Below are 117402 nucleotides of genomic sequence, written 5' to 3' on the forward strand. Positions count from 1 at the left end.
AGAACCAATGAGCTCTTTTAAAGCTTATAAATCATCCATGTTGGATGGGTTTTCAGCTAGGTTCCATAAGGTGTTTGAAGAGTTTCTGGTGAGACTACTGGTGGTGATTTATGATGATGTCATACAGGAGGCAGTTTAATAGAGACAATAGGATGGGCTGGTTTAACTATAATCCCAAAGGCCAGGAAAGACCCTTTAATGTGTGACTCTTAAAGGCCCACATCCCTCCTAAATCTAGATGTAAAACTCCTACCAGAAATACTAGCAGTTAGGTTAAATAGGGTGATCACATATCTGATCCGCTGAGACCATGAAGGTATTATGCCTGGGTGCCGGAGAGCAGATATTAGAAAAACTTAAATCTAATTTGGGTGGCTCAGGAGAGGTGGTTGCCCTCTCTTCTCCTGTCTATAAATGTCAAAAAGGCATTTGAAAGGGTGGAATGGTGTTTCATGTTTCAAACCATGGGAAAATGGGCTTCAGACACACTTATTTGGGCTTGATAAAAGCCACACAAAGATCTAATGAAAAGGTCTGTGAAAAGATTTGAAGGTACTCGCAATTCTTCTGTCTAACTAGGAGGTACAAGGTAGGGTTACCCCCTGCCGCCCCATTTGCAGTATCCATCAAACCCTTAGCAGCTAGGATTAGGTTCAGCGCAGATAGGGGGACAGAAGGTGGGGGAGGTAGACGATCAGATATCATTATTTGCAGATATCTTGTTCACAGTGAGTCACCCTCATATCACACTTCCACTGATAGTTTGGGAACTATGCAAAAATAGTAGGGATGGGCAGTCAGAAAATGTTCATTTTGTGTCATTTTCTTTGTCATTTCCTGGAATATTCATTTTATTCATTTTCATTTGGCCATTTTGCCAGCATGGGAGCAAAGTTATTGAGGGCTCATTCTTTCAAAAGAATGCACACTGTAAAGAAAGCACATTCTTACAGAAAGAGTGTACACATTTTTCCCCGATAGTGTGTGAATGCATATGCTATTTGCGCTTGCACAGTGGCTCGCACATCTGTGATGGTTCATGCATGTGCAATGGTTGAAATGGGTGTACTGTCAAGAAGAGGGCACACTAAGGCAAGATGCTGCCTCCCCCCACCCCCCATTCCCCGAGTTTACCTTATTTCTTTATGTTCTAAAAGCCGGCGGGGGCAGCATTTCCCATATACTGCCCTGTCGCTGGCACCAGCCTCTTCTCTACTGCAGCTGCCTCTGAGGAAACAGGAAGTTACATCAGAGAGGTAGACCGTAGTAAAGAGAAGAGGCGGGTGCTGGCGGAAGGGCAGAGTATGGGAATTGCTGCCGCCAACTTTTGGAACATGAAGAAAGAAGGTAAACTTGGGGAACAGAGTGGAGCAAGGAAGTGGGAGATGCTGCTTCCAAAAGAGTGCCACCTGAGGCCGCCGCCTGAGGTGGCCTAATGGTCGGCCGCCCCTGCTCTTTGCATACAGGGCTGGATTCAGTAAATGGCATCCAAGTATGGGTGCCCAGCACTGTCCTATAAAGAGAACTCTGGGATGAGCGCTCTTTATAAAATACCATAGGTTACAGAATTCCAGGCCCAACTTTGGGTGTGAAGACTTACACCATCTGAAACCAAATGTAAATCCTGGTGTGCAAATTAAGCACTCATCCGTAGTATTCTATAATACTGCATACAATTTCCCAGAATACCCCTGACCTGCCTCTCCCATGGGACTGCCCACTTTGCAGTTGCACGCAGATACATCTAGGCCAGGGGTGTCCAACCTCAGCCCTCGCCAGGTTGGGTTTTCAGGATTTCCCCAATGAATATGCATTTATTCAAAACATAAATGTAATAAGGTTCACAATCTATTTCAAAGTGGTAAATTTACTATAACACCACCTACAAAGTATTACCATCAAATAATACAACTTTATTAAGTGCAAATATTAAAATCTAGAAAGCTTCATTTTTATTTTATCACGTCCTGATTTTTTTACATTTACCAATTTAGCTACACATAGAATTGACAGTCACAAAAATGTCCCATTACTTCATGAACAAACGTTTTGTCCTACAACTCCACAAATTAAATGCTAGTGAGTTCCCAATTTCTGAGTTCTTCTCTGTTCTCAAAAGTTATTTCCAAAATGCTGAACCTTTTCTTTTTATGCCAGTTTCTCACCAAACATTTCAAATTTATAATTGCTCCATTCAAGTGAATGAAATCTACAAGACTGTCTCAGATAAATGTTGAAAGGGATGTGGTGGTCCTGTCCAGTGAGTATTGGAAAAGATGCATCAATATTATGGAAGAGATAATCAGATAACATCCCCCAGGACCCAATAATCTTCCTCCTGTTTTATGACTATTGGGGATCAATGAGAAGGTTTGGGGCTACTGAAAATGTGCACTGTGGCTGCTAGGTGTGAGGATACATGTAGCTGGAAGTGTGGGAGTATGCCTGACATTAGGGGCTTTCACAAGAGGTTGAGTAGACTCTACTTCATAGACAAAACTAAAAGCGCAGAGGAAAAAATATTAGGAATGGTTTCAGCAGACACTGAGTGAGATTACAGGTGGGCTGGTTGGATCCAGTGGAGGGCTAAGTGAGTCGAAGGGTTAACATGTATTCTCCCAGGCTTACCTTTACTTTTTCACTTTTCAATTTGTCATTGGAGCTGGGGAGAGGAGGAGAGGGTAATGGAGGGGAAGGGGTGTTGTGCTATGTGTTTGTCATTGGGAGACTAGGGGCACAGTTGGAGGCGATTGGGCTTGAATGGGTTAAGGAGGATGGAAGACGATGTGCATCATGACTGGTGGCTGTGTTTGACAAACTGTGCTCAACAAGTTATTATTTCAAATCAAATAGAACTCACGCCAGGAGAGGTTATTATGTTATTAGGACACTGAATTCATTTATTTCAAAATTATTAAAAATTTAATCCCAAAAAAAGGCCTTCTGAGCCCTTCTCCCTCCCCTCTCCTCAGACTGCAATGCCAAAATTAAGTAAGCCCATCAACCCCTCCTCCCCCCCCCCCCAGCTCACCCCTCTAATGTGGGAATGAAATCTTCACCACTAAGGGGAACAAAGGATGAGTTTAGACACCCCATTATGTCTTTTGTGAGAGATAGGTTGAGTAGCAGAGGTCCACATTTCTCAAGGAATAAAATGAGAGCCCAAAAGACTCAGTTCTGATTTTGGAGGAGGAGAGGAGAAGCTCAGGCCCATTAACACACTTCTCCTAGAGGTTTTGTAGCTTTATAGATGCTGCATTAAGACTCATATTATATGCATTAATATTGGATAGTACATCCATTTTAGTATTTATAAGGATGGCAAAATGTACGTGTGCAGTAGCATTTCAATCAGAGAACCAGCTGTCATGCTACAGTGCACTCAAACATTGCACGATAATGGCCTTCATACATGATGCCAGTTTTAGCACCCCTTTCATGTGGGTGTTGATAATAATGTCCATTAGAAAATAGACCCCAAACTGACTCACTCAGTGTCACATAATGAATTAGTGGCAGAGCCGGGATTGAAACTTGGATCTATAGAGCTTTCCTGACTCTCAGACTGAAGCTTTGGCCACTAAAAGAATTCAGCACTCTTAGGATTTACAAAGGGAGGAGAAGATGTTAAATGTCTCTATCCAGAGGGGAACATTTTACTCTTTTACCAGCTATACTAAAATGCTGCTGTAAAGTAATATTCCTTTGTGCAACAAACCGGAAATTTAATGAATACCTGATAAAAATCAGTCTCTGCAAAGTGAATCCTTCTGGGACACCAAATGCTACATGCAAATGATCATTGGACTGACAAATGAAGCAGTAAACCACAAGAGATTTCATGATGCAATGGGGCCCTCTTGAGAAACAGGTTCTACCATCCTGAATTTACATATAAATATTCCTCTGATGATAAAAAGTTGCTTTGCAATAATGAGTCCTGGCTGCACAACCACTGCCAGCTCACATCTGCACTGACTGATATCATATAGCTACTGCAGAGTTGCAACAGAACACCAAGCTTGGGATGTGTTCTCTAAATGAGACCATCATTCAGCTTCCATCACTAGTCAATGATTAAAAGAACTTCGCAGTGGTTTAAATCCCACTGCAGTTCCTTGCAGGGCCAGCTCAAGGGATTATAGTGCCTTGAGCCAACTTCAGTGGTGCTCCCCTCCCCCCCTCCCCCCCCCATGGGTCCAGTATCTCTCCCTCTATGGCTGGTTCCAGAATCTCTCTCTTCTCTCCCTGTTCAGCTGCCTCCCTCCCCGCAGATCCAATATCACATTCCTCTCCTCCCTCTTCTGTCTCCTCTGTGGTCCTATAAACATCATCTTTCTTGCAGGTAGGGGCAGCATGAACAACAGGCTGCTTTTGGCCAGCCCATGGGTCTTTCCTCTGCTGCAATGTCCTGTAGGCAGGATACAGCAGAGGGAAGACCCAGGGGCTGGCTGAAAGCAGCCTGCTGTTCATGTTGCTGCTACCAGCAAGCAAGGTAGCATTTATAGGACTGCAGGAGAGAGAGAGGAGGGAACGGTGTCGGACTGGGGGGGGGGTGGAGAGAGAAGGGGAGAACGCTGGATCAAGGGAGATAGAAAAAGGGAAAGATGCCAGATTATTATTTGTTACATTTGTACCCCGCGCTTTCCCACTCATGGCAGGCTCAATGCGGCTTACATGGGGCAATGGAGGGTTAAGTGACTTGCCCAGAGTCACAAGGAGCTGCCTGTGCCTGAAGTGGGAATTGAACTCAGTTCCTCAGTTCCCCAGGACCAAAGTCCACCACCCTAACCACTAGGCCACTCCTCCACAGAGTGGGGGGGGGGGGGACTTAACCTCTAGACCAAGTGAAGCTCTGGCGGTGATGGGAGGCTGGGGATTTCAGCGTCCTTTATTACCGGTGCCCTGAGTCAGTGTCTCACCTGGTCAAGCGGTTAAGTCAGTCCTGCGCAAACCATAGCTCCTCTAAAAGGCCAAGCCTTAAGCCAAAAAAGATTCAGATCCTCCATGATGGACTAGCCTTTGAAACAACAGCCCTGGCCCTCTGTGAAGCACCAATTGGGGACCCTACCAGTAACTGAACTAAACCTGCTTACTACAATCAGCAGGGTCAGTCTAGAGGCACCAGGATAATCTGAAGAGGCCACGGTAGAAACACAGGGAGGCTCCTACTTGGAACAGGGCTGCTACAGCACATCTTCATGGTGCAGCTAGTTCAGGAGCCGACAAGAGAAGGAAAAATACTAGACTTAGTCCTTAGTGGTGCTCATGATCTAGTGCAGGGGGTAACGATACGAGGGCCGCTTGATAACAGTGATCATAATATGATCGGTTTTGATATTGGCATTGAAGGAAGTGAAACTAGGAAATCAAGTACGCTAGCGTTTAACTATAGAAAAGGTGATTACGACAAAATGAGAAAAATGGTGAAAAAAAGACTGAAAGGAGCAGCTCGCAGAGTAAAAAACTTGCATCAGGCGTGGATGCTGTTTAAAAACACCATCCTGGAGGTTCAGGACAAATATATTCCACGTATTAGAAAAAAGGGAAAAAAGACTAAACGTCAGCCGGCGTGGCTAAACAGTAAGATAAAGGAAATCATTAGAGCCAAAAAACAATCCTTCAGAAAGTGGAGAAGAGAACCAACTGAAAGTAACAGGATAGATCATAAGGAATGCCAAGCCAAATGCAAAGCGGAGATAAGGAGGGCAAAAAAGGACTTTGAGAAGAAATTAGCGTTGGAAGCAAAAATACATAGTAAAAATTTTTTTAGATACATTAAAAGCAGGAAACCGGCCAAAGAGTCGGTTGGGCCGCTGGACGAAAATGGTGTTAAAGGGGCGATCAAGGAGGACAAAGCCGTAGCGGAGAAATTAAATGAATTCTTTGCTTCGGTCTTCACCGAGGAGGATTTGGGGGGGACACCGGTGCCGGAAAGAATATTTGAAGCGGGGGAGTCGGAGAAACTAAACAAATTCTCTGTAACCTTGGAGGATGTAATGGGTCAGTTCAGCAAGCTGAAGAGTAGTAAATCACCGGGACCTGATGGTATTCATCCCAGAGTATTAATAGAACTAAAAAATGAACTTGCGGAGCTACTGTTAGAAATATGCAATCTGTCCCTAAAATCGAGTGTAGTACCGGAAGACTGGAGGGTAGCCAATGTTACTCCGATTTTTAAGAAGGGTTCCAGAGGAGATCCGGGAAATTATAGACCGGTGAGTCTGACGTCGGTGCCAGGCAAGATGGTGGAGGCTATTATTAAGAATAAAATTGCAGAGCATATACAAAAACATGGACTGATGAGACAAAGTCAGCACGGATTTAGTGAAGGGAAGTCTTGCCTCACCAATCTAATGCATTTTTTTGAGGGGGTAAGCAAACATGTGGACAATGGGGAGCCGGTTGATATTGTATATCTGGATTTTCAGAAGGCGTTTGACAAAGTGCCGCACGAAAGACTCCTGAAGAAATTGCAGAGTCATGGAATCGGAGGTAGGGTATTATTATGGATTAAGAACTGGTTGAAAGATAGGAAGCAGAGAGTAGGATTGCGTGGCCAGTATTCTCAGTGGAGGAGGGTAGTTAGTGGGGTCCCGCAGGGGTCTGTGCTGGGTCCGTTGCTTTTTAATGTATTTATAAATGACCTAGAGATGGGAATAACTAGTGAGGTAATTAAATTCGCCGATGACACAAAATTATTCAGGGTCGTCAAGTCGCAGGAGGAATGTGAACGATTACAGGAGGACCTTGCGAGACTGGGAGAATGGGCGTGCAAGTGGCAGATGAAGTTCAATGTTGACAAGTGCAAAGTGATGCATGTGGGTAAGAGGAACCCGAATTATAGCTACGTCTTGCAAGGTTCCGCGTTAGGAGTTACGGATCAAGAAAGGGATCTGGGTGTCGTCGTCGATGATACGCTGAAACCTTCTGCTCAGTGTGCTGCTGCGGCTAGGAAAGCGAATAGAATGTTGGGTGTTATTAGGAAGGGTATGGAGTCCAGGTGTGCGGATGTTATAATGCCGTTGTATCGCTCCATGGTGCGACCGCACCTGGAGTATTGTGTTCAGTACTGGTCTCCGTATCTCAAAAAAGATATAGTAGAATTGGAAAAGGTACAGCGAAGGGCGACGAAAATGATAGTGGGGATGGGACGACTTTCCTATGAAGAGAGGCTGAGAAGGCTAGGGCTTTTCAGCTTGGAGAAGAGACGGCTGAGGGGAGATATGATAGAAGTATATAAAATAATGAGTGGAATGGATCGGGTGGATGTGAAGCGACTGTTCACGCTATCCAAAAATACTAGGACTAGAGGGCATGAGTTGAAGCTACAGTGTGGTAAATTTAAAACGAATCGGAGAAAATTTTTCTTCACCCAACGTGTAATTAGACTCTGGAATTCGTTGCCGGAGAACGTGGTAAGGGCGGTTAGCTTGACGGAGTTTAAAAAGGGGTTAGATAGATTCCTAAAGGACAAGTCCATAGACCGCTATTAAATGGACTTGGAAAAATTCCGCATTTTTAGGTATAACTTGTCTGGAATGTTTTTACGTTTGGGGAGCGTGCCAGGTGCCCTTGACCTGGATTGGCCACTGTCGGTGACAGGATGCTGGGCTAGATGGACCTTTGGTCTTTCCCAGTATGGCACTACTTATGTACTTATGTACTCATCATATAATCACCTAATTGAGCATTCAAATCAGTACCCCATAATAGTATAGGGGAAAAAAATGAACGTCATCCGCATAGAAACGGTAAAATACTCCCAGTTTACCTAATGGTGCTAAGTAGATGTTAAACAACAGCGCCGACAACACAGACCCCCATATTCTACTTTAACCAAACTTGACAATTGTACCCCACTACAAATTACCATAGATCTTTCTTTCAAATAAGAAGTAAACCAGCACAAAACTTGCTCGCCGATCCCTAAATCTTTCTGCCCAGCTGCACAGATCAATCTCTCGCACTACTGCAGCACTCCTGGTGCCTCCCTAGTTCTTCTTGTAAGCCACTGTCATTGTGTTGTTGACTTCACTTGAACCACCTTCACCTCTAACAAGGAGAGAAAGTGCTGTTGATCTGCCCAACATGACCCAAAATAAGCAGGAAGCTCCCAATCTACCAGGCTAGCACTGGCTGTCACCACCATCCAATCTGGTGGGTCCGAGAGGAGCCTCCTGGGAAGTCAACAAGGATGACTCCGCCGGTCCAACTGCTTCCTGAGCACTGCCAAGAGCGGAAGCTGGCACTCAAACTTCTGAGATTTAGGAGACCGATGAGATAGAAGGACTTGCTGCAAAGGCCTGACGTGGGCTCTTGCCCAGGGTACCACCTCCAGAATTACTGCCATGGATCCAGGCAGCTGGAGGTAATTCCAGACCCTTGGAGCGTGCCTAGCACAAAGGGCCCTTCTTCTGAGCCACAAGCTTGTCCACCTTCTGGGTGAGGAAGGCTCGATCACCCCGAATGTTGCTGCTCACAAACTGAGTTGGAATCAGCCTGAACCCAAACTCCCTCTTTACATAGATATACCACTGCTACCACCACGACCTTGAAGAAGGTCTAAGGAGTTCATTATATCTTAAAAGCTATTATTTCTCAAATGCTTTTGCAAATATTATCTAATTTCCTCACTATGTTCCTAAAGTTATAACCCTACAGTCACTAGGCTGTCCTTCCTTCTCCCTTCTGTATTACAGTAGCCAAACCGGGTAGCAAATTGTAATCTTGACCCTTTGTACATCCCTCACATCTGCCCCTTCATTAATCACATATCAACTGATATATTGGTTATACACTACTCAGTTGTTTTTACAGTAAGCAGTATATCAAATAAAAGTGAACTACGTCCATGTAATTTAGTGTATGTGGGCATTACAACTGAAAATATGCAAGCCTCTCTGGTTCAACGTTGGTAGTGGACACTGGATATTAAATGGCAAGTGATTGATCGAATGCTTGTAGGGTGGGAGGGTGGAAATTACGAAAAGATTCTAAATCTTAAAGAACAACAATGGATATATATCCTCAGTACAGTTAATCCATGTTAATCCATTCGGTCTTAATGCTGAAATCAAATAGGTTGTCATTGATTTAGTCTGGGAGGCAGGCTATTGGGTGGTTAAGATCAGGTCATTAGAGTAAGACAGATTAAGAAGGAGTTTGAACACCAGCACCATCTTTGGGGTGAAGAGGCCTTTTCAGCACTTAAGTGGTAATTATAGTTTATAAGAATTCAATTTTAGATGTAAAGTTAAGATTAGTAAAGATTTAACTTTAACTATTAAGAATTTGGCAATGAAATTTAAATAAATAAAATCAAAAATATTTATAGTAAGAACCAATGATGAAGTACTGTAGGTACATAAAGTTTAGTGGCTGTGAGATGTTTGAGATCTGAGTGATGTTTTCCTTCTATATTTTTGGGACTTGGTTAAGACATACTATAACATATCATGGTATGACATCACATGATATATCATACCATATAATCATGTGACATATTATGACATGGCATATATCATGTAATATTACTAAAATAATAAATCACTGAAAATTAAGAAACAAAAGCCTCATCCACCCCGAGGAGAGTCCTAGACTTTTTAACAAAATTCTGTGGGGTTTCTATCATTGGCTTAAGCCCAGCTGAAAAAACATAGATGGAAAACAACTCTGCAAGAGAGAAAAAGCCACCGTCGAAAAAACCAGCATAGGACTTACAAGATCCCTAAAATAACACATGGAGGGGCATAATCAAACGGGGCGCCCAAGTTTTCATGACGGCGTCTTCGCAGGACGGGCCCATAAAGGGGCGGGGAAACCTGTATTATCAAAACAAGATGATCGTCCATCTTTCATTTCGATAATACGGTTGGGGATGCCCAAATCATGAAATTTAGTTCGACCTTAGAGATGGTCGTCCTTAGGTCGTTTTTGAGATGGTCGTCCCCGGTTTTCGGCGATAATGGAAACCAAGGACGCCCATCTCAAAAACAACCAAATCCAAGCCATTTGGTCGTGGGAGGAGCCAGCATTCGTAGTGCACTGGTCCCCTTGATATGCCAGGACACCAACCGGGCACTCTAGGGGGCACTGCAGTGGACTTCAGAAAAAGGTCCCAGGTGTATAGCTCCCTTACCTTGGGTGCTGAGTCCCCCAACCCCCCCTCCAAACCCAAAACTGTACACCACTACCATAGCCCTTAGGGATGAAGGGGGGCACCTACATGTGGGTACAGTGGGTTTGTGGTGAGTTTTGAGGGCTCACATTTACCATCACAAGTGTAACAGGTAGGGGGGATGGGCCTGGGTCCGCCTGCCTGAAGTACACTGCACCCACTACAACTGCTCCAGGTACCTGCATACTGCTGCGATGGACCAGAGTATGGCATTTGAGGCTGGAATAGAGGCTGGCAAAAAAGTATTTTTAAATATTTTTTTTGAGGGTGGGAGGGGGTTAGTGACCACTGGGGGAGTAAGGGGAAGTGATCCCCGATTCGCTCCAGTGGTCATCTGGTCAGTTCAGGCATCTTTTTGATGCTTGGTCGTGAAAAAAAAAATGGACCAAGTAAAGTCGGCCAAGTGTTCGTCAGGGATACCCTTCTTTTTTCCATTATCGGCCAAGGACGCCCATCTCCTAAGCACGCCCCAGTCCTGCCTTCACTACGATGCCAACATGCCCCTGTGAACTTTGGTCATCCCCACGATGGAAAGCAGTTGAGGGCGCCCAAAATCGGCTTTCGATTATGCCGATTTGGGCGACCTTGCGAGAAGACGCCCATCTCCCGATTTGTGTCGGAAGATGGGCGCCCTTCTCTTTCGAAAATTCACCTGATAGACTGTCCATTAAACACAATGCTAAATAACAAAAAAAACTACAATTCCCCACAAGGATTCAAAATGAAGCTTGCATAAAATTGGAAGACGGTACTTAGCTAAGTAGGCTTGCGTCTCTAGCATCTCTTCCTCAAATGTCGGCAAAAATGCAGTGGCAGCAATCACCCAACTGTAATTCAACGTCATTTTCCCAAAGCTTCTTCAAACTCCGAAAAGGGGCCCTTCTTGTTTCGCCAAAGCAGAATCAGGAGGAGAAAGAAACTGTACAGCAAACACCAGCCTAAGATGGTAACTAGAGATAAAAAATACGCTGACACTGATCAGCCAAACAGCATGAACTAATTTCTTAAAGCGAAAAGCCCCACAAAACACTTCAGAACACTATTCTGTGCTACAGTGTTCACTTTGGAGATTTATGGTTGGAGTGAGCAACTGGAATATGTCTGAAGCTCCTCTGAAGTTTCTTCTACAGCTAAGTGATTTATTTTTCTGTGCACTGTTTATATTTTTTTATTAGAAACCTGTGACAGAAGCCAGTGGCGGAGGGTCATCTATGCAGACTCTTTGTGGCAGTTGAGGTTTTGTTTATTTAATTATTCTATCCTAATGATTGGTTTTCCTCCATTAATGTTCTGAGCAAAATTATTGATTTGTATTATATTTTAGGACATATCATATCATGACATCCCATCCCATCCCATCTCATATACTTGCCATATCATGACATATCATATATCATGGCATGTCATCTGGTGTCAGAACATATCACCTCATACATGACATACCACCTAATATCATGACGACATTATATCATCTTTTAAGCACTTTAAGGAAGGTTTTTTAGATTTTGATTGAATGAGCAGTGTCACTTATAGGCTCAGTCAAGATTCTGAAGCTTTTTCCTTCCATTGAGATATTTAGTTGGATTTATTTCTTGCAAAGATATTAGTTGGTGAACTTATATTTTTTTGTAGCAGTTGGAAGAGAGTACACTGCTGAAGCTTCATCTTGGGCTGCCCCTGTCTATAAGTGACCACATCTGAGTTCAATTCAGGTCTGCAGTGTATTTTTGGGAGAAAGGAGAAAGTTAAGAGGTATTATTAACCTAAGAATGAAAGTCCATGACTAAAAAGAACTAACTGTTTGTACATTTTGATATTATTATAAATTTGTGAGCTTACGTTAAGTATTTGTATCTGTTAAAGGAATGTTGGTTTTTTTTTAGTTCAAATATTTTTATTGAATTTCTGAAAATATATTCAAACAAAAATAAACAAACAAACTTTCGCATATAGGATATACAGTGGTGGAAATAAGTATTTGATCCCTTGCTGATTTTGTAAGTTTGCCCACTGACAAAGACATGAGCAGCCCATAATTGAAGGGTAGGTTATTGGTAACAGTGAGAGATAGCACATCACAAATTAAATCCGGAAAATCACATTGTGGAAAGTATATGAATTTATTTGCATTCTGCAGAGGGAAATAAGTATTTAATCCCTCTGGCAAACAAGACCTAATACTTGGTGGCAAAACCCTTGTTGGCAAGCACAGCGGTCAGACGTCTTCTGTAGTTGATGATGAGGTTTGCACACATGTCAGGAGGAATTTTGGTCCACTCCTCTTTGCAGATCATCTCTAAATCATTAAGAGTTCTGGGCTGTCGCTTGGCAACTCGCAGCTTCAGCTCCCTCCATAAGTTTTCAATGGGATTAAGGTCTGGTGACTGGCTAGGCCACTCCATGACCCTAATGTGCTTCTTCCTGAGCCACTCCTTTGTTGCCTTGGCTGTATGTTTTGGGTCATTGTCGTGCTGGAAGACCCAGCCACGACCCATTTTTAAGGCCCTGGCGGAGGGAAGGAGGTTGTCACTCAGAATTGTACGGTACATGGCCCCATCCATTCTCCCATTGATGCGGTGAAGTAGTCCTGTGCCCTTAGCAGAGAAACACCCCCAAAACATAACATTTCCACCTCCATGCTTGACTGTGGGAACGGTGTTCTTTGGGTCATAGCCAGCATTTCTCTTCCTCCAAACACGGCGAGTTGAGTTCATGCCAAAGAGCTCAATTTTTGTCTCATCTGACCACAGCACCTTCTCCCAATCACTCTCGGCATCATCCAGGTGTTCACTGGCAAACTTCAGACGGGCCGTCACATGTGCCTTCCGGAGCAGGGGGACCTTGCGGGCACTGCAGGATTGCAATCCGTTATGTCGTAATGTGTTACCAATGGTTTTCGTGGTGACAGTGGTCCCAGCTGCCTTGAGATCATTGACAAGTTCCCCCCTTGTAGTTGTAGGCTGATTTCTAACCTTCCTCATGATCAAGGATACCCCACGAGGTGAGATTTTGCGTGGAGCCCCAGATCTTTGTCGATTGACAGTCATTTTGTACTTCTTCCATTTTCTTACTATGGCACCAACAGTTGTCTCCTTCTCGCCCAGCGTCTTACTGATGGTTTTGTAGCCCATTCCAGCCTTGTGCAGGTGTATGATCTTGTCCCTGACATCCTTAGACAGCTCCTTGCTCTTGGCCATTTTGTAGAGGTTAGAGTCTGACTGATTCACTGAGTCTGTGGACAGGTGTCTTTCATACAGGTGACCATTGCCGACAGCTGTCTGTCATGCAGGTAACGAGTTGATTTGGAGCATCTACCTGGTCTGTAGGGGCCAGATCTCTTACTGGTTGGTGGGGGATCAAATACTTATTTCCCTCTGCAGAATGCAAATAAATTCATATACTTTCCACAATGTGATTTTCCGGATTTAATTTGTGATGTGCTATCTCTCACTGTTACCAATAACCTACCCTTCAATTATGGGCTGCTCATGTCTTTGTCAGTGGGCAAACTTACAAAATCAGCAAGGGATCAAATACTTATTTCCACCACTGTAGCAATAGTTTCATACATTGCAATAACATTAAACAGTAGTACCAATACAAATAAGTGGAAAGTTTTACCGATGAATTTCGAGTTATGTTGGTTTACTTAATCTTGTGATTTGCAAAATTGTACAACCTGATCCCATGTCTGGATAAGCATATGCATGAGGTTATTATGCTCCGCAATTATTTTTTCATATTTAAAAATCATGCAAACATTGGCCCACCAAAAGCAATAAGAAACTAGTTTATGATTTTTCCAATTCTTAATGACAGTGGAGATTGCTATGGCCACCAATGTGTCAAACAGTTTGTAACTACATTTATGACCTAAGTGTTTCAACCCAAAAGGAATATATTTTTGATCTTTTCATTGTTTTCTGCCTGGGTTAAGCGGAATATAAATGTCTAAATTAAATTAAAATTGATATATTTTCTACTCTGCCATTATTGGATTTTGTTATTTATCCATTAAGACTTTTAGTAAACCCTTGGGTTCAGAACAATACCTGGTCTGGATGGTTTCATTTGGAGATGGAAGTGAGAGGAAAGTGTGTGGATTTTGCAAGGAGGTTTAATACCTCCTTGGGATTTTGGTACCAATGTCCTCCCGGTTTTACAGGTCCCAACCTGGAACCCTAAATTCCCAGATAGTTAAAACTGCAAAGTCAGTGTTACTTCCCCACAGAGATTACATACCAGTTCCCTTGAGGCTTACCATCCATCGAAACCCCCTAATTACTAAACTGCTTTAGGGCAATAATACTACTACTACTATTTTTAGCATTTAGCATAATACATGTTACTTGGTAGTAATGTGCGTTATAATGGAGGTTTTTTGTTTGTTTGTTTGTTTTTTTAATCACAACACAAATTAAACAATGTTGAGCAGGCTCATATTATGTAAAATGACACAGTTTACCTTGCAGGCTGCGCTGTTTCACAGAAAGTTCACGGTGTTTTGGGCAGTCCTGGTTTTGAATTTACACTCAAAAGCAGCAGAATATTGAAACCGATGCTGCCCTCCAGAATATCAGAAATCCCAAACGGTAAAAGGCGGATACACCGGGTTCCTCCCTGATTCGATTACAAAACCTTTAAAAGATCATTTTTTTTCCTTGCCCAGTCGTATAGATATGGACATTTTACATATATCCTCCAATTTTTTTGTTTGTTTGTTTTAAAGTAGAGAGTTGCACGGGAACGAGGTTTGCGGGAATCCCGCGGAACCCGCAGGAACGGAAGCAGTTCTGCGGGGATCCCGTGGGGAAGGAAGCAGTTCCTGTGGGGTTCCCGTGGGGACGGAAGCAGTTCCTTTGGGGTTCCCGTGGAAGTGTATGCTGCACTTGTGCCAGCCTCTCACCTACCGAGTACCAAGTTCTTTGAGTGCTGTCTCCTCCTCCTCCTTCCTCCTTGCTTTAACAGCACAGATGTGGAAAGCCTCCATTAAGGAGGTGGTAGAGATACAAATGGTGGCGAAATTCAAAAAGGCATGGGATGAACACAGAGGACCTCTATTTAGAAAATGGAAGCTATAAAAAACCTAAACTTAAATGGCTGCATGTGTGTGGATATGTTGCATAACACTTACATGGTGACTCTGGCTGTGATGAACTAGGGCCGATACTGGGAGACCTGTACGGTCTGTGTCTCATAAATGGCAATCTGGTTTTGGATGGGCTCGAAAGGGTTTAGACAGCAACTTTAGTGGCTGGAACATGAGGACAGTTCTGGACAGACTTTTACGGTCTGTGTCCCGCAAATGAGAAGATGAATAGGCTGGAGTGGGCTTTGAGGGCAACTCCAGCAGTTGGAACATAAAGATAGGGCCAGGTGGACTTCTATGGTCTATGTCCCAGAAACACCACAGAAAGACCGTAATCAAGTATAAAATATCACATTCATTGTTGATTTAATCATGAATTGATAATGATTGTGACTATTGGGCAGACTGGATGGACCGATCCGGTTTTTATCTGCTGTCATTTACTATTACTATTAATACTCTCTGCTTCCAGACTGATGCGCAGACCTCAGCTCTGACATAAGCATGAGCATCAGATGTCACCTGACCTACTGGTGCGTGGTGACCTCTTAGCACACAGTGCCAGTGAATCAGAGAAGTCTTATATGTGCGCACCAGAGTGTTCCAGCTTCCGTTCCTTCGCGGCTCAAACCCAGAGACTGAGAGAGCTGACAGGAATTTTTTTTTAATGTGCCATTAAATTCTTGTGGGTGAGGACAGGTTAAATTCTTGCGGGGACGGGTACGATTCCCTGTGGGGACAGGCGGGGACGGGTTAGATTCCCAGCGGGGATGGGTTAGATTTCCTATGGGGACGGTGGGGACGGGTTGGATTCCAGTGGGGACGGGTTGGATTTCTGTCCCCGTGCAACTCTCTATTTTAAAGCAGCTCATCCAAAACTAACCTAAACTCCCCCTCCTGGCTCTGGCTAGCTTGGTATTGCATTTTTAATTTAAAGATTGTATGTGTTCTTTAAATACGAATGTGCACTTGTAGTCTGCCTAGAAATTTAGGCGGAATATAATTTTGATAAGATAAGTAAATAAATTATGCATATTTCTGTGGAACAGGGACTGTCTCTAACGTGTCTGTGAAACCATGCCTAGGCGTAATAAGGTATTAGCAGCAACAATGATCGAGTCTGAGACAGTCAAGTCAACAGAGACACCGTTCATCGACCTTACCAAAATGGCAGCTTCAAGACGCCTGCCCTCGCCAATATGGCCGTCACGTCACCGCAGAGGGGCCGCGGGCGCGGCGCCAAAACTGAATTACTTCCGGGTGAGCGGAGGACAAGCGCTATGGACGCGCTGTCGGACGAGGATCTGCGACGGGAGCTTCGGGCTCTAGGTTTTCAGCCGGGACCGATCACCGACAGCACCCGCAAGCTTTACAGGAGCAAGTTGCAGCGCCTACGCAATGAAACCCAGTCGCAAGGCTCAAGCGGCGGAGTCCTGCAGCGCCAGGCTCAGCCCGACCACCAAGGCCTACACAAGAAGTCCTGGCTGAGCGACAGAGATTCGGAGGTGAGGCCCGGACTGAGCGAAGGAACGTCGCCGGGGAGGTCGTGGCAGAGCGATGGAGTTTATGAGGAGAGGCCCAGGCTGAGCGAAGGAACTTCGCAGGGGAGGTCGTGGCTGAGCCAGAGAACTTATGAGGAGAGGCCCAGGCTGAGCGAAGGAACTTCGCCGGGGTCCGGGAGGTCGTGGCTGAGCGATAGAGATGCTGAGGAGAGGCCTGGACTGAATGAAGGAACTTCGCAGGGGACGTCGTGGCTGAGCCAGAGAACTTATGAGGAGAGGCCCAGGCTCAGCCAAGGAACTTCGCAGGCTAGGTCGTGGCTCAGCGGTACCGTTTCCGAGGAGAGGCCCGGACTGAATGAAGGAACGTCGCCGGGGAGGTCGTGGCTGAGTCATAAGGAGAGCCCCAGGCTGAGCGAAGGAACTTGGCAGGGGAGGTCGTGGCTGAACGAGAAAACTTCTGAGGAGAGACCCAGGCTGAGGGATACAGATTCTGAGGAGAGGTCGTGGCCGACCAAAAGCGTCTCCCCGGTGGGGTGGTTTACTGAAAGAAGCTCGAACAGATCTAGCCTGAGTGGAGAGGCTTCAAAGGGGAGATCGTGGTTGAGCGATAATGTCTCCCGGGAGCCCCAACGGCTGAGTGATCCAGCCTCGGAGGAGAGGCCATGGCTTAATAAAGGAGTCTCCAGCGAAAGATCGTGGATAACTGAAAGAGCATCGCAGGAGAGGCCCTGGCAGAGCAAAGCAGCCACCCTGGGAAGATCGTGGGTGCCTGGAGAGACTTATCAACCTAGGCAGCGGGTGAGCCTGGGAGGCTCGCGGGAAGGGGCATGGGCCAGCAACAGGCGCTGGTACAGTACCGAAGAGGAGAAGAAGAAGGAGATGAGAACAGCGGGACGCAGTGTGCTCAGCTGGCTTCGGAAGTGGTGGGGAGCGTCGGAAAAGCCTCGGTCTGAGGCCCCCCATCGCCTGGAGATCTATCTCTCGAGGTTCCTGTATTTTGCTACCCTGCTGCTGCTGGTCGCCTTCCTCGGCATTCTGGGGATGAAGCTGGCTGGCAGCCGCTGGGCAGAACCTAGCTGTAAGTTGCCTTTTCTGTTTTCTGGCCGCAGTGACCCCGTGATTATGGCTAAATAAAATTGTGTGACCTCTTGGAGATGGAAAATAATCATGCACCTATGGAGAGCCCGTCTAGATTGTGCCTGCCCCCTTTTAAGGTCCCGACCCATAGTTTGGGAAACTAACTAGGAGGGCTTTTCTGAGCTTTAACGTACTAAGTAACTATATTCCTAGGCAGCGATTCATTTGGAATTTGCTGCATATTGGAGAATTGAAAGCTTCCACCTGCTAAGCTTGGTAGAAAGCTACTGGTAGAGAGATAGCTACAGAAGATACCCTCTTCTCTCTCCAAATTAGACGGCTATTTTAAGGGAGAGAAGATTCAAATGTTGGCATGTTATGGTTTTGTTCTGAAAAAATAAATATTGGCTCACAATAATTAGTAAATGTGTTTTTACCTTTCAGAATATGAAATAATTTTTTTGGTTAACTTTTATTTCTGGGTATTACAAATGACTTTGAGTTTGATTGACAAGGTGGCTGCAGTCAACAGTATTTTATGAGCCTACATAGCTCATTTTCAAAGCACTTAGACTTACGAAGTGCTTTTGAAAATAGGCCTCTGTAGCTGAGAGGTAACATTTTATGCTTTAAGTGTAAGCAATATTCTGAGGCATCAATTATATTGTAAATAGATCTATCATTTGATCAATTAATAAACTCCATATTCAGAAGTGCCAAATGTTCTTGTTTAGTTTAAACACAATCTCATGGCATATAGTTCTCTTGGCACACTCTTATGGTATAAAACAGTCTAGTAAGACAGAACTTAGATTATGTGCCCACTAGGGACAAGGAAAGTAGCTGTATATAGTAACTATATGTAATAAACCAGTTTAGTTGTACCACAGGTAGTATATCAAATCCCTGACCAAAAATTATTAGTCTGTCGTAGTCCTGGTGCTGATTTGTAGGTAATCTTCTTGAACTACATAATAAAGGAGTCCTTTTACTGACATGCATAAAGCACTTAGGGCCAGATTCTATATAAGGCACAGTGAGTTGCATGTGTTAAATTGTGTGCACAATTTATACATGTTAATTGAGTAATGAGCCAATTAGTCATATTTGGCCAATAACCAATTATCACTAACTGGCAATAATTGGAATTTACACACACTTCTTTAAAGAAGTGTGTGAAAATTCCAACCTGTGTAGCAGAAAAGGGGGGGGAGCAACCATGGGAGGAGTGTAGGCTCTTCGGGGGCGTCTGTCAAATTTACGCGCGTTATAGAATTCAGGAAAACGAGTGTACATTTAGGCGCAGACACCAGGTTTTCAGTGGCGTAAATGGGCACGCCTAAATGTACACGCGTTCCCCAGACCTATGTGCTATTCTGTGAACTGCGTCTGGTTTATAGAATAGTATGCACTTTATTTCGACTCACCTACATTTTAGATGCTATATACAGAATCTGGCCCTTAATGTGTGAATTAGCACTCTTTAGTAGCTATTACACAAGCCTGCCCAACTGCTGCTGTGGTGGGTTTGCTTGCTAATTCATGTGTTAAGTACTTTTTGTGTTGAGTAGTGGAGGCCAGAAAATTCCTGTTTGCCCTTTTTCCAAAAAGCGCGTCTTTCAAAAGAGTGCACACTCAATGATTTTGTTTGCGACAATAAAAATGGACAGTGAAAATGATTGAAGGAGGTGCTAAGTGCATCTGCTCTACTATTGCTAATGGACATTTTAAGACAGGAACTGCAAAGGGTATGCTGGCCCTCCCCTCCCCCCCCCCCCCCCCCCCCCCCAGTAGTTGCCATGTTAGATTTGCACTTCCCACACTTTAATTTTTTTATTTTTTTTTGCATTAAGGCACAATAACTGCAAAATGTAACACTTTAGTAAAACGCCTTCGTAGGAAAGAGTATGCCCTAAGACACCTGCACTCTTATTAAAATGATAATCATTTTAAATGACTGCCTATCCCTAATAAATGGAGTGTTTCGTCTGCATATATCATTAAGTCCCCTAAGCTTTCAGGATATCCATAATAAATATGAAATAGTGACCATCAAAAAGGGTAAAGTTTAGAACCTCTGGTTTGTACTGTACAGCAATGAACACAGTCCATGTAACATACTGTTGACAAATTGAAATCTAAGATTTTTGTTTGTGAGAGTTGTCAGTTTTGATATTTTCCTTTCTTTCAGCAAAGCAGTTGCCAGCTGGCTGCGTTGGCAGACAGGACTCTGTAAGTTTCTCTTCTAAATTTGTATATACACAAACACAAATTGCATGTAATCGTTCCATATGATGATGATGTGTTAACTGAAAAATTCTAGGAAGCCATCAGAAGTGTTTTTTATTAGTTTTAAGCTGGATAGTATTTGATTTGTGTGTGTGTGTGTGTGTGTGTGTTGTTGTTCTTACTAATTTGTATTTGAGTGATCTTATTGAAAATGGCATTCTTTTCTTGATTTTATGTTGATATTTTATTGTTAACCATTTTGATCTATTATTGTGTAAAGGCAGTATATCAAGTTTTAAAGAAACATAAACATGGTTGAGACAGGATAAAGACAGGCAAATTGAGCAGTCCTGCTTTGATCCTGTGCTCTCCTGATTGTGCTAATTGCTAATACCTGTTGTCAGACTGGATTAAAGTAAAGATGGAAAAAAATAGACAAAACCTCTTGCAAGTCTGATAGCTAGAAGTAGTGGTTGGGGGTAAAATGGGACTTCCTTACCCAATTCAGCTAATCAGTAGAAAGATCTTTGTCCAAGAATAGCAGTTCCCATATGGTGTTAGAAAAGCCTCAGGGCAGCAATCATGTCTGCAAACCTCCCCCTCCCCCATAACATGTGATATAATTATCAAGTTAACAGGACATTATAACTGCATGGGCTAGATGGAATGTGGGAACTTCAGCATCAACTCACACTAGGAGTCAACTGGGGGGGAGGTAGGGTTGGGGTCATATGAAAATATTTGGAGAACACTGCCCTCAAAGCAATCAGTACAAGAAGAGCAGAGGTAGGGTGGGTGGGAGAGTGGGAGATACCCTAAATGATGTCACCAGCAGCCTAAGAGTCAGTCATCTTGGAAACTTAAAATTAAATCAATTAAAGCAATAATGACATCAAGGCAGCTGCGGCCATCTTAGGTGGCCTGCCTCTCTGGGAGGAAGATCTGCAGGGCGTTATCTCAGATTCAGGTGACCTTTGTATCTTATGTGACACATCTATATACCTCTTAGATCTGTTCATGTATTTCTTAGGAATCTGGAAACTTAATGTGAAAGGGGCTACATTTTGCTTTGCAAATTTTGAATTTTGTTATTAGCATCAGACATTTCTTTGAAATATATAGGTCCCATGGTTCATTCTAGCATGAAGGGCCAAATGATTGGTTACACAAACAGATAAGTGAACTTTTCAAACATATTCTTTATTCAAATGTTTTTCAGTTCTGTCAAGCTGAACAGAAGAAAGTCTTAATGGAAATGCTGTTTGAATTATACAACTACCTGGCAAAGGAGGCAGGTGAGGTGCTTTCCCCCCCTCTCCCCCACAGTAGCGGTTTAAAATACAATTCGGAATGATTTGAAGTAAGGAGTTTGTTTTACTAATATACACAACATTTCTGCATTTTCAAGGTCTAGGAACAACTATTGAAATATTCAAAAATAAGAAACTAAAACATCTTGATTGCATAAATCTTCACGGCCTTTCTGATAGCAAACGCAGGGCAGCTCCATTTCCAGAAACTGTCTTAAGTTCCCATAACAAGATAAATAGAACACACCCATGACTTTTCTGATAGCAAACCCAGGGCAGCTCCATTTCCTGAAACTGTCTTAAGTGCCCATAACAAGATAAATAGAACGTACCCATGACCAATCACAGTAGTTAAATTAATTCAAGTATTCTTGGATGAAGAGTCAAATTTTCTATTGCATGACATGAATTTGAAGTAAAAATCTAAACAAGATATTTAAAGGTACAAATTCAGGGAAGGGCTTTAAGAACATTTCATTATTTTGAATATCTGTTGGACCCATGTCAGGTCTATTCTTGTAAAGTGGAAACAGTACCACCAAAATGAAACTTTCAGTCTTGGAGCTAAGCAGTATGTATGGTGTAAATACAGCACATCACTCTTAACACCATCTGTATAGTAAAGCATGGTGGTAGTAGTATTTTGTTATAAGGATGCTTTTCTGCAGTGGGGGCTGGGAGGCTTATGAAGGTTGAAATATGGATGATGTAAAATACAGGTAGATCCGGTGGGGGGAAACCTGTTCCAGGCAGGCAGAGATTCAGGCCTGAGAAGAAATTTCACCTTCAGCAGACAGTGATCCAAAACAGACTGGCACAGCAAGTAGATGTTCTTGAGTGGCGCAGCCAAATTCCAGGCCTGAATACAATAGGAAATCACAGTAAGATTTGAAAACTACAGTTGGGGTGAATGGCAACTCCACGAAGGCACTTAAGCAATATTTCCGCTGTGGGACCCACCAGCCGGGCTCAGTGCGTTGCAGTGTATGCGAACTGGGAATCCCATGGGGTGTGGAGAAAACAGTTGGTAGCAGCACATCTTTGGATAAGGTGCAGCATCCGAATATACTGGGTTCTTTGGACTGTCCAACAGGACTGGTACTCAGTTTGATACAGCAGAACACAGGAATAGATGCCACTTTGTCAGGGGCCAACTGGCAGTGAGGAACAGCCTCAGTCTGATCATGCGCAGAGCACAGCCGCTATTTTACAGCCTCTGGGTCCGACAGAGCATTCAGCTTCATCGGTATCTTTGTTTTCTCTAGAGTTTATATTGCTCTGTGCTAGGCCTGTTTACTGAAGCAGGGACAGAGTTGCTGCCTCCTGGCTCCTAAGAGATCTCATTTGGAACTCTAGGAGTGGGCAGATGAGGTTGTCTCTGCTTCTCCCACCTTATCTGATGTGGCCTCGGTCTATTCAGAGGAGCCATTGTTGAAAGAGCCATTATTTATTTATTTGCTGCATTTATATCCCACATTTTCCCACCTGTTTGCAGGCTCAATGTGGCTTACAATATAATACAACAATAATCACACTGATGGAATAAGAAAATCAGAATATAGATAACAGGCAAGGTGCATAAGAATAAATCTTCTAAATATCATGGCAATCAGAATATAGATAACAGGCAAGGTGCATAAGAATAAATCTTCTAAATATCATGGCAATCATATTAGCGGAGTAAGAATTAGAGGAGGGAGGGCTCCCTCCTGAGGAAGGGGATGATCTGAAAGTATTGAGGTTGTTTTATAAAGAGGAGCTCAGAACTCTTATTTCTGAGGCACTGGCAGTGCTTTGCATTGAGGAGCCTTCTGCTTCAGCGTCAGGCGTTCCATCTTCATTGATCATGAGGGGTTTTAAAAGTCCTAGGGCCTTCCCAATGCATCCAGATGTTCAGGACCTAATTACAGCAGAATGGGCCTCACCGGATGGGGGGGGGGGGGGGGGGGCTGAGAGTGGGAAGAGCCATGGCTTGCCTCTAAACTTATTAGTTCCAGAGGAGAAAGATACATTGCAGCTTCCCAGGATGGGCTCCCTAGTTACGGCGGTGACTAAGTCCACCTTGCCGATGGAAGGGGGCATTGCCCTGAAAGATCTACAGGATAGGAAATTAGAAGGCTCACTGAAACAAGCATTTGAAGTGGCCTTTTTGGGCCTTCAAGTGACAGTGTGCAACTCATGGCAAGAGCATGCCTGAAGTGGTGGTAGCAGTCGGCAACACAAGGTGAGTGCCATAATGCCCAGCTGGAAGCTGGGTTGCAGCCGCAGTATGTCTTTGGCTTTCACAGCACATCGGCAACTCTGGTTGAGGCATTGGGAAGCCCTGAAAGTATAGTTTAACTATACGTGACAAGTGGCTAATTGGAGAAGATCTCAGTAACTCGGTGAAAGAACTGGGGGGAAACTAATCCACAGCAGTTGCTAGAGGATAAGATGAAAGCCTCTGGTTGTCTCAGGGTGCTCCCAATTTTGAAAAAGCAGATGGTACCGTCCTGGTAGTCAGCAATATGGTCAGAAGTCCCACTTTCAGGCATGCCAATCTTCCTTTCATGTGGACAAGAAGTCCTCTTCTCAATCAGCTAGAGTGTACAGTGATGCGAGACCGGTCCACTCTTCTCATCCTCCGATGGGAGGATGTCTTCAGGAGTTTGGGTTCTGGATAGTTTTACAGAAGGTTTCAAGTTAGTTCTCCCGCCTAGTCGCTACTTTCTTCTTGCAGTCTCCTTGTCAAAAGGGAACCAATACAGTTGAGGTTCAATCTACTGTAGATTCGTTTCTGGTGCTCCAGACCATTGTTCGAGTTCTCCATGCCAAACAGGGACAAGGTGGATAGTCTGTCTAGTTTGTTGTCCCAAAGAAGGAAGGCACCTTTTGTCTGGTCTTAAATCTCAGAGGTCTAAACCTTTCTCCGTGTGTTCCATTTTTGCATAGAAGACACAAAGAGCAGTCATAGCTTCGGTTCAAGCAGGAGAATTTCTCACTACTCTTGATCTCAAGGAGGCATACTTGCATATACCCATATGGCCACCACATCAGAGGTTTCTTTGTTTTTCGGTGCTGGCCGTCACTTCCACTCCATTACTTTGCCCTTTGGTCTCGTCATGGCTTCAAGAACGTTTACTAAGGTTTTGGTGGTGGTGATAGTAGCCTGCCTTTGGCGCCAGGGAATCAGAGTTCACCTGTATCTCAATTACTGGCTCAAATATTTGTGTTATTTTATTCAGACAGCATGGCGGTAGTAGCCAAAGTTGTCAGTCTTCTGCAGTCATTGGGTTAGGTGATCAGTTTGAAGAAGAGCAGACCAACTCCTCTGGAGTATGTTGTAGTATCTGGGCGTTCTATTTGACATAGCAAGGAGGTCAAAGCTGGTTCAACATATTCATCTTCTCCTCCGTCAAGGCAGGCACAAGGACTACATCCAGGTTCTGGGGTTAATGAAGTGGTGCCATGGGCAAGGGCTCATGTGAGCCATTATATGAATCTCTTCTCAGCTGCTGGTCTCTGGTGTCACTGAAGGTACAACCTTCATCTTCCTTGGACACAGGTTGCCAGACGGAGTATGTAGTGGTGGTTGTCATCCAGAAATTTGACTGTCAAAGCTCTGTTTCCAATAGCACAATGGGAGATTGAGACAGCGGACGCCAGTAAATCGGTTTGGGGAGCTCATTACAAGTTCCATCTGGCACAGAACTCCTGGACAGAACAGGATTCTAAGTGGTCGATAAATCGCTTGGAGCTCCAGGCAGTTCAGAACGCCTTAAGTGACTTCACTCCCTTTCTGGCAGGTTCCCTGGTCCTTGTTTTCTCCAGCCAATGCAGTGGCTTATATCAACAAGCAAGGCGGGACCCGTAGTCGTCCAGCTGCAGTTGAGGCAGCCTCCCTCATGAGTTGGGTGTAGAAAAATCTTCTCTGCTTGTCGGCAGCTCACATTGTGGGGTCCTTGAATGCAGAGGCGGACTTTCTCTGCAGGCACTCTTTGGACCTAGGAGAATGGAAACTATCCTTCCAGGGTTTTCAGCTGATAGTGGCCCAATAGGGTTCTCTTCTTCTGAACTTAGTGACGACAAAAAGGAATGCCAAAGTGCCCATGTTCTTCAGCCGTCGGAAAGAACCAGGCTTGATGGGGATCGATGCATCTACTGTATGTCTTGTGTCCTTGGCCTATGGTAGGCCGCATGTTAAAAAGGATCACAGTGCACCAGGGTTGAATAATTCACGTAGCCCCGGAACGGCCGTGGTATGCAGATCTGATTCAACTGCTGGACATGGTCCTTTCCATCTTCCGCAGGTAAACAGCCTACTGAAGCAAGGTCCAGTGCTCCTGGAGAATCTGAGCCCCCTTTTGTCTCACGACTTGACCTTTGAAAGGACTGGTTTGAAACAAAAAGTTAATCTGGTTCTGTCATTGCTACCTTGCTTCAGGTTCACAAACGCTCTACATCCATGGCTTATGTGAGGGTGTGGAGGGCATTCAAGGGTTGGTATTCTGAGCATGGACTTTCTCCTTTGTCTGCTCAGATGGCGCACATCCGAGCGTTTCTCCAGGCAGGTCTTCGGGAAAGATTGGTGTTGGGTTCTCTAAAAGTTCAGGTTTCGGCTTTGGCCTGTTTCAGGGGCCGACTACAGAAGACTACTCTTGCAGCTTACCCGGATATCGTTTGAATCATGGGGGAGTGGCCCGCTTGTGGCATCCCTTTCATATGCCATGTCTAGAGTAGAACCTTAATTTAGTCCTTCGGGCTCTTCAGACACCACATTTTGAGCCACTCCAGAAGGCTACCTTGAAAGATCTTATGCTAAAGACATTGTTCTTGGTGGCTGTTGTGTTGGCAGGTAGTTTCAGAGCTTCAGGCTCTCTTGACGAGATCCTTTTCTTTGCTTTTATGAGGCAGGGGTCTCACTACGCATGGTTCCTTCCTGTAGTATCAGCATTTCATCTAAACTAGTCTGAAGCTTCTGTCCCTTCATAGAGAGGGCTAAGGGAGTGTTTTTCTTTGAAGCTTCTCAATATGCATAGAGTTCTCATTTATATATCTGGAAGTCACGAATGAGTTTTGGAAATCGGACAGACTTGTTCTTATTGGTAAGCAGAGACTTGGCCTCATGGCTTCCAAGCACATATCAGCTTATTTGCTTGCAGGGAAGCAGACTCTTCGGGCCTTTCGGGCTCATTCTACAAGGCATACAGTGACACCTGGGCAGAGACTACCTTAATGTCTCTGGATATGTGGAAGGCAGCGACATAGCCATCGACACATACCTTTGCCAAGCACTACAGGATGGGCATTGTGACACACTTGGAAGACAGTTTTGGGGCTTTGGTCCTCGGGGTGGCTGCACCAGGATCTCACCCACTCTAGGGATTGCTTTTGAACATACCACAGGTTCTGGGATAGTGGGAAGCTACATAATGGAAGGAGAAATTAGGTCTTGCCTGATCATTTTCTTTCCATTAGTCCTTCCTATTATTTCAGAGGCCTGCCCAAGGTTTCTGAGATGTTTAGTCGGTGCAAAGTAATGGGTCAAATAACATCTTTCACCTTCAATGGTGCTTCCTGCATATCTCTTGTTCTTTACAAGTTGACCAGAGATGAGGTCCACACTTGAAGTCTGGTTATTGTTAGGTTAACGAGTTGTTTTAAGGTGGTTTTGTTTTATTCTGAATTTCTCTTTACTGCTGCTTAATACTGGGATGCTGAACTGATGCCAAGAGATGTCTTTGCTCAGTTTTCAGTTCTCTATCTTCACCTTCTGGTTGATACACTACTATCCCACAGGTTCTGAAATAGTAGGAAGGACTAATGGAAAGAATTATCAGTTAAGACCTAATTTCTCCCTTTTATCATCTTGCATTTCAGTTTCTATTACTATAAGTTTATAGGTCTGGAATGTGTTTACTTGTTGCATGGTTTACTGGAGCTTTGAATGAATTTCCTCCTTCTCTACTCTCTTCTCCCCCCCCCCCCCCCCCCCCCCCCCCAAATCTTGGCTAAGATGGTGTTATAGGGGGCTTATCTTAATTTTTCCTGCTTGGGGCCCATTCAGTCTTACCTATGCCACTGGGCTGTAATGATCTTGCTTGTCCATGGTGAAAACATAGTCGAATACCTGTAACAGGTGCGCTTCATGGACATAACCCATCTACTTCCTGTCCAAAGCTGAAGTATGCTGTAGGTAGACTGAAGGGAACTGTCACTTGTCCCCTCTCTCTCTAATCTTGTGTGTAAATTTATTTATTTTATTTTATTTTATTACATTTGTATCCCACATTTTCCCACTTATTTGCAGGCTCAATGTGGCTTGCATAGTACCGTATTGGCATTCCAGTATGAACAAATACAAGGTGATATTGTGGTAGAATAAGGTTTATGTGTGACAGACACATTAGGGGATCTTACAGAGGAAGAGTTACCTTGGGCATGGATTTGCCTGTGTTGGGTATAGAATAATAGTAGTTAAATATTTAAGTTGGTGCAAACTCGTGCCTAATTAATCAATTAACAGCCAGTAACTGTGAGAGGGAAACATGTACGCATTACTTTTAGAATATTGTCAGTTACTCTTTAGCATTTACACCTGCCATAGAGCTAGTGACAGTGCTCGTGCCTGATTTTACACACATTAGTGAGTACTTACTTTAGTATTCTATGATGATATTTGCACTTGTAATTGCTGTTGTAGCATTGTGCCTAGCACCTTAACTTTAGGTGACCTGCAGAGAATTACCGTCTTGTTGGAGAGCAGCCACATCCATGCAGGCTCAAAAATCCTTTCTAGAGGTTTCTGACCCGGCTTGGCTGTGTGCAGAAAGGTCACCACTTGTGTGACTTTTTAGGATCCTGTTGTCCACGGAGGACATCTGTTAAGCATGCAGCTATGCATTGCATATTGTGACTTTATAAAAATGCCCCCAGTATGTGTGGCTCAAAATGATGTGAGTAAAGCTGGGAGAGTGTGGTATGGTGAGCTGGAAGGGGGGAGGGAGCAGAGTGGAGGCTATAAGAGAGGCCATAAGGGGGCATGGCATGGGGGTGGGAAGGGCTGTGAGGCTGAGAGAAAGACAATGAAGGGATAAAGAGAGGAAGGAGGCACAACAAAGAAGAGAGAGTGAGAGATGAGTGAAAGACATTGTGCATCTTATGCTGGCCAAATTTTCATGTTCTTTTATTTATTTTTTAAAGGTGACTTTGAGTGTGGAAATCCCAAGCAGTTGAAAAGTAAATGTATTCCTGTGGCAGAAGCCAGGCAGTACATAGCGGTAAGTCACAGCTGACATCCTGATATTCACAGATGGGTGAGGATCCTTTCTCCTCATCTGAAGGAACAGGAGAATAGAAACCAAGAAAATGACAGCAGGTAAAGACCATATAGCCAATCCAGTCTGCACGTCCATATCATCTGCTATCTCTTCTTCCCCCTAAGAGACCTACATTCTTGTCCTGATATTCAAAAAAAATTTAGGATCCATAGCCGACATAATTTGAAAGACTAGATTGGCTCCTCTGTCCTCCACTTGCAACACTTATGTTAGTTTTGGTGTGCTAAATTTAGATCCTCCAAAAGTAGTGCACAATCCCTCCGAGGTATATACAATGATATCCAGCATAAAGAGAGTGGATACTAACTCTTTAGTACTGTGGCTATTCTATTACACAAATAGATGTTCAGTGATAGCGAAAATCCTTTCCCTGCTGTCTTTCTCTGTCAGTAATTTTAACATTTTGAAAGGGGTAGCCATGTTGTTCTCATGTAACAAAATTGACAGAAGCAGGTGGTACTTTATGTACTAACCAGATGCATCTGACTAAGTGAACTGGTTTTCGAAAGCTCACGCCTCAACAAATTCATTGATCTGTAAAGGACCACCTGCCTTTCTGTTTTAACGTTTTGTTGCGTCTTTGGATGTACCAGAACCTGCTTTTTCAGTAATGTGGGGAGGGGCTCTGGCACAGATGCTCAACCTTCATGGGAGACTGCAGTATCCTCCTTTTTATGCTGGACACATACTTTGATTGTAGATTGAATACCTCCCACACAGGCGGATAACAGTCAGTGTTATTTGAAACACACAATATAACAGCAAGATAATAAATTGATTTAAACAACTTATGGCATAGGCATGAAAAATTTAAACTTAAAATTTTGTCATTTATTCCTTAAAACCTTATGATTAACTTGTGGGGTTTTAACATTTTCCAGAAGCTCCAGTAGTTTACTGCCCACCTGAGCTCTGACAGAAAAGATTTCATAAAATAGCTGCTTTGCCGGCCAGTTCAGTTAAGAAGCAGCGATGATAGTGTTTCCGAGTTTCTCTTCTAGGATGTATATGGTTGTGTATAAAACCTCATCCGTATGATGGTTGATCATACAAGTTCTTGAGCACCAGGAGTACTTCAATCAGATTTTCCTGACCCTATTCTTTTCAGGTTATGTGTATCTGTAGCCACGATTCTAAGTGTAAATCCCTGCTCTGAGTGTAGGTTATAATCCTGAGCCATGCATTGGCTCTTTTTGGGTCTGAATATTGGGATTGAAGGAGAAATTTTTAGACCTGTGTACAAACAAGAGGGAACTATAATTAGGTCAGGATTCTCAATGTAATGGTTCATACAGGAAGAGAGGAGATCTTTCTGATAAAAGTGAGATTGAAGGAATTACTGGCTATAATCAGTGCCTTTGTAGAGGTAGTTATTTGGTGTGTAAAAGCTTGGCAGACGTTAAATATTAATGAGAGGTTTTGTGGATAGAGAAGAGTGTCCCTGACTGCAGCTCCTTGTGACCTTGGGCAAGTCACTTAACCCTCTATTGCCCCAGGTACAAAAGCTTACATGATAAGCCCTCTAGGGACAGAGAAAGTACCTGCATATAATGTGTACAGCGCTGCGTACATCTAGTAGCGCTATAGAAATGATTAGTAGTAGTTGTAATGTTTAAGCAGACTATCCAGGACTTGGGAGTTTTTCTAGATCTTATTCTATCTGTCCAAGCACAGATATCATCCAGTGGTGCGATTGTCTTTCATTAGCTAAGGAAGATTTGCCAATTGCATCCATATTTGGCAGCCCAACATCTGTCGTTGGTAGCCCAGGCACTAGTTAAATCCAACTGTACTACATTAATGTGGTTTATTGTAGCCTGGTGTGCAAAGGCTACAACTGACTTCATAACAGAGCAACAAGTACTGTGGGTGGATTATGGGCGAAAGACCATGTTAGGCTAATGCTGCATTGATGATGAATATTGTATATTATGGTATGATGATTTTATCATTTGTCTTTATGCTATAAATTGCTTTGAGCCATTTTGAACTAAGGCAATCAATAAGTTGAGTGATAACATTTAAAAAGAAGTTTTCCTTTCATTGATAGCCTTTTCCATGTGGGTTTGTGTCATGGGGATAAGGGTCTATGTTGTACTTATTAATTTACCATAATTTCTTTATTGGGATCTTCTAATCATATTTCCTTAGCGTTGGCTCCAGACCATGCCCTGCAAGTGTGGGTATATGTCCTTCTACCAACAGATGGGGGAGACTGAGACAAACTGTGAAGTGGATACACTTGATGCTCTGGAGCCCTGTATCCCTCAGTATTTCTCAGTCTACTCACCTGCCCTTGGTGAGTACTGCAATGGTACTTCCACTCACAGGGCATGGTCTAGAGCTGATGCTAAGGAAGGAGAAATTAGATCTTACCTGCTAATTTACTTTAGTCACGTCCGACCATGCCCGTTCCCTGCCTGCTTCCTCTCGGCTATTTTGTTGTGTGTCGTTCTGCAGGATTTTTTACTGCAGGAAGAATAGCAGGAGGTGGAAGCCAGCTGGCTTCTAAGGGATCCTGTGGTGATCTCCCCATCTGCTGGTAGGAGGACATGTACCCACTCATAGAGTATGGTCTGGAGCTACTAAAGGAAGGTAAGTTAGCAAGTAAGACCTAATTTCTCCTTATGAAGAGATTTCACCTAGGGCAGTGTACAGCAAATACAGGTTGATATGTTAGTTTAACAGCATAGCAATAGTAAAATGACCAAATATAAGCATAAATACAATCATTGATGTAAGCTTGGGGAGAGTCCTATTTCTAACATGATACAATATTAGAAATATAAGCAATTAACAGCACTGTCAATCAATCATTTTGATACATCAAGGAGTTGGCTTTAAAGGTTTCGAAAGCTTCTGCCTGCCTAGCTGCCACCCACCACTCTCTTTTATAGATAAATCTGAGTTGCTCTGCTGAGCCTTATGAGAAACCATTCCAGTACTTGAAAGATACTAATATAGTATTAGTAAGTGCCTCCTATTGAAAGAGACATAAAAAATATGCTTATGGGTATAATTATGATTGTTGTTGCTATTGTTTAATTTCTGTAGTGCTTTTATCCAAAGAGCTGTTGCAGTGAAATTAACAAGTAGTGTGTACAACAGAAAATTGATTTTTTTTTTCCATGCCTAATTATGTTCTTTCTGAGGGTAATTTCAGCAGGTGTCAGCTGGTACAGCCTGCAACAGCACTGGGATTAACATTTCTTCTGCAGACAGTACTGTAGAATCTGTACTGTCTGAGAGGAAGGCTGCATCTTCGCTTTGAAAGGTTGTACTATCAGCAGCGCAATTCCTTCCACTATCATATGGTGGCACAAGGGCTTTGATCTTCTCTTGTAAAATATTTAAACAGATTCAACTTTTTGAATAAAGGAACTGCTGGTAGTATTGGATCTCAAAAGAATAACAAAAAATCTGGAATATTTTTATTTTTTTTAAATCTCTCTATATAAAAGGCAACACTAACGTTCTAAGAAGCCTCCAGCCGGAAGTGTGAAGGGGGCGAGATATCCGGTTTCCCTATGAGTGTCTGCCCCGCCCTCTCTGTAACACAGTCAGTGAAGGAAAACAGCAGAGCACGAAATCAGATCGCTGGCTCTGTAACAGTGAAGGACTCGGAGGGGAGAGAGGGCAGGGACACACACACTCCCACATGCACACAGAAGAAAACATTGCTAGCCCCCGTTTCATTTGCATCAGAAACGGGGCTTTTTTACTAGTGTCACAATAACACACGTGGAGGGGCATAATCGAAAGTGGGCGGCCATGCGAAGGGGCGGGACAAACCGTATTTTCGAAAAAGATGGGCGCCCATCTTTTTTTCAATAATACCGGTTGTGCGGGGCAAATGCCTAGGATTTGGGCGTTTTTGAGCTGGGCGCTATCGGTTTTCAGCGATAATGGAAATCGAAGGCGCCCATCTCAAAAACGAACAAATCCAAGGCATTGGGTCGTGGGAGGGGCCAGGATTCATAGTGCACTGGTCCCCCTCACATGCCAGGACACCAACTGGGCACCCTAGGGGTCACTTTTACAAATTAAAAAAAAACATTTAAAATAGCTCCCAGGTGCATAGCACCCTTCCCTTGTGTGCTGAGCCCCCCAAATCCCCCCCCCCCCAAAACCCACTGCCCACAAGTCTACACCATTACCATAGCCCTAAGGGGTGAAGGGGGGCACCTACATGTGGGTACAGTGGATTTTGGGGTTTTTTGGAGGGCTCAACATTAACCACTAAAAGTGTAACAGGTGGGGGGGGGGGGGATGGGCCTGGGTCCACCTGCCTGAAGTCCACTGCACCCACTAACAACTGCTCCAGGGACCTGCATACTGCTGTGATGGAGCTGGGTATGGCATTTGAGGCTGGCATACAGGCTGGCAAAACAAGTTGTTAAAGTTGGGGTTTTTTTGGTGGGAGGGGGTTAGTGACCACTGGGGGAGTCAGGGGTGGTCATCCCCGATTCCCTTCGGTGGTCATCTGGTCATTTAGGGCACTTTTTTGGGACTTATTCGTGAAAAAAAGGGTCCAAAAAAAGTGACCTAAATTCTCGCTAAAAATGACCATTTTTTTTTTTTTTTTCCCGATTATCAGCCGAGGGCGCCCATCTCTGCTTGGCTGATAACACGCTCCAGTCCCGCCTTCACCACGCCTCTGACAGGCCCCCGTCAACTTTGTTCGTTCCCGCGACGGAGTGCAGTTTCAGGCGCCTAAAATCGGCTTTCGATTATATCGATTTGGGTGCCTTTGCGAGATGGGCGTCCATCTCCCGATTTGGGTCGAAATATGGGTGCCCATCACTTTCGAAAATAAGCCTGAAAGGGCTTTAGTCGGTATAAGTTGAACACTTAAAAAATGGGAAAAACCTCAGAAAGCTGGTGCTTCCTACTACAAGGCTTGAACAAACAGTCTGACTCTTACTAACCACAGTTCTTCTCTATAATCATTGGTCATAAAAACCCCCGATCCAACCTTGGTGTGTGTGTGTGATTTTTTTTTTTTTTTTTAATTTTTCTTTCTGCTTTTGTGCAAAAAACTTTTGTAAAACAAATGCTCTCCACCACAGTGCTGCAGTAGTCACTCATAAATTAAACTTACCTTGACTTGGCTTGGCTTGGCTGTAGTCAACTGTCCCAGGCAGGCACCCAGACCTGACAGACCCGTTTCACCGTAGGGCTTCTTCAGGGAATAATGGATACTGGAATCCTGTTTGTGGGTTATGGTCGGTCAAGACTTAGCAGTCACCTGTTGGAAAGCAAAAAATAGCGGCTTACAAAATTGCAAGAATCACCACACTCCACCAAACATACTCCACAGTGCCACCCATACCAAAAAGGAATAAAACACAGAACTCCATACACGGCCTGAAGAACTCCTGTGGCCCTTATATATTGCGCAAAGTGCCGGTAAAAAATGGCGACTCTATAAAAGAGCTCACACATGCACAACAGGCATCCAATCAAAATCCAAACAGCTGACAATGACAGCTGTCAACTCATACAGCAAAACAAAAATGGACCATCAAAGATGCAAAAAAAACCAAACATGAAAATGAAAATAACTGGCATCCCACATTTCTATATATGTACACCTCCACCTTGTCAAAAAAATGCTGTCCAATCAATCTTGGCATTAAGACCCACTGGCTGCACAGATGTCAACCAAAATATCTAATGTTCCAATTGCAGCAGTCTCCTGTCAGTGTTGCCTCCTCAAAGTTTCAGGACCACGCTATCGATCGCTCTGTGAAGTCTTCTAGGGAATGTTGATGTTCTAAACAATGAGACACTAAATGTGCCCCAGCCCTCTGGTACAAAATGCTGTGCACCGCAGATAGGACTACATTTTTCAATGCTTTTTTTTTTTTCTTTAAAACCTTCCATATAGAAAAACAAACAGTACTTGTAAAAACCCCTGATAATTTAGAAGGTATCATATGTTGAGCTGCTTATTGCACAACAAGCTATATTTAGCCAAGAAAGAGACCTACAACCTTAATTCACATAATCATGTACTTAAGGCAAAGTTTCAAGACCAAAATGGTGAAACGTTAATGTACAGGAAAGGTATGTAAACAGTTGCAAGTAAAGTTATTTGGGGGGAATTGTCGGTATAGTTAGAGACGAGGTTCTAAATTAAAATTTGGATAGCAAGGCAGCACATCGGGCCCCCAAAACTGTAAGATGTGCAATGGCAAATAAGCTAAAACATCTGGAAGAAACGGAATATCCTATATAATAAAACTCACCCTCAGCGTTCTGAGGACACTGACGTCACTGTCAGATCCTCCGGGCACTTCCTTCCGGTTCGAAGCCTTCGTGGTGGTGAAGCCACCGAAAACACTGTGTTGGGGCCTCGCCCTCGCGTCAAACGTGATGACGTCGAGGGCGGAGCAATGTCAGCAGATTGGAGGTGGTGCCGAGGTCCACAACAATGGCGGACGAACGCCGACGGGGTGAGTAGGGATGGGGGGGAGTCCGGAAGGAAACCATGCTAGCGCCTGTTTCATTGCCGCAAGAAACGGGCATGTTTTACTAGTGTAATATAAGTTCAGTTCTATAGAGCTATTAGGTTGGGAAGATGTGACGTGCTTGAGAAATTGTATTAATAAAGGAGTATATCTGTGTATATTGTAGCATCTGCAAAAAATTCTGCAGCAACTATATTTTATGCAGACCAATAGTAGTAGACCCCAGAGTACACATCTTGAAATCATTGAGATAATGGTTTGGCCTTAGGAAATTTGTAAGCTTATAGCTCTGGCTGCAAAAGTGTATCACAGGTAAATTGCACAGCTTGAACGTATTAGCAAAGGCAGTGCAAAGAGAGAACTTAGAAGTATTTGAATTGCATGGGGAAAAGTACTTATTTCTTAGATATCAAATGTTTCCTTATCAACAAGCAGTAAGTATATAATCACTAAAGAGAGAGGACTAATACAAACCCAGGGTTGCTAGGTATATTTTAAAATAATGTGTCGTAGTTTTAAATTGAAATGTATTGATTAGCTAGAGTTCATAGAATGTTAGTACATTGTTAATGTCCATTTAATATAGGGGGTTGTGTCTCTCTGAGCCAGTACTAAACCTATTGTAGAAAATTTTTCTTCACCCAACATATAATTAAACTCTGGAATTCGTTGCCGGAGAAGGTGGTGAAGGCGGTTAGCTTAGCAGAGTTTAAAAAGGGTTTGCACGGTTTCCTAAAGGACAAGTCCATAAACCCCTACTAAATGGACTTGGGAAAAATCCACAATTCCAGGAATAACATGTATAGAATGTTTGTACGTTTGGGAAGCTTGCCAGGTGCCCTTTGCCTGGATTGGTCGCTGTCGTGAACAGGATGCTGGGCTCGATGGACCCTTGGTCTTTTCCCAGTGTGGCATCACTTATATACTTATGCTTGAACATTGGCTCTTTGCCCATCTAACAGCACTGGAACGTTGGGTCGTTCCTGGTGCAGTGCTAAGTGCTGCTGCTGTTCTGGAGCACTGTGTTTGTTCTGGCTCGGAGGAAAAATCTACCTGCATAAAATTCCCATAGTACTCGAGATGTTTGGAGGTGTCTCATCCACACACTGAGATGCATTTTAACTTTTTTCTCATGCAAGCAGAGCTCAGAGTAGTTGACCATAAGATATATACCTATTTTAAATAGTTATCATAATACAGTTTTTTTTTTTTAAATGTAAAGTTTCACAACAAAGAGACGTGGGGTATATAAATAGTGCCGAAAAATCTGCAGCAAATGCTATTCTAAACAGATCACTCTGAGCGGAGTGCCTTTTAACAGAACATGCATTCCCATACCCAACTTTGGGGACAAGGACTTATGCCTGCTGAAACCTGGTATAAATCCTGTTGTGCAAGTGGGGCGCATAACCCTGGAATTCTTTTTAATTTATTGTATTAATTTTCAATACAGAGATAAGAGCTCACAACATAGCAACAAGCAATACCGGAGCTCACATTCAAGAAACAGCAAACAATTCCTAGATTAAGATTAAATTAAGAAAAGAGAGAGGAAGAAGAGAGAAAAAAAAGGGGGGGGGGGCTGGAGGATACATATCAGAGCATGGAGCATGCATAAGCCATGAGATACATCGACAGTAGTACTAATCACTGTACAGTGTTAAAATAAGATACAAGTGGTAGCCATTTTCCCTATATAAAGCAAAACGAGAAGATTTCTTTGCGAGGTGTATTTCGTATTTGTAAATTTAAAACAATAAATTCCACCATTCCTGGTAGATGGCTTGATATAAGGACTTCCAATGCGAAAAGATTACCTTCAACACTAAAGATATCATGGTGCTAACAAGAATCCCTTCATTGCGAGCAGGGGCGTATCTGAAAGTCGGCGGTAGCGGGGGCCGAAGCCAGAGTGAGGGGGCACATTATAGCCCCCCCCCCCCCCGCCGCCATTTCCGACCCCCCCCCCCCCCCCATGCCGCCGTGGGTACTTTTGCTGGTGGGGGACCCCAACCCCCACCAGCCGAGGTCCGCTTCCTCCTGCCGCTGCGAGGTTTTTTAAGTTCTTCATCGGGATTCGTCCTCCGTCACTCTGTGCTGCTGTTCAAAGAAGCTGCTAGCTGAATGCAGTTTCGGACTGAGTCTGACATCGCTGCTGCACGTTGTACATGCAGGACGTCAGACTCATGTACAACGTACAGCAGCGACATCAGACTCAGTCCGAAACTGCATTCAGCTAGCAGCTTCTTTGAACAGCAGCACAGAGTGACGGAGGACGAATCCCGATGAACTTAAAAAACCTCGCAGCGGCAGGAGGAAGCGGACCTCGGCTGGTGGGGGTTGGGGTCCCCCGCCAGCAAAGGTACCCACGGCGGCAGTAGGGGGGTCCAGGGTGAAATCTGCGGGGGCCCAGGCCCCTGTGGCCCCACGCAGATACGCCCCTGATTGGGAGTAAGCAAACTTTTGTAGCATTGGGTATCACAAATTTATAAGTGATTGAGCCAGGAAGGTGAAAAATGTCTACCAGTTGTGACCAGATTTCTTTTCAATAATTTTGAATGCACACACAGTCAAATATAAGGTGCTTAATATTACCCACTTGAGATTGACACTTGAGAATACCCTGGTATTCTGTAACACTGCACCTAAATATTTAAATGCCCCTGACTTGCCCATGTCCTTCCCATGGCCTTGCCCCCCTTTGGGTTGCACACAAGACACTTTGGGCATGCAACATTGTAGAATAGTGCATAGGTGGATGCGTTTGTAAATCCAGATTAGTGCCAATTAACTGTCAGTTGGTTGTTAGCACCCAATTGACTAATTACACGTGCATCTGGGTTTTGTGCCTAAATTTGAGCAACCTTTATAGAATCCGGGAGACAGCCTGGCATGGGGGTAACTGGTAAAGGCTTGTCTGTCTTGCTTTCCTCTTGAAGTAGTTTGTGTGAGGTGAATTTCTGAATTCCAAATGAAGCTTTAGAAATGGTGCATTGTTAATAGGATATTATTCTGTATTCTTCAATCACAGCACAAAACACAGCTGATATTCTTATGCTTTTTCTCCTATAGAACGTCACAGGGCACCCACCAGAGAAGTTCCAGGCAGCCCTGCTGTGGATAATTAGCAGTGACAAGGACCTAGGGATCTGGTGAGTGCTTGTTGACAGGGAGTTATGCAAATGCAGCTTTTATTGATTTTCTGCAATCTGCCATCAACCACTGAGAATTGTATTTTGAATCTTTGTAAATATTGGTGTTCAGATGTTGGCAGACAGTATAAAGCAGCAGGGGGCGTAAAGAGCTGGTGGTTGGAGCACTTAACTGAGAAAGCTAGTCAACCCTGCAGCAGCTGCAGATGGGTTATAATAATATTTTGTGGCAGAATTCCTGCAGTATTATGCAACGAAGCTCAATCAGAAAATGTTCCTTCCTGCGAGTGTACCACTTGAAAACACGAGAAAATCTGCCTGCCAAGGAAGAGATGAGAACAGACACACCCTCCAAGAACATGTGTCCACCGTTATTCATTAACTGCATGGCATCAAATCGATTGATCTTTATGTGGGCCTTCTCAATTTAGGCCATTTATTTAAAGAATCAAGTAGAGAGATCGTGGATACACTACAAAGGGCACTCCTCAGGAGGAAGTGACAGTGTCCGAGATGGTTGCTTAAGCTAGATTACCCTATATAATAATTTCCAACTCCAACGTTCTGAAGCTGACTCCCGTTGCACTGAAGGGTTTGTAGGGTTCGTGCTGCCTGTAACCATCTGTCTCACTGTCCCGCCCTCTCGTCATAACATTATGACGTCGAGGGCTGAACACTGAGAGGGAAGGGGACGCAGCATAGTTGCCAGGCAAAGCAACACAACGTCACAAACATGAGGGTGTCGTCATCCCTCCCTTCCTCCCTTCCAGTTCTAGGCCCCCTCCCTCCGATGTTTAAAAGTCATCTTCACTTACCAAATCAGGGTTACTGCTGCTGGCAGCCACCATAACCCCAACGAGATTAAGTCAAGATGACTTTTAAACTTTGTAAGGAGGGGGCCTGGAACTGGAAGGGACGGACGACGACCCTGGAACTGGGAGGGAGGGGGGACCCTGAAACTCGGAGGGAGGTAGGGGACGACCCTGGAACTTGGAGGGAGGGAGGGGACGACCCTGGAACTGGAGGGAGAGAGGGGGGGTGCCCCTGACACACAATCTCACACACACACTCTCTCTCACAGACACACTCGCACCCAGTCTCACTCTGTCACACACACACTCGCACAGTCACTCACACACACTCTCTCAAACATACACACTCCAAGGAAAACCTTGCTAGCACCCATAGCGAAGGCGCCTAAAACTTGGACGTCCTTTACCCATACTAAAAAAAAAAAAAAGACGTCCCTGATGAGCACTTGGACGTTTTCACCTGGACTTGTGTTTTTTTTAAGGTTGTAGATGGCTTTTATACACGCAGCTTGTCTGCGTGTATGAAGCCGTCTTTGGCATGTGCAGAGCAGCCACGCATAATGCTTGGCTGCTCTGCACTGGCTTCCCCTCCTTAGGAAGGAAATCATGTGCAAATGAGCTAACAGCAAGCAGCTCATTTGCATGCGATTTCCTTCATGGATGCCTGTTCCTTTCCGAATCACTAAGGAATCGGTAAGGGAAGAGCTTTTTCCGTTCAGTTAGTGCATCAGTTAGTCCACTGCAGTGCCCCCTAGGGTGCCCGGTTGGTGTCCTGGCATGTCAGGGGACCAGTGCACTACGAATGCTGGCTCCTCCCACGACCAAATGAGTTGCATTTGGTCGTTTTTGAGATGGCCGCCCTCGGTTTCCATTATGGCCGCAAACCGGGATGACCATCTCTAAGGTCGACCATCTCAACATTTATGTTGACCATCTCTAAGGTTGACCTAAATGTTGAGATTTGGGCGTCCCCAACCGTATTATCGAAATGAAAGATGGCTGCCCATCTTGTTTCGATAATACGGGTTTCCCTGCCCCTTCGCGGGACGTCCTTTGAGGACGCCCTCAGGAAAACTTGGCTCGATTATGCCCCTCCACGTGTTTCCCTGTCCTCGGAGGGCTTACATTCTAGTGGCTTGCCCAAATTAGAAGTTAAGACAAAATTTTCCTCTTTACTCAGTAGATTTCAAAGGCACCACCTGAAGTTCATGGACTAGCTTTCAAGGAGCCCTGTTGAAGATTTAGAAGCTCCCCCCCCCCCCCCCCCCCCCCCCCCCATTACCTGCCTTCACCATTAGCCTTGTCCTTTTTCCTCTTTTCCCCAGGCAGCTTTTTATCCTCTATGTACATCAGCTTTGTGACCTTAGATGAGACCATTTTGAGATCGGCCCCTTGAGACAAGTACATAAGATCTCTAAGGGAGTGAAAGGGAGAGTAGATGGTATGAATGGGCAAACTGGATAGGCCATATGGGCTGCCTTTTTTTTTTTTCTATATTTCTGTGTTACTGTTATTGGGCGTCTTTAAACCATTTTGTACAGAAGAAATGGAACTTCACAATGTGTGTCTAGTCAGCTGAACTGACCTTTCCCTGTCCACTGACTTTCAAATAATCTCCATTCAGGAAAGGCATTGCTAAGCTGTATGTACTGTACAAACTCAGTCTTTAAAAAACTTGAAGCGGATCACTTAGCCAGAATTAGTGAGTAATAGGTCCAGGCTTTGGTGTATTTTTTATCTGTTTTTTCTGTATATATTTTTTCATGTTTTTTCAGTATATTTTTATTATAATGATTGTGTGTTCTTGCTGTAGCCAACTTAGATTTGTGATAGGTGGGCTATACAAATCGTGTAAGTAAATAAATACAAATACAGCAGCCTTTAAAAAATTAAGTATGTTTTTGCACCATTAGGTAGCTTGTGTTTGTGTGTGGAATCCTCTTACACTTCATTTCATGATTTTTTTTTGTTGTTGTTTTTCAATCTGTTTATTGCATAATGCATCAGCATAAAATAACATATCAATGAACATTAACATTCAACAGAGCTAGCAAATTCCCATAAAGTACATCAACAGTTTTTTTCCCCCTTTACATCCCCCCTACCCCAAACCACCCCTCCCTTTCATGACTTTTGATTCAGAATTTATTTATTTTCAGGCTGATAGCAGAGGACAGTCTGAAGCCGGTCAAAGATGTAGATCAGGTGACATGTCTTGAGTCCTCTCGTCCTCGCCTGTGGCTAAGCTGCCGGCTGAGACGAGCTTTTATCACTGCTGTTACCAGCTTATTCACCACCTTCCTGGGTATGTTGTCTTCAGTTTCAGTGTAACCAGAAGATTAGAGTACAGGATGTTACTTACAGCCATACCATTGTAGGAGTCACATTACAGAGTCCCTGCTATCTCATGAATGCTTCACGAACAAAGCTTTATCATCTGGCTAACTAGATACTTCTTGAAATGTTGTGCTTTATTTTCAACTATAGTTCCTCAGATAAACCTAATGAATATTGAAACATTAACTTCGCTGTGAGAACAGGTTTCTTATGTGGCTGCCTAGTAATAACCAAATAGAGATCACGCACTGGGTCACCAGGCCTGCTAAATCCTGGCATGTCAAAGAATAGAGGAGACTAGTGTTGGCCAGCTCCATAAAGCTTAGCTGATTGTTTACACTCAGTTGGGAACGTAATGAATTAGGGGCCCTTTTACTAAGCTGCGTAAGCGTCTACGCATGCCAAAATGGAGTTACCGCACGGCTACTGCGTGGCTGTTGCAGTAATTTAATTTTTGGTGCACGTCGATAAATAATTTTTATTTTCAGCCACGCGTATCGGATGTGCGCTGTGGCATTTGGCGTGCATAGGTCATTACTGCCTTGTTACCGAGTGAGACTTTACCGCTAGGTCAATGGCTGGCGGTAAGGTCGCAGACCCAAATGGACACGCATCAATTTTGATTTTGCCTCGCATCCATTTTTGGCAAAAATTTTAAAAAGCCTTTTTTATAGGCGCGCTGAAAAGTGGAATGGCGCGCATCCAAAACCTATTCCTACACTACCGCATGCCATTTTTCAGCACACCTTAGTAAAAGGACCCCTTAAATGGGAAAGGCCCAGTGCATTATTGGGAAGGAAGGTTATGAAAGAAAAGCCCTACTTATTGCCCTGGAGTAGATTCTGTAACTTTGCCTATAACTGACACCAGGTAAGATAGTTTGGTGGTGGAGAAGGGGTTGCAACTGACTAAATGGAAAATATACTTTTCCTCCCGTACTTCTCATGGGCTTTTGGAATAGTTCATCTCTCCATACATTCAAATTAAGAGTCAGAGAAATAAGAATTAACCCACCTCCTATTTGTATGAAGATTGATTCTTTTTCCCTTCCTAGTCTTGGCATTCTTCTGGGGAGTCTTTCTGCTGCTGAAGTATCATTGGCGGAAGGTGAAAGAAGAGGAGCAAGAAATGTATGAGATGGTGAAGAAAATTATTGGTATGTCTCAGGAAGAAGAGCACTGAATGTCCAAAATACTCTTGTTAGGCTTACATTTTATGTTAATTCATATCAAAGTTGATTTTGGGTTAGGCTTTGCCTGAGGAAGCCAGCTTTTGTTGCTTTCTTTGCATCACTGGTGGTATTATATCTGCTAGTTTGAGGAGCTGACTGCCCTTAAAGTCTCTCTCTCTCTCTTCCCCTGTTCTTACAGCTGTGGTTCAAGATCACTACAAAGACTGGGAGAGCCAACTGGAGGCTCATCCGTATGTGGGCATTGTGCATGTGCGCGACAGCCTCATCCCACCCCAAAGCAGGTGAGCCGAAGCTGCTCTTTATTCGGTGGGGCATTTGGAGATTTTTTGCACTCTTATCACAATGGAGGTGAATTGGTGCTATAAGCTATTTGTTTTCAGTTTTTTTTGTTCTTTTTTTGTTTCCCCCCACTCCCCTGGGGAGTTTGTGTTACCACAAGATCATAAATAAGGGGGGGGGGGACTTAATTGCTCAGTAAATAAGTCTTTCTTTATGGTGGTAGACAGAATCCAGGACAGTTTTTAAAAAACTAATATATATATATATATATATATATATATATATATATATATATATATATATATATATATATATATATATATATATATTCAGCCTTGCTCATCCTCCCTTTCTGCATCTTCACTATTTATTCTCCCCATCATCTGCAACCCTTATTCTTGACCATCTGACACTCCAGCTGACCATGGCCTGTCTGGCACAGTATGTGGTGCTGGTATTCCTGTGCTCCTCAACAGACCACAAACTTCTGTGTAGGGGCTGATGCCACTGTTGGGTTTCAAAAATGCTGCTTTAGATGACCTGAAAGTAGGGTGTAAATTGGTTAAAACTGATTTTCATCTCTACAGAAAAGTCCCTTGAATACCATAGCAAACTTGTACAGTGAATATTTTCATAGACCTGTTGTTTATACAAATATGTAGACTCTGACGGCAAGTGAAAAGACCTATCTAGTTTGCACAATGGGACCATGACGATATTGAGCACAACTTCTTGCATATTCTATGTTTTATACTTTTGCAATGAGTATAACTTTCAAAATATGCACTCTGGTGCATAAAATAATTCACGGTGATGCTCCGACCTACATGTTAGACCATATTGACCTACCACCCAGGAATGCTAAAAGATCGGCACACATATTCCTAAATCTTCACTTCCCCAGCTGTAAAGGTCTAAAATATAGATTAATACATGCATCCAGCTTTTCATACTTGAGTTCACAAATGTGGAATGCTCTACCATTGGACCTGAAAATAATTCACAACCTAATTAACTTCCGTAAAGCACTGAAGACACATCTCTTTAATACGACATACCATAATGACTAATATTGGAACTGTAATTCACCATCATTTACTTACAATTGGATTACTTTCTCCCTATATCGTATTGTTTAATTTTAGTATGCAATCCATGTTCAATATGTGATACCATTTGTATATTTTCCCTTTTTTACCCGACTGTTCATTTAGCATTCATGTTCTATATATATTACCAATTGTATATGTATTCTGAAATGACATAAGTCATGATGGAAAATTGTAAGCCACATTGAGCCTGCAAATAGGTGGGAAAATGTGGGATACAAATGCAACAAATTTGTTTTTATTTTTTGGCACTGTGCCCAAAAGGTTTCTGACCTTTGCTCTAAAATTTTCTTTCCATTTAAAATTCTTACTTCGAGGTGTCTATTTCAGCACTTGGGTCCCCTGCCTTCTTCATTGTAGGTTAATGGATTATTTCTGGCTTATTGCAGAGCATAGTGACTGGACTTCATGTGCATTATTAATGCAGTAATGACTGAGGAGGTTTTTATCTTTCCAGGATGAAGATGCGCAAGATTTGGGAGAAAGCAGTGGATTTTCTCTCTGCAAATGAGTCACGGATTCGGACAGAGTCGCACAGGATTTCAGGAGAGGACATGCTAGTGTGGCGATGGATACAATCCATAAACGTCTCAAATTCAGAGGATTAAAGCTGGAGGGGAGGGAGCATCAATTCATTCTAGTCATCCTTCGCCACTATGACTATGTTCTGGCATTTCAGACTGCCAGACCTGTTCTTCACAAAAGGGCAATTTTGAAATTGAAGGGAAGCTAAGCTAGCTTGGGAAACTCTGCATTCTGTGCATTGGGCGAGTTGAGGGGGAGCACCAGAAAGGTGGACTGGTTGATGCGTTCTATAGACTGCACTGCAGTGGGCAAGCTTAGCCCCACACATGGGGGCATGGTAATTTGTGTTGAATGGAAGCAACCAGCCTAAAAAAAAAAGCACTGGGCATCACTACAGAGTGATGTCCAGGAGGTCACAGAACCTTTGAAGATGTTTGCCAGGAGTTAAGAGGAAAAGACAAGTAGTATGAGAATCACTGTAGACAGTTTATCTCCCCAACATACACACAACCCTATTCTGTAGGATTAAGTGAACACTACAACCCCCCCCCCCCCTCCAAAAAAAAAAATCCATTAGTATCAAGGGAGAAGACAGTCCCACCGTGCACCTTGAGCGTAAAAGGAGTATAGGGGCTGGGTATTTAGGAATATAGAAGGATTTGCAGTGAGCTCTGTGACCTGTGTGGCACTATTGAACTATTTGGCTCTGACAAAATACAGTTGAGAGGTATAATCAGCATGATGATTGTTCCACTGGTCGGTCGAGGGCGAGTGAAAAGCATTAATATGTACGGCATCCCAAGAACAGTTTAGCTAGGAATGGCAAAATATGAGCATCCGTAGTATAGGAAGGTTGACTGGTGTTTGAGCTTTGGCTGAATTTTAGACGTAAGTCAGAACGGTAGCCAGTTACCCCTCTATGTGACATACTGTTTTGTTAAGACACCTCTGCAGCAGAAACAGCTCTGACTGCAGCATAGGGTAAGAGATAATGTAGCAAGCATTCATTGGGTCCCACTGGTGCCTCTTATGATAGTATCTCAGGGCGTAGCATGTTCTAAGATTTAGTATCAGTAAACATTTTGTTTTAATAACTTGACCATTCAAGATTCAGCAAAGTGGAAGGGCATGGATTTCTCTTCTACAAATGTATATCGTTCTTCCACACCAGTGCAGTCTGTTTCAAAGAGGCATTACGGAGGATATCAATAATTGTCTCGTCCTCCTTGGACTGTGCTTTGTGGTGCAGTATTGAAGGATGGAGAGGTGCACATATAAGAAAGCATAAGTAAGAGACTAAAGCCGCATTTGTAATTGGTGAAGAAGGGGGGAGCGAAGAAGTGGGCACTGACTGGTCTGCACTCAAAACTGAAGTGAAGAAAGACTTGCACAAGCAGTGAGCTCTTCCCATGGTTTCTGCCCCTTCTCAGATTCTTTTATAGAACATATAAAACAGATTTACAGGCCTTTGTGAGTCAGCGTTAAGTTTCCTTTATTATGGTCACATTCTTAAATGCTCATTTCCAGAGACCAAATCTTCTTTATCCATGCTGTATTTGTGCATAATAACATAGATACCGGTGTAAAAATCAGTTGGCCCAGTCTGTACAAGCTCAATCCCTTGTAGGATATCGCTCATTATCCAAGTCCGTTTTTGTTTTCTTCTGCACTGATAGATGACAATACAGAATCACATACTTAATTCTCCCCATTATCTTATCCCAAGTTTTACGGTAATCTAGTTATCAAAACTAATAAGGCTATGGCATAAGCGTCCAGCCTCATAGATCCCCAGGTTTTTGCTGGACAGTACTTATTCACCAGTAGCTTCTGGCACTGACGTGGCCCTGTATCTCCACAAACAGTTCCGGCTCCACATTTCTCCTCTTCCTTCACAGTAAGCTTTTTCAAAATTCGTGTTTTGGCTGTACTGATCTATAAATTGTGAGGTCAGCCCAACATGCCTGTGTATTTTTAAAATTCTTGCAGTGCCAGCTCGTTTTATGGATTACTACAGCTAGATCACAAGTTCTGAAAGCGCTTACTGCACAGGTGGACTGAATGGCATACCAGATTTGTGGCATGCATACTGGAGGTCATAGACTTCTTGCTGTAATCTGTTCTCTAGAATTTAGATGTTGGCCTGGTTCCTGCTACATGCTTTTAGGAACGAACACCAAATCTAATGAAATTTGTGGCCAAGCTTTTGTTGAATGTAATATTTTTCTATGGGTTGTACGTTTTTTAATATTGTTTTGATAAAGATCATTTTATTGATTTGAAAAAATGCAATATCACAAACCTGCTGGATACTGCAGCCTTTATCCAGAGCCCTGTTGCAGCCTGGGGCTTGGTGAGTTTTCATATGATGATACCCCATGAAATTCACTAAAGATTATTCTGCCTCCTGCTAATACCCAGCACGCTCAGCCATCACCCACGCCCAACATGGTCAGTCTTCCTCTCCTGCCTGTCTCTTAATACCCTCTAGTCCCTTTCTGTGTGCAGTTGAGGCAGCTTGATGACTACATAGCATACCAGTTCCCTCTGAAGCCACTTTAAAACCTCTGGTTCCTCATGCTCTGAGAGATAGGCAGTCCCATGGTGCTTAATTAAGTCAAATGGTCAGCCGTCCCTTTGATGCCTCTACCCTACAGTCTCTTGTTCTCCATGCAGAGCAATGACCTCAGAACACACTAACTTTCTCTCCTGCTGCTTTCTGCTTTCCTGTACCCTTGTCTGTCTTTTTTTGGCATCTTTGCTGTGGAATGTTGTATGCACACCTCTGTGGTCAATGAGTAACATCACTTCCAGCACATTAAAATTTGTTTTTATTTCAGTGTTTGACACACTAGTGTAATTTATGATGGGCTGTTGCCTTTTCAGGGATTCTTTTGCAGTTTTTATTATCAGATCAGCTAATCATGTGCTTGCTATGGTAATGACCAGGACCACTCTTAAGGTTTAACACTCGTACATGATACCAAAAAGGGGGGGGGGGGGGGGTGTCTTAATACCATTTCCTTTTTCTGTAACACTTTGGCATGCCTGGCTTCCCTGATCGATGGAGTGGGGCCCAGCGGATCCACTGGCATTGCTATGGCTTGCACTTTCTTCAGTGTTTTGTCTTTGTGCTTGAGGAATATAACTGAAATACTAGAAAAGGTTATTTTTTTGCCAAAATTGCAGGCTTAGTGCCTTCTTCAGAGTGGTTAAAGTAGAAAGAGAACAATCCATGGTGGCATATTGTTCCCACCTATCACAGCACTATGAGAAAATACATTCTCTAGAAACCTCAACTGGGCATGGGAAGTTTGTACAGTACTACTTGGATATTTATTTACTTGTTCCAAGATGTTCATGTGATGGCTTCTGGGTGCCATATAGAAGGAACTTTCTTACCTCACATATCTATCACAAGGGTTTTCATGGGGCCACCCCCAGTAGAAGTGGAGAAGCTTAGGGTGAGCTCTGGGATGATAGAGCATTAAAGGAGAGTTCCCATGTTGCCAATCATGTGCTCACTTAACTAGACTTCAAGTTCAGTTCCTGGTTTAAATGCTGACAGCGCTGTGTGATGTAATAGCACTGATCCGGTGTCAGTGTGTCCACTCCATTCAGAGATGTACTGACATTGCTGCCCACTTGAGGCTCTAAAGCAGTTCACCTAGTCGCTAGGAGCTTCTCTTTTAGTTATGTAGACCTGAACTGGGCACCGTCACTGCACAATAAGCCACTAAACTTTTCTGAATATTTTTAATCCCATTTTTTTATTATGTAATGGTGGTTTGCTTTTATAGTACTTAACAGTATTGTATAACTTGAATTGATAAATAAAAGCTTTATGCTACAGAATATTTTATGCAGTGAGCAAATCCTTTGTATATTTCAAACTTTGTGACTGGTGTTCACATCTCGGAATGCTTGGCAGCAGGCTCTGCAAAATGTATGTCTGAACCCTGCTTGGGGGAGGAGGGGATTGTCTTAACTTCACCTCAGCATATGTTGGACACAGACTTTGTATGAGGGAATGAGGATCATCCTACAGAAGAATCTGTGACACAATGTAACCAAAAACCGTAATTGGACATTACGTGACTCTTCTTCCCTCTTTCCCTCTCTTAAGTTCCCCCCAACTGTACCTACCACACATGTACCTCATTCTACCACAGTATCACTTTGTATTCATTCATACCATGTATTTGTTCAGACCATAATCGGCTAACGCCATTAATGGTTATATGTAAGCCACATTGAGCCTGCAAAAGGTGGGAAAATGTGGGATACAAATGTAACAAATTATTATTATTATTATTATTCCTTCCAAAGAGGAAAATCTGGACACCTTCATAGTGGAAATGGCTTAGATGGCTCTGTTCTGCCTGAGCTCCCTCATAAAATGTGCCTTTTGTCCTTTACAAAAGAACAGGGCTTCCCAAACTGGGTTGCAACCCCAACCAGGGTCATGACCCGGGCAGGAAATACATAGGTGCATCATTATGATACACTGTGGTGGGATTGTGGGTGTTGCTGCAGCCTGAAAATGTTTTATAAGTGCTGCACTAAAAGCTATTAGATGGAGTGAGAGGCTTCACAGGTGGGATTTTATCAGAAAACTGCATGTTTGGAAACGGGGGTTACTTGTCCGTTAGATAATTATGGAATGACCTCACAAGTCTGAAGCTGATCTGTGCAGTTTATGCAATTATGTCATCTCTGTATTGACAGCCTGAGTCACCCCTTAAGCTTTTTTCTGCCACATATTTATTTATTGGTTCTTATATCACACATTTTCCAAAAAGCAGTCATCAGTTCAATGTGGCAACAATTCTTAGTTAAAGATATAGAACAATACGTTGTAAAAGGTATTATGAATCTACAAGATTGTGAGATACCTAAAAGTTAATAACAGATTATGCATGTGTAATTCTTAGTAGAGTTGGAACTATATTTTTACAGGTGTAGAGGTTTACAATGTAATGAAATACTGGCAAGCTAAAACATGTTATGCATTCCACATGAGTGATACACCAAAGAAACATGAGGTTGTTTAGCATCCAAAGGCAGAAACTTTTTAAACAGGAATCCCTTTAAGCATAGGAGCCAACTTTTCAAAATTATTGGGGGTGCTAAGCCCAATGGAAATAAACCCTCCCTGGACACGCACAAGGACTTTTCTCAACATTGGGGGTGCTCAAGCACCCACAGATCCGGCTCCTATGCCTTTAAGGTCTTGCAGAAGGATTGATAATTTTGAAAAGTGAAAGAAAAGAGGGTGGGAGCTTCACCTGATGCTGGCCTGGTGGCGATGGTGGGCTTCAGGTGAAGCTTATCTCACCCAGGCTGGGTGAAAGGGAGCACAGGTTCATGTTTTAGGGCATGCTGGGATGGCAGGAGGATACCCTAGCTAATGTCAGCTTCAAACAAGGCCCTTTGAAGTAGACCTTAACATTCATCGGGCAGTCTTAGATCTATGCTCGCATTACAGGCCTAGAAGAGTAGGCTTTGTACCTTGCTCTAGCTGGCATAGCAGAATTAAGGATGTTCTTGTCTGGTTAACTGCTGGGCATGGCGGAGGGCCATGGATGTTATGTTTATTACAGAGCTAGGGTAAGGCATGTTTCCACCAACAGGTGAAGCTGCGGCCAAGTATTTCCATTAAATGTTATCTTGAGCTATATTGTCTTAATTGTTGTTGGATAAGGAGGGTGAATGGTCTCATATCCCCTGTTAAATACTTGAAATTTTATTTCCAAAACTCAATAGATTTGATAACCTTTGTGCACTATGCCAACATTTAGTGCTTTATCTACCATGGAGTGGAGGAGTAACCTAGTGTTTAGTGCAGTGGACTTTGATCCTGGGGAACTGAGTTCAATTCCCACTGCAGCTCCTTGTGACACTCTGGACAAGTCACTTAACCCTCCATTACCCTTGGTACAAAATAAGTACCTGAATATATGTAAACCACAGTTGCAAAAACCTCAGGCAGTATATCAAGTCCCATTTCCCTTTCCCTCTACCTTCATCTGAGCTCTTCATGCCTGTTTCAGTGAAAAGTCACTGCAACAGGCTTTTTCTAGCCATGCATGAAGTTCTTTCATGGTCGGTAGTCTGGCTGCTCTTTACATGCTAGCTAACATCTACTGGACTTCATGTTAAATGTTAACCAAGTGGTATAAATTCCACCCACAGTTCCTGCAGTACAGGAGAACCCACTTGAAGCTGCTCTCTGTTCTAAAGTATAACCAGTTCCCTACTTCACTTACCCAGTTCTGGGGATCCTTAATTTGAACTTGGAGCACTGGTGTAACCTTCCAGCAATTGCAAACTGAAGCATGGACTTTCTGAAAAGATTTGGGATTCTTAAGCTCTGTGTCTTGTGAGTGTCAATACAAGAGCCACTCTTGCATCTAGTTTGCTGCACTTGCCATGGTCTGGCACAACCTAGGCAGAAAGCCTGAGAGAGATACAGATGGACAGGCACAAATCGCTGGACTTATCATACAGTGTCCAAGATATAGTCCACAACTGCAACCTTGCAGACACCTAAGACCATGGTATCACACTGGCCAAACATGACTCCCCCCCCCCCCCCCCCCCCCCCCCCCCCCCCGCCATTGACATTTTTCCAGCTATGTTCTTTTTTGTTTGTTTACTATCAGTAAACATGTGGTTTACAGTTGTTGGATGTGAGCTGGGAATTGTTTTGCTTATGCATTTTTTGTTCACGAGCAGATCAAAGGAATTAAAATCCCATGAAACCTACAAGGAATTTGACAATTGTACAGTAAGATTCCAAGCACTTTTACTTAAAACTAAAACAAGGTTTTCCTTTTTGTACACGTTTTGTTTCTGCTTCTAGCTATGCCTTTCTCTTCCTCTTGTTTGCGCTCTCTGGTTGTATATGTCCCCTCAGCTGACAGTCTGTTTTTCTTTCCTACCCACCCTATCTCACGCCTTTTCTTCATATCTGTGTGCCCTCTCTCTGCGTCCTCAGACCATTGCAGCTGGCAGCTGCACATAGCCAACCTCTGCCAGCCATTCCTGAGTTTTCTCAGTGCTAACTCTGTCTTGCCTTTTTTATTTCTCTTTCCCTCCTCTCCTTATTTCCCTTTCTTCACCTCTCTTTACTTCTTTAAACTCCTCCCCTCTTTCTTACCCCTTCTCAATGTCCCTTCCTCTCTACATTTTCCCACTAATTCCACCCCTCCCTTTTTTTTTTTTTTTGTCTTTCTGGCTTCCATCCATTTTATTTTCTATACTCCCTCCCCCCATACACTCTCTCTCTCTCTTCCCCCCCCCCCCCCCCCCCCCCCCCCCCTCTCACTTCCACAGTCAGCTTGTTCCCCATTCACAGAAAACACAGAACTTTCTTAGCAAGTGGTGGTGTGGAGAAAATACGTACCAGAGCAGCTGTGGCATACCAACGGGTCCTTTTTAACTGAAGGGAGACCATAAGTTTGTTGGAGCAAGACTGGTAAGTATATGTTGCATGTTTAGAAGTAGCTCAGGGATATTACAGATTCCATACTAAATTTAGAAAGTGACTGAGAGACCCCTTTTTAAGGCAGTAGTTGGGAGAACTGAAAGTGGCTTTAAAGAATTTGCTTTTCCAGTGCAGAAATATATTCTGCACACAGTTTGAGGAGATAACAATGCTGTGAACTTGTTTCTGAATCCAGTTGCATCAGAGGTAAACATCAAACAAGGCAGTTTACAAGTACACTAAGTAAGACACCAAAGAAAGTGTAGGGACCTAAAGAAAAGAGTGCAGACAGGTGGTGGTGAATAATGGGAATAAAATAGAATCACATACCGTGGACCAGACACAAATGTATGTATTAGCAAGAAAGATAGTGAAGGAGAGGGGGAAACATTTTAGGAGAAAAAGGGGATGTAAATGCCTTTTTAACGGGTTTTTTTCTATAGGACACTTGACTTGCAGACTGTCTGAATAAGGATGCTTGTGATTTAGTGTTTTGTCACTATTAAATATAAGACATACTATCTCAACTTATATCTTTTGTCTCCCAGGATCCACTATACATATATAGTGCAAAAGTGTGACTTGTCCGTAGCATATAAGTGCCTTATAAAATTGCCCTCCTCTTGCTCCCCTCCCCCTCCAAATATAAACATCTTAGACACTGGTACAAACTCTATTGTTAAAAAGTTTTGTGTTTTTTTTTTTTTAATGAAGAACAGAAGAGGGCTGTGGCAAGGCTACTCCCAGCACTAGAAAGATCAGACAGGGTAATGAAAGCATACATACATACAGACCCAGTCTCCCTCATAAAAGGAGAGTGAATTGCCTGTATTTGAAGTCACAGAAGGGAATTTCTCTTGTACAGAAAACACAGGAATAAGTGACTTTATGTTTGGTAAATGGGAGTCTCTGACAACATTTAACATTTACTATTTACAGATTTTTCTGTTATGGCTTATATTAAAGTACAGAAAAAAATGTAATATGGTTTTTGGTGCTGGATGTTCATGGGGTGCAGTGCAAAGTCCCTATCACTTCTTTTGAGTGGTGATCTTGGCAGCAACCTACATATTAGTCTACCATGTGAGGGAAGAGGCTATGAAACAGCATCTCCCTTAGCTGGTGGAGGGGAGGACACATGAGCTGGGGCAAAACGTCATTAAAAGTTGGAGTCACAAGGTAGATTTAAATCGAGCTGTCTCCCACTACTGAAAGAGGGCAAAAGACCAGCTCCCGGAGAGCAGCTAGCAAGATAATTCTAGTCTAGGGAGGAAGGAAGGCATGGACAACCAACATGAATGGCTGAAGGTATAGTGGACTCATTCTGGATCTCCTTGTGGCTTTAATTGGTTAGCTACTTTATTTTGTTCCAACCTGGGCTCCTTGTTTTAGAGCCCAAATGTTCCAGTATATTATTTTATTTGGATTTTTCTCACACCTTTTTCAAGAGTAGCTCAAGGTGGGTTACATTTAGGTACACAAGGTATTTCCCTGTCTCTGGAGGACTCATAATCTAATTTTGTACCTGAGGCAATGGAGGGTTAACTGACTTGCCCAAGATCACAAGGAGAAACGGTGGGATTTGAACTGGGCACCTCTGGATGTTAAAACTGGTGCTCTAACTGCTAGGTTACTCCTCCACTCCACATATATATGATAAAAGTTTCATTGGGATTGGGATGAATGGAATGATGATCCTACTATAGAAACAGAGAATCTGAAAGTAGCTAAGGGCTGTAAGACCCATCTACTCTGTCCAAGTTCCATTCCTGGTGCAAAAATAGATCTGTTTAATCCCAGATTAGAATTGAATTTACAGAGGGGCATTTGTGCAAGCCAGGGCATAGGAGTGTGCTGCCATTCATGCAGTGTGTGTGAGAAAGCAACATGGGAACCTTTGTGGGATATTGGTGCTATGCAAATTCAAATTACTGTTTGCTTTGAAGGTAGGATTATACATCGGGAGCAGTACAGCAGGTTTCTAATGATTGCTTTACTCTGACCAGCACCAGCTGTGATGATTTCTCAATCCATACTTAGTAGGCACTGATACCATGAATATACCACACATGTATAAGCCATAGTGCTTAACTGCATCACACTTAAGAGCATTCTATTTCATTCTATAAAATATTTTAACAAAAGAGACGTAATGCTAATGATGCTTGAATGACTCCCTTTTCTAATGTAAAGGTATTCTAGATACATGGAGATTCAGTTTTATGTCCAGGTGTGACCTTCTGAGTGAAAAGATACCAGAAGTGGGGTTACAACAGTGACATAGCTGGGGGGGGGGGGGGGGGGGCACCAGGGGAGCGGCCACTCCCCCAAACGGAGTTCTGCTGGTGCCTATTTTTTTCTCAATGTGTTGTATTGAAGATATGCGCTGGCGGAAGTCCACTCTCGCGCCACTTTCACTCCCCCCGCGCCGTCAACCTGGCTCCACTTCTGGGTTACAAATAACAGATATAAAGGCTATAAAAGTTTGGAGGGGTAAATTTGGACAACTTTCATTTGTGAAATTTGATCAAACTCAGTTAAAGTTTTATTTGTAACTTCCTATGGATTATAGAGATATAGATGTTTTAAGTTTGCTATTTTATTTTTCCAAAAAATGTACTTGCTCATTTTTTTTTTAAAGACAATATCAATAAAAGCATGCTTCAGTCCATACCTGAGGCTGAAATATTGCAGGATTATGCAGTTTATATCCCTGTCTTGTGGTATAAATAAGTCAAATACCTCACTTTTGGTACCTTTTCACTCATTGGGTCATTCATATCTATCTATCTATCTATCTATCTATCTATGCTTACAGCACACCTCTGCTCTAACTTGGCTGCTACCCCTCAAGTCACAGATTTCTGAGCCATTCTGGATAGTTCTGTAAAAATGTCATTCTAATATAAATTAGTTGTCATAAAAGGCTAAAATAGGATTGTCTTTTTTAACCCTATCTAAACCAGAAATGTATAATATGCTAACATTTGAAATCTTTATATCAATAAGGATAACACGCCCATCTGGGAAAATGGCAGGGACTTGCAGTAAAGGTGGTGAGGAGTATGAGGCACGGAGCAGTTTCCATACAAAGGTTCAAAAACATGTGCCCTTTCACTTGGATAATAGTTGGCTGAGGTGAGGTGTATAAATAACATCCTAGAAGATGTGCAGAGGGTATTGCTAGGTGCCACCCTTTCAAGCTGTCAGATAGTAGGCTAGAGGCAAACAAGGACAGCTTAGATATAACCTGTAGTAAAAGTAATTTTCATGGAGTGTTGTAGAGCAAATTGCTATAAAAGTGTTGGTTTGTCTATCACCCTTGTCTCTAATCATAGATTATTTGATATAACAGTCAGTGATGTCACCCCAGGTTCTGCACATAAGTATTGTCATACTGGGACAGACCAAAGGTCCATCAAGCCCAGCATAGGAGCCAAGCATCCTGTTTCCAACAGTGGCCAATCCAGGTCACAAATACCTGGCAAGATCCCAAAAAAGTACAAAACATTTTATACTGCTTATCCCCAGAAATAGTGGATTTTCTCCAATTGAATAATGGTCTATGGATTTTTCCTTTAGGAAGCCGTCCCAACCTTTTTAAAACTCTGCTAAGCTAACCTCTTTTACCACGTTCTCTGGCAGCGAATTCCAGAGTTGAATTACACGTTGAGTGAAGAAACATTTTCTCAGATTCGTTTTAAATTTACTTCTTTGTAGCTTTATCGCATGCCCCCTAGTCCTAGTATTTTTGGAAAGCGTAAACAGATGCTTCACGTCCACTCGTTCCACTCCACTCATTATTTCATAGACCTCTATCATATCTCCCGTCAGCCGTCTTTTCTCCAAGCTGAAGAGTCCTAGCCGCTTCAGCCTTTCCTCATAGGGAAGTCATCCCTTCCCATTTATCATTTTTGTCGCCCTTCTCTGCACTTTTTCTAATTCCACTATATCTTTTTTGAGATGTAGCGACCAGAATTGAACACAATATTCGAGGTGCGGTCACACCATGGAGTGATACAAAGGCATTATAACATCCTCATTTTTGTTTCCATTCCTTTCCTAGTAATACCTAACATTCTATTTGCTTTCCTATCCGCAGCAGCACACTGAACAGAAGGTTTCAACATATCATCAATGATGACACCTAGATACCTTTCTTGGTCAGTGATTCCTAACATGGAACCTTGCATGATGAAGCTATAATTCAAGTTCCTGTTTCCCACATGCATCACTTTGCACTTGCTCACATAAAACATCACTGCCATTTAGATGCCCAGTCTCCCAGTCTCGTAAGGTCTTATAATTTTTCACAGTCCTCCCACGGTTTAATGACTTTGAATAACCTTGTATCATCAGCAAATTTAATTACCTCACCAGTTACTCCCATCTCTAAGTTATTTATAAATATGTTAAAAAGCAGCGGTCCCAGCACAGACCCCTGTGGAACCCCACCATCTACCCTTCTCCATTGAGAATACTGACCATTTAACCCTACTCTCTGTTTTCTATCTTTTAACCAGTTTTTAATCCACAATAGGACAGTACCTCTTATCCCATGACTCTCTAATTTCCTCTGGAGTCTTTCATGAGGTACTTTGTCAAACGCCTTCTGAAAATCCAGATACGTGGAGGGGCATAATTGAAAGGGGCGCCCAAGTTTTCCTGATGACGTCCTCGCAGGATGTCCCGACGAATGGGCGGGGAAACCCGTATTATCAAAACAAGATGGGCGTCCATCTTTCATTTCGATAATATGGTCGGGGACGCCCAAACCTTGACATTTAGGTTGTCCCTAGAGATGGTCGTCCTTAGACTTGGTCGTTTCTGATTTTCGGCAATAATGGAAACTAAGGACGCCAATCTCAGAAATGACCAAATGCAAGCCCTTTGGTCGTGGGAGGAGCCAGCGTTTGTAGTGCATTGGTCCCCCTGACATGCCAGGACAACAACTGGGCACCCTAGGGGGCACTGCAGTGGGCTTCAGAAAAAGCTCCCAGGTACATAGCTCTCTTACCTTCTGTGTTGAGCCCCCCAAAACCCACTATCCACAACTGTACACCACTACCATAGCCCTTATGGGTGAAAGGGGGCACCTAGATGTGGGTACAGTGGGTTTCTGGTGGGTTTTGGAGGGCTCACATTTACCACCACAAGTGTAACAGGTGGGGGGGGGGGGTATGGGCCTGGGTCTTCCTGCCTGAAGTGCACTGCACCCAGTAAAACTGCTCCAGGGACCTGCATACTGCTCCGATGGACCTGAATATGACATTTAAGGCTGCCACAAAATATTTTGAAAGTTATTTTTTGAGGGTGGGAGGGGGTTAGTGACCACTGGGAGAGTAAGGGGAGGTCATCCCACATTCCCTCTGGTGGTCATCTGGTCAGTTTGGACACCTTTTTGTGTCTTGGTCGTAAGAAAAACTGGACCAGGTGAAATCGTCCAAATGCTCATCAGGGACACCCTTTTTTTTCCATTATGGGTCGAGGACACCCATGTGTTAGGCATGCCCAATTCCCACCTTCGCTACACCTCCAACACGCCCCCAGGGACGCCCAAATCGACTTTGGATTATGCTGATTTGGGCGACCCTGTGAGAAGGACGCCCATCTTCCGATTTGTGTCGAAAGATGGGCGTCCTTCTCTTTCAAAAATAAGCCTGATAGTATAAACTGGCTCACCTTTATCCACATGTATGTTCACCCCTTCAAAGAAATGTAATAGATTGGTGAGGCAAGATTTCCCTTCACTAAATCCATGCTGGCTTTGTCTCATTAGTCCATGCTTTTGAATATGCTCTGTAATTTTGTTCTTTATAATAGTCTCTACCATTTTGCCCAGAACCAACATCAGGCTCACTGGTCTATCATTTCCCGGATCTCCTCTGGAACCTTTTTTAAAAATTGGCGTTACATTGGCCACGCTCCAGTCTTCTGGTACCATGCTCGATTTTAAGGATAAATTACATATTACTAACAATAGTTCCGCAAGTTCATTTTTCAGTTCTATCAGTACTCTGGGATGAATACCATCCGGTCCAAGTGATTTGCTACTCTTCAATTTGTAGAATTGCCCCATTACATCCTCCAGGTTTATAGAGATTTCATTCAATTTCTCCGACTTGTCAGCTTTGAATATCATTTCTGGCACCAGTATCTCTCCCAAATCTTCCTCGGTAAAAACCGAAGCAAAGAATTCATTTAATCTCTCCGCTATGGCTTTGTCTTCCCTGATCACCCCCTTTACCCCTCGATCATCTAGCGGTCCAACCAATTCTTTTGCCGCCTTCCTGCTTTTAATATACCTAAAAACAAATTTTACTTTGTGTTTTTGCCTGTAAGTATTAATGTATGGCCCATCTCTTTCTCATGTCCTCTAAACCCCGCTATTTGTGCCATCAGATGCAAGGTACTGGATAAAATAAACCATTGGTTTGATCAAGTTGAGTAGTTCAAATATTCTTATGTTTCTGTAAGGCTGAGGTTAGAGTGTGAAATTGTACATGGATAGGAAGGTTTCTGGCTGGTTTTTGGCTTCTTCTGTAGCTGCTAAGAACATAGGGTATGATGCTATCATGGAATTGGAAAAGAAGATTTATGGATAGGAAGTGTTTGTAGCTGCTTGTACCAGCTGTGTTCTTAGAAACAAAAATCATAACTAGGAAAGCAAGAAGCTAGGGCCAGTGAAATTGATGCAAAACAGTAATAACACACCACCACTTCCCAGACTCTGGGTATGATAAGTATCTTTCATGCAGTGATGAGCGTAAGAGTAAGTCCTCACGGAAGACCTAGTGGGTGTAATGTCATTTCCAGCTTATTCAGCTTTGAACATGTGCTTACTGCTGAGTGAGGTCAGATTATTGAGCAGTAAGTGATGTTATCTGATCTGGCTGCAGGAACCATGGAGTCTCATAGCATCTGGTGACATCATTGGCTTAGAGAAGAGACACCTTGGCTTCCAGCAGTAAAAGCCTGGACACAGTAAATAACTAGAGTGAGCACTGCCATGTCCTGGGGAGTTAGCAGATAACATCCTCATGAAAAGCACCTGTTCAGGTATGCACACCAAACTTCTCAGTGTAGAGCCACCAACAGCATTTGATAGAATCTAAAACCCAAGTCTAGGACTGTTCCAGGTAGCCCAAGGGTCAGAGACCAAAGGTGTAGCTATGTCCATGGTACTGAATAGTGATCCTTGGCACTCAGCATTGCAGGGTGACAGAACGAAGATCTGGTTTCTGTACCCCAAAAATGCCTAATAGCTGTTGGTGCCTTGTAGAAAGTCTTCTCACCCTTGTACATTTTTCACATTCTGCTGTTTAAAAAAAAAATACAATTCAAACAAGTCTTCACACCCTTTGTCATAGCAAACCCAAATCCAGCCTATTACTAAATTAAACCATCTATGTCCATTCATATTAGATGAGCTGATTCAAATAATTCTGAATGAAAAATTGAGTTATTCATGTTGTAAGAAATTATTTTTGAAGCAAATGTCTAAACAAGCTGAAGGTGCTGCCAATAGAAAGCCGGGCTAGTTATTGAAAGGTACAGATTGGGGGAAGAATGAAATATTCTTACAATGTGTTTGAATCTCCCTTGGGCTACTGTCAGGGCTAACATTGTAAGGTGGAACAGTTTGGCATCACCAAGATGCTAACTTTTTAGGTTATTCCACCAAAGTCAGGAGCCATAGACAACAGAAACAGATGAGGAAGGCCATTGGGAGGCCTAAGGGTACTTTAAAAGCTCTTTGGCTGAAACAGGGAAAATGTTCAGCAGTTTTCAAGATTGTGCCACAAACATGGCCTGTTTGGATGGAAAAAAGCCATGTGATGTGCAAAGAAGCACTTCAAGGACACTGCACACATGTGGGAGAAGGCTTTTTCGTGAGACCAAAGTGGAATTTTGTCTTCAATGCTATGCAAAATGTGTGATACATCACACTGCTAACATCATCCTACAGTAAAGCAATTTGCAGGAGTGAGGACAGGGAGATGTGAAGATTTGAATGAACGATGGATGGTATAAAGTACGGGCAGATGAAACTTATTCTGGTCTTCCATGGACCAGTACTCCCAAGTACAAAGCAAAAGCCACAGTTGAGTGGCTCTGCAAGAAGAAAGTGAAGGTGCTCTTCAGAGCCCAGACTTGAATCTAATAGAAAATCTGTGCTAAGCCACAAACTGTCTCCAGCCAACCTGAGGCCCCGATGCTCAAAAGCAAGCGTGGGGACTAGAGACCATTAGCGCCAGACTAGCATCCGTATTTAGTGAGCGCAGAATGTTCAGAGGCTGTAACGCAGGAAACAACGAGCGCACAGTGGCGTATCAAGGGTGGGGCGGTGGGGGCGGTCCGCCCCAGGTGCACACCGCTGGGGGGGTGTCGGCTCCGCTGGTTCCCTGCTCCCTCTGCCCCGGAACAGGTTACTTCCTGTTCCGGGGCAGAGGGAGCAGGGAACCAGCGGAACTGACACCCCCCAGCGGCGTGCACACGGCAGGCAAGAATGCACTCGGGGGGGGGGGGCTTGGGTGATGCACTGAGGGGGGGGCTTGGGTGATGCGCCGAAGGGGGGTGTCATGCTGCACCTGGGGGGGTGTGCAGCGGCAAACCGTCCCGGGTGGCAGCCGCCCTCGCTACGCCACTGCGAGCACACCAAAGAGTAGCACAAATAAAATGCTAATGTTGTCAAATGAATGTTAATGAGGTCTTTTCCTATTCCTTCCGAATGCTCAGAGAACGGTGCACAAAGCAAAGCTGCCCTCACTGCTGAAAAAAATAACCGCAGCTCAGATTGGGTGTTAGGATGTTTGAAGAAAGGATTTCTCATGATTCTTTCCTTAAAATCTGCCAATTTTTCTTAATTTTGAAGCAGAAGGAAGCCCCCTAAGTGCCAGTAGTGAGAAACAAATGTGTGCGAGTCCGAGCAAACCTGAAAGTGAAAGCACACTTTGGTGCCTGTTTCCTGCGTTTTAAATATAAGCCTTCCACGTGACAAAAAAAACAATTGAAAAGCTTATATTTAAAGGCGCAGAAAACAGATGCCAATGTGTGCTTCGCGTATGGGTTTGCCTGGTGCATGCACACAGGAGTTGGGCTTACTGTGAAACTTTTCTATGCATGCATCATGCATGTCCACCCTCCTTGTTTTCGCTTTAACAGCGCCCATATAATTTGCATAACATTTCCTTTGAGCATTGGCAAGCTAATTTTCTGCGCTGTTCTGGCAGTATAGTTTCTGCTCTTTTGGTGTACGGCGGGAGTTCTGAGCATTGGCCAGGTGAAAAAAGGAAAAGCGGGGGGGTCTACAATTTCCACAGGAGAAGCAAGCACAAAACGACAAGGTGAAAATGGAGACAAGTCCAAATGACCAAATCAAACAAGGAATAAGAGCATCCAAAAAGTTTATTCACCAGGTAAACTGACCCAAAGGACCCTACACAGGCCTGTTCTTTCTCCTGCAGTGAGACTACTTTTCAGGACAAGCAGTGTGTTGTGCTCCAGTGGAGGAGTGGACTTTGATCCTGGGGAACTGAGTTCAATTCCCACTGCAGCTCCTTGTGTCTCTGGGCAAGTCTGTTCAGAACTCCTTCAGTCCGTTCAGAACTCTGCTGCACGTCTTATCTTCCGCTTGAACTGATACACTCACATCACCCCTCTCCTCAAGTCACTTCATTGGCTTCCGATCAGGTACCGCATTCAATTCAAGCTTCTGCTACTAACCTACAAATGTACTCGATCTGCAGCCCCTCCTTACCTCTCAACCCTCATCTCCCCTTACGTTCCTACCCGTAACCTCCACTCTCAAGACAAATCCCTCCTTTCAGTACCCTTCTCCACCACCGCCAACTCCAGGCTCCGCCCTTTCTGCCTCGCCTCACCCCATGCGTGGAACAAACTCCCCGAGCCCATACGTCAGGCCCCCTCCGTGCCCATCTTCAAATCTCTGCTTAAAGCCCACCTCTTCAATGCCACCTTCGGCACCTAACCTCTACACCACTACCCAGGAAATCTAGACTGCCCAACTTGACATTTCGTTCTTTAGATTGTAAGCTCATTTGAGCAGGGACCGTCCTTCTTTGTTTATTTTGTACAGCGCTGCGTAACCCTAGTAGCGCTCTAGAAATGTTAAGTAGTAGTAGTAGCAGTAAGTCACTTAACCCTCCATTGCCCCTGGTTCAAAATAAGTACCTGAATATATGTAAACCACTTTGAATGTAGTTGCAAAAACCTCAGAAAGACAGTATGTCAAGTCCCATTTCCCTTTCCCCCCTTTCCAGTTCATGTACAATTTTCACACTCTCTGCAATGCTGTTTTATTTGAACCATATCAACCCCTGAAGAAGGCTTGTTGCCGAAACATGGCCCGTGTAGGGTCCTTTGGGTCAATTTACTTGGCAAATAAACCTTTTGGATGCTCTTACTCCTTGTTTCCATTGGATTTCTCTCCGCTTTCACCCCTGTCGTTTTGTCTGAGCATTGGCCCATGAAACAGCTTGAGTTACGCTGCAGGGAGTATAAGGGAAATCTCCACTGTCCTACTGTGCAGTGACACTTATTTTAAATAACTCCAGGTTCTGAATGCTTCAAAAGGGGCTTCCACCAATTATTCCGTCAAAAGATGTGAAGATGTGCAATCAAGATGGGTTGGTTTCTTATTCTTGTTCTTTTACTTTGAAAGTGTAGAGTATATTATTTTATTTATTGCACTTGTATCCCACATTTTTCCACCTATTTGCAGGCTCAATGTGGCTTACGGAGATCTGTTATGGCATCGCCGTAACAGAGAAGGAATACACTTGGTGTTACATAGGGATAAAGAAGACAAGAGGATCAGGTTATGCAGTTATACAGCGAGACATTCTGAATAAAGGAGTGTAAGGGTTGTGTTCTAGTCATTATGGGTTTTCGTGGTAGGCTTTGTTAAAGAGAGGTTTTCAAAGCTTTGCGGAAGTTATTTAATTTGTTAATCGTTTTCAAATGAGTTGGTAGTGCATTCCACATCTTTGTGCTCATGTAGGAGAAGCTGGACGTATGTGTTAGTTTGTATTTGACCCTTTTACAGCTGGGGAAGTGTAGGTTGAGAAAGGTGCGGGAGGATCATTTGGCATTTCTAGATGGGAGGTCCACGAGATCTAGCATGTAGGTCGGGGTGTCTCCATAAATGATTTTATGAACAATTGTGCATATTTTGAACGTGGTACGTTCTTTCAGTGGAAGCCAGTGTAGGTTCTTTCTTAGGGGTTTTGCACTTTCATATTTTGTTTTTCCGAATATGAGTCTGGCTGCAGTGCTCTGGGCAAAGGGGAATGTGAACAAGGTATTGAATTACCACCAAAGTATAAAAAGTACAGATGAGGCAAGCAATTTTTGGAGGAGTTTAATTTCTAGCAAAGGAAGTCATGATATGAAGCTAGGTTGGTTAAACTGAAGAAACATTACACAATATTTCTGTGCAGCAAGGGCAGTGAATGCATGGAATGAAAGTGTAAAATTTTATGCCCTATGGCCCTATTTTAAGAAATTGGTGTTCTAAGATGTCGCATATTTACAGCAATAACAGATGGGGCAGTTCCCGGTTTCTTTCTCACTGTGATTTCAGGACAGTTTGAGCAACCATCACCACAGACAGTGGTTTATTGAAGCAAGGGGGAGGGGGGAATGTGACCCTCTACTCCAGCACCAGCCTAAGGAATGCAGTATTTTTAGCCATCAGTGGAGACACGTCAGGTGTGACATTGGAAAGGTACAGGGAGAGGTGGTCTCTGGAAATATCAGGGTCTGGAAATAGCACTGGTTGTATCCATATCACCCTGTAATGCCATTATACTGGAATATTGCTGGCATTCGAATAAGTATGACTCACTGTCTCCTCCTGCTGCCCCTCCTCCTGGTACAAGTAAATCCTGTGATTTCCATAGCTGGAGCACATCCCAAGAGGAGAAGGTTAAGACTGTCTGTTATGCTGCTAGACAGCCAGCCAGAGGGAGGACAGAGAGAATATCAGAGCACTTTTGCTTTTTAGAACCGGGAAGCACAGACCAAGAAGAGAAACAGCGTGCATTCGAATCATTCATTGCTCCCCTCCCCCAAGTCTGAAAATAGACATAAAGAAAACAAGGAGGGACAGAGAGGGAGTGTGTTAATTTCATAGGAGCCAGCGCCTTGACTGCATCCAGGTAGGGTTAATTTCCATTGGGTTTAGCACCCCCTATTGAAAAGTTGGCTACTATGATAATACTAACCTATCACCCACCCTGCCAACATGGTAAAATAGGCAAAGAGAGTTTAAGGAGCGACGGCAGTGAGTAACTCTCCCCTTCAGCACATAGAGGAGAGAAGTTGAGAGCTTGAATGAGTGCGCAGTCTTCCTTCCTGCTTATCCTACTCTGGAAAGATAGGATAGCAACAGAGGCACTGCTACTTTTTGAGCCCTTCCTCTCCACCCCCACCTTCATACCTGGACAGACGGCTGTCAGGCCATGGGGTGGGTAAATGTGTACTATTAGCATTTACCGTATGTATTCAGTTTCTGTTACATTTTATATCGTTCCTTGATGTTGCAGATAAAGGCAAATAATTGTTTTCAGCAATAAGATAAACACCATCTCTACCCTGCCTCCTCTATTGCACACTCCTGTCCCCTTGGGCAGACAGGAGAAATGAGCTAACTGTAACCCACCCCTCTTCCACTCTAGTCAAACAGGAACATTTTGAATACACAGCCTAGATCAGTCATCGCCAATGCAAGACGGCTCCTTCTGTGATCACCTTCTTTTTATTTGGGGGGGGGGGGAGCACCAAAAGCGAAGCTGGCAAGCTATTGACTTGAGGGCTGAATGTGGCAGGAATCATCCCAAAGACAGCCTTCAGCACTACATTGTGAAGGCACTGTCTGCTGGCATCACCTACCTTGCCTGTTGATGTGATCACGCAGAGCACCAATAGTCTACATTGGCCTCAGTACTCAAAGTAACTTCTTCTTTGCCTGCGCCTATACTGGGAGTGCGATGGCATGTGATGGTACAGGTGTGGCATTTCTGGCATGCAACAGGGTAGACAGGACTTGGGAGCAGACAGCACAGTATGTGGTGACTGCCAGTTCCTGCCTTGCACCATCTACCTAGACCAGAGGAAGTACAGAGACATGCTAGCCCAGCGGCGTACCAAGGGCGGGGTGGTGGGGGGCGGTCCGCCCTGGGTGCACACCGCTGGAGGGGTGCAGAGAGCAGCCGCGCGCCTGTCAGTTCCGCTGGTTCCCTGCTCCCTCTGCCCCGGAACAGGTTACTTCCGGCCAGGGCTTTTTTTGAGGGGGTACTTGGGGGGGTACTGAGTACCGGCACCTTTTCCATTGTCTGCTAAAATTGACCCATGGTCCCCAAGTTTTAATGAAAGAGATCAGACTCTACACACCAATTCTGCCTTGTCATAGATTCTGTGACTGGTTGCAGGGGGCCTGGCTATTGTGGGGTGGGTCCCTCAGTGATCACCTCACCCCTGAAAGGTGGCCTGGCATTTGAGTGCCAGCACCTAATGCACTGCTTCCTGTTCCGGAGCAGAGGAAGCAGGGAGCCAGCGGAGCCGAGAGCCGTGCAGCTGCTCCCAGCAGCTAAGAATGCACCTGGGGGTGGGGGGGGGGGTTGATACTCTGGGGGGTCATTGCGCCGGGGGAGGGGTGTCGTGCTGCACCCAGGGGAGGGTGCGCATCGGCAATCCGCCCCAGGTGGCAGCCGACCTAGGATCATCACTGTGCTAGCCTATTGTTTGGTGTAGATGTGGAGATAAGAACATAAGAATAGCCATACTGGGTCAGACCAATGGTTCATCTAGCCTAATATCCTGCTTCCAATAGTGGTCAATCCAGGTCACAAGTACCTGGCAGAACCTAGTGGCAACATTCCATGCTCCAATTCCCAGGGCAAGCAGTGGCTTCCCCTTGTCTGCCTCAAAGGCAGAATATGGACTTTTTCTCCAGGAACTTGACCAAACCATTTTAAACCCAAATATGCTAACCGCTGTTACCACATCCTCTGGCAATGAGTTCCAGAGCTTAACTATTCATTGAGTGAAAAAATATGTCCTCCTATTTGTTTTAAAAGTATTTCCATGTAATTTCATTGACTGTCTCCTGGCCTTTGTACATTTTGAAAGAGTAAAAAAATCAATTCAACTTCTACTCATTCTACATCACACAGGATTTTGTAGACCTCAATTATATCTCCCCTCAACCATCTCTTTTCCGAGTGGAAGAGCCCTAACCTCTTTAGCCTTTCCTCATATGATAGAGTTCAAAAATGCATAGGATAGACACAAAGGGTCTCTTAATGGAAAAAGGAAAGTATAACATAAATTAACACATGATTAATTTATGATGGACAGGAGCAATGCTTAGATGGCAGCTCCAGTGGTGAGGGCCAATGCAGAGTCTGGCATCTTGGGTTTCAGTTTAATTTTTGTTCAGGTTAGTACTTTTAGTGGTCACTTATCGTGTATTTGAACAGTATGAGAGAGGAAGGATATAGGTCCAAAGGGGTTGAGTGAAGGTGGAAATGGAGTTAATATGGTCAAAGTGAGGCAATAGGAGATGGGGTAGAAGGTAAAAGATAAGGGAAGGAAGGAGAGACAGGGATGGGAGGGGATGAGAAGCATTGGAGAGGGTAGATGTGGGCTGAGAGGGAGAGTACAGAGGATGGAAATGGGAATTAAAGAGTAGGTGAAAGATAGAGGAGGGATTAGCAGACTGAGGAAGGAGAAAGACAGAGAGAGCAATGGAATTGCTGGAGAGCAGTGGCGTAGCTATGTGGAGTCATGGGGGCCTGGGACCCCCCCCCCCCCCCAAAAAAAAAAAAAATTTGCTCTGGGTCCCTGGTTTGGTCAGCTGAAGCCTTAGTCAGCGCTGGTCTCTGGCACCACCACTGCATTGCCTGCCCTGCTCTCTCTTCCCCTCACGTCCAGCACGCTCCTTTTAGTGAAATTGAGCATGCTCAGTTTCTCTAAAAGAAGCGTGCCAGATGTGAGGGGAAGAGAGAGCAGGGCAGGCAATGTAGTGATGCCGGAAACCAGCGTGGGATGAAGGCTTCAGCTAGCGGGGGTTGGGGACCCCCGCCAACCAAGGTATTTGCTGCGTCGGTGCTTCAGCTGGCGTAGGTTGGGGACCCCTGCCAGCCAAGATATGTTACAGTGGTGGCAGTGGATGGGGAGTGTCAGGGCAGCAAGGTGGCGGATCAAAATGTCCCCTCACACACCTGGGGCTCTGGCTCCCTCCCACCTCGAGGTCTGGTTACGCACCAGCTGGAGAGGGAGATGAGAGGAGAAAAGAAGGCAAATAAGTACTTGAGCAGGGATTCTCAACCCAGTCTGCAGGACACACCCAGCCAGTCAAGTTTTCAGGATACGCACTATGAATAAGCTTGAAACTGCATGCACTACTTCCATTCTGTGCAAATCTAGTTCATGCATATTCAGTTGGGATATCCTGAAAACCTGACTGGCTAGGTGCGTCTCAAGGACTGGGTTGTGAATCCCTGCAATAGAGAGTAAGAGAGGGACAGCGAGGAGTAAAAGTAATATACGGGTGGATATTGCAGCAGGGAAGAGAAAAGTGAAAAAAAGAAACAAAAAAAAAATCGTTACAGAGAAGGAAGAGAAGAAATGGAAAGGCAAACCTGGAACAGAATTTAGGAAAAAAAACAACACAAAAAGTGGATCAGATTGGGACCAACCCAATTAGAAAAGTGCCTAGACAACCAAGGTGGAATAGAAAAAATGATTTGTATTTAGTACTTTTTAAGATTTGATGTGTGTTTGCTTTTTTGGAAATGTACATCTTTACTGTTTTTTGTATTTAGCAAAGTACAGAAGAAATTGTATTTTTGTTCCTTTTACCAGTATTTACCCTGTTTATACAATCTGGCTTTCTTGGGGGTCTCCAGTTTTTGACTGCATGTTTTTTGTATCAGTTGAGGATATGTCCATGTTCTGCATGTGCGACTGAGGTTAAGGACTCTGCTAGCATGTAGTGTCGGTGTAGGAATCTGTAATAGTCCAGCTTGTTCCAGTTTCCCAGTAGTGGGTATATTGGTGTTCTAGGGCCCCGTGCAATATTTATAACACTGTCTTTTCATAGGTGGATCAGAGCTGTTATGGTTTGGTATGTTTTTCCTATATAGGTTTTCAGTGTCATTTTGCATGGTTATGTGTTATTTTGCAGTGTCTGACCTTTCTGAAAGCAGGCTCTGGGGCAAGGTCACCCAAAATAAAAATGTTCAGAGTTACCATACAAACAAAAACCAATCTGCTTTAATCAAAGTGCCTGGCAGTGGAAAGAGCATGTACTGTTCATGAGGTGATAACAATCTGAATATTTTTTGCATGGTGACTTCTAAGAGGGATAGCTCCATTGTTGGGGTATATGAATTAAAGGACTGGACCTTCAGGGTTTATATAGAGACCACTTACATACAGAAGAATTTGTTGAATGATGCTATCAATTATAATGCTAATTAAAAAGCGTTTGTAGGGGAGAAGAGAGGTATGATGTGAAAAAGGTCATTTTGACTTGTCCCCCCCCCCCCCCCCCCCCAGGTTGCTTCCTGGTTGACCAGGGCTTGTCTATTTTTCAAGTGTGTCTTTATAGCATGGGTGGGGAAGGGGGTCCTTTCCAAAGAGGTATACATGTTTCTCATTATTTGTCACCAGCAGGTGGTCGGGAGGGTGGAGTATGGGTGAGCAGTGCTTAGTTTTCAGGAGAAAACATTTCTCTTGTGTTGGTCAGATGTCTGTGCATCCTGTTTCAAGATGCAATGATACAGGCTGTCTGATGCTTTATCATATGGGGAGAGGGTGATCTTTTTTTTTTTTTTCCTGTATTACACCACACAAGATGATTCCTTTGGCTTGCACAAGAGAAATAGTTAAACAGTGATTATGAGAGGTCATGGGCAAGGCTTGGGTGTGGGTCCTGAAGTATACAGTGGTAATTTTCTGGAGCAAATGTTCTAGGTAGGGACCAGATTCAGTCTCCACCTTCCATTCCAGCTACACTGGGGAAAAGACAACATGTGTGGAGAAATGTTCTAAAGTCAATAACCTGACAGAAAATCACCAGTAAATGTGTAGATTAGAACAGATGGGCTTTTTATGAATTAGAGTCAGCCATTAGCAGGACTTGTGCAAGGGTATTAGTTGACCAAGGTTAACCTTCAGAGGAGGAGGCAATTTCTCCAAATTTTTTCAGCCTTGTGCCCTCTCCAATTAACCATTATTTTTATCTTGGCTCCTCCCCCAACAATCATAATCACCCCAACACCATCCCTCTCGGAATAATTGGGGTAAATGGTCTATTTGAAAACTACTCACCCTCCCTGTATCCAGCTGCTCTTTGGTGTCCCACCAGAAGCTACTGCCCCTAGGCAATTGCCTAATCTCACGTAATGGTTGGGCTATCCCTGGTCATTACTCAACTACCATGGTGATTCCTGATCTGGTTCTCTGGGCCAAAGAGGGCACCAGCCATCTCACTCCTCTGAGGTTTCTTGCCAGAAGTCAGGTTTAGGTGAGAAAACTGGGGAGACTTTTCTTCATGTTCACTCTCCAGGGAACCAACTCCCTTGAAAACAAATTTGTCTGCTCCCAATAAAACCTGAAGCAAAGCACTGCTAAAACACATGAACACTAGCAAGTCTGGATAAGGTGGAAAATGCTGAACTTTGATTTAAAGTGGGGCGTAGGCAGCTATTGGAAGTAGGGATGAGCACACAAAAGTTGAAGGTTGGTGGATCCTGCAGCCCAGCTACAAAGGCTGCTGTGTGTGACCTAGCTGGGGTTTTCCTGTCTTACCTAGCCCTGCTGGCACTTCCCATGAGACATAACCACTCATCCTTTTCCTTTGGGTTTTTATTTCATTCTAAATGAGATATTGACATTAAAATTTAAATTGCTCTTTCTGCTTATCCACTCCCACCATTATGATCATCTAATTCCACTATATCTTCTTCCTTCTCTTTTGTACTTCCTCATCTATGGTAGAACATATAAGGACACTCACGTAGTTCTCCCCTGCACCTTTCTTTCTTGCTCCCACCCCACTGCTGCATGCAAAGCATGAATACAGCACAGGGTGAAAATTGGTAGGAGATTATCACCTGAGTCTAGTGCTAGAGCCCTTGATACATCTAAATTCTGGTATTTGACCTCAGAAGATAGAAAGGTAGTCAATGATGGTGGAGAAAGGCTAGCCAGCCCATCTCATTTGCCCAGTTATCCTGTCTATACTGATAAGAATGTATCCCAGGTGCCAGCCACAGAAAGGAATATAAGAACGTAAGAATAGCTATACTGGGTCAGATCGATGGCCCAGTATCTTGTTTCCAATGGTGGCCACAAGTCCCTGGCAGAATCCCAAAGAATAGCAAGGTTCTATGCTACCAACCTCAAGGATAATCAGTGTCTTTCTCTGTCTGCCTTAATAGCACTTTATGACTTTTTCCTCCAGAAACTTGTCCAAACCTTTTTTAAAACCAGATAAGCAGCAACAAGTTCCAGAGCTTTAACTATTTGTTGAGTGAAAAAAAATATTTTCTCCTATTCATGTCCCCTTGTCTTTGTACTTTTTGAAAGAGCAAACAATCGATTCACATCCACCCACTCTACTCTACTCAGGGATTTGTAGACCTCCATCATATCCCTCCTTCAACTGTTTCATCTCCAAGCTGAAGAGTCCTAACCTCTATAGCCTTTCCTCATATGAGAAGGAGTTCCAGCCCCTTAGTGATGTTGGTCACTCTTCATTGAACTTTTCTAATTCCACTATATCTTTTTTGAGACATGGCGACCAGAATTGCACATCAAACCACCTGCAAATGTTTTCTTACCCAGGACAGTCTTTCCTTCTTCTTTGTACTTACTTATCTATGGTAGAACATATAAGGACACTCACATAGTTCTCCCCGGCACCTTTCTTTCCCATGCCTGACCACATGGCACAGAAATAATCTAAATCAACAATACTAGCATGGCCTTTGCCTAAACATCCAGCCTCCAGTGTTCCACTTGGTCCTATTTAATTACTGAGCTTGCAGCCTAATGAACTGACCCAGTTGCTTAATTCTATCATTACAGCCTGTCAGACAGACTGGTCAAGACTGCACCTACAAAAAGATATAAACAGGATGAAGTCGGTCCAGAGAGTGGCTACAAAATTGGTCAGTGGTCTCTTTTATAAAGTGAATGGGGACAGACTTAAGGCTTTCAATATATATACTCTGGAAGAAAGGCGGGAGAGAGGGGATATGCGCATAAAATTCTCTATGGTGAAGCCCCCTACGTATATGGACACCCTTGTCAGCTTACCACTTCGAAACCCTCACAGATCAGCTCGCTTGTACTTAAATCTGCATTACCCAATCTACAGTGGCCTCAGGTATAAAACCACCTACGCCTCCACCTTTTCCTATATTTGCGCACAACTGTGGAATGGTCTACCTGAATTTGTGAAAATTACCCCTGATCATCTGACCTTCAAAACATATCTTAAGACCTTCTTATTTGGAAAAGCTTACGCTCAAGACCCGCCCCACATCTCTTCCTATTTAATTCAATTTCTCTTTCCGCATTTCCCCACCTCTGCTATTACTCTCTAGCCTCTTTCACTACAATGTCGTTGACTGTTTGTTGTAGACTTGATGTATGATTTCTGTAAATTACTGTAAGCCACATTGGGCCTGCCCGTGGGTGGGAAAATGTGGGATATAAATGCTATAAATAAATAAATATGATAAAGACATTGGCATTAATGTACAGGAGGTGAGCCTCTTTGAAATTAAGGAGTACTCTAAGGAAATACTTTTTCACGGAAAGGGTGGTGGATGCATGGAATCGCCTCCCAGTGGAGGTGGTGAAGACAAGGACTGTATCTGAATTTAAGAAAGCATGGCACAGGCACGTGGGATCTCTTAGGGAAAGGAGGAGTTCGTGGTTGCTGAGGATGGGTCATGTGGCTTTTTTTATCTACCATCATGTTTCTAGGTTTTATATTAACCTCTTTACCACACATCCTGATAACTACAACACCCACTGTTGAATCAGGCAAGTTTGATGCTGTAATGCTTAAACGGGTAGTGCAACAGAGGTTTTATGTTCAGCTTTGTGCACTTTTATCAGCTAAGTATCCTCTCTGCTTAAAATACCGAGCATAACGGTACCTGCAACTTTTTAAGACAGACAAGAAGTGATGGTTCTGTACGCAGGTCTGAGCAGAAAAAGAATTGTATGTGTGCATGTGCTGGAATGTTCTGCATAAATTACTTTTATTTCTTATATGCCATCAAGTCAAAACTAGATCAGAGCAGCTTCCAATAAAAAAGAAGTAGATCGATTTCCTAGAAGAATACAAGCAAAAATCAATATAAAACAAAAGCACAGTAGATATCTTAAACAAATTTATAGAATCACCATGTTTTCAATCATTTTTGAAAAAGTTTATAACTGTTTATATATAAAAACTGTTTATATATAAACTGTTTATATATAAAACTGCGTATATATAAAGGTAATTCATTCCACCAATTAGTGATTTGATAGGGTATCGCAAAAATATTATGCATAAGAAATTTTTGTGATGCTTACTGTATATTTATCCATCTTCTAATATTCTAGCACATGCACAGATGTGTGCTTACGGGTTTGTTTTTCTCAGACATGTGCACGGTACTAGCTACCCTCATCACAGAAACTTTGGTACATGCATCCAGTGTGCTCACCCTGATCAGTTCATAAGTTCTGCACACTTTAGATTTGCATATGATTAGCTGACTGTATTAGCAAGCAAAACTTCAGTGTTGGAATGTGTTCAGTCATTAGCGAATGACTGAAAAGAGAGAGAGAGAGAGAAATCTATTTGAAATAGGTAAATTAAGAAAAATGGCTCCAGTTCTGTATTATAGATTAATATCAGGAAAAGAAAAGTGAGGCTGGGTGGGATTAAGGAATCAGGCTCAAACCTGTAGGTGCAGTATTTTTCTGCAGGGCAGTTTGTCAGCAGTGAAAGGTTTATTACAGTTCTGAGTTAGCTGACAGGTAGTCTCTTTATCTAATGTACTGCCAGAAAGGAGGCAGTGGACTTTAATAGCTCCATGATACCACATGATAGGGTTATGTCTTGATCCGGGGATCCTTCAGAAGGTGGAACTTCATCAGTGTCCTGGTGTTAGTACACTGAGGCCCTGATGCAGTATGCTGTACTATTCCTTAGAACAGTAGTTAACTTCTGATTTTTTCCACACTAACTTATTGCTGATGCAGTAAAACATTTTAGTGTGGGAAATGTGCATGCCATTAGTTAACTGCATTCGGAGTAAAAGGTATTTTAGTGCATGCATTACAACACTGTCCCCCAAATTCTACAAAAGGCTCTAAACATTTTGCATGCAAATTTGAGCATATGCCTAATTTGCACATGCAATGTAATTGAATAATGAGAAATTAGCACTGATAATCGAGATCTTAACCTGCAATTATTGGTACTAATTGGATTTACATGCATACATTTAGGCACGGGACCCACACGTAAATTTTACTTGTGGGTCTAAAAAGGGGGCACGGCCATGGGTGGTTCATGGGTGGATCAGGAGAGAAGCAGAAGTTGGTAGAGTGTTGAGTGAACATCATAACATTTTTACCCCCCATCTATATGTAGTGATCCATCCAATATACACGACCCCATAACAAAAGCCATGAAAACAACATATGACCACATAAACTTCCGGAAATCACTAAAAACTTACCTGTTCAAAAAGGCATACCCTACCGATCCACCTTAAATGCCTGAACTCTGCAACACAGTGAAATCAAAGCACGTAATGGACATAATATTACTCTTCCGCTGTACGATTCCATAATGTGTCTGGAAATTCCACATGAACCTCACCCTACTTCAACATCATATTGTATTTGTTCATACCGGAGTTGGCGATCGCCTCTCCGGTGCTATGTAAGCCACATTGAGCCTGCTGGGAAAATGTGGGATACAAATGTAACAAATAAATAAATAAATAAAATCAGGGGTGTTCCTTTAATTTACGTGTGTTGTAGTACAATAAAGGGAATCGGGCACAAGGATTTACACCAAGGTTTCATTGGTATAAACGGTGGCGCCTAAATATAGTGGCGGTTCTGGCACTAAGCGCTATTCTATTAATGATGCCTAACTTTAAGCACCATTTATAGAATAGCACATAGCGCTATTATTTTTTTGCACTGATTTTTAGGCCCCATTTATAGGTTTCAGTCCTGTGTGTTGAAGCTTGGCGCACCATTCTAATGCACCACGTATTACATTGAGGCCAGAGAATGTTCTAATCATGGATGCCTTTAGCATGAGGTAAGAGACAGATCTCACAGTGCATTTTAAACAAGGTGTTACCTGACAGACAGAATCTTGGTCTGCCCTGATATGGCCCAAGCTGCTCCAGACTTTCTGGTCCCACCCAGCCTGGCTTATAATAGCACAGAGCTTGTGAGGTCTCTTGGCTTTCAAAACTGACTCCTGTCTAGGTTGGTGCTTAGGGTTATCAAATAACCAGCTAAGAAGTGATTGCTTATTTAGGCTGGCAGGGTCCTGTTTTAATGCTTCATTGGGATTCAGAGAGGGTCAGGGTACTTTGACTGCAAGAGTGGTGAGGGGAAGGGAAGAAATGGAGACCTAGTAATGAGTGGCGTTCTGAGAACCGCATGTATAAAAGGATATTGTTATTGGTGGGAATGGAGAGAATGCATGTTCTGCACTACAAGATATACATAGAGAAACTGGTGGAATAAAAGTTGCACTATTTAAAAGTAAAAAGAGAGGAGGGGAGGGGAGGGGGAATAATAGTAACAAGGGGTTCAATCACGGAATAACGTAAGGTGTTACTATTGGAAATTACGGTTTGAGTTTAATGTAACATGCTGACTATTATTTCTTTCAGTGTGCGTGGCAAAAGTGAAGGTAGTAAGGGGGGAGGGGGATAAGAGAGGGTACTGTTATAAAAACAAAAACTGATGATAGCAACTTAAGATTAATGTACATAAGAACGACAGCTTTACAACTTGTTATGTATGTACTCTAATGGATGTGTTACCAGGTGGAATCATCAATAAAAATGTTGACACATAAAAGTAAAAAGAGAACAGGGAACAGGGTGGGCTGAAAGGTATCCAATGCTCTAGGCAAACCTTTAGCTCATGGCCCTATTCCTCTGCACCTCGTAGCCCAGCATCTCCTCTCTAGCCCCCTCCCCCAGGTGTGCTGCATTTTATGTCCCTTAGCCCTCATCATCTCATCTCCTCTTCTCTACCCCCCCCCCCCAAGGGGTACAGAATCTCCCTTTCCCTTCCCTGCCTACTACTACTACTACTATTTAGCATTTCTATAGCGCTACAAGGCGTACACAGCGCTGCACAAACTTAGAAGAAAGACAGTCCCTGCTCAAAGAGCTTACAATCTAATAGACCAAAAAAATAAATAAATAAAAAATAAAGTAAGCAAATCAAATCAATTAATGTGAACGGGAAGGAAGAGAGGAGGGTAGGTGGAGGCGAGTGGTTACAAGTGGTTACGAGTCAAAAGCAACGTTAAAGAGGTGGGCTTTCAGTCTAGATTTAAAGGTGGCCAAGGATGGGGCAAGACGTAGGGGCTCAGGAAGTTTATTCCAGGCGTAGGGTGCAGCGAGACAGAAGGCGCGAAGTCTGGAGTTGGCAGTAGTGGAGAAGGGAACAGATAAGAAGGATTTATCCATGGAGCGGAGTGCACGGGAAGGGGTGTAGGGAAGGACGAGTGTGGAGAGATACTGGAGAGCAGCAGAGTGAGTACATTTATAGGTTAGTAGAAGAAGTTTGAACAGGATGCGAAAACGGATAGGGAGCCAGTGAAGGGTCTTGAGGAGAGGGGTAGTATGAGTAAAGCGACCCTGGCGGAAGACGAGACGGGCAGCAGAGTTTTGAACCGACTGGAGAGGGGAGAGGTGACTAAGTGGGAGGCCAGCAAGAAGCAGATTGCAGTAGTCTAAACGAGAGGTGACAACGGTGTGGATGAGGGTTTTGGTAGAGTGCTCGGAAAGAACGGGGTGGATTTTACGGATGTTGTAAAGAAAGAAACGACAGGTCTTGGCAATCTGCTGGATATGAGCAGAGAAGGAGAGAGAAGAGTCAAAGATGACCCCAAGGTTTCGAGCTGATGACATGAGATTCTGGACACCCTCACAAGGTGTCAAGAATCTCATGTCATCTTTCCTACCCCCTTGTGTCCATCATCTCCCCCTTCTCTTTCTTCTTCTGCCACCACTGCCACCCTAGCTCCATCCTCTGCCCTCCACTGCTGCTACAAAATGAAAGGTCAGCATGATTCTGAGCCTTAAGCACAGGCCTGTAGTCAAGGCCTACTGTAATCTGCCCCCTCCAACACAGACCTCCTGTAACAGGTGAAGGGACGTGGCCGAATGATGCCCTGGTGGTCTAGGGTACTAGGTCGGCAGCAGTAATTCTCGCTTGTTACTTCCTGTGGCTCCATGAGTCTAAATGGTGGCCGTGAACTCTCATAAGACTACCACAAGAGGTTGCAACTGCCATTTTGAGCCTCAGAAACGACACAAACAGCAGCAACTGGGGATCGCTGCTACCTGACCTATCCTAGACCACCAGGGCATCAATCAGATAGGTTTGGGAATGGAATAAGATGCCATTGCAGGGAGAGGTAAGGAGGTAGAGAGGTGCTACATTGGGGAGAGGCATGGAAGGAGAGAGGTGCTGGGCAGGAGGTCAGGTATCACAGAGAGAAATTCAATGAGGGGGGTGAGGAAAAAAAGAGGGCATGGAGAGGGGAAAAGGTGCTAGACTTTGAGGGGTGAACAAGGAAAGAGAGAAGTGCCAGAATCTGCAAGGAAAAAAAGAAGAGGGAGAGATGCTGGTACTTCAAAGGGGAGACAGAATAGGAGCGAGGGAAGAGAGAGGAACACTTGCTGGACCCTTGGGGGGGGGGGGGGATGGAAGACAGAAAGAAAAGAGAGGGAGAGATGCTGGCTGGGAGAGGGAGACAGGAGGAAAGGCAAAGAGAGACAGAGATGCTTGCATGTGAAGGTAGGAGGAACTAGGGACACAGAACAGTTATGTTGGATAGGGCATGAATAGAGACACAGAGATGGGAGATGCTCAACATGGTGGGAAGACAGGGGTGATACTGGGTCAGATAGATAGGGATGCAGAGAGAAGATGGATGGTGGACATGGAGAGAGAAAAAAAAGTGTCAAATGGATGAGGAGACTGGCAAGGCAGTTAAGAGAAGAAAGCAGAAACCTGAGATTAAGACCAACACAATCAGAAAAATGCAATGACCAGACAACAAAGGTAGACAACAGAATTTTATTTTCTATTTGTTGATTGGCATATGTCAGTTTTTGGAATGTGCATCTGCCAGAACATGGCTGGGGCCCAGGAGAAAAACCTCAGTTATTGGCCTTCAATCTCCAGCACTGTGGTAGTAAATCTCCGGTTTTCGGATGGGCCACCCTTGGCAACTCTGATACATGGGATAAGACCTAGTAGGGGTCAGGGGAAGCACAGTAGGCAGTTACACTTGGGCAGACTGGGTGAGCCAGTCAGGCCTTATTTGACAATATTTGCTATGTGAGATGGTGTAGCGCATCGATCGGTAGGTACAAGATGCACAATATCCACCCTCCTTTGTTTTCTAACTTAAGAAGAATGTAACATAGTAACATAGTAGATGACGGCAGAAAAAGACCTGCACGGTCCATCCAGTCTGCCCAACAAGTTAACTCACATGTGCTACTTTTTGTGTATACCTTACCTTGATTTGTACCTGTCCTTTTCCGGGCACAGACCATATAAGTCTGCCCACCACTATCCCCGCCTCCCAACCACCAGCCCCGCCTCCCACCACCGGTTCTGGCACAGACCGTATAAGTCTGCCCAGCACTATCACCGCCTCCAAACCACCAGTCCCGCCTCCCACCATCGGCTCTGGCACAGACCGTATAAGTCTGCCCAGCACCATCTCCGTCTCCCGCCACCGGCTTTGCCACCCAATCTCGTCTAAGCTCCTTAGGATCCATTCCTTCTGAGCAGGATTCCTTTATGTTTATCCCACGCATGTTTGAATTCCGTTACCGTTTTCGTTTCCACCACCTCCCGCGGGAGGGCATTCCAAGCATCCACTACTCTCTCCATGAAAAAATGTACATTTAACTAATTTTCGCTCTCTTTCTATCTTTATTATTTCTGATTACTGTTATTATTCTAACTGCTGTCACTTTATAATTGTTCTTGTACTGTAAACAAGAGATGGGGGTCATCACTTTTTAAAAGTAGTGAAGTAAAAAGTAAAAGTACTGGCTTCAAAAGTAGTGAAGTAAAAGTAGAATGTCTTATCTCCCCCCCCCCCCCCCCCCCCCCAAAAAAAAAAAAAACCTCAAGTAAAAGTAATTAAGTACAGCTCTCAAAACTACTTTTTTTTATTACAAAGTAAAAACTATTCTTAACAAGAATCTAGCATGTTTACAAGCAAACTTCCAGGAGGTCACACAAGGTCCTTCCTAGAAAAAAGCAACACCCTGAACATTGCAGTGGGCAGAACATTAATACACCTACTGGAAAACAAAACAAGCTGGATTAGTACAGATTAGTCCAACACAGACACTTGATGCTAACAGAATGCCCGGCCTTTTTCACACATGAACAGAGGTAGCCCCTCATGAAGTATAGAATAAGTAACCACATTAACTAAAATTAAACTGAATCCCAAGAAGGCATATTCTGCATACAGTGCAAAACCATGTGTAATTTTTTTCTTTTCTTCTGCCTTCTTCACCTCTTCCACTATAACCAACTTCAACACTGATCTGTTCCAGGTCTGTGGGTGCTTGAGCACCCCCAATATTGAGCAAAGCCTTTGACTGTGTCAGGGAGGGGTCATTTCTATTGGGTTTAGCACTCCGATCATTTTGAAAAGTTGACTCCTATGTCCCCAGTCTTGACCAATTTCTCTCACTCTCCCCAGCCGATAGCCTCTGTCTCTCTCCCAAACTATCCAGTATTTCCCCATCTCTCTATGTCACTCTCCCTCTCCCCTCCCCTCCCATCAAGTCTTACCTCATTTCTCTCTCCCTCCCCACCTATCCGGTCTCGCCCAATCTCTCTCTTCCCCCCCCCCCCCCAGCCCATATCCGTCGTCTCTCCTCCCTTTTATCCAGTATCTCTCTCTCTCTCTCTCCTTCCTTTTCCACCCATCCAGTCTTGCCTAATTTCTCTCTCTCTCTCTCTCCCCTCCCATCCACTGCGGCCCTGCAGCACAGTCTCACTCCCTTCCTCTGGTGCACCTCCTCCAGGCCCGCACTAATAAACTACTGTGGGAAACATGCGGGACCTGGCTGTCTGCAGCACCGCTAGTGCTTTCTGCACCAGTCCTGGAAGTTTACATCAGAGAAGGCAGGCCTGGCACAGGAAACACTAGCAACGCTGCAGAGAGCTGGATCCCACTGGATCCCACATGTCTCCCGTGGTAGCTTATTAGTATGAGCTGGCAGAGATGCAATGGGAGGGAAGGAGCAAGACTGTGCTACAGAGCCATGGTGGATGGGAGGGGAGAAGGAGCAGGCCCTGCACACATTGAAGGTGCAGTACAGACTGGGGAGGCAGTTGAGCCTGACAACACCAAAGTAACAGCCAATCAACTGCTGTTCTGGGCAGGTGTAGAGGGTGGAACTGGAAACTAGGGTTTCCAGGTGATGTCAGAGACTCAGACCCTGGCTTGCATCTGATAGGCCTGATCCTTCGGTCCCAGCTCAGCTATTTTTGGAAATGGAAGTTCAGGCCCAATCAGCTGCAAGCTGCATCTGACACCCCTTGGAAAGTCTGTAGAGGGAGAAAAGCAGAGGAATGGAAAATACTCCTCTTCTCTTCTCTCCTCTCCCTTCCTTCCATTCATGTGCTTCACTTCCTCCTTCTCCCTTCCCTTCCATCCATGTGCAGCATGTCCCCTTCTCCCTTCCCTTTCATCCATGTGCAGCACATCCCCTTCTCTACCTCTCAGCCTATTGTAATAGCTGCCCATGAGGACTTTTGGAAAACAAGAAAAGAAGGTAGATTAGATACCTAACCGTGGCTAGAGGGACAGGGGGTTAGGAGATAAAGAGAGTGTGAACAGAGAGATGTTGGACTCGGAGAGGGGTGGGGGGGGGGCCCTGGATGTGGCATCTCATCCCCCACCTCAGGCGGCAGATTGCCTTGGGCTTCCCCTGCTAGTAACACTATAGAAATTAGTAGTAGTAGTAGATAGTTGTAAGATAGCTAGCTTTCTTTCTTTTTTTTTTTATTGATAGCAGTATTTATATCCCACATATTCCAAACAAGTGTGGTTCAATGTGGCTTACAAAATTTAGTTAGTACAGGTAGAGAAATAGATTTTAAGAAGCTGGAAGGGGAAGAATAGGAACAAGAGAATTACATTTTAATAGAGTTTGAGCGAAATGCAGTTTGAAAGACTAAGTAGGTGCGTGGAGGATCAAATGGGAGGTCTTAGTTAGGGAGTGAGGGGGCAGATGGTTGACTTGGAGAGAGTCGAGCTAGGGTGAACTAATGTGTTTATCCTTGTTCTGGCTGCGCTGTCTCTGTCCTAGCTATATCTGGAGTTCTTTTTCGATCTCTTTCTGGTAGATTTGTAAGCCACTTTGATGCTTGAACTAGGAAAGGTGATATAGCAAATAATGAGTAAACTTGTGTTTTTCACGACTGGCGCATATACCATGCCTTGCTGCACTTCCACTGAAATCTACAGAACACAGAACCATAGCAGTGGGGCCACTACTCTGACCACAGATAAAGAGCAAGAAGTACTCATTGTAAGTCACTGACACATTTAATTTCATGCTTCAGTTCATCTTTGTGTTTTTTTTTTTCTTCCAGAGACTCTGCCAGTGGCATGTTAAATAGTCTTTAACTTTCACGGAGAAGCCAGAGTAGACGAGTCTTCCAGATACGTCCAGAACCGGCCGCCCCGACGCACGCCTCCGGTTGTGCTGCCACAGCTCCTGAGGAGCAGGTGTTGTGCCCTGCTGAGCAGACATCGGGCAGTGGTATCGCACACAACATGGTGGTACAAGATAGCAGGGACATGATTGACCCCAGGAAAGGGGTGCTGCTGGAGCCCTTCCACCACCAGGTTGGGGGCCACATGAGCATGATGAAATACAACGAACATACAGTCTGCAAGCCACTGGTGTCACAGGAGCAATGCTTTTATGAGTCCCTTCCCAAGGAGATGAAATGCTTCACACCTCAGTACAAAGGTAATGTTGGGAGCCCCCACAACTCATCCATGTCATCTCTTTCTGAAAATGATACCTTAACCTTACCCAGAAGTATCTGTTTTGAGGGGCTGATGTAGTTACCTTGCCATTGGCTAAAGCTCAACACATAATTTACCAATGCAGGCATGACACAAATATTTTGCTTCCCAATGCTGTAAGGAAATAGCACGCACATAGGCCAAGCACAGAAAATATGCGCTAACAAGAGCACACCGGATGCATGCACTCACAAGTCTGGACCTGTTCTTTGCAGAGATGATGTCATTGGACAACATAATAATCGTTGTTGAGTGCTGTTGGGTCATTACTGGAGAATGTCATCTCAGCAATTAACACAACCACAGCTTTTCAGTTGTTTTAACTTTGCAGAAGTGAGCCTATTATGCTCACTTTTTAACAACTGGTCTAGCACCAGAAGTTAAAGTTGTTTGGTACAAAAACAAAGCCCTGGGGATTCATGTGCCCAATAGCCTATATCACAGCCCAATGAAGGCTCTTCTCTGTTTAGGTTTCACTTAATAGGGGTAGTGGAGCACAGTTGAATATCAAATGAGGATGTTTTAAGCAAGAAGAGGCATAAGAGTCATAAGGGTCATTAACATGAACATCCCCAAGAGTGAGGGAGGGGGAAGTTGGTTCAAGATGGAAGGAAAACCAAGAGTCAAAGTCAGTGAGAAAGGAAGAGAGGGACTTATCAGGAGGTCGATAAATGACCACCACTCAGAGAGGTAGTGGCGTGAATAGGTGGATGAAGTGGACTTTCAAAGAAAGAAAAGTAGTGAGATCAAAGTGGAAGAAGAAGGGGTCCTGCATACAGTACAGCAGAAATATTGATGTTCTTTTTCTGGGGAGAGGTGACCCAGTGCAAAAAATGCAAACCCTTCTGCTAGTGCTGCGCATTCCACATCTCCACTCCTCTCTCCTCCACACCTACAAATGCTAACTAAGGCCCTCCATCTCATTCGCCACCCACATCCCTGGAGGGCCTAATTCTGACAGTCCTATTACCAATGCCAGGACTTGCCCTATGCAGAGATGCCAAGGCTAAACCACCTCAAAGTGAGAATTTTTTTCAGACCATGTGTCTGAAGTATAAATCTAGAAAGATTTAAGTGTAACATTGCTTTCCAAATGAAAAAAAGCAGCATAAAATATTTGCTTTTCTTTGATGCTTCTGAAAGATATAGACAAAAATGATGCAGCACGAGACAGTTTTCAAAATAATTTGCCCAGGTAACTAAGCAGAGTTACCTGTGTAAATTTTCCAGACTGAAAAGTTCTCTCCACTCATTGGCTAAAAGTATGTCCATAGGTTTCAGTGCACATGTATTTGTAGGTACAGGGAAAAGGGATAAGCAAAGTACACAGGAAGAAGTGCTCAGATTTCTTCCTGTTGGTAGGGTCAAATATTTTCAAAGCACTTAGCCTTCCAAAGTTCCATAGGAACCTATGGAACTTTGGAAGGCTAAGTGCTTTGAAAATATGCCTTTTCCTTGTCTTAGGCTTGCCTCTCATTAAAGCAGTGATCAGGATCAGTGCACTGACTGAGGGTCTGAGTGAGAGAAGGGGCTCAAAGAGTGAGAGAGCCTTCAAAGGAATGTGACATAGTCCTAATGAGTGAGATTTGGCATCTCTGATGGCATCAGGGTAACCTGAACTCTACTGGAGGCTTGAAGAGGGATGGGAAATGAATCTGGAGTCCAGTTAATGAATCTCTGTGTCCTGATTCATGAGGCAGTAAATTGCTTAGAAACACAAAAATAACTACTCTAAATCTGCCAGTGCACGGTGCTTGCATGCTACATAGCAAAGCAGCCGAGAGGACAGGAGGCTGCTGAAAAGCTTTGGAGTTGTAAATCCTCTCTAAACATTCCTCTGTGCTTAGATTGTCTAATGTGACAGAAATAAAGCAGAAATTGTCTCTTGTGTGTCTCTGCAAAATGTTGTGTACAGCTTGTAATGCTACATGTCTGGTCTGCAGAGCATCCAATGAGCCTCACCATGCAAAAATCAATGTATTGATTAACTAATTGATGATAGGAAACTTGGTAATGGGATTTGATATGCTGCCTTTCTGTGGTACAATCAAAGTGGTTTTACAATAATTATATATAGGTACTTTCTGTCTCCTGAGTGGGCTCCTAATCTAAGTTTTTGTATCTGGGGCAACCAAGATTAAGTGATTTGCCCAGAGTTACAAAGAGCTACAGTGGGACCTGAACCCATTTCCCCAAACTCTTGGCCTACTGCACTAACCACTAGGCTACTGCTGTGCTCTGCTGTGTTTTATTTTGGAGGGAACATCAGCCTCCCACTTCAACATGAGATTGACGGGGGGGGGGGGGGGGGGGGACAGACTCAAGAAAAATGTCAGAAAGTATTTTTTCAGGGAGAGAGTGGTGGATACTTGGAAAGCCGTCCTGCGGGAGGTGGTGGAGATGAAAACAGTAACAGAATTCAAAAATGTGTGGGATAAACATAAAGGAATCTTGTTCAGAAGGAATGGACCCTCAGAAGCTTAGCATAGATTAGGTGGCAGCACCGGTGGTGGGAGGCGGGGCCATTGGTTGGGAGGCAGGGCTAGTGCTGGGCAGACTTCTGCCCTGAAAATGGCAGATACAAATCAAGGTCAGGTATACACAAAAAGTAGCACATATGAGTTATCTTGTTGGGCAGACTGGATGGACCGTCTTTCTCTGCTGTCATCTACTATGTTACATGCTACCAAACGGAATTATCGCCGATTTGGTGTGTGCTACCTTGCATTAATGCCCCCGCAGCTTTGTAAAAGGGCCTCTTAGTGCAGACTACTGTCCATTAGCGCAAGCTAAACTTGTGCTAAGCTTTAGTTAAAAGGTCCCAATACAAATTACCCCTCCCTGGACACAGTGCAGGAACTTGCTCAGCACCCACAGAGCTGGCTCCAATCTGGATCAACCTTTTGGGATGTCCTGGTTGAGGCTAGTAGGGTTCCTCAGGGGTCTGTGCTAGGACCGCTGCTTTTTAATATATTTATAAATGATTTAGAGATGGGAGTAACTAGCGAGGTAATTAAATTTGCTGATGACACAAAGTTATTCAAAGTCGTTAACTCACAACAGGATTGTGAAAAATTACAGAAGGACCTTACGAGACTGGGAGACTGGGTGGCTAAATGGCAGATGACGTTTAATGTGAGCAAGTGCAAAGTGATGCATGTGGGGAAAAAGAACCCGAATTATAGCTACGTCATGCAAGGTTCCACGTTAGGAGTTACGGACCAAGAATGGGATCTGGGTGTCGTCGTCGATAATACACTGAAACCTTCTGCTCAGTGTGCTGCTGCGGCTAGGAAAGCGAATAGAATGTTGGGTATTATTAGGAAAGGTATGAAAAACAGGTGTGAGGATGTTATAATGCCGTTGTATTGCTCCATGGTGCGACCACACCTTGAGTATTGTGTTCAATTCTGGTTGCCACATCTCAAGAAAGATATAGTAGAATTGGAAAAGGTGCAGCGAAGGGCGACTAAAATGATAGTGGGGATGGGACGACTTTCCTATGAAGAAAGGCTAAGGAGGCTAGGGCTTTTCAGTTTGGAGAAGAGACGGCTGAGGGGAGACATGATAGAGGCTTATAAAATAATGAGTGGAGTGGAACAGGTGGATGTGAAGCGTCTGTTCACGCTTTCCAAAAATACTAGGACTAGGGGGCATGCAATGAAACTACGTAGTAAATTTAAAACAAACCGGAGAAAATATTTCTTCACCCAACGCATAATTAAACTCTGAAATTCATTGCCGGAGAACGTGGTGAAGGTGGTTAGCTTGGCAGAGTTTAAAAAGGGGTTAGACGGTTTCCTAAAGGACAAGTCCATAAACCACTACTAAATGAACTTGGGAAAAATCCACAGTTCCAGGAATACCATATATAGAATGTTTGTACGTTTGGGAAGCTTGCCAGGTGCCCTTGGCCTGGATTGGCCGCTGTCGTGGACAGGATGCTGGGCTCGATGGACCCTTGGTCTTTCCCAGTGTGGCATTACTTATGAACTTATGTAGGCTGTGATCCTAATGCTTATGGCAGAACTTCCCAAATCTGTCCTGGAGAGACCACACAGCAAGTTGGAATTTCAGGATATCTGTAATAACATACTTAAGATGCATTTGCATACATATGCTAATTTATCGCATGCATATTAATTGTAAATATTCTAAACAGATGTCCAATTGTGAGGTTTTCCAGGATTGATTTGGGAAGTCCCACATTACGTTTCTTAGCATCTTCAAGGTCTTGTACTGTCTCTCCCCCTCTCAATCCTATTATTATTTATTTATTGGGATTTATTAACCGCCTTTATGAAGAGATTCACCCGGCGGTGTACAGCAGGTACATTTTGACAGAAAACTTACAATTTTATTAACAACATAACAATAGTAAAAAAAAAAAAAAACAAGAATAAACATAAATACAATAAATGAGGTGAGCTTGAAAAAAAGTAAATTGAAACCTAATAATAGAAATACCATGAAACAGTATAAAAAATATACACATTTAACAGCACTGGAATTCAAATACCAGAGATATTAAGATAGTTCTCTCTACCTACTCATGTCATCCAAAAAAGTTCATGATTTAGACTCCACTAGAAAAGAGAGAGGATATTTAGGACACTTAAATATGTATATATGCATATGTATGTATTTCACAAGCCTGGTACAAAGTTGAAACCCTATATTCATTCCACTTCGTCTCCCCACGTAAGCTTCCTGCACACAAGGCAGTGTGTCTGGGTCAGCTGCTCTTTTCATTCTGGGTGTCTGAAGGGATGCCAAGATCCATGAAAATGAATCTCAAGCCATGCAGGCTTTCAGGTCTCAGCGGTGTGTGCCCAAACCACGATCCCCTCATAACAGCTGGGTTATTAGCCACACCACAGTTCGGGCTACAGGGAGAATTGTAAAAAAATGGAGTATGGGGGATGGCACAGACTATATGTGCAGTCTCTTTCCATTAGCAGACATCTTCAAAGGAAATCCGTCCCTCCAGGCCTTGCATGATAGTTAAAAACAGGGCTTTTTTTGAGGGGGTACTTGGGGGTACTGAGTACCGGCACCTTTTCCATTGTCTGCTAAAATTAACCCATGGTCCCCAAATTATAATGAAAGAGCTCAGGCTCTACACACCAATTCTGCCTTGTCATAGATTCTGTGACTGGTTGCAGGGGGCCTGGCTATTGTGGGGTGGGTCCTTCAGTGATCACCCCACCCCTGAAGGGTGGCCTGGCATTTGAGTACCGGCACCTTTTTTGCTAGAAAAAAACACACTGGTTAAAAAGCTCATATGGCATGTGTTGGAATCAGTAGCTTATATGGGCCCTGATTAATTGAAATACTTTAATCCATATCCCCTATGATTTCCCCTACTTTTAGTGTCATAAGTACACTGATACACCAGTATCTGATTGGCTCATATTGGATGATTACAAAAAATCAGGAAGATCAAAACCAACAAACCAAGTTAAACCATAAACTCACTGTAACAAACTTGGATTCGAAGTAAATTTATCTTTTCTATTTATACACTTAAAAGTGTTATAAAATATTTTAAAGTGTTTAGAATGTGCTCAGACCATACCGTTTACACCCATTATATCCCCAAGAGGAATATGTGGTGGTGTCACAATGGAACCATCATTGCACATACGATGTTCCACCTCCTAATTGTGTATGTACATACAGCTGAGCCTAAATAGATCTTCACCACCAATATATACATACTAGTAAAAAAAGGCCCGTTTCCAAAACCAATGAAACGGGCGCTAGCATGTGTTTTTTTTTTTCTGTGTGTATGTGTCAAAGAGTTATTTTGTGTGTGTGTGAGTGTGAGTGTGTGAGGGTGGGGTGTTTGTGTGCAGGTTGTTGATGTGTGTCTTTTTTTTTGTTTTGTTTTTTGCTTGGGGGGTTGGGGATGTGCTGTACTGGCAAAGTGGGACGGATTGGTGTGTGGCTTTGAGGGTGTGTTTCTGTTGTATCGTGTGTGTGTGTGGCTTTGTCTGTCAAGGAGGTTTGTGGAGGGGGGTCTTTCTGTTGGTGAAATGTAAATGTGGTTGTAGGGGGGTTAGCCTTTGCTGAGTGGTGGATTGTTTCTTCCGGGTTTTTTTTTGTGTTGTGCTGAGACAGCAGTGTTGTTTTAGATGGGCAGAAGGTAGAGGAGCAAGTTCTTGGTCTGTCGGTATTTTTTGGCCGTTTCAGGGCTGCTGTAGGGGAACGCTGGAAGAGAAATGTGCTGTGGGAAGCAGCGCCATCTTTTTCCATTGGGCTGGGGTTCTGGGCATCCTGGAGGTGGGTGACGGCTTGCCTGAGGACGGGGATGGTTGTTTTAAGTTGGCAGAAGGGAGAAGAGCACGGTCTCGGGCCGTCGGGGGGTGATCCAGCATGTTCGGTCCATTTCAGGCCGGCTGCAGGGGAATACTGGAACATTTATGCGCTGCGGGAAGCAGCGCCGTCTTTTTCCGGGTGCTCGGGGAATCCCCGAGGTGGGAGATGGCTTGCCTGAGGCTGGGGATGGTTGGGCACGTCCTTGGCCGCTTCGGCAAAAGGGAAAGAGGAAGGGGGTGGGGAGTTACCTGCAGCAGCGTGAGAAACCGGGTATTCTTTGTTTTGTATTATTAGTTTGCATTTCTGTTGAAGAAAGAGTGGATGCCTTTCGAATGATGGAGGTGGTGCGTTGGTGTGCGGTTGTTTCGTTAGTTTGGCAGTCAGTCTCCAGCGATTCCTTAGCAGGGAAGGAGTAGGGAAACACGCTCCGCTCCGCATGTTTCCCTACTCCTCCCCCTTCCTTGGTCGCTGTTTGCTGCTGACTGGGTCGCGGGTAATCCTTCCAGCTGGGCCGCAGCTTGCCCTGTTTGCCCACATCCCAGATGGTGAGGGGCACGCTGTTCTCTGGCTCCACCGACTCCACATCAAGCGAACCCAAATATAGTCTGTGCTATAGGCCCTCCAGCACTCTTCAGTACCGGCATTAGGCATTAAAAAATTTCTCCCCCCCCCCCCCCCCCCCCCCCCGGTCTATTTTTGCACATACCCACAGCAGGAATATTCTTCTCTCGTTCAAGCGGTGGTGCTGCACAGATAATGAGCCGTTCTGCTGGTGAATGCTCCTCCCTTATTGCCACGTAGTTTCCTCTGATAGGTCCGTGTTACGTCGCCTAGCGTTGCCTGGGAACGGTTTTGTGATGGTCCTTTGTGTTTCAGAATGTTGAGGGTGTTTTTCTGATTGGTCTGTCATGCGAGGGCGGGGCAGAGAGACATGGTCAGTGTTGTGGCTTCACCACCATGAACTGACGAACCCTTCAGGGAGTGACTGAGTGACTTCAGAACGTTGTCTTCAGAATGTTGAGGGTGAGTTTTATTATAGTAGATATCTATAACATGATGTATATAAGTCATAAACTACTCAAATTGGATGCTATTAAGCTTAAGCTCAAGCCTCTACCCATAAAAAATGGTGCATTTTTCTATTACCATCCAATACATAAATAATAGAATATACAATACAGCATTTGTTTGAATCTCAAGGAGATATATGCTAGTTCAAGACACCCTGATCTCAATTCCCCGCATATCTTACATACACCAACAATACATCATATTGGATGATGTCACATATGACACCATCAACAGCAGGACCCAATCAGTTCCAATGGGTGTGTCCTTGCAGGTGTCAACAAGTCAGGGGTTTCAAATGTGTGTAGCCATTAACCAGGGGCGTAGCTAGGTGGGGCCACGGGGGCATGGGCCCCCGCAGATTTAGCCCTGGCCCCCTGTTTTCACCCCCCCCCCTTCCGCTGCCAACCCTCTCCTACCACATTCGACCCCCCCCCCCTCCCCGGCCGCTGCTGTCAGGTACCTTTGCTGGCGGGGGTCCCCAACCCCCGCCAGCCAAAGTCCTTGACAGCGCTTTGCTGATCTGGATTCTGTTTCTGTGAGTCCTGACGTCCTGCACGTTCCTACATGCAGGACGTCAGGACTCACAGAAACAGAATCCAGATCAGCAAATGCGCCAGGCTCGGAGACCAGCGCTGTCAAGGACTTCGGCTGGCGGGGGTTGGGGACCCCCGCCAGCAAAGGTACCTGGCGGTGGCGGGGAAAAGTTGGCAGCGGCAGGAGGGGGGGGTCAAAAGTGACAGGGGGTTGGCGGCACTTGGGGGGGGCTAAAATGTGCCCCCTCACCTCTGCCTGTGGACCCCCCTCCCACTGAAGTCTGGCTAAGCCCCTGCCATTAACTAACGCTGAAGGACAGTTTGAATCAATATCACTTTCGTAGAGAAATCTACACTCACTATTTTCCAGCATGGGATGCGTATCCAGTGAATAGCGCCACTGCTTACGTTATGAACTTTTGGGAGCCCTTTTACTAAGCCGCGTAAGCATCTACACGCGCCTAACGCACGCCAAAATGGAGTTACCTCCCGACTAGCGCGTGGCTTTTCAAGTAATTTCATTTTTGGCGCGCATCTGAAAAATATATTTTTTTTATTTTCAGGCGCACCAAGTGCCATTTGACGCACGAAGGTCATTACCACCTGGATTCTTTACCGCTAGGTCAATGGCTGGCCATAAGGTCTCAGACCCAAAATGGATGTGCAGCAATTTTGATTTTGCCGCACACCCATTTTCGGCAAAATAAAAAGGCCTTTTTTTACAGGCGCGCTAAAAAATGGATCGGCACGCACCCAAAACCTGCGCCTACACTACTGCAAGCCATTTTTCAGCGCGCCTTAGTAAATGCACCCCTTGGAGTCTTGAAAGGAAGAAGCAGGGCTTGCTTTGTCCCACGCAGTCTGTTTCTGATCTCTCTTGCCACAGATCTGGCCTATTGGAGAGCTTTGGTGCTAGAGTTGTTTTGAAGGGGGGAAGAATCCAAACTATACGGAGGGAGTACTAGAACATGTTGTACAGAGCAGACCCAGAACTAAAGAATGGGAACTAGCCAAGAATATCCCCAAGTGGCTTTCCTAAGATATCTCTCTAGCCAGGGTACACAGATGATGGATCAGTGCTATAAATTTCATCTGTCTCCAACACTCTTAACCTACTAGAGTTACTGCGAAAACACGCTCTGACGTAGTTATGTAATACTTGATGGTGTGATATTCCATGGCAATTTTTGGGTGTGGCTGAGTTAACTGAGGTGAGCTAAGGCCATTTTTTCCCCTGCCTCAAGCCCCTCTTCTCTTCTGCCTCCTATTTGAAGGTGTCGTATCTGTGTTCCTGAGGAAGGACAGCAGGGGTCGTCTTGGTCTGATTGCCAGCCCCCAGGCAGAGGGCCTCACCTCCTTCGACATGGGTACAGAATCTTCATTGTCAATTTGGAGCAAGCTGAAATGGGAGAAGCCAGGTTGCGGCGAGGGCTCTCTGACCAGATGGAAGAAACTCAAGAAGGCGACCATTAATGAGAGGTGAGGTCCTGAGACCAGTGAGTGATGCTGACCCAGTTGCTAGGGAACATGCTATGTGCTGGGCCACATTAACCAATACAGTAAGAGGAATAGGTGGCACCAAATCTAGAAACTCAAAAAATGTTCTTCCTACAAAACGAAATACCGTATGGTCTCTGCAATTCAATAAATACAAACATCCAGTGCGACTCACAAAAATATGCAAATGGAGAAAAAGACCTCAGAATAGTAACTGTAATCTGTGCATCAACTGCATTCTTTATGGGACAGATTCTATATACGACACCTAAAAAATTGGCGCTGAAAAAAATATGCCTAGGCATATTCTATTAAGTATGCCAAAATTTTGACGCAGTTTATAGAATACACCAAGTGCCCATTCATGCGACTAAATTTGGTGTAAATGTCTATTCCTAAATTAGATGCGGACCAGCCATATTCTATAACAATGCGCATAGATTTTAGAACCGCCCATTCCACGCCCATGGCTATGCCCCCTTTTCAGCTATGTGCCTTAGAATTTACGCATATTACTTTACAGAATTCGCTTAGATAGTTGTGTGCGTAAATTTTGATTAATGACAATTAGTGTCAATAATTGCTTGATAATTGGCCATTATCAGTGCTGATTGGCTTGTTAACTAATTAAGCTGCATGTGCAAATCCAGAATATGACCGGGTTTGCGCACACAACATAAGTCGCACTATATAGAATCTGCTCATTTAATCACTGCTCAGAAAATACTCCACAACGCAAAAAGAGTTAAACTGGAAAAAAAAATTTTTTAAGTAAAAATCGAGTTGCACAGGCCAAAACGTCAAAAACAATGTAGAGATATAGACAATTTATGAAATCTCAAGCCTTTATTTGCACTGACAAGAAGCAAGTGTTGCCTGGAACATTGTGACGTTGGCTAATTTAATAGACTTGGTTCTTAACTTTTATGGGGGAGGGGAGGGAGAAAATTGGATGTCAGAGTCTTTTTGACTTGGGGCTGACAGAGTTTCCTCCTGGCATCAATAGGATAAATATGGTGGGATTGGTTGTGGTACCTTCTGATGCTAACCTTTTCCTGTCCTGGAAGTCTCTTCTCTACTTTCACCTCCTCTCCTGCTTTTTCTCTTGGCACTGACAGGCAGCCCCATTTACCAGGTTTACTTTTATTCAGGTTTGCATCAAGCGGGGCAGTTTTACTTGTATATGCTGTTTAGTCCACTGGTGCAGAAATTACAGTTAGTGTAGTTACTTACCTGAAATGTAGGTTCTCCGTGGACAGCAAGATAAGTCAGCCACATATAGGCATGCCTTCAAAGGGGAAAGGTTCCGCATATGGAGCTCCGCCACTCAACTTTAACTCCTTTCCTGCTCCATCCCAGCCATCTTACAATACTTGTTGGCATAATATGGTGTTGAGGTCCCGTGGTCTAACTGGGGGATGTAAGTTGGTTAGGCCTTCCATGAACCAAGCAACCAGGGAATGGGTAGAGACTGGTTTGTTATCTACATGGTTGTGGTAGGCCGCAATAGAGCTTAGGTGTACCTCGATGGATGTGGGTTTGAGGCCTCCCTCAGATAGGGCCAACAGGTATTGTAAGATGGCCAGGATGGAGCAGGAGAGGGGTTCGAGTGGCGGAGCTCCATATGCGGAACCTTTCCCCTTTGAAGGCATACCTATATGTGGATGACGCATCCTGCTTGTCCTAGGAGAAATATGGATTAGAATGCAAAATGGCATGAAGAGAAGTGCTTAGCACAGTGACCTCTGTACTGGCTGAGGCCCTCTTCTCCACAGTGCCTGAGGCTGGGTATCACTGTCCTAGGCCCTGCTCTCCTCCACAGTGCCTGAGATTTGTATATTTTGCATCTGTACTAATTTATACTTCCAGACCTGCCAAGTCTTTTGCGGGTCATCTCCCATACTCCTGCCGAGGAGCCAGGATCTCCTGCTGAGTGGCCTTCCCTTCCAGTGGCAGCAGGAGAGACCTTCCTAAAACGTCATCTCCTGCTGCTACTGGTCCTAAGGAAATGACGATTTAGGAAGACAGTCTCCTGCACCACTGGAAGGAGAGGCTACTACTGGTGCCGCTGAGGGCAGGGCTGGGCTGAGTTGTGGGTGGGACAGGGCAGAGTTGTGGGCAGGGTAGGCGGGCCCTAAATCTCCCACATAGGAGGTTGGCCCCCTCGGCAGCTCTGTACTTCACTGTATATTTCACTAAGCATTGTTAAACCAGCCAAATGTACAGACTGTCCTGCTCACTTATTTCTGATCTGTGACTTTCAATTGTCTGTACCCAGTGCAATTACATTCTAAGCTCACTTTTATTAAGTCACTTCTGTATGCTTCTCCTACAACAAGACAGGTGTAATTAGGATAACCCCATGTGCACCATCTCCTAGGGAGGTTACAAAACAATACCAGATTTTGGAGCCTTGAAAGCTAGGTCAGAATTCAGTCTATCAATTTCCCAATGTGTCCTGGTGACACCATACCCGATCCATTTTTTAAGATATCCACAGTGAATATATATGAGATCAGTTTGCGTGTATTGGAGACCCACTGTATACAAATTTTATCTTATGTATATTCATTGCAGATGTTCTGAAAACCCAACTGGCTGAGTGGTCATTGGGACAGGCACGGAAACCAGTGATGTAGCTGAAGTCTGTTTTACCAGATATACTTTCTTACCTCAAAGGGAGAGGTTTATGCCTTGGGAAGTGCTGAAATACCATTCAAGTTTCACTGTTTCCCAAAGCTTAACAAATTTGCTTCCTTGCCTTCATCAAAGCAAATAGTCATGTCTGCTTTCTGCTTTGCTGCCTGCTTTAGCTGTTCAGGGAATGCACTCCTGAGGGCAGAGGTCCATTTCCAGACGGAAGTGTCCTGCTATATGGAAGGCTCCACCAGAACCTCTTCTGAAAGAATCAGCTATAACCCCTGGGGACTACAGTGTCACAAGGAGCAGCTGACACGCATGTCATCTGAGTGCCACGAGAACACACTGCACCGTATCCTTTCCACAACCTGATGCACACTGTGGTTTGTGTGCTGAAAGGATGTCTCTCTGTTTCTTTAAAGGGGTGCAAATGCCAGCTAACTTCAAGCCATCCACTGAGTTAGGAGAGTGAATCTGCTAAGTCTCTGAAAATGGGTGATGCGGATAGAAAAGAGCTTCCCAAGCCTGTCCCAAAGATGCCATAACCAAACAGTTTTTTGGAATGTTTACAGTGAATTTCAGCGTTATAAAATAGGCATATACTGGGTTTCCAATGAATGCAAAGTATCTTATGCATATTCATGTGAACATGCTAAAAATCTGGCTGTGGTGTTCCCGGATCAGATTCGGGAAGGCCTGGATTACAAGGAGGATACTCTGGAAATCTGTGGCAGTGAGTGTCATACCTAGCAAAGTGTCATCATGAATGTTTCCAGAGGTGAGTGATGTGGTTAGGTGGGGAATTCTATGGACGTTTCTGAACGTGAGTGATGTGGTTTAAGAGAGAAATTCTATGGAAAGTTTCTAAAGGTGAATGATGCATTAGGAGAGGAATTCTATAGAAGTTTCTGTAGGTGAATGATATGGCTAGAAAGGTGATGCTATGGAAGTTTCTGTAGATGAATGTTCTGATTGAGGGGAGTGCTTTGGACATTTGAAGAGGTGAATAACATGGGTAGCAAAGCGATACCGTGGAATTATCTGGAGGTGCGTGATGTGTGTAGTAGAATGATGCCATTAATGTCTCTAAGTGAACCTCATAAATAGAGGCTGACCTCTTCCCATGGGGATGCAATATTTGAGTTGAAAAGCCCCTCAGCGGAAGGCTTATTTTGGCAGGGGACAGTTTTCCTCAACTCTGAGCAGGATTTTTGTTGCTGGAAAACGTGGCTTCCAAGTTCAAGTATCCCTGCATCCTGGACCTGAAGATGGGCACACGGCAGCATGGCGATGATGCCACAGAGGAAAAGAAAGCACGCCACATGAAGAAGTGTGCACAGAGTACGTCCAGCTCGCTGGGAGTGCGCATCTGCGGCATGCAGGTAGCAAACATTTCTCCTTCAGGCCCTCCACAGTCCCATGAGCTGAAACTTAAGGACCTAAATTTGTATATTCTAGAACAGGGGGTGGGCAACCTCGGTCCTTGAGGGCCACAATCCAGTCAGATTTTCAGGATTTCCCCAATAAATATGCATGAGATCTATTTGCATGCACTGCCTCCATTGTATGCAAATAGATCTCATGCATATTCATTGGGGAAATCCTGAAAACTCGACCTGGCAAGGGCCAAAGTTAGACACCCCTGCTCTAGAGCAATGGTTCTCAACCCAGTCCTTGGGACATGCCCAGCCAGTCAGGTTTCAGGATATCTACAATGAATATGCATTAGATAAATTTGTCTGCACCAGTGGCGTTCCTAGGGTGGCTGACACCCAGGCGGATCGCTGAAGCGCCCCCCCCAGGTGCAGCATGACCCCCCACCCCCAGCGAAAGGGCACCTCCCCCCCTCCCCGGCGAAAGGGCACCCCCCGGGTGCATTTTTACCTGCTGGGGGGGGGGGGGGTTTCGCGCACCTGTCGGCTTCGCTCGTTCCCTGCTCCCTCTGCCCCGGAACAGGAAGTAACCTGTTCCGGGGCAGAGGGAGCAGAGAACGAGCAGAGCCGACAGGTGCGCAGCACCCCCCCCCCCCCCCCCCAGCAGCATGCACCCAGGGCAGACCGCCCCCCCCCCCCCCCTTGGTACGCCACTGGTCTGCACTACCTGCATTGTATGCCAATCTATCTCATGCATATTCATTATCAGTATCCTGAAAACCTGACTGGCTAGGTGTGGGATAAGGATTGGGTAGAGAGCCACTACTCTAGAGAAAAAGAAGACAAAGTGAGATTTGATAGAGAAATCCAAATATCTCAAAGGTATTAATAATGCACTGGAAGTGCACATTTTTGAGTGGAAAGGAAGTTCAGAGTCAAGATGGAATGTTCTAGGGGGGCAGATTTGTGAGTAAAATTAAAAAGCATTTTTTCCATGGAATGGGTGGTAGATACATTGATCAACTTTCCAGAGGAGGTGGTGGGGGCAAAGCCAGAACAGAATTCAAGAATGCCTGGAATAAGCACAGAGAATCCTTATTTGAAGAAAAGTGAGGGAAAGTCAGATCGAAGGGTAAAGGTTAAGGGGTCATGGATTTGATATACTGCCTTTCTGTGGGGTCCATGTCATTTTTACAGAACAGAGCAGAATTCTGCTGCCAGAATGAGGCCTGTCTGAAATCAACAGTCTCCTGTGTTTATCAGCTTGGTTGGTACACCATTAAAAATACTGCCTAATATCTTTGGGCATGCAGCAAACTATATAGTTATGGCACCTCAGGAACATAAACACTATCTCTTAGAAGCAAAAGTTACATTAATGTTTTAGTTCAAAGCATATTTGAGCAGGACCAGCTGCACTACTAGAGGGACTAGGTGTTTGCCTAGGACAACAGAATATAGGAGGGAGCAACATGGCCAGCAGGACAGAAGTGAAGCACTCAAAAGCCGTTGTCAGTTTGGTGGCAGCAGGCCTTTGAACATATACACACTCACAAGGCCTGTCCTGTCCCTCCTTCTCTGACAGAAAGTTTGCTTGAGAAGAGGCAAATCTAGAACAAGCACAGGTGCTGAAGGGCCCTGGGTAGGCCGAGGTTTGGGGGATGGTGGTAGACAAGGGCAGGAAGCAGCTCAGCAAGGGGAAATCAAGAGGGGAAGATGCTAGACATGGCGGGAGGTGTAGGTGAAGAAGAGATGCCAGACACACTGGGGGGAGGGGAGGGGAGGGGTGGATAGGGAAGGGGAGACTCTGAACACCTGGGAGGGTATAGAGAAGGGAAAATTTTAGACACCTGGAAGTGGGGTAGGGAAAGAGACATGCTGGATACTTGGAAGAGTAGGGAAGTGGAGATGCTGGATAGCTGAAGGGTACAGGGAAGGGAAGATGCTGGATGCCTGAGGGGTACAGGGAAGGGAAAATCCTGGACACCTGGAAGTGGGGTAGGGAAGGGAAGGAGAGATTCTGGATACCTAGGAGGTGTAGCAGTGATGTAGCCATGGGGGAGAGGTTTCCTTTATGAACCCCAAAAAATGGACTTCTGGCTATGCCCCTGGGGTATAGGGAAGGGTAGATGCTGGAAACCTGGAAGGAAGGAGGCGTGCTGGATACTTGGGAGAATAGAGAAGGGGAGATGCTGGACATGGGACTGAGGTAGGGCCTTGAGCAGCCCTGTTGGGGAAGGTGTTAGAGGGAAGCACATAACTGAAGGTTTGCCAGTGGTGTCACATATCCTTGGATCAGCCTTGCAGCTGCCTGTTGCTGACAGCACTGGAAGCAGAAACTCTGCACTGGCTTTTCTTCTCCAAATTGTTACTAACTGGATGATTTTAAAGTAACCCCTTATTGGAGCTAAAGAGAGACTAAAGGGCCCGCAATGACTGTTTGCAGAGACCCTCATTAATTAATGGCCTATGTCTATGGATCTCTTTATTAGAAACAATCTCAACACCTTGTCCCAGAGGTTCAGATTAATTATAATTCTGCAATGCAAAAGTTTCCATCTGTCTAAATTTGCAAGCAGTCTAATTATGTTAGAATTTAAGCAAATAACGATCCCAGTGTGTACGAAACAAGGAAGGTTATGGAGGTCTTAGAGAGCTGGGTGATATGAAGGCCTGGGGCACCCTCTGGTTTGTAGCTTGGCAGTCCTGTTTTATGCAGGAACACGAGACTCCACCAAGCTCAGTCCTCTCACAGTATAACTTCTGTTTGATCTACAATTACTTCGCTTTTGGTTTTCTGTCTGCTCATGGAAACAGACTAGAAGAGCAGGTTAAAGTCTGCCCAGAGTTAGGACAGGGACTGTTTGTCATAAGTCAGATGCAGCACTCCATCAATGTTCAGGCTGTGGCTGAGGAGAGCCTGGAGTTAATACATTTCCAGGATAGATCTTCCTCTTTCTGAGTTATTTTTAATTGAATGTGCCGTCCCCAAAGGCTGAGGCCATAAATTAGCTTCCTTGGTGTCCCCGGGAAGGCTGAGGCCATTTTCCCATGGCTGAAGTCTATTGATTGTGCTGCCAGCTCTGTCCCTTTCCAATTGCTTACTTTCCCAGTATCGATCCAATTCTCATTGCCTTTTGTGTCGGAACATGTAGGCTGGCTTAAAGAAGGATCTGCTTGCCTCCCGGGCAGTGCCGTTTAAAAGGTTTCTTCATAAGTGGCTCATTCCACATATACTTCAAATGTTTTTTTTTTTTTTTTATAGTGCCCTCAATAAACAAGTCTTTGTACATTCAGGGTGAGAAAGGTGTGATTAAGTCAGTGTGTAGCATGCTGATGAGAGAGCATTGGAGCACCTCCTGGCATGCATGCTCAGATGACTATAGGCACACCGCATTTCAGGACTGAAAACAGAAGCATGGAACTCCTTCCTCTGTCTGTCTTCTTGTCGTGTGGTCATTGGCTTGAGTAGCAGCAGTATCCCTTCCCCCCCCCCCCCCGACATCCATCCCACCTGCCCTATGTCATGTGTCATTATGGTGTAATGTGTTAAACAAGGGGTGTCAGCTTGCTACCCTTGAGAGCCTCAATAGTAACACTAATACTTCATATATTCTGCAAAACACCTGAACAGTTCTAAGCAAAGTATATTCAAGAAGTCAGAAATCTCTAGGAAGTACAATATCTAACATATTGTACTAATAAAATAAAAAAAACTATGGTCTTACAGGCCATTCTTAACGAATGTGCGTGAGATATATTTGCTTGCAATAAAGGCAGTGCATGTAAACACAAACATACATATTCATCGGGTACTGTATATCCTGAAAACCACATGTCTGTCTGCCCCTTGAGTATGGCCGTTTGGAGTGGAAGCGAGGGGGAAAACAACGTCATCCTTCTCCTGAATAAAGCACTTCTTGGGTCACTTAGAGGGGAATAATCGAACGGCGCCGGCGAAATAGATTGCCGGCAATCTATTTTGGCGGCGCCGCAAACAGCTGCCCGAACCGTATTATCGAAAAAGATGGCCGGCCATCTTTTCTTTCGATAATACGGTTTGGACCGGCCAAATGCCAGAGTTCGCCGGGTTTCAGATGGCCGGTTTTGTTTTTCAGCGATAATGGAAACTAAAAGCGGCCATCTCAACCCCGACTAAATCCAAGGCATAAATCTGCATTTGGACGTTTTTCTCACAAAAACTTTCAAATTGGTATTTTCAAAGCCAAGGTTTAGATGTTTTTCTATGAAGTCCATCAGAAGTGCATTCAAATCACAAGGGGGTATGTCAAGGCGTGTTAAAGGCTGGATCTGGGCATTCCTAACACTTGGACATTTTTCAGCCATAATGGAATAAAACAAAATCGTCCAGGACTAAAACTAAGACATTTTGAGCTAGACCTGTTTTTATAATGAATAAGGCACAAAAAGGTGCCTTAAATAGTCACTGGAGAGAATCAGGGATGATCTCCCCTTACTCCACCAGTGGTTACTGACCCTCTCTCACCCCAAGAAAATGTGATTAAAAAATTACTAACCAGCCTCAGATGTAATACTCAGGTCCATTGGAGCAGCATGCAGGTCCCTGGCGTAGTCTGGTGGTGGGTGATGGACCCAGGCCCATACCTCCCCCTACCTGTTACACTTGTGGTGGAAACTATGAGCCCTCCAAAACTTACCAGAAACCCACTGTACCCACATATAGGTGCCCTTTTCACCCATAGGGGCTATTGTAGTGGTGTACAGTTGGGGGGGGGGGTAGTAGGATTTGGTGGGCTCAGCAGACAAGATAAGGGAGCAATGGTGAGATGTGTACCTGGGAGCATTTATTTGAAGTCCACAGCAGTGCCCCCTAGGGTGCCTTATTGCTCTCCTGGGATGTCTGTATGGCCAGTCTACTAAGAATGGTGACTCCTTCTACATCCCAATGGCTTGATTTTGTGCATTTTTCACTTCGATCTTTGTTTGTTTGTTTGTTTTCGAAAATGGACCAAAAAGATAAATGCACAGAGCAGAAAAACATCTAGTAAATAGCCAGTTTTGAAAAAAAAAAAAAAAAAAACAGAAAAGATTTTTTTCTGTTTTGAAAATGGCTATCTTCCCCACTTGAATTTTGGATATTTTTAGCAAAACGTTCAAAGCTGGACTTAGACATCATATTGAAAATGCCCTGTTTCAATATCAGGGGTGTAATTAGCTAAAATAAATAAATTCCCAGGAAAGAGAGGAAGTGAATCTCTAGGACATGTGAGCAAAACATGCATGCATTTGATGTTCAAAGGTACATGCTTTGTTTTGTCCTCTTTCTGCTGGCCCCAGGAATAGAAGGTGTAAGATACACACACAATTTGCAAGTAGGAGGATATCAAACAAAATAAAACATGGAAAAGAAAATAAGATGATACCTTTTTTATTGGACATAACTTAATACATTTCTTGATTAGCTTTCGAAGGTTGCCCTTCTTCGTCAGATCGGAAATAAGCAAATGTGCTAGCTGACAGTGTATATAAGTGAAAACATTCAAGCATTACTATGACAGTAAAATAGATACCATTGGAGATTCTACATGGAATGTTGCTACTATTGGAGATTCTACATGGAATGTTGCTATTCCACTAGCAACATTCCATGTAGAAGGCTGCGCAGGCTTCTGTTTCTGTGAGTCTGACGTCCTGCACGTACGTGCAGGACGTCAGACTCACAGAAGCAGAAGCCTGCGCGGCCACATTGGTGATCCGCAAGGGCCGACTTCTACCTGGAATGTTGCTAGTGGAATAGCAACATTCCATGTAGAATCTATAGAAATCAAACAAAATAAAACATGGAAAAGAAAATAAGATGATACCTTTTTTATTGGACATAACTTAATACATTTCTTGATTAGCTTTCGAAAGTTGCCCTTCTTCCTCAGATCGGAAATAAGCAAATGTGCTAGCTGACAGTGTATATAAGTGAAAACATTCAAGCATTACTATGACAGTCTGACAGGGTGGGAGGAGGGGGGTGGGTCAGAGGTATGCATGGGGACATCAAAGCATATCATTGATATTCTAACAGGGTGGGTGTGGATAGGTGAGGGGTGGGGTGATCAACAGAGACATACAGCTTTATGGTTTATAATGGGCTAGGATGCTATATTGGAGAAACAGGCCAGATGCTTAAGACAAGATTCAATTTACATAGACATCATATGAACAATACTGGTGCCAGCAGGGTTCCCACGCCTGTTGGTCAACATTTTACAGGACCAGGACACTGTACCAGTGATTTCACAGTGAGAATCCTCAAAGGTAACTTTAAAACCATACAAGAACGTAAGACCTTTGAAGTCAGAATGATTGAATATTTTAACACCCAACAGAAAGGACTTAACAAGGACCTGGGGTTCCTAGCCCATTATAAACCATAAAGCTGTATTTCTCTGTTGATCACCCTCCCCTCACCTATCCACATCTATCCTGTTAGAATATCAATGATATGCTTTGATGTCCCCATGCATACCTCCTACCCACCCCCATCCTCCCACCCTGTCAGACTGTCATAGTAATGCTTGAATGTTTTCACTTATATACACTGTCAGCTAGCACATTTGCTTATTTCCGATCTGAGGAAGAAGGGCAACCTTCGAAAGCTAATCAAGAAATGTATTAAGTTATGTCCAATAAAAAAGGTATCATCTTATTTTCTTTTCCATGTTTTATTTTGTTTGATTTCTATTGATAACCTTAAGAGTGGACTAACACGGCTACCACACTCCTCTACTCAAGTAGGAGGAGCTATTCAAAGTTGCCCACATAGTGCCCTATCCAAGGAGACAAGCTGATGCAGTGCTGCTGTTTTTACCCTATGAAACAGATTCCTGGCGGCACTAAAGATAAGTGTTCGTTAGATGTGATCATTTGTTAGTTAAAGTTACAATTGGAGATTTTTTAGCCAATGAAGATTCCATCCCGATATAACAGACATGATCATGTTCTGAAGCGGGAATACAGAGGCTTTTTTCCTCCATTTACATAATACAAATAGCAACTGTTGAATGGTTTTGGCCACTTTAGCTGGTAAAATAACATTTGTTTCGAATAATAGTGGTAACATCCTATTTTTGAATAAAGTTGTTTCATAAGGAATTCAACAAAGATATCAGAACTACATCTCCCCGCATGCATTGGAGTAAACCGGTACTTGTTCAGCCTTTCCCTCTAGAGATGGAACTTTATGATCACCTTGCATAAAGAGATGTAAGACAATTTTAAAATTACACTCTTAAAGCCTCCCCTGTCCATTTCAAATCCTGCTGCTGCCCTCTGTGATTGTGGGCAACTCGCTTAACCCTCCGTTGCCTCAGGGGCAAACTGAGATTGTAAACCATGGATCCTTAAATTCAATCCTCGAGGTCCACAACCCAGCCTGGTTGTCAGGATTTCCACAATGAATATGTATGAGATCTATTTGCATGCAATGGAAGCATTAATGCAAACAGATCTCATACATATTCATTGTGGAAATCCTGAAAACCAGGCTGGTTCGTTGACCTTGAGTGAGGACTGGATTTGAGAATCCCTGGTTTACAATCTCAGTTTTACAATCTCTGGAGACATGAAAGTACCTAGTGTACATGAATCTAAGTCACCTTAGACTGAAAAAGAAAGTCAAAGTAAGTAAGTAATTAAATAGACAGATAGATAATTACTGTGAATGCTCCCTGCCATGTGTTCCCAACATAAATGTACCCCTATCCTCTGTTACTGCTTCTCTGGCATGAGTTGTTAATATTAATGCCTCCCATTTTGTTATTGATATGAAATTCCCCCATGTTCTTTCTATTTATACATACCTAACCATGTGCTTTTGTTTGCAACGTGAATCCTGTTATAAATAGATTTTAAAAGAAAGATCTTTGGTTTCTAGTGCTCTCCATCAGGATTCTTCACCCTCCCCAACATTCAATCAATTAGATGAGAACCCATACTGATCTTCAACTCTGAATTAATGTATTCATTGACAAATAATAATATAGTCTAATATTTTATGACTCAATAAAAAAAAAAAGGTTTTGGAACCAGACACAGCTTGCATAATGGGGAGACTGGATGGTCTTTATCTGCTGTCAGTTTCTAAGTTTTATTTTCTATAAAGGATACATGATTCATTCTGCATTGTCCTTTGTTTCAAGGTGTATCACGCTGACAAGGGTCACTTCCTCTGCAAAGACAAATATTATGGAAGGAAGCTCTCCGCAGATGGCTTCAAGCAAGCTCTCTACCACTTCCTGCACAATGGAAAACATCTTCGAAAGGATCTCGTGGAGCCCATCCTCTTCCAACTGAGGGCCCTTAAGTCTGTCATTGAAGGCCAGAGTTCCTACAGGTTCTATTCCAGCTCCCTTCTCATTGTCTATGATGGGCAGGAACAAGTGGATCATAAAGTTACCTCAGATCACCAAGGATGTATTCAGAAGAATGGATGTACTGCATCGTACATTGTGAACAGTCTTCCCAAGGTTGATGTCCGCATGATTGATTTCGCTCACACCACCTACAAAGACTTGAGGGGCAACCAAACCAGTTATGATGGGCCTGACCAAGGCTACATTTTTGGTTTGGACAACCTTATCCAAATTCTGCAGAACATTCAAGCAGGAGAATGACAAAGGCTGAAAATTGCACAAATATTATTGCAAGAGAGATCTCCGATAGCAATGAAGATGAGAAGAGTTTCTGGCTATTCTAGACCTTGTAGTTTTTGATTCCTGTTGTTGGAATGCCTTTGACCGTCCAACTGTATTTATATACATGTACACAACATCTGCATAAATTAAAGCATGGGTAGCTTTCTAGTCCCAAAAGAAAAGCATCAGTGATGCCAAACGCCACCAAAAGTGCCGGACTTAAGTAAAGTGTAGGGCTGCAAACTTTATATACTGTGCATTTGAACAACCCTGCTTCATTATTAGCAACCAACCAAAGAACTTTAGTACTTGAACGAGTCTTAAGGTAAAAGAACAACCTCATTCAGCCTGAAGGACTAAAACCTAACATTCTTGCAAAAAAATAGAAACATAGCAGGGCTGAAAAATTGACAATATGTGAATGATAAGGAAAGCAAACATCCAGACAAATGTCTGATCGTGTCTTAACATGTTGCATTACTGGAGGTTATTGAACTTCACAAAAACATTTACGGGCAACCTTCCCAAAAAGTGACACACTGAAGACTGACATTAACCCCACAAGATGTCAGGCTCAAATCTGGGCATGGTGGCACAAGAATTTCTTGCATACCACCAGAGCATGCCTTAGTCGTGTTTTGTATGTGAACGTAGATAGTATGTGCTTTACTGGCTAAAGAACAACGACTAGGACTTCTTTATGTAATGTTTACAGACTCAGTGAACTCATAATCACATGAGGAACAATATGTTCTCTTCATTCCTGCAGTGAAAACCACCTTCCCCAGTGGAGTAAGGAATGGTGGGTGGATAAATCATATGACGTTAACTTCTCTCCTTCACTGCCTCTACCTATTTGATTAGAAAGATCATACTTTCTCTTTCACACTGCTTTAAAAACCTACTTCTTTTAATTAGCATTTGACTCCCAGTGATGTCACCGTTCACCCAATCTTTTGGGCTGTACCCTGCAGCGGGAGAATATTAGAATATGTGTTTTATTATATATTTTGGGTTATGTTGTATGATTTTATTTTGGGTGAATGATCTATGTTTTTTTGTATGAATGGAAAGTTTGATTTCTTTCCTATAATTTTATGGAGTTCATGTAGATAGTATTTTGTTTTTATATTATACATTGTATATTGTAAACCGTTCTGGCTTGCTTTGCAAATAGAGACGGTTTTAGGAAAAATAAATGATAAACTTGTATGTTATTCTGATTATGTGACGACTCTTTGGGTTTGGCTGCCTGTTGCAGGAGAGATATGATACAGACATTTAAATACTTAAAAAGATATTAATCTACAAACAAATGTTTTTCAGAAATGGGGAAGCAGTAGAGCTAGAGAACATGAATTAAAGCTGCAGGGTGGTAGACTTGGAAGAAACATCAGGAAATACTTTTAAACGGAGAGGGTACTGGATGCCTGGAATATCCTCCCAGGGGAGGTGGCGGTGGTGGGAACAAAAACAGACTTGATATACCACAACTCATTAATATGTCCCACAGGTTTACAACATATAACAACTAGAGTAGAAGGCAGGGCCACCGAGAGAGGAGCGGGGGGGGGGGGGGGGGGCAAGATTCCTCGGGCCTGGCCTCCAAGTAACATAGTAGATGACGGCAGAAAAAGACCTGCATGGTCCATCCAGTCTGCCCAAGACAAACTCATATGTGTATACCTTACCTTGATTTGTACCTGTCTTTTTCAGGGCACAGACCATATAAGTCTGCCCAGCAGTATTTCCCGTCTCCCAACCACCAGTCCCGCCTCCCATCACCGGCTCTGGTACAGACCGTATAAGTCTGCCCTCCCCTATCCTCGCCTCCCAACCACCACCCCCTCTTCCCCCCAACTGCTCCGCCACCCAATTTCAGCTAAGTAGGGCCCAGCACTGCCTACTGCTGTCTGATTCACGATTCAAATAGATTAATTTTAGTAAAAATTGAGCCCCCCCCCCCCATACCTTTTAAAACAGTAGTTCTTCACTGGCAGCAAGCAAGAGCAGTCAGAGACTGATACACATAGCTCGCACCAGCCCCACAGTCTTCCCTGTAACACAACTTCCTGTTTCCAAATAGGTGGGAACACACCAGAGGAAAGGCTGTGGGGCCGGTGGGAGCAGCGTGTATCAGTCGCTGGCTGCATGTGCTCGCTGCCGGCGAAGAACTGCTGTCTTAGGTCATGTTTTCAGAAGCCACATTATTGTTAATTCTGAAAAATTATCCAGCCAGCCAATGTGAGAGGGGTGGGGGGGGGGGGGGGTAGCTGTGGGGCCCTTAAGATTGTTTGCAGCGCTGGTAGAAGGAACACAAGCAAAGAAAGAAAAAGAGAAAATGACAACTGGATGTTATAATGCCGTTGTATCGCTCCATGGTGCGACCACACCTTGAGTATTGTGTTCAATTCTGGTCGCCGCATCTCAAGAAAGATAGAACTGGAAAAGGTGCAGCGAAGGGTAACAAAAATGATAGTGGGGATGGGACGACTTCCCTATGAAGAAAGACTAAGGAGGCTAGGGCTTTTCAGCTTGGAGAAGAGACAGCTGAGGAGATACATGATAGAGGTATATAAAATCAGGGCCGCGCCGATGCGGTAAGCGAGGTAAGCACCGCAGGGGGGCGCCCACCTCTGGAGGGCGCCACCGCGGTGCTTACCCTCGCTCCGCTCCCGCTGCTCCCACCCTACCTTCTTAAAAAAAAAAGAAATCAGTAAAGCGGCGTGGCAGGCAGCGCAGCTTCGCGTCTGCCCTGCTTGTAAAACAAGTAGATCTCCTCGTCGGGCCTTCACTCATTGGGTCCCGCCCTCCTCTGAGGTAACTTCCTATTTCCTCGAGGGCGGGACCCAATGAGCGAAGGCCCGACGAGGAGATCTACTTGTTTTACAAGCAGGGCAGACGCGAAGCTGCGCTGCCTGCCACGCCGCTTTACTGATTTCTTTTTTAAAAGAAGGTAGGGTGGGAGCAGCGGGAGCGGAGCACCCCCCCCCCCCCACCCGCTGTCATCTCGACGGAGCTGGTAGTCGGGTCGGATCAGGGGTGCCCAGATGACAGAAGGGGATGGGGAGGGGAGCCCAGATGGCAGAAGGGGATGGGGAGGGGAGCCCAGATGACAGAAGGGGATGGGAGCCCAGATGGCAGAAGAGGATGGGGTGCCCAGATGACAGAAGGGGATGGGGAGGGGAGCCCAGATGGCAGAAGGGGATGGGGAGGGGAGCCCAGATGACAGAAGGGGATGGGGAGGGGAGCCCAGATGACAGAAGGGGATGGGAGCCCAGATGGCAGAAGAGGATGGGGTGCCCAGATGACAGAAGGGGATGGGGAGGGGAGCCCAGATGGCAGAAGGGGATGGGGAGGGGATGGGGAGGGGATGGGGAGGGGAGCCCAGATGGCAGAAGGGGATGGGAGCCCAGATGACAGAAGGGGATGGGGTGGGGTGCCCAGATGACAGAAGGGGATGGGGTGGGGAGCCCAGATGGCAGAAGGGGATGGGGTGGCCAGATGGGAGAAGGGGTTGGGGTGCCCAGATGGGAGAAGGGGATGGGGAGGGGAGCCCAGATGGGGTCTGGGGCTGAAAGGGGAGGCCCTAATGCAAGGCATGTGGATGAAGGGAGCTGGAACTGGGGGCTGAAAAGGAGGGTAGGTGGGGATAAGGGGGCTAGTACTGGGACTGGGGGCTGAAAAGGGACAAGAGCTGAAACTGTGGGGACTGGGGGCTGAAAAGAAGACAGGGAGAAGTGGCTGGGGCTGAAGCTCGGAACTAGTGAGAGAAAAGGGCTGGGTTTGAAACTTGGGGCTGAAAAGGGGACAGGGAGAAGTGGCTGGGGGCCGAAGCTCAAGACTGGTGGGAGAAAAGGGCTAGGGCTGAAACTGGGGACTGGTGGGATAGTGGGGCTGGAACTGGGGGCTGAAAAAAAGGGGCAGAGAGAGGGGACAGATCCTAGATGGAAGGGGGAGTGAGAGGGAGGGCAGACCCTAGATGGATGGGAGAGGGAGGGCAAATGGTGGATTGAGCGGACAGAGAGAAAGGGCAGACAGTGAATGGAAGGGGGAGAGAGAGAGGGCAGACAGGGGCAGATGGTGGATGGAAGGGGCAGAGATAGAGGGCAGATGTAGATGGAAGGAGCAGGGAGAGAGGGCAGACATTGGATGAAGGGGACAGCAGAGAGGGCAGACACTGGATGGCAGAGAGAGAACAAAGACGGATGCTGGATGGAAGGAAGGAAGACAGTGAAAAGAAGATGAGGAAAGCAGAAACCAGAGACAACAAACTGTAAATAAAATATTTACTTTTATTTTTTTTGCTTTAGGATATAGTAGTATTGTAGCTGTGTTAATAAATGTTTATAATAGGTAATCTTTTTATTGGACTAATTTTAATACATTTTGACTAACTTTCGGAGAACAAAACCCCCTTCCTCAGGTCAGGATAGGATACTGTAACAGCACTATACTGTATTGACCTGAGGAAGGATGTTTTGGCCTCTGAAAGCTAAATGTATTAGTCCAATAAAATGGTATTATTTTATTTTCTATATTTGTTTTATTTCTATTTGTTAATTTGTAAAGTGGTGATTGGTTCTTGTTAGTTTTTTTCAAATTTACATCTGCAGTCTTTATATTTTGCACAGTACTAGGGGACATTTTCTGTTTCTGTGGTGTTGCATTGTATGCAGAGTTTGGCATCTTGGGGGTTCAGTTTAATTTTTGTCTAAATAGCGTTTGGAATATGTCCACTTTGAGAATTTACATCTGCTATCTTATTTTGCAATGTATAGCAATTTGTTTCTAAGAATATTGCTGACAATTCCTGTCAGTGTGGCAAGTGGTGAGCGATCATTTTCACCGGGGGGGGGGGGGGGGGGGGGGGCGCCAACTGATAGTCTGCAGGGGGGCGCCAGAGACCCTAGGCACGGCCCTGTATAAAATAATGAGTGGAGTGGAACAGGTGGATGTGAAGTGTCTGTTCACGCTTTCCAAAAATACTAGGACTAGGCGGCATGCAATGAAACTACAGTGTAATAAATTTAAAACAAATCGGAGAAAAGTTTTCTTCACCCAACGCATAATTAAACTCTGGAATTCGTTGCCAGAGAACGTAGTGAAGGCAGTTAGCTTGGCAGAGTTTAAAAAGGGGTCGGACAGTTTCCTAAAGGACAAGTCCATAGACCGCTACTAAATGGACTGGGGAAAAATCCACAATTTCGTGAATAACTTGTATAAAATGTTTGTACTTTTGGGTAGCTTGCCGGTTGCCCTTGACCTGGATTGGCCGCTGTCAGGGACTGGGCTCGATGGACCTTTGGTCTTTTCCCAGTATGGCATTACTTACGTACTTATGTACTTATGGTCCCCACGCACACCACAGTCAAGAACAATCATGCCTGTGCAAAACATGAGCAGGTCAATATTCAAAGCAAAGTAAACAGGGCAGGGGAGGCTACTGCTAGGTTAAATCACTTGTGTAGGGCACCAAGGGCTTCTTTTACAAAGCCGTGCTACCGATTCTCGGTGTGGCAAATGAGAGGAAGCCCATTCAATTCCTGTGGGCTTCCTCTCATTTGCAGTGTGGTAGGGTTACCATATTTTGTCCCCCCAAAAGGAGGACACATGCCCCACCCCCTTTCACACTCTGCCCCACCCCCTTTCACGCCCTCGCTCTGCCCCGTCACATTTTCCCCTCCCCCCTGTCACACACCCTGTCACTCCCCCTCCCCGTCACCCCCTCCCCTTACCTTACTACTGCCCTGGTGGTCTAGTGACCTCTTCGGGGCAGGAAAGAGCCCCCTCTTTCCTGCCCGGAGCACTGCCCTGCATGCATGCTTCCTGTTGGTGATCTCGGCACCGATTCAAAATGGCCGCCGAGAGTTGAAGTCTTACGAGGTCACTTCAACTCTCGGTGGCCATTTTGAATCAGCGCCGAGATCACCAACAGGAAGCATGCATGCAGGGCAGCGCTCCGGGCAGGAAAGAGGGGGCTCATTTCTGCCCCGAAGGCGGAAGAGGTCACTAGACCACCAGGGCAGTAGTAAGTAAGGGGAGGGGAGGCTAGCAATCTGCCCGTTTGTCCAGATTTCTGGACAAACGGGCAGGCTGGCGGGCGGGCCGTCCTATAGGATGACCCGCCCACCAGCCTGCCCGTTTTTCCAGAAATCCGGACAAACGGGCAGATTGGCAAAACCAGCCCGGTTGCTCGGACATGTCCTCAAAAAGACATATGGTAACCCTACAGCGTGGGAATCGTTAGCGTGGCTTTGCAAAAGAAGCCCTTAACCAGTTAGAGCCTTTGACTATCAGCACTAACCACTAAAGCCGTAGTCGACTATTTTATGCATGGTCCAGAGGTGCAGTTGGCACTTATGCAGTTAATTGATGATATTCAGCACTTTGGGGGTCCTTTTACTAAGCTTTGCTGAAAAATGGCCTGAGGGTAGTGTAGACACGTGTTTTGGGCGCATGTAGAATCATTTTTCAGCATACCTGCCAAAAATGCCTTTTTAAAATTTTTGCCAAAAATGGACGTGTGGCAAAATGAAAATTAATGCGTGTCCATTTTGGGTCTGAGGCCTTACCGTCAGCCATTGACCTAGCGATAAAATCTCACATGGTAACCAGGCGGTAATGACCTACGTGTGCCATTCAGTAAAGAATTCAAGTCAGCTTTAGATACATGCATGCAACAAGGTATAGACATCTTTTGGAAGCACAGAACATGTTGACCAAAGCAGAGAGTTTTTTTTTCCTTCTGCCATTTTGCCCATTATTGTCAAAATCAAGTGGGCTTTGTACCAGCTCATACTCTGATCACATACAGGTCAAAGTGTTAAGTAGTCCTGAGCAGGTACCAATATGACAATGACAGGCAAGACAGAAGGACTATAAGCACCTCTCCTCCTGCCAGGTGGGAGGGAGGTCAAGGAGGCCTGGGTGGCCTTGTTACAGACAACCCAAGCAACGTCAGAGAGATGGCAATGAGGATGCTCTATCAGCAGACACAAATTGGTAGGATGTGGATGTCAGCACTCATTTTGACACCCCTGTGGAAACGTTCCATTTGGACAGATCCACTCAGACCTCAGCTTAGGGGACTACTGAACCTCTGGGATAAGGGCACAGGTATCAGCTAATACATTGATAATAGTTCAGGGCCTACCAGACTGATTGTCTAAGAGTTTATATCTTGGGTATATAGAGTGACTAGAATTGTTAATACAAGAAAGTGTCATCTTTATCCGTAAGGTGTCCAAAGATTAAAGCATCCCTCCAGACAAAATTGTTCTACTAACCTATGAGCAGTAGGCTTTTCCCTTAGACATAAATAATAATTTGCATCTGATAATTATCTCTTGACTTCAGCTAGATGTTTCTGTTTATCCATTTATCTATCAAATACTGTTCTTCCAGCTTTATCAGCTAGGTTAATGACTATTGATTGAGCTGTCAGTAAGTTCAACAGGGCAGCTGTCTCATCTATAAAATACATGTTGATAAAAAGTCAATTTTCATTGCATCAAATTTTCAATATCTCTTAGACTCAGATCCTGAGAAACTGCAACATCCACTTGCTTATAGATACAATTATGTGTGAATCACCAGTTTGATTTGAAAAATATTTGGTCTAAATTTGCATACAAATTTTAAAATGTCAGCTCTTCTTCTGACATTTCAGTCTGGCTTAGGCATGTGGGATAGTCTTCATGAGTAATAACACATGTGTAGGCATCAATCTGAATTTTATTGCACCTGTTGATATGCTACTGCTGATGGATATCTCCCTACTTCTCAAGGGCTGTTCCTCCTGGCTGAGCGTCAGGGGCAGAGGCAGTTACCTTATGTTAGATCTTTAGAAGGGGAAGCGTTAACCTTGGAAACAAAAGAAAAGCTAGAAGAAACTTTGTTATTAACAAACCCTAAAGGGACATGGATGCATATATTGTATAGAATATTTTTGGAAGATCTTCTTCCTTGGGCAGCTAGATGGACTCAGGATTTGGGGTCTACAGTTTCTATGGATATAATATCTGACACCTTTAACATGTGCCTGCAGGAACAGCAATGTATATCGCACAAAGACAGGCAAATTTAATGTAAAATGTGGGACCTTGATCTATCCTTGGCCCATCTTTTTTGGGCTTGTGCGTCTACAAAAAAATGTTTGTTTCAGATCTTACTTCAGGACAGCTTTTCTAACGGCAGCTTCCACTTTCACCCAAGTTCCCCTGGATTCTATAAAGGCTGCACAAACTTAGGCATGATCCTGAGTTGTACCTACAACGAAATGTTAATAAACAATTAATACTCGATAATTAGCTGTTAACAATCAATTATTGGCATTAATTGGCACAAATTTGGAGTTTTGAAACAATTAGATTATGCAAATACGATATTGGCAGGAATCCCGCAGATGAACATTGCAGATTTGGGCACTGGTGTGGACTTAGTTGACTCCAGAGGCCCGCAGTTCTTTGCCTAACTATTAAAGAACTATAGAGTATACAGTATGAGGATATGGAAGTGGGAGGGGAAGAGAGGAGGCATGTTTTTATGTTTATTTATTTAACAAAATTTACATAGGAACATCAGAGTAGCCATACTGGGTCAAACCAATGGACCATCTAGCCCAGTATCCTGTTTCCAACAGTGGCCAAGCCAGGTCACAAGTACCTGGCAGAAACCCAAATCGTGGCAACACTCCATACTATAAATCCCAGGGCAAGCAGTTGCTTCCCATGTCTGTCTCAATAGCAGGAATTTGTCCAAACCTTTTTTAAACCCAGATACACTAACTGCTGTTACCACATCCTCCGGCAAAGAGTTCCAGAGCTTAACTATTCGTTGAATGAAAAAATATTTCCTCCTATTTGTTTTTAAAGTATTTCCATGTAACTTCCTCGAGTGTCTCCTAGTCTTTGTACTTTTGGAACAAGTAAAAAATTAATTTACTTCTACTCATTCTACACCACTCAGGATTCTGTAGACCTCAATCATATCCCTCTTCATCTGTCTCTTTTCCAAGCTGAAGAGCCCCAACCTCTTTAGCCTTTCCTTATACAGGAGGAGTTCCATCCACTTTATCATTTTGTTCACTCTTCTTTGAACCTTTTCTAATTCCGCTATATCTTTTTTGAGATACGGCGACCAGAACTGAACGAATACTCAAGGTGCGGACGTACCATGCAGCGATACAAAGGCATTATAGTATTTTTGGTCTTATTCACCATCCCTTTCCTAATAATTCTTAACATCCTGTTTGCTTTTATTGCCGCTGCCGCACACTGAGAAGATTTCAGCGTATTATCTACAACAACAACCAAATCTTTTTCTTGAGTGCTGACCCCCAAGATGGACCTTAGCATCAGATAACTATGATTCAGATTATTCTTTCCAATGCGCATCACCTTGCACATTGCAGCTCTTGAAACAGAATGTGCTGGGCTTCAGGATGAGTAACTGAAGTCTATTATTTTTCTCTCTCAGTTGTTTCTCTTTTTCCTTTCTATTTTAATTAATGGTATTCTTTTCTTAATTATTTTAATGTATACATTTAATACAAACTGCTTTGATGTATGTCTACAAAATAAAATAAACCATAAACCTTGAACTATTATCAATGTAGCTGATATCTGTGGACATGACCAAAACCGAGCTTCTCCTCTTTCCCCCTAAACCTGCCTCTCCTCTCCCCCCGTTCTCTATTTCGGTAGATAACACTCTCATCCTCCCTGTCCCGTCTGCGCAACCTTGGAGTCATCTTTGACTCCGCTCTCTCCTTCTCTGCTCATATTCAGCAGATTGCCAAAACCTTTCTCTATAATATTAACAAAATTCGCCCTTTCCTCTCCGAGGACGCTACCAAAACCCTTACCCACACCCTTATCACCTCTCGCCTAGACTACTGTAATTTGCTTCTCGCTGGTCTCCCACTCAGCCATCTATCTCCTCTTCAATCTGTCCAAAACTGTGCTGCGCGTCTTATATTCCGCCAGAGTCGCTATACTCACGTTAGCCCTCTCCTCAAGTCGCTTCACTGGCTCCCTATCCACTTCCGCATACGGTTCAAACTTCTGCTTTTGACCTACAAGTGCATCCACTCTGCAGCTCCTCAGTACCTTTCCGCTCTCATCTCTCCCTACACTCCTCCCCGTAAACTCCGTTCGCTGGGTAAATGTCTCCTGTTGTCCCCCTTCTCCCCCACTGCTAACTCCCGGCTCCATTCCTTCTATCTTGCTGCTCCCTATGCCTGGAATAGACTCCCTGAGCCAGTACGTCAGGCTCAGTCTCTGGCTGTCTTCAAGTCTAGGCTTAAAGCCCACCTCTTTGCTACTGCTTTCGACTCCTAACCATGGCTCTCTTACTCAACACCCTCACTTGTCACCCCTACCACTGCAACTTCCCCACCCCTAGCTGTCTGTTCGTCCGTCCAATTTAGATTGTAAGCTCTGTTGAGCAGGGACTGTCTTTTTCATGTTGATTTGTACAGCGCTGCGTAAGTCTAGTAGCGCTATAGAAATGTTTAATAGTAGTAGTAGACATTCCCCAGAGGTTCAGTAGTTCCCCAAACCAAAGCCTGAGTGGATCTGTCCAACTGGAGCATTTCCACAGTGGCCTGAAGATGTGTGCTGAATCTACACAACACTCCACCAATCTGTGCAGCGAGGAGAGCAGAGTATCATGCATACCTCATTGTCTACCAACAGAGCATTCCCACTGCCATCCAAGTCATTATAAGTGGAGATCTTGATCATTTTCGAAAACCATATGTCCCCAAACAAAAATAGCATATTACAGATTCATCAGACTTCAGCGAGAAAACTATTATACAATGGAAGAGAGATGTTTCAAACAACTCTAAAACCAGAATCATTGCACATGAATCTCTCTCAGGAGGCAGCGTTGATACTTAACACAGAAACATTATAAGAGAGCTCACATCCACATGTACTTCCAAATTCATTTATATGTGATTTAGTAGAAGTATCAGTTCCAAAAACGTATTTTTGTTTTCTAAAAGAATTATTACCAGCAGGTGAGGATAACTGCAATAGGTACAGTGCCGACTCAAGATGCAACAAACTTCTATGTTGGCTAGCTTGAAAAATCCAATTACATGACTCCATTTTTGAAAGAAGAAAAACATCCAAGGGGGAACCCCCCCCCCCCAAAAAAAAAACCAAGCAATTGAGACATCTAGGGGGGGGGGGAGGAGGCAGCATTCTTAGTAGAATGGCACCACAGACGTCCCAACAGAGCAGTAGGGGGCGCTGCTGTCAACCTCACATAAATGGTCCCAGATACACGTCTTACTGTTACCCCCTTATATTGTATGATGAGCCCTCCAAAACCCACACCAAAAACCCAACTGTACACCACTACAATAGCCTTTATGTCTACCAGGGGCGTATCTGGACTCCGGCGGTAGGGGGGGCCAGAGCCAGAGGGAGGGGGCACATTTTAGCCCCCCCCCCCGCCGCCGCCGCCGCCGCCCCCCCCACCGCCGAGCCCCCACCGCCACCAATGACTCTCTCCACCCCCCTCCCGCCGCCAACCCTCCCCCGCTGCCGTTCTTACTTTTGCTGGCAGGGGACCCCAACCCCCGCCAGCCGAGGTCTACGTCCACCTGCCGCAAAAACTTCTTCTTCAGCCGGCGGGGGACCCCAAACCCCCGCCAGCCGCCCCGCGGTTTAAAATTCATCTTCGGCCTCCGTGGCCGTGCTGCTGTGATAGGCGCTGTTGAAATCCACTTCGGAGTCTGACGTCGCAGCACGTACAACGTACAACGACGTCAGACTCCGAAGTGGATTTCAACAGCGCCTATCACAGCAGCATGGCCACGGAGGCCGAAGATGAATTTTAAACACCGCGGGGCGGCTGGCGGGGGTTTGGGGTCCCCCGCCGGCTGAAGAAGATGTTTTTACGGCAGCGGCAGGTGGAAGCACACCTCGGCTGGCGGGGGTTGGGGTCCCCCGCCAGCAAAAGTAAGAACGGCAGCGGGGGAGAGTTGATGGCGGTAGGGGGATCCAGGGCAAAATCTGCGGGGGCCCAGGCCCCTGAGGCCCCACGCAGATACGCCCCTGATGTCTACAGGTGTCATCCATATGTGGGTACAGCAGGTTTTTGGTAGGTTTCGGAGGGTTCACACTTTCCACCACAAGTGTACCAGTTAGAGCGGGATATGGGTTTGGGTCTCTTTATTACAGTGCACAGCACCGACCACTAGGCTACTCCAGGGACCTGCTTGCTGTTCTAATAGGACTGTCCATAACATTCGAAGCTGTCATAGATGACGGTATGTACTGTTTCTTTCACATCTTTGGGGGTGGGAGGGGGTCAGTGATCACTGGGGGAGTAAGGAGGTCATGCCTTAATCCCTCCAGTGGTCTTTTGGTTATTTAGGGCAAGTTTTGGTCACTTAGTTGTGATTGAAACAGGTCTAGACTAGACCAAAACGTCTTTTAGACCTGGTTGTTTTTGCTTTGTTCCATTATGACAGAAAAGTGTCCAGGTTCTGGGAATGCCCAAATCCCATCCCCAACATGCCCCTGACACACCCCCTTGTGATTCTGATGCACTGCAGAAAAACATCTTTACAATGGGTTTCAAAAATAGCGACTTGGACATTTTGGACAAAAAAAAAACCACACATCTGTTGCTTTGTGACACTTTTTGGAAGTCTTTCTATTTTGAAAATGAGCCCATATATATATATTATATTATACACATTGTCATTGATAAGATTTGAAGCAGACACCTGACACATCATGGAGCAGTTTTCACTAAGCTCCTTTGGAGCCCATTTACCAAAGGCTTTCACCCATTTTGTGTCTATGGGAAAAAGGGACTAGGACCCTAAATTTGGAAGGTGGCATAGATACACTGCCATAAAGAGAATTACTGGAGACCAGGGGGCTACAAATGTTTTACTTAAAATAAATATCCATGTGATTTGGCAGCAGCAGGTCACAGCTCAAAAACCTTATCCATAGTCACCTGGCTCCATTGATCTAGGGGGAGAGATGCCAGCACCAGAAATCAGGGAAAGGGGAAGTGGATAGGATTTGATATACCGCCTTTCTTTGGTTACAATCAAAGGAGGTTTACATATCATATACAGGTGCTTATTTTGTGCAATGGAGGGTTAAGCGATTTGTCCAGAGTCACAAGTTCCCCTTGTTCTCAGAAATACACTTCATGCAGCCAAGTGGTTGCCATAGGCCCACAGGGTTCATTAGATGTGACACTCTTGTGCTGGGCTCTGCAAAGGGTGAGAGTCCTGCAATGGGAGGAAACACACAACAGTGCTAGGTTCAGCAAGGTATCTGAGCCCAGCAGGGGAGCACACTGCTCTGTTGTAGGTTCGGAAGTGTGTCTGAACCCTGCAGTGAGAGCACACAACTCTGTGAGAGGTTCGGTAGGGTGTCTGAGCCCTGCAGGGGAGTACACTGCTCTGTGGTCCCGATGTTCAAAGCTCCAGCGCTAAAACAAACAACACCCACCTCATCAGTGGCAAAGCCACAGGTGGGCCTGGGTGGGCCAAGGCCCATCCAGTTAGGGCTCAGGCCCCCCCAATAGTAGCACACGTTTAGCTGTAGCTGTTGGGGATCCCAAGCTCCGCAAGCTGAAGACTTCATCCTGATGGTAACAAAAACGCTGCTCTCCACGATACTGGCACTTGCGCATTCTCATTTTTCAGCGCAAGCCTGCTGCAGGCTGCCAAGGTGGAGAGAAGCATTGTCCCGCCAGCTGAGATATTTTTTGGTGGGGGTGGGGAGAGAACACTTGGTGCCCACCCACTTCTTGCCTAGGCCCACCCAAAATCTGCTGTC

At 44.3% G+C, this 117402-nt stretch overlaps 2 protein-coding genes across 8 annotated transcripts; both read left to right on the top strand.

Moving 5' to 3' along the window:
* The first annotated feature begins 16529 nt into the window (after nucleotides 1-16529).
* On the top strand, nucleotides 16530-48440 carry LEMD2 (LEM domain containing 2). 5 transcript variants are annotated; one of them, XM_030221737.1, is made up of 10 exons: nucleotides 16530-17327; nucleotides 17367-17849; nucleotides 20040-20080; nucleotides 21297-21372; nucleotides 28570-28646; nucleotides 38252-38331; nucleotides 41303-41448; nucleotides 42535-42636; nucleotides 42851-42953; nucleotides 44518-48440. In XM_030221737.1, the coding sequence occupies exons 1-10, from the start codon at nucleotides 16550-16552 to the stop codon at nucleotides 44666-44668; spliced, it is 2037 nt and encodes a 678-aa protein (XP_030077597.1). In that variant the 5' UTR covers nucleotides 16530-16549; the 3' UTR covers nucleotides 44669-48440. The 5 variants fall into 5 exon arrangements, with proteins under 5 accessions (XP_030077597.1, XP_030077599.1, XP_030077601.1 ...); XM_030221739.1 differs by having other exon boundaries at nucleotides 16530-16878; nucleotides 16951-17849; nucleotides 44518-45143; XM_030221741.1 differs by having other exon boundaries at nucleotides 16530-16878; nucleotides 17206-17849; nucleotides 44518-45143.
* A 3490-nt stretch (nucleotides 48441-51930) lies between these two features.
* Nucleotides 51931-104766, top strand: IP6K3 (inositol hexakisphosphate kinase 3). 3 transcript variants are annotated; one of them, XM_030221743.1, is made up of 6 exons: nucleotides 51931-52065; nucleotides 81031-81413; nucleotides 90672-90876; nucleotides 93708-93886; nucleotides 94741-94916; nucleotides 103082-104766. In XM_030221743.1, exons 2-6 carry the CDS (start codon nucleotides 81215-81217, stop codon nucleotides 103553-103555), a joined length of 1233 nt encoding a protein of 410 aa, XP_030077603.1. In that variant the 5' UTR covers nucleotides 51931-52065; nucleotides 81031-81214; the 3' UTR covers nucleotides 103556-104766. The 3 variants fall into 3 exon arrangements, with proteins under 3 accessions (XP_030077603.1, XP_030077602.1, XP_030077604.1); XM_030221742.1 differs by lacking the exon at nucleotides 51931-52065 and adding an exon at nucleotides 53286-53382; XM_030221744.1 differs by lacking the exon at nucleotides 51931-52065 and adding an exon at nucleotides 64053-64256.
* Nucleotides 104767-117402: the final 12636 nt, after the last annotated feature.

Source organism: Microcaecilia unicolor, chromosome 12 (assembly GCF_901765095.1).
Source record: "Microcaecilia unicolor chromosome 12, aMicUni1.1, whole genome shotgun sequence".
NCBI classification, from domain to species: domain Eukaryota; kingdom Metazoa; phylum Chordata; class Amphibia; order Gymnophiona; family Siphonopidae; genus Microcaecilia; species Microcaecilia unicolor.

Bases quoted from the DNA above. Each gene is read 5' to 3' on its own strand.
- LEMD2 (XM_030221736.1), top strand. From the start codon at position 16,550: ATGGACGCGCTGTCGGACGAGGATCTGCGACGGGAGCTTCGGGCTCTA. The intron at 17,850-20,039 runs GTAAGTTGCCTT...CCTTTCTTTCAG, and splicing joins CCGCTGGGCAGAACCTAGCT to CAAAGCAGTTGCCAGCTGGC. The intron at 42,637-42,850 runs GTATGTCTCAGG...CTGTTCTTACAG, and splicing joins GATGGTGAAGAAAATTATTG to CTGTGGTTCAAGATCACTAC.
- IP6K3 (XM_030221743.1), top strand. From the start codon at position 81,215: ATGGTGGTACAAGATAGCAGGGACATGATTGACCCCAGGAAAGGGGTG. The intron at 90,877-93,707 runs GTGAGGTCCTGA...TGCCTGCTTTAG, and splicing joins AAGGCGACCATTAATGAGAG to CTGTTCAGGGAATGCACTCC. The intron at 94,917-103,081 runs GTAGCAAACATT...CTTTGTTTCAAG, and splicing joins TGCGCATCTGCGGCATGCAG to GTGTATCACGCTGACAAGGG.